This window comes from Grampus griseus (genome assembly GCF_964374135.1).
Source record: "Grampus griseus genome assembly, chromosome: 4".
NCBI classification, from domain to species: Eukaryota; Metazoa; Chordata; class Mammalia; order Artiodactyla; family Delphinidae; genus Grampus; species Grampus griseus.
In genome coordinates this window covers 39,745,536-39,852,059 of record NC_138997.1, presented here as the reverse complement: position 1 = coordinate 39,852,059, position 106,524 = coordinate 39,745,536, and the positions used below count along the sequence as shown (strand labels likewise).

At 40.3% G+C, this 106,524-nt stretch overlaps 2 protein-coding genes across 2 annotated transcripts; both read right to left on the bottom strand.

Annotated features, from left to right (window-relative positions):
* Positions 1–5,493: 5,493 nt before the first annotated feature.
* On the bottom strand, positions 5,494–42,155 carry LOC309821957 (placenta-specific gene 8 protein). The gene is made up of 5 exons (XM_082653531.1): positions 42,018–42,155; positions 29,642–29,783; positions 27,323–27,447; positions 22,080–22,194; positions 5,494–5,818 (listed from the first exon to the last, which is right to left on the bottom strand). The coding sequence occupies exons 2-4, from the start codon at positions 29,751–29,753 to the stop codon at positions 22,090–22,092; spliced, it is 342 nt and encodes a 113-aa protein (XP_082509657.1). The 5' UTR covers positions 29,754–29,783; positions 42,018–42,155; the 3' UTR covers positions 5,494–5,818; positions 22,080–22,089.
* A 19,953-nt stretch (positions 42,156–62,108) lies between these two features.
* On the bottom strand, positions 62,109–88,572 carry LOC309821967 (placenta-specific gene 8 protein-like). Its single transcript, XM_082653537.1, has 5 exons — positions 88,503–88,572; positions 71,840–71,968; positions 70,166–70,290; positions 64,649–64,763; positions 62,109–62,303 (listed from the first exon to the last, which is right to left on the bottom strand). Exons 2-4 carry the CDS (start codon positions 71,937–71,939, stop codon positions 64,659–64,661), a joined length of 330 nt encoding a protein of 109 aa, XP_082509663.1. The 5' UTR covers positions 71,940–71,968; positions 88,503–88,572; the 3' UTR covers positions 62,109–62,303; positions 64,649–64,658.
* Positions 88,573–106,524: the final 17,952 nt, after the last annotated feature.

Below are 106,524 nucleotides of genomic sequence, written 5' to 3'. Positions count from 1 at the left end.
GGGAGGATCCCACATGCCGCGAAGAGGCTGGGCCCGTGAGCCATGGCCGCTGAGCCTGCGCGTCCGGAGCCTGTGCTCCGCAACGGGAGAGGCCACAACCGTGAGAGGCCCACGTACCACAAAAAAAATAAATAAATAAAAATAATAAAAAATAAAAGAGTTTGTAGGCAATTACCAGTTTCAGCTCCAGCATATAAGGAGCTGAAGTCATCACTCCATCCTCACAGCAAGACATATCCCACAACATGCAAGGACAGATGGATAATGTAAGCAGACAGATTGAAATTTCAGAACTATAAAATTTTAAAAAATATAGTTGATATGCTAAGAGAGGATGGAGAAAATGGAATCATAAGAAAAAGGCTGAACAGGCAGAAAAATCAATGCCTTTTATTAGATCTGAAGGAGAATTGAGGTCATAGGGCAAACCACCACTCCCAAACTGGAGAAACAGCCAGATAGAATCACATTAGAGATCAGCTTACCAGGAGCAGACCTGCTTGGGCCAGTAACTGATATGAACAGTGAAATGGTAACTTTGACAAGTTACTGGATGCTAACTGGCTTGACAGTTAAAAACCCCACTCTTAGGAGAACCTCCACACTTTATAGGATTTATCCCCAGGAACCCCACCAAGTTCTCATGATTAAGATCAGGGATCCCCTTGTGTTTCAGGGGAGGAGAAGATAACTATTTTGAAATACACCCATATCATTTTCCATGACAAAGTCCTGCCCTCTGAAGGAAATTACTCTACCAGAGCCTTATCTCACCTGAGGAAAAGCAAGTTAGACAATCTCAGCCCCCTTTAGCCTTCTTATATCATGGGAGAAGAGAAAAAAATGTCTAAGAAATACTTCTGAAAATCACAGCCCAGGGACCCAGGCCAAATAAAAGACAGAGATATAAGATTATTGAATGCTTCCCAAATACCCTACCACCATGACAACAGAGTTCCAGTGTAGTATCTGTGCAGTATGACTGAGAGCTCCAAGACAGACTCTTTAACAAAGAATTCTTAGGGAAAAAACACAACAGGGAAGAAGACAAAACAACAAGGAAAACAGAGGAAACAAGCCTCTGCCACTTAGAGCTACAGAAAATGTTAAGTACTGCCTAGCTCCTATCTAGATTAACATAAAACCTTCTACTAAAAGACTAATTGCCTCAGTTCCTATTTCCTGATACATCATGTCTGGCCTCCAACCAAAAAGTTACAAAGGGTGATCAAAGGCAAGAAAAAGCACAATTTGAAGAGACAAATCAAGCATGAGAGCCAGACTCAGATATGGCAGGGATGTTGAAATTCTCAGAACAGAATAGAAATTTAAAACAGCTATGTTTAATTTGCTAACGGCTCTCATGGAAAAAGTAGACAACATGCAAGGACAGATGGGTAATGTAAGCAGACAAATTGAAGTTTCGGAACTGTAAAATTTTTAAAAATATAGTTGATAGCTAAGAGGATGGAGAAAATGTAATCATAAACTGCTCAGTTAAAATCAGAGCATCAACAATAGAGTGTCAAAATACATGTGGCCAAAACTGATAGAACTGCAAGAAGAAGTAGGCGAGGCCACTACTATATTTGGAGACTTCAATACCTGTCTATCAGCAATGGACAGATTCAGCAGGCAGAAAAGTAGTAAGGACATAGTTGAACTCAACAGCACCATCAATCAATTGGATCTAATTGTTATTTCTAAACCACTTCATCCAACAACAGCAGAGTACACTCAAGCTCACATAGAACATTCATGAAGGTAGACCACATCTTGGGCCATAAAACACACCTTAACAAGTTAAAAAAAAAAATAGATATCCTAAAATGTATGCTTTTAGACCACAGTGAAATGAAACTGAAAATCAATAACAGAAAGATACCTGGAAATTCCCTCAAAACTTGGAGATTAAACAACATGCTTCAGGACTTCCCTGGTGGTCCAGTGGTAAAGAATCTGCCTTCCAATGCAGGGGATGTGGGTTTGATCCTTGGTCAGGGAACTAAGATCCCACATGCTGTGGGGCAGCTAAGCCCATGTGCCTCAACTAGAGAGTCCGCATGCCACAAACTACAGAGCCCACAAACCCTGGAGCCTGTGTGCCACAACTTGAGAGATGCCTGTGAGCCACAGTGAAGAGCCCTCGTGCCGCAACGAAAGATCCTCCATACCGCAACAAATATCCCACATGCTGCAACTAAGACCTGACACAGCCAATAAATAAAAAATAAACAAAATACTTCTAAATAACATATGGATTAAAGAAGAAATCTCGGGCTTCCCTGGTGGTGCAGTGTTTGAGAGTCCACCTGCCGATGCAGGGACGCGGGTTCATGCCCCGGTCTGGCAAGATGCCGTGGAGTGGCTAGGTCCATGAGCCATGGCCGCTGGGCCTGCGCGTCCGGAGCCTGTGCTCCGCAACGGGAGAGGCCACAACAGTGAGAGGCCTGTGTACCGCAAAAAAAAAAAAAAAAAAAAAAAAAAAAGAAAAGAAAGAAATCTCAAGAGAAATTTAAAAATATTTTGAACTAAATGAAAATGAAAATACAACTTATCAAAATTTGTGGGTTGCAGTGAAAGCAGTGCATATCTTAGGAAAGAATAAAGATCCAAGGTCAATAATTTAAGCTTCCACATTAGGAAACTAGAAAAAAAGCAAATTAAATCCAAAGTAAGAAGAAGGGAAGAAATAATAAAAATTATAATAGAGTGTAAATCAGTGAAACTTGAAAACAGGAAGTTGATAAAGAAAATCAATGAAACCAGTCTGGTTCTTTGACAAGATCAATAGAATTGGTAACTCTAGCCAGACTAAGATAAAAAGAGAAGGCAAATTACTAATATCAGGAATGAAGGGGGCCATCACTACAGATCCTATGAAGAATAGAAGGATATTTAAGGAATAATATGAACAACTCTGTGCTGACAGATTTGATAACCTAGATGAAATGGACCAATTTCTTTGAGAGACATAATTACCAAAAACCTCACAAGAAGAAATAATCTAAATAGGCCTATATCTATTAAAAATTTTTAATCAATAATTAATAACCTTCCATGACAGAAAGCACCAGGCCCAGATGGGTTTACTGGTGAATTCTATGAAACATATAAGGAAGAAATCACACCAACTCTCTATAATCTCTTTCAGAAAATAGAAGCAGAGAACATTTCTTAATCCATTCTATGAGGCAAGCATCACCCTTCCACCAAAAGCAGATAAAGACATTACAAGAAAGGAAAACTGCAGTCCAATATCTATCATGAACATAGATGCAAAAATTCTTAACAAAATATTGGCGAATCAAGTCCAGCAGTACAGAGAAAGAAGTATACACCATGACCAAGTGGGATTTATTCCAGGTGTGTAAATTGGCTCAACATCCAAAAATCAGTTAATGTAATCCATCACATCTAAAAGCTAAAGAAGAAAAATCATTTGATCACATCAATAGGTACAGAAAAATCATTTTACAAAATCCAACACCTACTCATGATAAAAACTTTCAGCAAACTAGGAATACAGGGGGAACTTCCTCAATTTAATAAGGAACGTGTACAAAAAACCTATAGCTAACATCATAATGGTGAGAAACTAGATTGCTAGATTCTTTCCCCCTAAGATCAGGAACAAAGTGAAGTTGTTTGCTCTCACCATACTTTTTTTTTTTTGGCCTTACCTCATGACTTTTCAGATCTTAATTCCCCAACCCACACCCTTGGCAGTGAAAGTGTGGAGTCCTAACCACTGGGAATTCCCTCACCACTCCTATTAAACTTTGTACTGGAAGTCCTAGGTAATGCAATAACTCCAGAAAAGGAAATTAAACTTTAAATACAGACTGGGAAGGAAGAAATAAAACTATATTCAAAGTTGACATGATTATGTAGAAAATCCCAAGGAATCAAAAACAAAAAAAAATTTCCAGCAACTAATAAGCAGTTATAGCAAAGTTGCTGGATACAAGGTTAATATACAAAAGTCAGTTTCTTTCCTATATATATAACAATGAAGAGCTGGAATTTGAAATTTGAAAAAAGTATGTGTGTTCAAAGTAGGGAAAATAGGGAATTTGTAGAGTGAAAAAATAGTGGGAGAATAGGCTAACGAGGTAGATTAAGGTTATATTGTGAAGCACCAGGCAAATTTTTTTAGGATGTTTACAGTTTACTCATGGCAAGCTGTGTATAGGATGGACTGGAGAGAAGGCAATGGGAGCTGGAGTTACTAGAGGCAGAGACACTAATTCAGGAGCTATGAATGTGAGTCTCCAAAGACATAATTAGGGCTTGGAATACATCCATGGCAGTGCAGACAAAGAAGAGAGGACAGATTAATTCATTCAATAAATGATTTCAGTATGTATCTACTAGGTGTCAGGCATTCTTCTAGGCACCACAGATACAGCAACAAACAAAATAGATCATCCATTGGGGGTATTAAGTGGAGTTTAAGTGACAGAAGTTGGTGTTGGATTAGATGTGAGAAGGGAGAATGGTATGCTGAGACAGTTCAGGTTTCACTGATATCTAGATTTCTCACCTTAAACAACTGAGTGGTAATATCTTTTGACCTGTTGTGTAGAGAAGGGGTAGGGCACATCCATATGGACTTGTTTAGTAGGCAGCTGAAGAGACATTCTGAAGAATCAATAGTAAGGGAGAAACTAGGAATACAGTCTTCCTTGGTGTATAGGGGCGTTTGAAGACACGGGAGTAGAGGACTCTAAGAAGAACATGAGTTGTAAAAGGAGTGGACCCAGGAAAGAACATTGCAAAGTACCTACATCTATAAGGCAAGTAAAGAAGGGCAAAACACTCAAGTTTGTTGAATGCGTCTTAAGTTCCAGGTGCTTTTACATTTTATCTCACTGAAATTTCACAATATACTTATAGTGAAATATCTAATTATAGAAGATAGTTTTGCCTCCCTCAACCCCCCACCCCAACAAATGAAATGGACTCAGAAGTGTAGGAGGAGAACGAAAGGAAATTAGGAAGTGAGATTTTCATCAGGGTACAATGTTGCAGAGGATCAAACAGGTTGAGAAATGTGAAAAAAATAGTTTCTTCATACATTTATGCATCAATATTTAACCAAAATTGAATCATATTGAATTGAATTTTTATTACTTGCTCTGATACTTCATATCCAAAAGAGAAAGAAAATCAATAACACAACAATGAAACCATCAGGTATGCAGTTGGGAAGCAGAGCATAGCGCATTGTTGCTTTGTCAGCATTGATAATGCTTATAGATTACGTGAAAAGGAGCAAAAGTGTTGGCTAAATGTACCATAAGTGTCTTAGAATAGTTGTCTGTAGCCGTTTTCTCTATCTCTTAAACTTCTTAGAGGAAAGAGAGCTGAGTAGCTGTGGACCGAAACTCCTGTTAGGAAACCAAACTACGAGAACCAAATTATGAGATTGACCCCTGAAATTGACTAATGACGTAAGGACATTTTATTGAGAGCAAAGACGCATAAAGATTCATGTTAGTAAAATCTTTTATTTGGTTTATATTTTAAATGTAATACAAAATTTATAAGCCAGAAAATTTAATAGCAAGGAGAAACTAAGCTGGACCATTTAGAAAAACTAAGGGACAACACTCCTTTAAAATAAATCAAAGTTCAATTTTTTTTTACCCTATTGATTGTGATTAAACATACCAATCATATTTCAATTGCAAAAAGTGGAGAAGCACTCAAGCTGAAGAGGTGTAGAGCTGGTTTTAGTTGCTTCAGTAAGAGCTCTTCACGAGGTCAGGAGAGAGACCACAGGAGAAAGGAAAGAAAAAAAAGAGCTCTTCACCTATAAGGGACAGACAAAAAATAGGGTTAAATTTTCTCAATCTACTTTTTAAATTTTAATAAAGGTCTAATTTTAGAATCATTTTAGATTTACAGAAAAGTTGCAAAGATAGTACAGAGAGTTCCCATATAACTTGCACCAGTTCCCTTATTGGTTAACATCTTACTGTGTTAGGTTTGTGACCACGAACCAATGTTGATAGATTATTAATCAAATCCTATCCTTTATTTAGATTCCTCAGTTTTTACCTAATGTTCCTTTGCTGTTCCAGGATCCCATCTAGCTGGTGTATTACCTTTAGTCATCATGTTTCCTTAGGCTCCTCTAAACTGCAATAGTTTCTCAAACATTCCTTGTTTTTGATGATCTTGACACTTTTGAGGAGAATCTGCCTCAATTTTTGTATTTTGTACAATGGGTCTCAATTTTTGTTTGTCTAATGTTTTTCTCATGGTTAGACTGGAGTTGTGGGGTTTTGAGAGGAAAACCCTAGAGGTAAGGTGCCAATCTCATCACATCATTTTAGGGGTACGTGCTATCAACAGGACACCACTGATGATGTTAACTTTGATATTAACTGGCTGAGGTAGTTTTGTCAGGTTTTTCCACTGTGAAGTTAGTTTTTTCCCTCCTTTTCATACTATACATTTTGAAAGAAAGTTGCTATGCAAACCCACACTTAAGGGGTGGGGAATTATGCTCTATCTCCTTGGGGGAGGTGTACCTACATAAATTATTTAAAATTCTGTATTTCTGGGAGATTTGTCTATTCTCCCTTCCTTGTTTGTTTTTAACATTTTTATTGGCATATAATTGCTTTACAATGTTGTGTTAGTTTCTGCTATATAACAAAGTGAATCAGCTATATGTATACATATATCCGCATATCCCATCCTTCTTGAGCCTCCCTCCCACCCTCCCTATCCCACCCCTCTAGGTGGTCAAAAAACACCGAGCTGATCTCCCTGTGCTATGCAGCTGCTTCCCACTAGCTATCTATTTTACATTTGGTAGTGTATATATGTCCATGCCACTCTTTCACTTTGTCCCAGCTTACCCTTCCCCCTCCCCGTGTCCTCAAGTCCATTCTCTACCTCTGCATCTCTATTCCTGTCCTGTACCTAGGTTCATCAGAACCTTTTTTTTTCTGTCAGATTTCATATATATGTGTTAGCATATGGTATTTGTCTTTCTCTTTCTGACTTAATTCACTCTGTATGACAGACTCTAGGTCCATCCACCTCACTATAAATAACTCAAGTTCGTTTCTTTTTATGGCCAAGTAATATTCCATTGTATACATGTGCCACATCTTCTTTATCCATTCATCTCTTGATGGACATTTAGGTTGCTCCCATGTCCTGGCTATTACAAATAGTGTTGCAGTGAACACTGTGGTACATGACTCTTTTTATTAATTAATTAATTAATTAATTTATAGGCTGCATTGGGTCTTTGCTGCTGTGCATGGGCTCTCACTAAATGCAGCGAGCAGGGGCTACTCTTTGTTGCAGTGTGCATGCTTCTCACTGTGGTGGCTCCTCTTGTTATGGAGCATGGACTCTAGGCGCACAGGCTTCAGTCGTTGTGGCTCACGGGCTCTAGAACGCAGGCTCAGTAGTTGTGGCACATGGGCTTTGCTGCTCTGAGACATGTGTGATCTTCCCGGACCAAGGCTCAAACCTGTGTCTTCTGCATTGGCAGGCGGATTCTTAACCACTGCACCACCAGGGAAGCCCCATGCCTCTTTTTGAATTATGGTTTTCTCAGGGTATATGCCCAGTAGTGGGATTGCTGGGTTGTACGGTAGTTCTATTTTTAGTTTTTTGGAACCTCCATAATGTTCTCCATAGTGGCTGTATCAATTTACATTCCACCAACAGTGCAAGAGGGTTCCCATTTCTCCACACCCTCGCCAATATTTATTGTTTGTAGATTTTTTGATGATGGCCATTCTGACCAGTGTGAGGTGATACCTCATTGTGGTTTTGATTTGCATTTCTCTAATGATTAGTGATATTGAGCATCCTTTCCTGTGTTTGTTGGCAATCTGTATATCTTCTTTGGAGAAAGGTCTATTTAAGCCTTCTGCCCATTTTTGGATTGGGTTATTTTTTTTTTTGATATTGAGCTGCTTGTATATTTTGGAGATTAATGCTTTGTCTGTTGCTTCATTTGCAAATATTTTCTCCCATTCTGAATGCTGTCTTTTCGTCTTGTTTATGGTTTCCTTTGCTGTGCAAAAGGTTTTAAGTTTCATTAGGTCCCATTTGTTTATTTTTGTTTTTATTTCCATTTCTCTAGGAGGTGGGTCAAAAAGGATCTTGCTGTGATTTATGTCATAGAGTGTCCTGCCTATGTTTTCCTCTAAGAGTTTAATAGTGTCTGGCCTTACATTTAGGTCTTTAATCCATTTTGAGTTTATTTTTGTATACAGTGTTAGGGAGTGTTCTAATTTCATTCTTTTACATGTAGCTATCCAGTTTTCCCAGAACCACTTATTGAAGAGGCTGTCTTTTCTCCATTGTATATTCTTGCCTCCTTTGTCTAAGATAAGGTGACCGTATGTGTGTGGGTTTAACTGTGTGCTTTCTATTCCATTCCATTGATCTATATTTCTGTTTTTGTGCCAGTACCATACTATCTTGATTACTGTAGCTTTGTAGTATAGTCCGAAGTCAGGGAGCCTGATTCCTCCAGCTCCGTTATTCTTTCTCAATATTGCTTTGGCTGTTCAGGGTCTTTTGTGTTTCCAAGCAAATTGTAAAAATTTTTGTTCTAGTTCTATGATAAATGCCATTGGTAGGGCTTCCCTGGTGGCGCAGTGGTTCAGAGTCCGCCTGCCGATGCAGGGGACGCGGGTTCGTGCCCCCGGTCCGGGAAGATCCCACATGCCGCGGAGCGGCTGGGCCTGTGAGTCATGGCCGCTGAGCCGGCGCGTCCGGAGCCTGTGCTCCGCAACGGGAGAGGCCACAACAGTGAGAGGCCCGTGTACCGCAAAAAAAAAAAAAAAAAAAAAAAAAAAATGCCATTGGTAGCTTGACAGGGATTGCACTGAATCTGTAGATTGCTTTGGGTAATAAATAATTTTAACAATGTTGATTCTTCCCCTCCAAGTACATGGTTTATCTCTCCATCTGTCTGTATCGTCTTTAATTTCTTTCATCAGTGTCTTATAGTTTTCTGCATACGGTTCTTTTGTGTCCTTAGGAAGGTTTATTCCTAGGTATTTTATTCTTTTTGTTGCAGTGATAAATGGGATTGCTTCCTTAATTTCTCTTTCAGTTTTTTCATCATTAATGTATAGGAATGCAAGAGATTTCTGTACATTAATTGTGTAACCTGTTACTTTACCAAATTCATTGTTTAGTTCTAGTAGTTTTCTGGTAGCATCCTTAGGAGTCTCTATGTATAGTACCATGTCATCTGCAAAGAGTGACACTTTTACTTCTTCTTTTCTGATTTGTATTTCTTTTATTTCTTTTCCTTCTCTGATTTTGGTGTATCACATTAATTGATAGAACTATGATTGCTGGGTCTATAATAGAACTATGGGTAGTTCTATTTGTAGTTTTTTAAGGAACCTTAAAAAATTCCTTTTTAAGGAACCTTCCTAGATATTTTATTCTTTTTGTTGCAATGGTAAATGGGAGTGTTTTCTTGACTTCACTTTCAGATTTTTCATCCTTAGTGTATAGGAATGCCAGAGATTTCTGTACATTAATTTTGTATCCTGCTACTTTACCAAATTCATTGATTAGCTCTAGTAGTTTTCTGGTAGCATCTTTAGGATTCTCTATGTATAGTATCATGTCATCTGCAAACAGTGACAGCTTTACTTCTTCTTTTCCGATTTGGATTCCTTTTATTTCCTTTTCTTCTCTGATTGCTGTGGCTAAAACTTCCAAAACTATGCTGAATAAGAGTGGTGAGAGTGGGCAATCTTGTCTTGTTCCTGATCTTAGTGGAAATGCTTTCAGTTTTTCACCATTGAGGACGATGTTGGCTGTGGGTTTGTCATATATGGCCTTTATTATGTTGAGGAAAGTTCCCTCTATGCCTACTTTCTGCAGGGTTTTTATCATAAATGGGTGTTGAATTTTGTCAAAAGCTTTCTCTGCATCTATTGAGATGATCATATGGTTTTTCTCCTTCAATTTGTTAATATGGTGTATCACGTTGATTCATTTGCATATATTGAAGAATCCTTGCATTCCTGGAATAAACCCCACTTGATCATGGTGTATGATCCGTTTAATGTGCTGTTGGATTCTGCTTGCTAGTATTTTATTGAGGATTTTTGCATCTATGTTCATCAGTGATATTGGCCTGTAGTTTTCTTTCTTTGTGACATCCTTGTCTGGTTTTGGTATCAGGGTGATGGTGGCCTCGTAGAAGGAGTTTGGGAGTGTTCCTCCCTTTGCTATATTTTGGAAGAGTTTGAGAAGGATAGGTGATAGCTCTTCTCTAAATGTTTGATAGAATTCGCCTGTGAAGCCATATGGTCCTGGGCTTTTGCTTGTTGGAAGATTTTTAATCACAGTTTCAATTTCAGTGCTTGTGATTGGTCTGTTCATATTTTCTATTTCTTCCTGATTCAGTCTTGGCAGGTTGTGCCTTTCTAAGAATTTGTCCATTTCTTCCAGGTTGTCCATTTTATTGGCATAGAGTTGCTTGTAGTAATCTCTCATGATCTTTTGTATTTCTGCAGTGTCAGTCGTTACTTCTCCTTTTTCCTTTCTAATTCTATTGATTTGAATCTTCTCCCTTTTTTTCTTGATGAGTCTGGCTAACGGTTTATCAATTTTGTTTATCCTTTCAAAGAACCAGCTTTTAGTTTTATTGATCTTTGCTATCATTTCCTTCATTTCTTTTTCATTTATTTCTGATCTGATTTTTATGATTTCTTTCCTTCTGCTAACTTTGGGGTTTTTTGTTCTTTCTCTAATTGCTTTAGGTGCAAGGTTAGGTTGTTTATTCGAGATGTTTCCTGTTTCTTAAGGTAGGATTGTATTGTTATAAACTTCCCTCTTAGAACTGCTTTTGCTGCATCCCATAGATTTTGAGTCATCGTGTCTCCATTGTCATTTGTTTCTAGGTATTTTTTGATTTCCTCTTTGATTTCTTCAGTGATCACTTCATTATTAAGTAGTGTATTGTTTAGCCTCCATGTGTTTGTAGTTTTTACAGATCTTTTCCTGTAATTGATATCTAGTCTCATGGCGTTGTGGTCAGAAAAGATACTTGATACAATTTCAATTTTCCTAAATTTACCAAGGCTTGATTTGTGACCCAAGATATGATCTATCCTGGAGAATGTTCCATGAGCACTTGAGAAAAATGTGTATTCTGTTGTTTTTGGATGGAATGTCCTATAAATATCAATTAAGTCCATTTGGTTAATGTATCATTTAAAGCTTGTGTTTCCTTATTTATTTTCATTTTGGATGATCTGTCCATTGGTGAAAGTGGGGTGTTAAAGTCCCCTACTATGAATGTGTTACTGTCGATTTCCCCTTTTATGGCTGTCAGTATTTGCCTTATGTATTGAGGTGCTCCTATGTTGGGTGCATAAATATTTACAATTGTTATATCTTCTTCTTGGATCGATCCCTTGATCATTATGTAGTGTCCTTCTTTGTCTCTTCTAATAGTCTTTGCTTTAAAGTCTATTTTGTCTGATATGAGAATTGCTACTCCAGCTTTCTTTTGGTTTCCATTTGCATGAAATACCTTTTTCCATCCCCTTACTTTCAGTCTGTATGTGTCTCTAGGCCTGAAGTGGGTCTCTTGTAGACAGCAAATATATGCGTCTTGTTTTTGTATCCATTCGGCCAATCTGTGTCTTTTGATGGGAGCATTTAGTCCATTTACATTTAAGGTAATTATCGATATGTGTGTTCCCATTCCTATTTTCTTAATTGTTTTGGGTTCGATATTGTAGGTCTTTTCCTTCTTTTGTGTTTCTTGCCTAGAGAAGTTCCTTTAGCAGTTGTTGTAGAGCTGGTTTGGTGGTGCTGAACTCTCTCAGCTTTTGCTTGTCTGTAAAGGTTTTAATTTCTCCATCAAATCTGAATGAGATCCTTGCTGGGTAGAGTAATCTTGGTTGCAGGTTTTTCTCCTTCAACACTTTCAATATGTCCTGCCACTCCCTTCTGGCTTGCAGAGTTTCTGCTGAAAGATCAGCTGTTAACCTTATGGGGTTTCCCTTGTGTGTTATTTGTTGTTTTTCCCTTGCTGCTTTTAATATGTTTTCTTTGTATTTAATTTTTGACAGTTTGATTAATATGTGTCTTGGTGTATTTCTCCTTGGATTTATCCTGTATGGGACTCTCTGTGCTTCCTGGACTTGATTAACTATTTCCTTTCCCATATTAGGAAAGTTTTCAACTATAATCTCTTCAAATATTTTCTCAGTCCCTTTCTTTTTCTCTTCTTCTTCTGGAACCCCTATAATTCAAATGTTGGTGCGTTTAATGTTGTCCCAGAGGTCTCTGAGACTGTCCTCAGTTCTTTTCATTCTTTTTTCTTTATTCTGCTCTGCAGTAGTTATTTCCACTATTTTATCTTCCAGGTCACTTTACCGTTCTTCTGCCTCAGTTATTCTGCTATTGATCCCATCTAGAGTATTTTTCATTTCATTTATTGTGTTGTTCATCATTGTTTGTTTCATCTTTAGTTCTTCTAGGTCCTTGTTAACTGATTCTTGCATTTTGTCTATTCTATTTCCAAGATTTTGGATCATCTTTACTATCATTATTCTGAATTCTTTTTCAGGTAGACTGCCTATTTCCTCTTCATTTGTTAGGTCTGGTGGGTTTTTATCTTGCTCCTTCATCTGCTGTGTGTTTTTCTGTCTTTTCATTTTGCTTATCTTACTGTGTTTGGGGTCTCCTTTTTGCAGGCTGCAGGTTCGTAGTTCCTGTTGTTTTTTGTGTCTGTCCCCAGTGGCTAAGGTTGGTTCAGTGGGTTGTGTAGGCTTCCTGGTGGAGGGTACTAGTGCCTGTGTTCTGGTGGATGAGGCTGGATCTTGTCTTTCTGGTGGGCAGGTCCACGTCTGGTGGTGTGTTTTGGGGTGTCTGTAGACTTATTATGATTTTGGGCAGCCTCTCTGCTAATGGGTGGGGTTGTGTTCCTGTGTTGCTAGTTGTTTGGCATAGGATGTCCAGCACTGTAGCTTGCTGGTCGTTGAGTGAAGCTGGGTGCTGGTGTTGAGATGGAGATCTCTGGGAGATTTTCTCCATTTGATATTATGTGGAGCTGGGAGGTCTCTTGTGGACCAGTGTCCTGAAGTTGGCTCTCCCACCTCAGAGGCACAGCACTGACTCCTGGCTGCAGCACCAAGAGCCTTTCATCCACAGGGCTCCTTAATTTGGGATGATTCGTTGTCTATTCATGTATTTCACAGATGCAGGGTACATCAAGTTGATTGTGGAGCTTTAATCTGCTGCTTCTGAGGCTGCTGGGAGAGATTTCCCTTTCTCTTCTTTGTTCTCACAGCTCCCAGGGGCTCAGCTTTGGATTTGGCCCCGCCTGTGCGTGTAGGTCGCGGGAGGGCGTCTGTTCTTTGCTCAGACAGGACGGGGTTAAAGGAGCCGCTGATTCGGAGGCTCTGGCTCACTCAGGCCGGGGGGGTAGGGAGGGTCACGGAGTGTGGGGCGGGCCTGCGGCGGCAGAGGCCGGCATGACGTTGCTAGCCTGAGGCGCGCCGTGCGTTCTCCCGGGGGAGTTGTCCCTGGATCCCGGGACTCTAACAGTGGCGGGCTGCACAGGCTCCCCGGAAGGCGGTGTGTATAGTGACCTGTGTTCGCACACAGGTTTCTTGGTGGCGGCAGCAGCGGCCTTAGCGTCTCATGTCTGTCTCTTGTCTCCGCACTTTTAGCCGCGGCTCGCGCCCGTCTCTGGAGCTCCTTTAAGCAGCGTTCTTAATCCCCTCTCCTCGTGCACCAGGAAACAAAGAGGGAAGAAAAAGTCTCTTGCCTCTTCGGCAGGTGCAGACTTTTCCCCGGACTCCCTCCCGGCTAGCCGCGGTGCACTAACGCCCTGCAGGCTGTGTTCACGCCGCCAACCTCAGTCCTCTCCTGGCGCTCCGACCGAAGCCTGAGCCTCAGCTCCCAGCCCCGCCTGCCCCAGCGGGCGAGCAGACAAGCCTCTCGGCTGGTGAGTGCCGGTCGGCCCGATCCTCTGCGCTGGAATCTCTCCGCTTTGCCCTCCACACCCCTGTTGCTGTGCTCTCCTCCGCGGCTCCCAAGCTCCCCCTCTCCGCCACCCGCAGTCTCCGCCACCCGCAGTCTCCGCCACCCGCAGTCTCCACCTCCGAAGCTCCCCCACTCCGCCACCCGAAGTCTCCGCCCGCGAAGGGGCTTCCTAGTGTGTGGACACTTTTCCTCCTTCACAGCTCTCTCCCGCTGGTGCAGGACCCGTCCCTATCCTTTTGTCTCTGTTTATTTTTTTCTTTTGCCCTAACCGGGTACGTGGGGGGTTCCTTGCCTTTTGGGAGGTCTGAGGTCTTCTGCCAGCATTCAGTAGGTGCTCCGTAGGAGTTGTTCCACGCGTAGATGTATTTCTGGTGTATCTGTGGGGAGGAAGGTGATCTCCGTGTCTTACTCTTCCGCCATCTTCCCGGAAGTCCCCGTAGTTTTCTTTTTATGTGTGACATCTTTGTCTGGTTTTGGTATCAGAGTGATGGTGGCCTTGCAGAACGCGATTGAGAGTGTTCCTTCCTCTGCTATATTTTGGAAGAATTTGAGAAGGATAGGTGTCAGCTCTCCTCTAAATGTTTGATAGAATTCGCCTGTGAAGCCATCTGGTCCTGGACTTTTGTTTGTTGGAAGATTTTTTTTATCACAGTTTCAATTTCATTACTTGTGATTGGTCTGTTCATATTTTCTGTTTCTTCTTGGTTCATCTTGGAAGGTTGTACTTTTCTGAGAATTTGTCCATTTCTTCCAGGTTGTCCATTTTATTGGCATATAGTTGCTTGTAGTAGTCTCTCATGGTCCTTTGTATTTATGCAGTGTCAGTTGTTACCTCTCCTTTTTCGTTTCTAATTCTATTGATTTGAGTCTTCTCCCTTTTTTCTTAATGAGACTGGCTAATGGTTTATCAATTTTGTTTATCTTTTCAAAGAACCAGCTTTTAGTTTTATTGATCTTTGCTATCTTTCCTTCATTTCTTTTTCAATTATTTCTGATCTGATCTTTATGATTTCTTTCCTTCTGCTAACTTTGGGGGTTTTTTGTTCTTCTTTCTCTAATTGCTTTAGGTGTAAGGTTAGGTTGTTTATTTGAGATTTTTCTTGTTTTTTGCGGTAGGATTGTATTGCTATAAACTTCCCTCTTAGAACTGCTTTTGCTGCATCCCATAGGTTTTGTGTTGTATTTTCATTGTCATTTGTTTCTAGGTATTTTTTGATTTCCTCTTTGATTTCTTCAGTGATCTCTTGGTTATTTAGTAGTGTACTGTTGAGCCTCCATGTGTTTGTAGTTTTTACAGATTTTTTTCCTCTAATTTGATATCTAGTCTCATAACATTGTGGTCATAAAAGATAATTGATATGATTTCAATTTTCTTAAATTTACCAAGGCTTTATTTGTGACCCAAGATATGATCAATCCTGGAAAATGTTCCATGGACACTCGAGAAGAAAGTGTATTCTGTTGTTTTTTCATGGAATGTCCTATAAATATCAATTAAGTATATTTGGTCTAATGTGTCTTTTAAAGCTTGTGTTTATTTATTTTCATTTTGGATGATCTGTCTATTGGTGAAAGTGGGGTGTTAAAGTCCCCTACTATTATTGTGTTACTGTCAATTTCCCCTTTTTTTTTTTTTTTGTGGTACATGGGCCTCTCACTGTTGTGGCCTCTCCCGTTGCGGAGCACAGGCTCCGGACGTGCAGGCTCAGTAGCCATGGCTCATGGGCCCAGCCACTCCGCAGCATGTGGGATCTTCCCGGACCAGGGCACGAACCCATGTCCCCTGCATTGGCAGGTGGACTCTCAACCACTGCGCCACCAGGGAAGCCCTCAATTTCCCCTTTTATGGCTGTTAGCATTTGTCTTATGTATTGAGGTGCTCCTATATTGGGTGCATAAATATTTACAATTGTTATATCTTCTTCTTGGATTGATCCTTGGTCATTATGTAGTGTCCTTCTTTGTCTCTTGTAATAGTCTTTATTTTAAAGTCTATTTTGTCTGATATGAGAATTGCTACTCCAGCTTTCTTTTGATTTCAGTTTGCGTTGAATATCTTTTTCCATCCCCTCACTTTCAGTCTGTATGTGTCCCTAGGTCTGAAGTGGTCTCTTGTAGACAGCATATATATGTGTCTTGTTTTTGCGTCCATTCAGCCAGTCTGTGTCTTTTGTTTGGAGCACTGAATCCATTTACATTTAAGGTAATTATCGATACGTATGTTCCTATTACCATTTTCTTAATTGTTTTGGGTTTGTTATTGTAGGTCTTTTCCTTCTCTTGTGTTTCCTGCCTAGAGAAGTTCCTTTAGCATTTGTTGTAAAGCTGGTTTGGTGGTGCTGAATTCTCTTAACTTTTGCTTGTCTGTAAAGGTTTTGATTTCTCCATTGAATCTGAATGAGATCCTTGCTGGGTAGAGCAATCTTGGTTGTAGGTTTTTCTCTTTCATCACTTTAAATATGTCCTGCCACTCCCTTCTGGCTTGCAGAGTTTCTGTTGAAAGATCAGCTGTTAACCTTATGGGGTTTCCCTCGTATGTTATTTGTTGGTTTTCCCTTGCTACTTTTAATATTTTTCCTTTGTATTTAATTTTTGATAGTTGTTTGATTAATATGTGTCTTGGTGTGTTTCTCCTTGGAGTTATCCTGTATGGGACTCTCTGTGCTTCCTGGACTTGACTACTTCCTTTCCCGTATGAGGGAAGTTTTCAACTATAATCTCTTCAAATATTTTCTCAGTCCCTTTCTTTTTCTCTTCTTCTTCTGGAACCCCTATAATTTGAATGTTGGTGCATTTAATGTTGTCCCAGAGGTCTCTGAGACTGTCCTCAATTCTTTTCATTCTTTTTTCTTTATTCTGCTCTGTGGCAGTTATTTCCACTATTTTATCTTCCAGGTCACTTATCCGTTCTTCTGCCTCAGTTATTCTGCTATTGATTCCTTCTAGAGAATTTTTAATTTCATTTATTGTGTTGTTCATCATTGTTTGTTTGCTCTTTAGTTCTTCTAGGTCCTTGTTAAACATTTCTTTGATTTTCTCCATTCTATTTCCAACATTTTGGATCAACTTTACTATCATTACTCTGAATTCTTTTTCAGGTAGACTGCCTATTTCCTCTTCATTTGTTTGGTCTGGTGGGTTTTTACCTTGTTCCTTCATCAGCTGCATATTTCTCTGTTTTCCTATTTGTTTAACCTACTGTGTTTGGGGTTTCCTTTTCGCAGGCTGCAGGTTCGTAGTTCCCATTGTTTTTGGTGTCTGCCCCCAGTGGGTGAGGTTTGTTCAGTGGCTTATTTAGGCTTCCTGGTGGAGGGGACTGGTATCTGTGTTCCGCCGGTTGGAGCTATATCTTGTCCTTTTGGCAGGCAGGGCCATGTCTGGTGGTGTGTTTTGGAGTGTCTGTGAAATTAGTATGACTTTACACAGCTTCTCTGTTGATGGGTAGGGTTGTGTTCCCATCTTGCTAGTTGTTTAGCATGGTGTGTTCAGCACTGGAGCTTGCTGGCCATTGGGTGGAGCTGTGTCTTAGTGTTGAGATGAAGATCTCGGAGAGCTCTAACCAATTGATATTATGTGGGGCCGGGAGGTCTCTGGTGGTCCAATGTCCTGGACTCGGCCCTCCCACCTCGGAGGCTCAGGCCTGAGACCCGGCCAGAGCACCAAGACCCTGCCAGCCATACAGCTCAGAAGAAAAGGAAGAGAGAAAAAAACAAAAACAAAAAACGAACAGACAGAGCCCTAGGACAAATGGTAAAAGCAAACCTATACAGACAAAATCACACAAAGTGGCATACACATACACACTCACAAAAAAGAGAAAAGGGAAAAAAATATATATGTATATATATATATATATATATATGGAAGAGAGCAACCAAACCCCAGTAAACAAATTCATCCATGATAATAAGCACTAAATACTAAACTAAGATAAACATAAAACCAGAAAAAAAATAATGCAGAAAGCAAACCGCAAGTGTACAGTTGCTCCCAAAGTCCACTGCCTCAATTTTGGGAACATTCGTTATCCATTTAGGTATCCTTCAGATGTAGGGTTTATCAGGTTGATTGTGGGGATTTAATCTGCTTCTCCTGAGGCTGCACAGAGAAATTTCCCTTTCTCTTATTCTTTCACACAGCTTCTGGGGTTCAGCTTTGGTTTTGGCCCCAACTCTGTGAGTAGGCCACCCTCAGGAATCTGTTCCCTGCCCAGAGAGCTGGGGGTTAAAGCAGCGGCTGATTAGGGCTCTCTTGCTCTCTAAGGCCAGGGGGAGGGAGGGGTACGGTAGTCATTATTGGGATGTGGGGCAAGCCTGAGGCGGCAGAGGCCAGCGTGACGTTGCACCAGCCTGAGGCACGCTGTGTATTCTCCCGGGGAAGTTGTCCTTGGATCCCGGGACCCTGGCAGTGTCGGGCTGCACAAGCTCCCAGGGAGTGTGTGGATAGTGACCTGTGCTGGCACACAGGATTCTTGGTGGCAGCGGCAGCAGTGTTAGCAGTTCAGTCCCGTTCTGTGGTCCGAGCTGATAGCCGTGGCTCACGCCCATCTCTGGAGCTCGCTTAGGCAGTGTTCTGCCTTCTGTGGGCACACTGGGAAGGAATCCCCACTCCATGCACACCCCAAAACAAAGGTCTCTTGCCTCTCTGGCAGGTCCAGACTTTTTTCGGACTCCCTCCCAGCTAGCCGTGGTGCACTAACACCCTGCAGGCCGTGTTCACGCCGCCAACCCCAGTCCTCTCCCTGCGCTGTGACCGAAGCCCGAGACTCAGCTCCCAGCACCCCCTCACCCCGCCCCAGCAGGTGAGCAGACAAGCCTCTCGGGCTGGTGAGTGCTGGTCGGCCCCGATCCTCTGTGCAGGAATCTCTCCGCTTTGCCCTCCGCACCCCTGTTGCTGTGCTCTCCTCCACGGCTCCGAAGCTTCCCACCTCCGCCCCTCTCAGTCTCTGCTCGCGAAGGGGCTTCTAGCGTGTGGAAACCTTGCCTCCTTCACGGCTCCCTCCCACTGGTGCAGGTCCCGTCCCTATCCTTTTGTCTCTGTTTTTTCTTTTTTCTTTTGCCCTACCCAGGTACGTGGGGACTTTCTTGCCTTTTGGGAGGTCTGAGGTCTTCTGCCAGCATTCAGTGGGTGTTCTATAGTTGTTCCACGTGTAGATATATTTCTGATGTATTTGTGGGGAGGAAGGTGATCTCCGCGTCTTACTCCTCCTCTCCATCTTGAAGGTCTCCCGCACTGATCTGTTTGTTTGTTTAGCACTGCATGGCATGTGGGATCTTAGTTCCCCAGCCAGTGATCGAACCTGTGCCCCCTGCATTGGAAGCACAGAGTCCTAATCACTGAACCCCAGGGAAGTCCCTGCATTAGTGTATTTTTGAAGAAAACTTATTCTTACATATAGGTTGGTCACAGTAATGAATAAGATTGCCATTACATACATATCAGTATGGACTGATACTCAGATACTTATTTTATACTTTGGGTTATAATCCAATACTACCTTATTTTGTTGCTCAAGTTGTTCCAGTTTTGGCTACTGGGAACTTTTTCAGTTCGTTCTTGTATCCCTTTGTCTCAATCTGTTTTTAACGTAAATCACATTATTCTTTTATCTTTATCTCTTTATTCTCCCATTTCAGATATTTGTATATCTAAAGTGTTATTGTCAATGAATAATGTAGGGTCCAAGCTGATGAGCAGGAGTCGGGACCACCAAGATATTTTATGTCAAACCAGCTCAAAATTTCAGTGAGATAATTTCCTTGAGGTTAAAAAAAAGCTCAAATGCCAGGATTTATTATTGTATATGTGTGGGTAGATATTTTTTCCAAACAGTCTCATGTGCTTATTTAGGTAAAGTGTTGAAATGGTGTAAGGCCAAATCTTTGCTTTTGACCTCATCCTGTCCAGTCTGTGCCACTTGCCATTACCGGGTTAATTTTTCTAAAGTATAAGTCTACATATGTTACTCCTTTATAGCCTGCAATAACTCCTTAGTGCTTACCAAATAAAAGGCCAAATCATTAGCCCAGTATTCACTACATTGCATGCCAAGGTCCCAAATCAGTTTTTAAAATCTTTCATTTCTCATTATTTTCCTACTTATACCATATGTCCCTGCCAAGTCGAACCTAAGCTCATAAAGATGTTTTTTCCGTTTTTTGCCTCTATAGTTTCACTAATGTTGCTGATGGGAAGCAACACCCATTTCTATTCATCTTGTGTCAAAAATCTTCCCTTTTCCCCATCCAATCCATTTCTACCATTGTCTGTCCTGCCCTGTGGTCTGGGAGGCTGACCTGTGGTCCCCAGCAATACTGTTCTTCTCTCTGCCTTCCTGGTGTGTTCAACCAATGGCAAGCCCAGAAGGACATCAGAAAATGAGGTCAGGGTAGTTTTCCCCTTGTTTCCTTCCTGAGGGGTTACCCCAGGCTGCTCAGGTCCTCTCAGGGCAGCCGTTACACAGCTTTCTCCTTTGGGATGCAGGTAACTGCTCCCTCCCATCCTCCCGAGGCCTAGGGATGGTAACGGTTCAGCTGTTGTTGCACAATCCCCTGTCATTTCCCTGTACCTCCCACCCACACCTTTGTAAATGGTCTTCATTAAATCCTTGTATTATCACAGTTTGAGTGCCATCTATTTCCTCTTGTGACCCTGATGCTCACTTCTTCTTTAGAATTAAAACCACTTCTTTCAAGAAACTTTCACTTACACTTCTCACAGGATATCATCTTTCCTTCCTCTGAGCATAAAATAGCACTTCATCTAAAGGCATTATTCAAAGTTTGCATTTTATTTGAGGGATTTTCTAATGCCTTCTTTTTGAGTATAAAGTCTCTAAGGGGAAGAGGACCAGCTTATTTCCCTTCATTCCCCACAGTCCCTAACAGTGTCCTGCATGGTACTAGGTACGTGAGGCATTATTTGCTAAATGCATAAATATTTGAAAACATATCTTCCAAGAGTTATGTTTGTTAACTTACACAAAGTTCTCATTCACTTGAGAAAGGAAGTGGGATTTTTGCAAAGAATGGGAAAATTAATGTTTTCTTCCCATACTCAAGATACGTTCTATAGAATACTGACAAAATCATGTTGATTTCTACTTTACTATATCCTCAATAGCTAATTCTGAGAATCTTGGAAAAATGAGTTGGAAATGACTTGACTGAATTTCAGATGATGACATTCTACAGAACATTTCCAAATATTCTGTATTCTATTCCACCTCTTTCAAAGTTCACCTTCTCTTTCCTGTTTAACCTCACCTCATTATTTATAGATGCATTATGCCACAATTAATCCAAATATTACATAGCATAATTTTCATTTGCTCTACTACTTTATAATTATTTACCAGTTTCTTTCATCAATTTGTTTGTATTAGCAGGGAAAGTGCTTTCCACTTCTTTTGTATCTCACCACACTCTTGTATTTTGCAAGTGGTGCTTCATTAATAGACCATCAGAATTCTGAGAAGTCTAGAGAAGTCACCATCCCTTTATTTGCTAAAATATAGTTTCAAAATATAGAGTTATTTTTTTGAACTGAATGTTTGTGTCCCCCCAGCCACAAAACTCATATGTTGAAACCCTAACCCCCAGTGTGATGGTATTAGGAGGTGAAGCCTTTGGGAAGTAATTAGGTTTAGATGAGATCATGAAGGTGAGGGCCCCATGATGGGAATACTGTCCTCATAAGAAGAAAGGCCAAAAACTCTCTCTCTGTCTCCAATATTTGAGGACACAGCAAAAAGGTGGCCAACTGCAAGCTAGGAAGAGCATCCTCACCAAGGAACCGAACTGGCTCATACTTGATCTTGGACTTCCCAGCATTCCGAACTATGAGAAATAAATTCCTGTTGTTTAACCTGTTTAAGCTATGTTACTTTGTTATGGCAGCCCAAACAAGCTTTCTTCATTTGAAGAAATCAAAGTCAATCTTTATATTAAGATAACATTTGAGAGACTTAAATAATTGTTATTATTGAATTATTATTCAAAATAATGCTGAGTTTACAAAGCCCTTGATTATATTTCTCAACATTCACAGATTCTGGGACTTACCATTGTTTTTTTAGAAAGTATGCATGGCTCTCCTTCTGTTGATGTCTCTCTTGATTTGGCAAAGAGAACACAGAGGACAGCAAAGGGTCACGATATAGTCATCACAAATGGATCCCTGTTTGAAAATATAAAAGAAACAGAAATGTAAAATCCACCTATTTGGGAATTAAGACTTGTGGATTTTCAAGACATTTTGAAGAGAAGCAGAAGGCATTCATCCTTTGAATTTGGAGTTTGGATGGATACATTTAGGAAAATGTTAGTTGATTTCTCTATATAGCTCCTGTCTCTTTTTATGAAATCAAATGTTTTCCTATAATTTGTGATATTGAAAATAGAAGATATCTAACCAAACTATCAATATGAGGGTAAAATAAGGAGTTTCATGAAGTAAAATCTCTTTTCTCCTCTACCCTCTCTCTTTCTCAGGAAGCTACTAGAGGATGTCTCCACCAAAGTGAAGGAGCAAACCAAGAAAGGTATAAGAAACCAGAGACTAACATGGGGGAGCGGTTAATGGAATCTCCAGTCATGGCGAAGGAGATCTCAGGGCAAAAGCAGAGCACCAGGAGTGAAAAGCATCTAGTTCAAAGGGTAGCGGGTCAGGGAGTGATTTCATCAAGGAGACGAAAATGATAGAATGTCTGATGTATTGAATGTTTGGGGAAGAGATTTAGAAAACTGGGAAAGAGTTTGGGACTGCACTACTCTTAAGTAAATGAAAAACTCCTAATGAAAAAGCCAAGCATTATTAATAGTAGGAAAAACAAAGTTTAGTAGAAAAGGCAATCATAGTTCATTACACGATTCAACTCAACTCTGAAGAGCAAGCAGAGCTATCATAATATAAATACTAAATACGGATTTAACCAAAATTATATATAACTATATTGGAAGGAGTGAGGTAGGGGTAGGGTGCATGTCCATGGTGGGGAAGGGGGATAAAACAGAACTAAATTCTCATCTTCCACAGTAAGAAGTCCAGAGACAATGCCCCAAACTGCAAAGTCAAAAAGTAGCAATACAAGTCTACTATTTGGAGATACGGAGGTAAACACCCAAAGATCAGCCTTTGGAAAGAGGAAGTAGGGGAGAGAAGTTTGGGGAGTACTATTTTCCTTAACAAACCTTATAAATTAGATAATTTTAAAAACTATGTGCTTGCAGAGCTTTGTTAACTGAAATGAAAGCTGTACTAGAAAACAGGGATGGGGGGATTTAGTGAGCCAGAAATCATGAGCAATTTTTGGAAAAAAAAATGAAGCAGATGGGATTACATTGATGGAGAAAGTAAAACAGAGCTAAGGAACATGAAACCTAACATAGTCAGAGGCACGGTATTTGATAAACCCCAAACCAAAAACTCTCAGTTCAGAAAGGAGGAAGAATGGGCTGGGGAATGAAAGATGAGTGGTTAACTGATGCCAGCTTGAGCAGCTGGGCCAGCCCAGAGCTGCCAGCTGTGGCCTTGCCTGGAACACAGCCTGCAGAGCAGTTTAACAGATGACCCTAATGTGGGCTTTGGGGCCCCAGAAGAGAAGAGGGGTGAGATAAGTGGGGCAGCTATTCACCTATCACATAAGAGGTCAGACTCTCAAAGACTCACCACAAACACACTAAAAGAAATAATAAAAGGTAAAGACATTTTAGCACAGCTGATAAATCTAAATCACTCCCACCCATGAGATAGCCAAATTATTTTACGTTTGGTATTCATCAAATGGTATTTTTTTCCTTCTTTTCATTTTTGGCTGAATAGAACTTTCCTGGTTCCTTTTGTTCCCTTTAGTAGTTTTAGATGTTCCACAACTAATTTTTATTAGCAATGACCCTTAAATTTTTACCCACAACTTAACATTATATATTAAAAAATTTTTTTTGACATCTTTATTGGAGTATAATTGCTTTACAATGTTGCGTTAGTTTCTGCTTTATAACAAAGTGAATCAGCTATACATATACATATGTTCCCGTATCTCCTCCCTCTTGCATCTCCCTCCCTCCCTCCCTATCCCAACCCTCTAGGTGGTCACAAAGCACCCCGCTGATCTCCCTGTGCTCTGTGGCTGCTTCCCACTAGCTATTTTACATTTGGTAGTGTATATAAGTCCATGCCACTCTCTCACTTTGTCCCAGCTTACCCTTCCTCCTCCCCATGTCAAGTCCATTCTCTACATCTGTGTCTTTATTCCTGTCCTGCCCCTAGGTTCTTCAGAACAATTTCTTTTCTTTTTTTTAAGATTCCATATATATATGTTAGCATACAGTATGTGTTTTTCTCTTTCTGACTTACTTCACTGTATGACAGACTCTAGGTCCATCCATCTCACTACAAATAACTCAATTTTGCTTCTTTTTATGGCTGAGTAATATTCCATTGTATATATGTGCCACATCTTCTTTATCCATTCATCGGTTGATGGACATTTAAGTTGCTTCCATGTCCTGGCTATTAACATTATATTTATCTTGAGATTCATCAACGTTGTAGTGGGTATCAATAGTTCATTCCTTTTTATTGCTAAGTAGTATCCATATAATGGATAGATCACAATTTGTTTATCCATTCACCTGCTGGGGGACATTTGGGTGGTTTTTAGTTTTTGGCTATTACAAGCAAAACTGCTCTGAACATTTGTGTACAAGTCTTGGTATGGATATATATTTTTGTAGGGTAAATATCTAGGAGCAGAATGGCTGGGCTAAAAAGTAGGTGTATATTTAACTTTTTAAGAAACTGTATTTTACATTCCAATCAGCAGTGCATGAGAGTTTCAGTTCCTCCATATCTGCTCACACTTGGTGTGGTTTAGGCTGATTAATTTTAGCTATCCCAATAGGTGTGTAGTGGTATCTCATTGTGGTTTTAATGTGCATTTCTCTAATGACTGATGATATTGAACATCTTCTTATGTTCTTATTTGCCATTCAAATGTTTTCTTTTTTTTTCTAATTTTATTGTTTGGGTTAAAAATATATACTTAACATGAGATCTACCCTCTTAACACATTTAAGTTTACACAACACAACGATTTGAAGAATCCCAGAATAATTATACTGAGTGAAAGAAGCTACACACTGTATAGTTCTATTATATAAAATGGTAGAAAATGAAAACTAATCTATAGTGACAGAAAGCATATTGGTGGTTACTTGGGGAAGAGGGGAGGGGAAAGAAGGAAAGATTACAAAGGGATGTGAGTAAATTTTGGGGGTGATGAATATGTTCACTATTTTGACTGTGAGGTTTCACAGGTATATACATATGTCTAAACTTATCAAATTGTTCATTTTAAATATATGCAGTTTATTGTAAGTCAGTTATACCTCAGTAATGTTCTTTTTATAAAAAAATGTGTATTTATCTATCAATGCCAGACAAAGCCTTTAGAATATCTTAGTTTCTTCCTCTTCCTTCCAATCTTCCAAATTTTGTCAAAACCAACTAAAGTTTTAGTTTTAGACTGTTATTAATTTTTCAAACTCCTAATGAGCATTTAAAAAAATTGATTATGTACTAAGCCTTTAAAAAAGTTGATAACTTTCATGTTAAATAGTCATAGCGTAATAAATAAAGAGCTCCTACAAATCAATTAGAAAAGAAAAACAACTCAATAAAACAATGAACAAAGTATATGTACAGATAATTTATAGAAGAAATGAAAAAGGACAATAAATTTTCAAAAAGTTGCTTGATCTATCTAATAAAAATTTAAAACGACAAGGAAATATCATTTCCTCTCTGACAGGCAACATGAAAAAATATTATATTGGCACACGTATAATATTAATAAATTATAAATTGATATAATCTTTTTGAAGGGATACTTAACAGTATTTTTCAAATTTTGAATGTGCATATCCTGTGATCTGTCAATCTAATCTAGTACACTATCCTACAAAAATACCAGTGCATGTACAAAATCATATACGTACAACTATTTAAACTGCAATATCACTTAACCTTTCATCAATAAGGAAGTGATTAAGTATGTTATCTCTATGATGGAATACTATGCAGATATTAAAAAGAATCTGTATTACAGACATAAAAGGTGTCTACCATATATTACGTGGAAAAAACAGGTTACAATATAGTATGAACTCATTAAAAAAAAAAAAAAGCAATAAATTAGCCCTGCATATCCCAAACCCCATATGTCTAGATCTATAGCTATAGCTACATCTAATCTATATGTATATGCCTTATAGGCATAGGAAAAAGAAACCTGAGGAAGGAGACCACCAAGTTACTAATAGAATTTATCACTGAGTAGAGATTTTCACTTTTTATTTTATATACCTCTGTGTTTGGATTTGTCATAAAATTACCTATATATGTATTATCTTGTATAATTAAAAAAGTAAGAAATATTTTCAAATAAAAAATAAAATAATTTCAATGGAATAAGATAAGTTCCTAAAATATTTTGCCTATTTATTTATTTATTTTTGCTGTACACGGGCCTCCCACTGTTGTGGCCTCTCCCATTGCGGAGGACAGGCTCCAGACGCACAGGCCCAGCGGCCATGGCCCACTGGGCCCAGCCTGCTCCGTGGCATGTGGGATCTTCCCAGACCGGGACATGAACCCGTGTCCCCTGCATCGGCAGGTGGACTCTCAACCACTGCGCCACCAGGGAAGCCCTCTGTCTATTTATTGATATTTGTTTCCTGTGATGGTTAATTTTATGTGTCAACTTGGCCAGGTCATAGTACCCAGATATTAGATCAAACACTATTCTAGATGTTTCTGTGAAGATAATATTTCAGATGAGATTAACATTTAAATCAGTAGACTTAGAGTAACCCTCCATAATGTGGGTGGGTCTCATCTAATTAGTTGAAGGCCTTAATAGAGAAAGAACAACTTCCCCTGAGTAAGAAGGAATTCTGCCTGGTGGGCCTACTTACTTTACGGGGTTGGTGTAAGGATTAAATGATGTAACATATGTAATATACCTGGGACATAGTAGGCTCTGAACATTCCTCTTCCACTGTATGACATACATTGCAAATACAAGAGTTGTTTATTTTCTAAGGTTTTCACAGAAACATAGAAGGAGGTCCCATAACCAGAGGATCTATTGCTACAGTAATGGAATACAAGGTTGCAGATGCTAGGAAACGCCTACTAATCAAATTCGTATGATGATGGGTACCATCAAATTGTCTCCATGTTTATGACAATTATTTTGAACATGGGCGCATACTTGAATGATACAGTGTCATAAGAGACTCACCGGGATGCCGTATCGAGTCCTGTAGAGGGTCCTCATTGCAACACTTGTTCCACACAGACAGCATTCATTCATATCAGATGCAACTTGACATGCAAGACACGTGAAGCAAAATATGCCACAGAGACCTGGACACATGAAATCAGAGGTACAAATTACTCCACTCTGCCCCCACCACAGCTGAAAGTTAGTGTGCTTTCATGAATGGCGGTCCAAATCCTGGGGCCTTTGTCACACATCCTGCTGCCAAGTCCATCTTCACTGCTTTTGCTCAGCAACGCATCAGCTTCTCCCTTCTCTCCACCCAATCATTTCTGGAATAACCACACCTTGGAAAGTCTGTATTCTTTTTGTAGTACTGCCTTCATCCATGTATTGAATGATTCACTGAAACCTAGCCATGTTCCAGAGATTATCCTCAGTACTGACAATGCCTCTGTCTGAAGTCTAGAAGGGAAGTTAGATCATATGAAAAATTCTCCAACAGAAACCTACTCAGGATGCCAAGGAGTCACTCACACAAATGGGGCCTCCAGTGCTCTGGGAAGGAAATGTTGCTTGATCTGAATATTGAAGGATGATTAGGAATTTTATAGGTAGAGGAAAGGGAAAAGACCCTCTTTAGATAACATGGTATGTCTAGGCAATGGCTGGTTTTCATTCAACATGGCTGGAGCCAGGGATGGGACGGGGATGAAGCTGGACCCATGGCGAGTTGGAGACTGGATAAAGAGGAAGTACGAGTGCTCAGAATGGGTCATGGTAGTCATGAGGAACCTCTGAAATATTTTAAGAAGGGAGAATGATTTGGTCAGATCTACAATTAAGAAATTCTGTATGAAGATATTAAGCTCATATTAGGACTTGTAATTCACTTATTTGAGTAACAATACTAGGGGTTAGGGGATTAGAATGTTCATCTTTAGAAGGTTTTATTATTGTGGTTTCATTATCACTATGATATGCAGATGTTGAACTAATGTCCCGAGAAGTGTAAGTCATCACCCCAGGTCATCCAGTAGGACAATGACAGCAAATCAATAAACCCAACTGTTCCATTTCCTAGGTAATTCTTTCCCTCTGTGCTTTTTTAAAAAATATTATTTTTAATATCTAATATTACTTTAAATATTATTTTACAATCTACTTTAAAAAAAATTTTATTTATCTTTATTTTTGGCTGCGTTTGGTCTGCGTTGCTGCGCTCGGGCTTTCTCTACTTGCAGAAGGCAGTGGTTACTGTTCATTACGGTGCGCGGGCTTCTCATTGCGGTGGCTTCTCTTGTTGCGGAGCACAGGCTCTAGGCGCACAGGCTTCAGCAGTTGTGGCTTGCAGTCTCTAGAGTACAGCCTCAGTAGTTGTGGCGCATGGGCTTAGTTGCTCTGCAACATGCGGGATCTTCCCGGACCAGGGTTTGAACCCGTGTCCCTTGCATTGGCAGGCGGGTCCTTAACCACTGCGTCACCAGGGAAGCCCCCCTTTAGGCTTTTCAATGTAATTATTAACTCGATTTCAAATTTCAATTCCAGTGATAAGTTAGAGGTTAACAAATTTTCCTTTCCTGTCTCAGAACACTGTGTAGACTTCAAGGAGGCAGGAAAACAAAACCAAAAACCTCAGAGCAAAATTTGTTATATAGGCAGGTTTGTTTGTTTCCTGCTTGGTGTTGAGAACTAAGCATTTGACCTTTCTGACACCCCCATCTTCTCTCAAACTTCCTCTCTCCCAAGTTTACTTAGAGAGCTCTCATAAAAGAAACAAAACAAAAAACAAGGAGGGTCAGAGATATTTTACCCAATGAGAAGTTAATTGCCTTTAGAATTCTTTATTCTTAGGTGTATAACAAAGCTAAATGTACAAATAAAATAATTTTTCTCTGAGCTCATGCTGAAACCACGGATGAAAATTATCCCTTGTTTACTGGGCACAGTGTAACTATAAAATTATGAGTTTAATTTATGTGTAACAAGAGCAGTCTTTTTTTTAATCAAGTAAAACTTGAAATGTCTCTTTTAATATGATGTATGGTCTATTTATAGTCATTAGGCCAAGACTGTTCACTGTTAGAGTTATCAGCTTTTTGCCTATTATCTTAACTCCAGAACTTATTTTAGGAGTAAGACTATTCTTCGAAGGGTGGAGAACAATTAATTTACAGTCCGTACAGGTTTTTTCTGTTAACAAAGCATTGCCTGACACACAGGGTACTTTGGCATCAGTGGAGAACGTTTACTACACAATAAGGGAGGAGTGAGGGAAGGATTTGGTCTTTGGTAATTCACCTCCGCATCAGATACGGGCGCACTTTCCCCAGCACTTACAGACGCCGCAATCGCTGAAGCAGTCACACATGCCCGTCTGCCAGTTAGAGGTTTGAGGAACCGGACCAGCTCCAGGCTGAGTTACAATGACCACTGGAGATGGAGCTTGCATTTTCGATGCAGGGTCTTACGTGGCAGTGATCTGAAAGGAAAAACTTGGTGTAAGTAGCCTGGAGGTTGCTCTTGGAAGCCTGTTTTGAGGTACTCTGCTTCACGGGCAAGTGAGGCAATTTAGACCAAGTGACTTGTTGATCTTTGAAGACCAGAATTTCTGCAGCGGCCCCTGGGGGAAAGGATTCACTGAACTGGTAAAACGTACAGATTCTTCTCTTGGTGTTAGGGAATGTAACAGGGTTGTAAGAAGTATTTTAAACAGGTGCCTGGTCTCCACACAAGACAGGGAAACAAATTAGAAAACCCGTGATAATGACCATGCCAACTAAAAATTGTTGCACGCTGTTTGGTTCTACAAGAACGAAGTCACCCGCCACTGCAGTCGCTGACCTTCAACACACCCTGAAAGGAGTTCAGCACGGTGATCAGGAATGAGGCACTGTGTGTTCTGGGAAACACTGGCAGAACGGGCCTTCAGAGAGTTAGATATTTTTTAGGAGAAGATTTTATGAGCCCCATTTCTTACATCTTCTCATATCTAGAAAAGCACTAAAATCATTAACGGAGGCGTCTGCTCCCCGTGACCAGCAGCAACCTTCTGCCAAAATGTGTGCTTGACGCACGTGCCCCCTTCACCAAAATCGCGTGCATACTCACCTCCCCTCCGACCTCTTTGCAGCAGGTCCTCAGAGCTATCTGTGAGGCTGTTCTCCTAGGCTATAGTCCTCATTTGGCTCCAAATAAAACTTAACTCACAACACTCACGTTGTGCATTTTTTTTCAGTTGACAGAAGGAGTAGTGAATTACGGAAACGGACTTCTGTAAAATTGCACCATCCTAAGCTTTTGTGTACTTGCAACCTTTCTCCTCTTGCCCCTCTTTTATGTTCCCTTTTGCTGTGGACTTGTTTCTGATGAGCAGTTGTAAAGGAAAAACTCCCCTGTTTTCTGTCTACTCACAGAACACTGTCACCTGTGATCACCAAATGTGTGGTAGCTTTTTTCCACACCAAGCAATTCTGCAACACCAGATGGGGGTCCATTGGATTGCACCCTGCAGGCCTGCGAGCCCTGTACTTGTCCGGAGACCGAAGAAAGAGCCCAGAGTCAGTGACAGAAACATCAATGGTTTAATGGATAGGGGGATCTTACATTTCTGAAGCAAGGTCCTGGAGTGACAGCCCACCAGTCTTCGCTCCCAGGGCAGGGGATGGGGGGAGAGGGAGGTTACCAGTTTTAGGGAGGATTGACATCAGGTTGGCTCACTGGTTACCAGGGAAACAAGCAGAGGAGCACAGCCTCTCACCACCCCTTTGATAAGCTATCACAGGGGAGATATTCTGATCTAAAGCTTAGAACAATCACTAGCTGGGGCAGGGGGCAAGTACGTAGGTATTTGCTGATTAGGGAAGGTCAGTCATCTGAATAGAATGTAGGTTAAGCAGGGACTGGTAAGCAGAGAATGTACAGAGAACAAGAGAACAGACATCTTGAGGAGCCTGCCCATACAGTGTCCTACAATTTGGCTCAATTCTGACACTGTCTATAGGAGACAGTGTCAGATTCCACGTGTTAAGGGCTCAGTCCCACAAGACTGCCCTCCCTCCCCTACTTCAGATGCCAATTGTAAGACCAGGTTGTCACCTGTGCTTCTGACCAACTAGATCAGAGGTTCCCATGACCCCTTCCTCAGGTTTGATAAATTTGCTGGATTGGCTCACAGAACTCAGGAAAATAGATTACTTACTAGATTATTGATATATTACAAAGGCTATTAAAGGATAAGAATGAACAACCAGATGAAAAGATACAGAGGGTGAGGTTCAGAGCCTGTGGAGTTTGGGGTGGGCCACCTTCCCAGTACACCAACCCCAAAGCTCTCTGAACCTGTCCTTTTGGGTTCTTATGGAGCCTTGATTACACAGGCATGATTCATTAAATCATTGGCCATTGGTGATTGAATTCAGTCTCCAAACCCCTCTCCCCCCCCGGAAGTCTGAGAGCTTCGCAAAAAGTTCCAACCCTCTAAACAAAGATTGGTTTCTCTGGCAACCAGCACCCTCAAGGGCTTTCAAAAAAGTCACTTCATTAGCATAAACTCCTCTGTAGTTGAGAGGGGCTTGTTATGAATAACAAGACACCTTTATTGCTCTTACCATGTAAGAAATTCCAAAGATTTTAGGAGCTCTGTGCCATGAACGGGAATGAAGACCAAATATGTATTTCTTATTAAAAACCACAACATCACAGTAGTCCTCTCCAATCTTCCTTCATCCAAGTTGGTCCTTCACTTCAAATTTACCTGGAGCCTGTATCCCTCTGACAGTGCAGACTGTCAGTGCTGACAGACCCTTGGTACGTGTTAGGGGCAAGCCCTGATGGTGTGCCCCAGCAACGTTTATTATGAAGTACATTTTGTTAGGTTAGTCCTAATTTCTCTCCATCATGAGAGGCAGTGTGGGGTCATGCAACATTGATTTGATTTGAAGTGAGAATATCTTTGCTCAAATTCTGGTTTCCTAAACTGTGTGATCTTGGACTAGTCATTGATCAGCCTAGTTATTTAACTAATCATTTAAATTTCCTCTTACTAATCTTTAAAAATGGAAATGGTTTCTGACCTATCCACCTTCTGTGCTTATTGAGAGTATTTTCTTTTGTCCTGTATTCTGAAGTGGAAATGTATTACATCTCAGTGTCTAGCACACTGTGAGTGAATCAAGCATATAATAAGTACTTAATTCAAGAAGACAATGAAAATTACCTTCTATGAGTACCTTCTATGAGATAAAGTCTAGGGATGAATTTAATGAACAATAAAAAAAAATCAGACTAGTATCAGGGAGTACGGCTAAAATGTACAAAAATGCAGCAAGGAAATTTCTTTTGATGATTTCCACAAATATCTGTTGGCAATAATATCAGCTAATATTCATTGAAATTCTACCCTATATCAGGCACTGTGCTAGACTCACACTGTCCACTTAATGTTGCAACAGCCCTGCCAAGTAGGAATTATTATATTTATTGAGTTGATGAGGAAATGGAGGCTCAGAGAATTTAAGTAAATTATGAAATTCAAATCCTTCTCTGGCTCACTCCACAGTCCCTGTCCCTCCCTTTGCCCCTTAGCTTTAGAGCCCTGCTCCATCACAGCACTTATTACAGGGTAGCATTTTCATTGGTTTGTTGTGATCTCCTTGAGAACTGGAACTCTCTTTTCATATTTATTCCTTTAGCACCAACTTCAATGTAGTCTAATAGAAGGTACTTTTCCTTGTCTTCTTGAATTAAGTACTTATTATATGTTTGATTTACTCACAGTGTGCTAGACACTGAGATGTAATACATTTCCACTTCAGAATTCAGGACAAAAGAAAAACACTAAAATTGAAAATACAGTGCTTTGAGATACTCAGGCAATGTGATTATACTAATGCTTTCTTGTATTATTTCCCTCATAGGGCAGTGTCAAAAACAAGCAAATTACCTCCATTGTTCCATATTACTTTACACTTTTTCTATTTCTTGAATTAACTGGGTTTCTTTCTAGATTGCATTGCCCAGTAATGCCTGGCTAGTTTGGTAGTTCCCATGGACAAAAAGGGAGAGCAGTATATGAAACAAGGCAACATCTTGGATGTTTTTCCACACAATTGAAAGCGTATCAACAATGGTTCAAACATGTCTAAATCTGCCCAGGCTTCATCATAGCTAATTGTAAATTAACCAGGTCAATCATTATAAATGGTCCCCTGAGTCCTAGCAAACAGCGTCATGTGAAGGACACAGTGTTTTTGGATGACTATTAAACGAGTTTATTTTTATTTTTTTAGAAAGAAGGAAGAAGCTTTAAAACGTTTTTTTTAAAGGTTTCTGTCTGTTGAACTTTATCACCATCAGAAAACAGCTCTAGGTATTTCCCTTCCCATTAGTGAGTGTGGTCTGCAAACATATATTTTTCTAAGTTTTAATAAAATGATTATAGGTACACAAAGAGAGGACAAAATCTGACATTAAGTATTAAAAAAAAATCTTTAAAATGAGAGAAATTTAAAAGCCCCAAGGTTGATAAAATGACAAGGCAGGAACAGATAATTCACAAAAGAAGACATGAAAATGACCTTAAGTATATTAAAAAAGATGTTCAAACTCACTCAATATTAAAGAAATGCAAATTAAACACTTGTCAGGTGGCAAAAATTAAAGAGTATGCAACACATTCTTTTGGTAAGGCTGTGGAGGAACAGGTACTCATATATTTCTGGTGAGAATGCAAACTGGTGCAACCATTCTGGAAGGAACTTTAGCAATACTTAACAAAACTACACTTACGCTTACCATTTGCCCAAGTAATCCCATATCTAGAAATTCATCCTGAAGATATACCTCCAAAAATGCAAAAACACATATGCATGAGGTTATTCCTAGCAGCATTGTTTGTTTTTGCAAAATAATTGTAAGCACTATATGGGAGACAGGTTGAATAAACTATGGTACACCCACACAGTGGAGTGTTATGCAGCTATCAAAAAAAGAAGGAGGACGAGCTCTATAAACTGACATGAAGTAACTTCCAAGATATATATAAGTGGGAAAAAAATGCACAAAAGAATGTTTTCGGTATGATATCCTTCATGTAAGAGATAAAGGGAAATAAGAAAACACACATGTATCTGTTCAATTGTGCAATAAATAATACAGGAAGAATAAACCAGACACAAATGAAACTTGTTATGTTCAGGGTAAATGAGGCGGAAAGAATGAGAGAATGGAAATGGAGTAGCAGGGCTGGGGGCAACACTTCTCTAAGTGTACCTTTTCATATGGCTCTGACTCTTCCAACCATGCTAATATTTCACATATCAAGTCAACGCATAAATGGATAGTCAAAATCAAAGAGAATGTGGCAGGATCCCAAAATGCAATATAAACAGTAACAAATAGACCTGACTGTATTACAATTAATATTATAACCACACTGAGGAAGAAAAAGGTAACCTAAATAAACTTGGAAAGTATTTTGACTATATAACATAAAGCTATAAAAAAAACCTGACAAATATTATCCTCTAGTTACTAAACTTGTTTTTCACAGAGGTATGAATTAGCAATTCCGAAATCTATCTATCTATCTATCTATCTATATATGGCTTGAATAATATACTGTGGATAATGAGATTGAGATTTTTCCCTGTCAGAGAAAGAAATTACAAATAAGGAAAGGAGGACAGCTAGTATGAGTCCTATTGAGTTGGAATCATTGGTATGAACTCATGGTTATTTACACACACACACAGTTGTAAATGAGGGGGTAAGACTCCTTTGTGGGGTCTTTAAGGGTCACTCCAACACAGCTACGGAAACCCCATTCAGACAAGCATATGAAATTAAAGAATTTATTCTACTCACAGGTCCTAAAGGGGGAGGCATGACATGCCCAAAGGGCCATGCAAAGTCCCTTAAAAGCCTGAAGTTTGGTAACAGCAGGCGTCGAGAGAGCAGAGTCAGGACTCATGGGCGAATGCCTTTATTGAGGGTCATGAGTGGGGTAGCTTGTGGCATGCAGGAAGCATTCTCACTGGGTAATTTAAATGTAACTTGGTCAATGTGGAAAGTAGGAAAAGGGTAAGATGGGGAAGTCATTATAAGGCTTATGAACGCATGTACTGGGGATGGGTACTTAGAAGTGGGCAATAACTTGGTAAAAGTTCAAAACAGGCACTTAGAAAGCCACTGAGGCAACAAACAACAACTTTACAGTACACACACACACACCCATACACACAGAGAGATATAGAAATGTGTATGAATACATAAATATTTCCTAGCCCTCTCCATTGAGAGGACCTAGAAGGAACAACAACCCACTATCAATGAACACACCTTGTGCCCAAATCTTGGTTTCTAAATACCATTTTCCAATTTTAAAAAGAGCCTGAGTTCATTAGAGAAATGGATGATTCCAGGGCTGGGAAAGGGAAGTACAAGATAAGCCTGGAACATCTTGTGTACCAAAAAGTAAAAAAGAGTGCAAATATGGATTAGAGATAGGACCTCAGAGCCAACTTGATGGCTCTTCCAATGGCTAAATCTGGGACAATTTGTGTAACCAAATAATGTTAATATCTGATTATAATTCATAGACTAAACTATCCGTAACCCTCTACTGATATAAATAAAAGAGTAAATTTTATTTACTCTGAGGGAGAAGGGGGGAATTCCCTGGTGGTCCCCAGAGGTTAAGACTCCACGTTTCCACTGCAGGAGGCAAGGTTTGATCTCTGCTCAGGGAACTAAGATCCTGCAGGCTACACGGCACGGCCAGAATAATAATAATAATAATAAATAAAATGAGGGAGAATTCTCATTAATGAATATAGAGGGAGTGATGGAAATACAAGATCACCATTTGGCAAACACTACAGTAATAATTGTTATAGGAAAGACTCACAGATGCATGCTAAAATTAGACTTTGAAAGTATGATGAGAAACAACATATTTACACATCTCAAAGTATCTCCCCACAGGCTACTTATTAATTACAAAGAGTAAAACAGCAGCTCTCTAGTGGATAAATCTGACAGACACTATCTTAGTCAAGTGACCAAAGTTGATATTATCAGTAATGGGACATACTGATGTGCTCCAGAAAGTGGAGACAATGCTATGACTGGGTATATTAATAAATCTTATCTATGGGAATGAAGGTGACTAGAGCAAGCCTAACCCTGCAACAGGTAAAGAAATAGCAATCACTCATATTAGTCAGGAAAGGGAAATGTCTGGTATTTTGTGGCTTGATAATGTTTAAAATTCATCTGTGTTCAAATATGATTACAGAGTGTTAGTGTTTTTATTTGATCCATCATGGTCTTATCTGATGTTGATGCTCTGTGAAATTATTCATGTGCTAGAGGGGAACATCAAGACCCAGTGGGAAGGACAATATGGATGGACCTTAAAGGCATTACGCTAAGTGAAATAAGTCAGACACAGAAAGACAAATACAAGATGATCTCACTTATACGTGGAATCTAAAACAAGCAAACAAACCAAACTCATGGATACAGAGAACAGATTTGTGGTTGTTAGAGGTGAGGGGTAGGGCGTGGGAGAAATGGGTGAAGGTGGTCTAAAGGTACAAACTTGCAGTTGTAAAATAAATAAGTCCTGGGGCTGTAATGTACAGCATGGTGACTATAGTTAATAACAATGTATTGTATATTTAAAAGTTGCTAAAAGAATAAATCTTAAAAGTTCTCATCTCAGGAAAAAATTTTGTAACTGTGTGGTGATGCATGTTAACTAGATTTACTGTGGTGATCATTTCACAGTATATACAAATATCAAATCATTATGTTGTACACCTGAAACTAATATAATGTTATATGTCAATTATATCTCAAAAATAAAAAAAGACCTGGTGTAAGTGCCAGGCCAGCTTGCTGCAACACCAAAGCCTAGCTCACAGCACTGGGCCAGCTCCACAATGGCAAGAGCTGCTTTTCTCTTCCTTAGGGCAATAGTGGGACAATTGGTAACATTTGGATAAGATCTGTAGATTAATTAGGTGATAGCAGTTTGCCAATATTAATTTCCTGGTTTCTGTATTTGTACGATTGTTATGTAAAACATTAACAAGGAAAGCCAGTGAGGGGTATATGGGGACTCTGCGTATTACTTTTTTATTTTTGTATTTTTTAGTCTGTGCCGTATGCATGTGGGACCTTAGTTCCCTGACCAAGGATTGAACCCGCACCCCCTGCAATGGAAACGTGCAGTCCTAACTGCTGGACTGCCAGGAAAGTCCCTGTTATTTAAAAAAATATCTTATTGAGAAATATTTTACATACTATAAAATTCAATTGTTTAAAATGGATACAGTTCAGTGATTTTAGTATATTCATACTTGCATAACCACCACCATAATCTAATTTTGAAAAAATTTCAAAATTTTTCAATTTTGAAATTTCAAAAGCCCCTCAGGATGGTGACTGCGCGCAGCGCTGCGGCGCAGAAGGTGTTCTCCGCCAGGCACCCACGTTCCGCCTCCCAGTACGTGAGTTGTGTACCCGGCCGTCTCCTCTGCTGGGACCCGACTTTTTGCCCCCGAATCCCTCTGGGCAGGCAGCGCGGAGCCCGAGGGCAGGGTCGGCCGCAGTCGGGGCGCGGCCAGCTCCAGGCGGCTGCGTCTCGCGGACGCAGTACGCGGCTGGACCTGTCGCCGTACGCGGCTGGACCTGCCGGACTTGGTGGGAGCCGAGATTGGCCGGGCAGGCGCGAGGGAGCCCGGGGTCTGGGACAGGGTCGGGGTGCCGCTGCCCGGCACCCTGCCACTCCGCCAGCCGCGGCCGCTCAGTCTCACCAGGCATTTGTAATACATTTTTTAAAGTTTTCATCAGATGAATGGGCTGATCAGCTCACTTCTGATCAGGAAGTAATACAGAAGGAAACTATCATCAGCAACCCCCTGCCCCTGGCCCCAGTGATTTTAACACCTCTTAGGTGGTCCCCAGATTCTACTTCTAGTGCGCATGCCTGTTTTTCATTTTAGTAAGAAGCATCCACAGCTTTCTAAACAAACTCGTTCTGTGGATTCATGAAAAAGGAGATAAAGAAATTGCAATTGTGTCATTTCTGTTGCTCACCCTTTTTACAATAATCACCTTGGTTTGGGGGAAAGCTTCCAGTCCTGAACGTAAGCTCTACAAGGGCAGGGAATTTTTGGGGACTGTGTTCTCTGATGTAACGCAAAAGCTTAGCTCAGGCCCTGGCACACAGTAGGTGCCCATTAACACGCCCGCTACCGCGGTCTTAGTGCGTGATGCCCGCTGGAGCCGGTGCACATCAGACACAGGCTAGTGCTCAGCCCTGAAAACGCAGTGGCAGTTCTCCCTAGAACTCCTTTAGACTGTCAGACATCCTATATCCCAAACCCCAGTACTCACATGACAGAAACCATAGTTTTGGGTGATAGCTTCCCATATTTGGGGCCTGGGAAGAAGAGGTGTTGCAGGAAATGCTTTAAAAAAAGGAAATTCAGGGCTTCCCTGGTGGGGCAGTGGTTGAGAGTCCGTCTGCTAATGCAGGCGACACTGGTTTGTGCCCCGGTCCGGGAAGATCCCACATGCCGCGGAGCGGCTGGGCCCGGGAGCCATGGCCGCTGAGCCTGCGCGTCCGGAGCCTATGCTCCGCAACGGGAGAGGCCACAACAGTGAGATGCCCGGGTACCTCAAAAAAAAAAAAAAAAAAAGGAAATTCAAACTTTCTTTTGTATTTCTTTTTAATAATCAAATATCAGAAAAAAACAGGAAAGGCTATACAAAATGTTTGGTGGTTATCACTAGGTGATTGGCTGGTAGATATTTTTATCTTTATAATTTTGAGCATTGTCTGAAAAAATTTTTTACAATTAGCATTTATTCCTTTTATAATCAACACAAGAAATACCCATTTTGGAAACAAAAAGCAAATGCAGTGACAAAAAACAACAAAAAAAAAAGAAAGTAAAGGGTTGTGCTGATTATCCTATAGCTGTCTGAATTTTTTTCTCCTTAGCCCCTGGCCAGTGCCTGGCACAAGTTGGCATTCAGTAACCAATTGCTGAATTAATGAATTTATACCCTTCCCATGATCTCTCTCAGGAAAAACATGTTCATTTAACTTGCTTATTTTTTTAAGAAGTCTATGCTGTGATTTTGAATAGAATGATCTGAAGGTTTCAAAATAAAAACTTGCCTGCAATTATCTAACCATCCTTTCCTTTTCCTAACTGTCCTCACTCTGTACATACTTTATATATCTGTGTATTCAGATTGGCTGCTGTTAGCCCTTAAAGCAGAGACTGGAGCATTCTCTGAGTGCCTTTGAAGTCCAGTCAATGGTAATCTGCACATTTTGTAGCCAGCAGCTTCGTGGGAAATATCCATGTGCTGACTGCCGGTTAGTTTGTACCACAGTTTACTTTCTCAGTGTAGTGGCCTCAACAGTCTTTAGCCCCAAAGTTAAAAGCTCTCTGTTTCTGTTTCTTTCACTACTTTTGACTTCCTCTTTTGAATACGGAAAACTGGGGCACCCCAGGTGTTTCTGTGGACTTTAGCACCTAGAACTGAGCAGAGATTGGGGGCCCCAGGAGGTTTCAAGGTTCACCTCTAGTGAAGGTTACCTACAGCAGGGGGGAAGGCTACTCTATCCGGCCCAGCCCAGAACAACAGCACTAGGAACCAGCGCCCCAGACTTCTTTTTGACCAATGTGGCTTATTCTGAAAGAGGTTTTGTAACTTCTCACATGAGATTTCTTACTCCAGAAAGAGCTCCCTGGTAGCTATCAAACGGAAGAGAAAACAAGCACACTTACTCCTGTGCAGCTCTGTGGTTTAAATATCATTTCACAATTCTAGGCATCCTTTAGGTTACAATAAAATATAAAATAAAAACGAACTCAAAGTATCCTAAACGGTTGCAAATCTCTTTGCTTCAGCCATTAAATACCCAATAGTCTTTAACCTTAACCATTCAAGGTAAAAGATCGACAGCAGGAGTTAAGGGGAAGATAACAAAAGACAACTTCCCTGAAATCATTTTAGTGCCCAGTAATGTTTCCAAGAATTTCTGGGACCTTGTCTACAAGCTTGTCTCCTCCGTTCAGTCGTCTTTTCAATGCTTACTGTGCGTAAAAACCACTTGGAGAGTTTGTTTACGATATAGATTCCTGGGCACTATCCTTCGAGACTGTGATTTAGGTGGGATGGGCTGGGGTCCAGGAATCTGTACCGAGCACCCTCAGGGCTGCTGCCCCTATGGCATAGGGTGCTGTCATGTAGAGAAATGTGGCCCCTCTGCATAGACACAGCTTGGTGAGAATTAGAAAAATACCATCCCTTTCTCCAGGCAGATGTAGCCATGCCAGGGCTTCCAGCTTTCCCGAGGAGCACAGGCTGAACTAGCCCCACTCACCCCTGGGCTGCCTGCCCATGCAGAGGCCTGGTGTCTCAGGAGATTCCAGCATCAGTGCCCTTACAGAGGACACTTGGTAACCCACGGCCCTGGGCATTTTTATTTCTCTTCTGTTAAGAATAACTGCAGATCCAGCCCACATTAGCAAACATTACTGGACACCCAACGTGTGTAGCGCTTGTGTTAGATATGGTAGGGGTTCAGGAGAGTCTGTAGTTTCCTCTCCACAGCCGGTAGCTCTGCCCATCACTGAGGGACCACACAGCTGTTTCGTTTCATGTTGTCTTTGATGCCACAGAGCAGATAGGTGACAAAAAAAGTTGGTGGGGGCCACTCCGGAAAAAGGAAAAATGGAGGCAGGAGGAATTGAAATGGGAATCTTGGTGGACAAGATTTGAAGAGAGACTGAGACCCCTTTCTTTAGAAGACCCCTTTCATGGAATGACCTCAATGCCCAGAAACCTTGCAGGATTTGGCCCACATTTTAAACACCCTAATTTCATCCATTAGTTTTAGTTACAACTAATCTTATACCTGTCTCCCTGCCCTGGAAAACCTCACTCTTGAGAAGGACAGCCCCTATCTTATTAATATTAATTAGTATTAATCTACTACATTAATTACGTTAATATTAATCAATATATCACTTAGATTTTCCTTTTCTTTCTAGTGTTTATCAATGTTAAATTTTAATTTTTTTTGCTTTGATTGAAACATTTCTATTTCCTAATTTCTCATCTCAGAAGTTAACAAATGTGAGATGAGAAGGGTCTCTTTCTTTATACATATAAATAAAGCACCAGAATTTAAGTTTGAAGCCTTCTAGTGTGTTTTTCTTACTGTCATACCAAAAATTCAAGGATTCTCATGATTCATTAGCTAAATCTATAAAATTCCGTCTTCTTTTTCTAATGGAAAAAAAATCAACCAAAATAGTTTCAAAAGAAATTAGACTAGCACGAGTAAACATGCCTATGTATGAAATAAAGAGTGAAATTAATGATAAAGTTATAAACACAATGCCTAATATATGTATCCTGCTGAAAGCAATAGTTGATGAGGATTCAAGACTACCTTATGAAAAGCATGGCATCTCACACATGCCTGGTACATGTTGAATTTGACTAACTTAACTAAATTTAAAGCAATTAGATAAGAGAACATTGGTCTTTCGGCTGGACCTCGAAATATTGCATGTTAGAAATAATAACAAGAAAATCAAATACTATTAAAGAAAACTTTTTTTTTTCCCCCCAGGGCTAGATAAGCTTTTAAAGAAGTGCTTCATTTCAAAGTACTTACAGTTAAGAAATAGGTTCTGGGCAGGCTGTATCTTGTGGCTTGAGAGAGAATCTCACTAGAAGTGAAAGATACAGAAAAGAGAGAAGTATGTTTCCATCGCAGTATGCAGTACAAAGTACATAATCAGTGATTTTTCATTGGCCAGTGCAGTCTGGGCAGAGGAGTGTTCAAGGTATGTTTCTGTTACTTTGAAAGTGAAAGCATTTCTTGCCTGCAGAATTGTGTTCCTTCTCCTACATTGTGTTAAGTACACTCATGTATCTTTTTTTTTGGGCGGGGGGAAGATTTGATTCATTATATAATTTGACTGGTTTTACATGTCTGGCAGAGCTTACCAATTTTTAAATTTTACTTTTTCCCTTTAATACAATAAATAAGATTTAGTGTGTATTTATTGCCATTTTTAAATTGGGGAGCTTGTAGGTAGGGTTAAGGAGAAAACAGGCTATCTGGAATTCCATACCTAATCAGACACTTTTCTTTTTTTCTTCTGCCTCTTTGGACTCCTTTGTTCTCCCTGACATTGGTTAAGTAAATGCCTACTAAGTGTTAGGCACTGTACTAAATGCTTTTCATGTATTAATTTATTGAATTCTCCTCACAAGTCTGTGGGGTATTATCATCCCCATTTAACTGGCAAGGAAACTGAGTCACAGCAATGCTAAGTGGCTAGAAGTTGGCAGCTAGGAACTGGCTGAAAAGGGACTGTAATCTGTGTCTGTTGAGGTCTGCACCACATCCTGCCTCATGTTCTCACCCTATAGTTTGACGCTAGCCTCGCTCTAGTGGGAAACATCCGCTGTTCCTCACAACCTCAGAGGGAGTGAGAAGGCTGGCCACTTTCATGCCTGAAAGGCTCAAATTACGGAATCAGAAATCAAAATGTTTTGAACAGGTATTTCAAAAGGAAGAAATTCAAATGTAAAAGAAACGGTATAAAGAGATTGGGCGTGATGTAGTAAAAAGTGCCGTAGTTTGTAGCTGAGCTGACAGGGGATAAAATCCTCGTTGTTCAACCTCTTATCTGTGTGGACTTGGAAAGTCAACTAAAAAGTCTAAACTTTGGTTTCCTTACCTCTAAAATTAGAAAAATAAGGTTTACCTACCAAAGTCATTGGGTGTCATTGATAAGGCTTAGTCTGTTTTATTTTATTATTATTTTTAAATTAAAAAAAATTTTTTTTTAGTCATGCCGCACTGCATGTGGGATCTTATTCCCTGACCAGAGATCGAACCCGAGCCCCCTGCAGTGGAAGCGTGGAGCCTTAGCCACTGGACCGCCAGGGAAGTCAGGCTTAGTCCATTTTAATGTTCAATGTATGTTAGCTGATATCACTGAAAGACTGTTGAGATACCAACTATAATCTGAAACAATGATCCCCCCGCACACCTCCCACCCAGGTGACATCCAGTATTGACAAGGTTTTGCAAAATGGATGATAGACTCATTGATTTTTGGTGGCATTATAAAATGGTACTCTCTTTTTGGCAGTCAGTATTGGCTATACATACATAGCAGAATCAAAAAATAGATTTATCCTTTGGCCCAGCAATTTCACTAAGAGTGAGTGTCTTCTTAAATTCTGTGCTCATAGGCATTTTGTTTACCTCACCCTGGTCCCAGGCCTGAAAGAATACAGGAAAGAAAGGGTCAAATCATGTCAAGTCTGTGTTTAGCCTGCTATGCTACCCAGAGTAAGGGATAAAAGAGCTTAACTACATAGTCTACCCCTTTGAGCTACACTGGGGGCAGTGGGAGAAGAACACTCAACGACAGTGAATTCTATGTGAAGTAAACCTTTTTTAAAATTTTGAAACAATTTTTGACTTAACAGAAAAGTTGCAAAAATAGAAGAGTTCTCATATGCCCTTCACCTAGCTTCCTTTAAAATTAACATCTCATATAGTAAGATGATCAAAAATTGAAAATTAACATTGGTACAAGAGCATTAACTCAACCACAGACAAAACTATTTGAATCTTAATAGTTTTTCCATTCTCTGTTCAAGGATCCAATCCAGGATTCCACCCTGCATTTAGTTGTCATCTCTCTCTTTAGTCTCCTCCTATCTGGAGAAGTGCCCCAGGTTTTTCTTGCTTTTCATGACTTTGACATGTTTGAAGAGTACCTATGTGGAATTAACCTCTTCTCCAAGGAGCCCTGGGTCTTTTCATTGGAGAACAGCATTTAGAAAAGATCTGGGTGCTAGGCGGGCTCATTGCTGTTGGGTTCTCATTGCTTTTAGGCTCCTTCAGTAAAGAGAGGGGATATATGTATATTTACTCATACACATGAATGAATGTGTGTACATGTACATATATGGATATGCATACATATGCCCATCATTATCAATCAAAACTGTGACTTCACACTGATACCTCTAATTCTAATCCAATTCCATGAGGTTTAATTCTAGCTTTCCTCCTTGCCTTATTTTAAGTTCTTTTTCAGACAGTAAAAAACTTAGCTTTCATTATCTACAATATATTTACTTATTTGTTCAATCCAACCCTTTTATGTACACATGGTGCTTTCAGAATTGCTAACCGACACCTCTGTAAGAAACCAATTTACCAACTAGATTACAGTGTTGTGTACAGTTCTTTTTGCTTTTTTAGCTTTACAGGATCAAGTCAAAACACTGTTTTCCAAAGTTACTTAGGTTACTTCTTTTCTTTCCTGTCCCCTTTGGTGTGGTAATGTAAGATCTATTCAGAAAAAGGTCACTCCCTCTTCATCTCTGCTGTCCTGTTACCATCCCCTCACCCCCCTTTCCTATCCATCCCCTGTCTTTTTAGTTTCTGGTTTATCTTCCTTTATCTATTTTGTACTTATGTGGAGAGGAACTGAGACCCAACCCACAGCCCCAGCTTTGCACACCTTTGTGAATATACCAAAACCCACTGAATTGTGCTTTAAAAGGGTGAATTTTATGGTATGTAAATCATATGTCAAATTTTAAAAAGCCGTGAGTTAGAAATCCTTTTTATTCTTAAAAAGGAAACAGCTGGAGCTAAGCTCTGTGTTCAATGCCATTCTCTAATCAGCATCTGGAATAACTGGAGCTATCATATCGAATAGAGGGCCAGTTTCTTGTGAAATTATAATTAATATTCTTCTAGCCAGAAAACTGGCCATGATATAAAAATTTTCATAGAAAATTGAGCATTTCCAGATGCACATGAGGGCAAAACATTTCTATGTCTCAGGCTTTTATCAGGTCACGTGTAAATGAATCTTGATTTCCTTTGCTTGTCCTCTGGGCCCATTGTTATAAAAGTTGTTAGAAATCTTGGCAGCTCTGCAGAAGAAGTCATATCCTGTACGAAACAGGACGGATGCCAAAGATCATTTTGGTTTATGAGCTCTTGTTTTTTAGTTAAAGTTTACAAGTCTTTAACCTTCCTGTGGAGAGAAGACTAAGAGTCTGTTACCTCTAAATGGGGAGGAGCTGGCTCATGCAGTAAGTGCAGCACAGAGAAGGGGTCCAGCTCACGTAGTTATTTCTCTAACCAAACATTGTCTCCTGGGGAAGGATAATGAACCAATAAAGACCAGATGATTTACAACACGCTTGGTAAAGGAGAAGATCAATATTACAAAACCAGTATATATGGAAATCTATTTCTGTGCTTAGATGCGCATTCAGCCCCAGCTCATGCCAGCAACTCGTCAGTTTATATCTGGTGGAAATACCTTTCCAGAAGGTTGCAACTGAGAACACAGTTTTATGATAATGAGGAGGTGCTATGGAAGAAGTTGTGACATTTGTTTCCCTATATATTATTGTGGGAATCCTAACTGCAGATTAAATTCCTGTCCTTCTGCAGCTAGATGGAAGATTCTCCATTTCTTGGAGTGACCCTGTCTGCATACTCTGGCTACAGACTTGTAGACAGGCCCAGCTTTCTTCATGAAATGTAGTAACTTCCATTAGGGAGAGGCTGTGTATAGGCTACAAGTAACAGAACCCACTTACCTGCCCCTTTTTCCCAAACGAAACATAAAAATAAGAAAGCAAGAGCCTGAGGGCAGGGATATAAAGAGCTCTTCAAAATGACTGGAACCAGGGACTTGAATAGGGTTGCTATCTCTTTCTGTCTCATCTTTGTTCTTCTTTATTGCAGACTGTCCTTGTCTGAAATAGGGAGTGGGTGTGTGCCTCAGGATAGACAAAATCATATAAAATGATGGGACTCATCTTGACAGGCTGGAGTGGAAACTGCAAAGATTCAACCTGTGGTAGCACAGTGTTAATGAAAATAATTAATAAATAATCTCTGATAACAAAAGAGTTTTATTTGAGCCAAACTAAGGATTAGCCTGGAAGCCAGCTTCCCGGATTACTCTGAGAAGCTGCTCCGGAGAAGCATGGTTTCCAGCACAGTTTTATATCTTGTCAGAACAAAGAACATTAAACAAGTTAGGGATACATATCTTCAAGGTTTCAAAAACAAGCAAACAAAAAAAACACACATAGATCAGCACATATAAAAACAACAAAACAAAACACATAGATCAGCACAAGTCAGCATGGCCTTGGCCCCTGGAAAGGGAGTCTTATCATCAAAGGAGTACCACGGTTAGTGTTCCAGGAAGAGAGGCATTTAATCTTTATTTTTCACTTGGACATTCTTTACTACTGGTCAGTGTGCCCTTTTCTATACTAATTAAAGCAGATGTACAATGTATGTTTGATAGGCCATAAACAGGCTATTTTAGTTAGCATAAAATTCAAGTTAACTCATGCATAAGCCAGAATGACTTCCGTATATCTCAATATGTGAAAATTTCTTTTATCACAGGCTTGCCTGGCACTTGGGAGAAGCATGCTGAAGAGGAGGGCACAATTGACCCAGTGTGTCCTTTGGTCCCTGTGTGATGACTCAGTAGGAACCCAGGAACTGAGTTGTATGTCTCTGGTTTCACTGGCATCCCACTGCACTCAGATGACCTCTCTGTTTTTACTTTTGTGTTTTTGAAATTGATAAAACTCACATCCTGTTCTGTACCCATAATTAAGAAACGTGTACATTGCCCAATCGTTGAATCTAATTAGTTGTTTAAAAAATCAATATGAATATTATTGTGGCTCTGTGACTATTTTTTTTTTTTAACATCTTTATTGGGGTATAATTGCTTTACAATGGTGTGTTAGTTTCTGCTTTATAACAAAGTGAATCAGTTATACATATACATATGTTCCCATATCTCTTCCCTCTTGCGTCTCCCTCCCTCCCACCCTCCCTATCCCACCCCTCCAGGCTGTCACAAAGCACCGAGCCAATATCCCTGTGCCATGCGGCTGCTTCCCACTAGCTATCTACCTTACTACATTTGTTAGTGTGTATATGTCCATGACTCTCTCTCGCCCTGTCACAGCTCACCCTTCCCCCTCCCCATAACCTCAAGTCCGTTCTCTAGGAGGTCTGCGTCTTTATTCCTGCCTTATCCCTAGGTTCTTCATGACATTTTTTTTTTTTAAATTCCATATATATGTGTTAGCATACGGTATTTGTCTTTTTCTTTCTGACTTACTTCACTCTGTATGACAGACTCTAGGTCTATCCACCTCATTACAAATAGCTCAATTTCGTTTCTTTTTATGGCTGAGTAATATTCCATTGTATATACGTGCCACATCTTCTTTATCCATTCATCCGATGATGGGCACTTAGGTTGTTTCCATCTCCGGGCTATTGTAAATAGAGCTGCAATGAACATTTTGGTACATGACTCTTTTTGAATTTTGGTTTTCTCAGGGTATATGCCCAGTAGTGGGATTGCTGGGTCATATGGTAGTTCTATTTGTAGCTTTTTAAGGAACCTCCATACTGTTCTCCATAGTGGCTGAACCAATTCACATTCCCACCAGCAGTGCAAGAGTGTTCCCTTTTCTCCACACCCTCTCCAGCATTTATTGTTTCTAGATTTTTTGATGATGGCCATTCTGACTGGTGTGAGATGATATCTCATTGTAGTTTTGATTTGCATTTCTCTAATGATTAGTGATGTTGAGCATTCTTTCATGTGTTTGTTGGCAGTCTGTATATCTTCTTTGGAGAAATGTCTATTTAGGTCTTCTGCCCATTTTTGGATTGGGTTGTTTGTTTTTTTGTTATTGAGCTGCATGAGCTGCTTGTAAATTTTGGAGATTAATCCTTTGTCGGTTGCTTCATTTGCAAATATTTTCTCCCATTCTGAGGGTTGTCTTTTGGTCTTGTTTATGGTTTCCTTTGCTGTGCAAAAGCTTTGAAGTTTCGTTAGGTCCCATTTGTTTGTTCTTGTTTTTATTTCCATTACTCTAGGGGGTGGGTCAGAAAGGATCTTGCTGTGATTTATGTCATAGAGTGTCCTGCCTATGTTTTCCTCTAAGAGTTTGATAGTTTCTGGCCTTATATTTAGGTCTTTAATCCATTTTGAGCTTATTTTTGTGTATGGTGTTAGGGAGTGATCTAATCTCATACTTTTACATGTACTTGTCCAGTTTTCCCAGCACCACTTCTTGAAGAGGCTGTCCTTTCTCCACTGTACATTTCTGCCACCTTTATCAAAGATAAGGTGACCATATGTGCGTGGGTTTATCTCTGGGCTTTCTATCCTGTTCCATTGATCTATCTTTCTGTTTTTGTACCAGTACCATACCGTCTTGATTACTGTAGCTTTGTAGTATAGTCTGAAGTCAGGGAGCCTGATTCCTCCAGTTCCTTTTTTTGTTCTCAAGATCGCTTTGGCTATTCGGGGTCTTTTGTGTTTCCATACAAATTGTGAAATTTTTTGTTCTAGTTCTGTGAAAAATGCCAGTGGTAGTTTGATAGGGATTGCATTGAATCTATAGATTGCTTTGGGTAGTAGAGTCATTTTCACAATGTTGATTCTTCCAATCCAAGAACATGGTATATCTCTCCATCTATTTGTATCATCTTTAATTTCTTTCATCAGTGTCTTATAATTTTCTGCATACAGGTCTTTTGTCTCCTTAGGCAGGTTTATTCCTAGATATTTTATTCTTTTTGTTGCAGTGGTAAATGGGAGTGTTTTCTTGATTTCACTTTCAGATTTTTCATCATTAGTATATAGGAATGCCAGAGATTTCTGTGCATTAATTTTGTATCCTGCCACTTTACCAAATTCATTGATTAGCTCTAGTAGTTTTCTGGTAGCATCTTTAGGATTCTCTATGTATAGTATCATGTCATCTGCAAACAGTGACAGCTTTACTTCTTCTTTTCCAATTTGGATTCCTTTTATTTCCTTTTCTTCTCTGATTGCTGTGGCTAAAACTTCCAAAACTATGTTGAATAAGAGTGGTGAGAGTGGGCAACCTTGTCTTGTTCCTGATCTTAATGGAAGTGCTTTCAGTTTTTCACCATTGAGGATGATGTTTGCTGTGGGCTTGTCATATATGGCCTTTATTATGTTGAGGAAAGTTCCCTCTATGCCTACTTTCTGCAGGGTTTTTATCATAAATGGGTGTTGAATTTTGTCAAAAGCTTTCTCTGCATCTATTGAGATGATCATATGGTTTTTCTCCTTCAATTTGTTAATATGGTGTATCACGTTGATTCATTTGCATATATTGAAGAATCCTTGCATTCCTGGAATAAACCCCACTTGATCATGGTGTATGATCCGTTTAATGTGCTGTTGGATTCTGTTTGCTAGTATTTTGTTGAGGATTTTTGCATCTATGTTCATCAGTGATATTGGCCTGTAGTTTTCTTTCTTTGTGACATCCTTGTCTGGTTTTGGTATCAAGGTGATGGTGGCCTCGTAGAAGGAGTTTGGGAGTGTTCCTCCCTCTGCTATATTTTGGAAGAGTTTGAGAAGGATAGGTGTTAGCTCTTCTCTAAATGTTTGATAGAATTCACCTGTGAAGCCATCTGGTCCTGGACTTTTGTTTGTTGGAAGATTTTTAATCAGTTTCAATTTCATGAATTGTGATTGGTCTGTTCATATTTTCTATTTCTTCCTGGCTCAGTCTTGGCAGGTTGTGCATTTCTAAGAATTTGTCCATTTCTTCCAGGTTGTCCATTTTATTGGCATAGAGTTGCTTGTAGTAATCTCTCATGATCTCTTTTATTTCTGCAGTGTCAGTTGTTACCTCTCCTTTTTCATTTCTAATTCTATTGATTTGAGTCTTCTCCCTTTTTTTTCTTGATGAGTCTGGCTAGTGGTTTATCTATTTTGTTTATCTTCTCAAAGAACCAGCTTTTAGTTTTATTGATCTTTGCTATTGTTTCCTTCATTTCTTTTTCATTTATTTCTGATCTGATTTTTATGATTTCTTTCCTTCTGCTAGCTTTGGGGTTTTTTTGTTCTTCTTTCTCTGATTGCTTGAGGTGCAAGGTTAGGTTGTTTATTCTATGCTTCTTAAGGTGGGCTTGTATTGCTATCAACTTCCCCTTAGAACTGCTTTTGCTGCATCCCACAAGTTTTGGGTCGTTGTGTCTCCATTGTCATTTGTTTCTAGGTATTTTTTAATTTCCTCTTTGATTTCTTCAGTGATCACTTCATTATTAAGTAGTGTATTGTTTAGCCTCCATGTGTTTGTATTTTTTACAGATCTTTTCCTGTAATTGATATCTAGTCTCATGACGTTGTGGTTCTGTGACTATTTTTAAAGGCAGAGCCAAACTTCATTTTTCTTTATCCATTTGATACACCCTTACTAGTTGCTGGGCACTTTTCTAATCACTCTGCAGTTATTAACTTGTCCTCATGACAGCCCTATGAGGAAGGACTCTTATTAACCTTATTTTATGAGTGATGAAACTGCCAGGCAGAAAAGCAACAAGCAGAAGGTCACAGAGTTAGTTAACTGAAGAGTCAGGTTTTTTTTTTTTTTTTCTCTGAAGTTTCTATTCACTTATTACATGCTTTAATCATCTTCTCGATGCCAGTTTCAAATCTTGGGAATTCTGTTTTCCCTGGATTGCTCCTTCCTAAAAACCTCTATCTACTTGCCCAGTTTGGGCTAGTTGTTCTCTAAACCTGCTGGGTTTCTATCCACCTGAATCTTTTCTTTATTTGTCCCCAGGATTTTTCAGATTCTACGTCATCCTTTTTCATGGTTCACTCTCTCATTTAGCTCACTTGCATTGAATGTGACTTCCTAAGACAGGAAGTATGGGAAGTGCATTTTTTGAGTCTTTCCACGTCTGAAAAAATTTTTTACTCTTCCCTCACACTTTATAGTTCAACTAGACTTATAATTCTATGTTTAAAATAAATTCCCCTATGGGAAGGAGGAATGAGGTGGAAGGGGAGACTCAAGCCAAAAGAAGGCAAGAAAGAAGAGGGAAAAGAGAGAGCTAGAAAAAGAGAAATAGAAAGCAGAAAATAAGATGGCAGATTTTTCCCCCCAGATGTAGTACTCACTTTAAATACCTCAGTTAAAACACAAAGTTCTCAGATCAGATTTTTAAAATAAAGAAATAGATCTAGCCACACATTCTAATCAAGATTTGCAGGAACATAATATACAGAAACTTTAAAAGTCAAGGGATAGATAAAAGTCTACCAGGCAACTAGCCAAAAGCAAGCTAGTGTCACTGTATTACTATGAGACAAGTAATATTATAATGCAGTGAAAGTGCATGAACCTCTGTGGTCTCTCCCCACATGGGTGAGCTCAAAAACGCATGGAAAAAAGCAAGTAAGAAGAATACACAGGGTAGGAAGATATTTATAGAATTTCACATAATGAATATATGTTTTACAATACATATTTCCAAACCAAAATTATATTGGTCATCAAGACATGCATACGTGGTGAAACTATAATGGAAGTCAAGGTGGGGAAAGAGCAGGATCAGGGTGTGGACCTCAAGTATATAACAGGTACTGGTGATATTAAGTATCTTCAGTGGAGTGGAGGGTTCATGGATGTTCATTTATTATTATTTTGAAGCCGTTTTTGTATGTTATGTGCACTCTTGTCTACAAATTTCCTTTGGAATTTTGAAAGCATTGCTCCATGGTCTTCTACTATCTGATGTGACTGAGGAGAAGTCAATCTAATTCTTATTCCTTTGTAAGCAATATGTTTTTGGAAGCTTTTAGAATTTTCTTTTTTATGCTTGTGTTTCTGAACTTTTACAATAAGATATCTAGTTGTAGATTTTCCCCTTTTCATTGTGCTGGCTCCTTTGTGGGTCCTTTCACTGCAAAAACTCTTATCCTTCAGTGCTAGGAAAATCTCATGTTATTTCATTCAGCTCTTGCTTCTGATGCCAGTGCATGTCTTATTGGACCTTCCATTGTTTTCAGTATTTCTGAAACAGTCTCCAGGACTTTATAGCAAAGAGCATCTCCCACTACTTTTTTTTCCCCCACTACTTTTTGGCCTCCTCTATAAGTATTCTAGAATATAACTTCCTCTAGTTTTTCTTCAACTACCATTTCTCCACCTAGTTTACATCTAGAAATTCACTGAACTCTCTCCTTTCTGCTGATGACCCTCTTCCCAGTCTCTTGGTTTTATTTTTTTAAAATTAATTAACTAATGTTTCTTTTTCCTTTTTTTTAATATTTATTTATTTGGTTGCCCCAGGTCTTAGTTGTGGCAGGTGGGCTCCTTAGTTGCGGCACGTGGGCTCCTTAGTTGTGGCATGTGAACTCTTAGTTGCAGCATGTGGGATGTAGTTCCCTGACCAGGGATTGAAACTGGTCTCCCTGCATTGGGAACGTGGAGTCTTATCCCCTGCTTCACTGGGGAAGTCCCCAGTCTCTTGGTTTTAACTATAAGTCTCCAGGGATATTATTTAAATGCTCGTTTGTTGGCTGTTTAGCACAAAGCTTCTCCATCAATTTTTCTGAGGTGCAGAGAGAATACCAATGGGGGAGGATTGAGTAGAGCCAAGGGAATTGGAGCCAGAGCCTGGATGAAACCATACCTGCATACCTGAATGAGCACCCAAAAATACCCTGTACTCACTAACTGTGTAATCTTGGACAGACAAGGGGATTCCCTTATCTGTGCTTTAGTTTCTAATGGAGGTAATAATACTAGATATACCAGTGAACAAACAGAGGAAATCCCAGGCTCTATGCAATTTATATCAAATGTCTTCCCCCTGATACACAGACGGGCACTAAACCTCCCCACCACGGTTTAGCTCTATGGAGGAGGGTTTCTCTTGGAGAGAGGGAGGGTTGAACATCTTGACTGCTAAATCAGGAAAAACTGGTGGCAGTGGGTAGCCATGTGTGTGGGCACTTGGGGTGAATTGAGTCTGTGCTCTCCCCGCACAGTGCCTTTGCACCTGCTCTTTTCACTCACTACCTGCACTGCCTTTCCTGTCCCTCTTGGCTAGTTGATTCCTGATCATCTTCTAGATCTCAATTGTCAGTTTCCTTGAGAAGCTTTCCCAGACCTTGATCATGCCAGTCAGTTCTCCATACTGTGTATTCCTTTCTGTTAATACATCCCCTCACTAGACCACCTCCCTCATGTAGTTTCATTGTATGACCTCTGCACAGATTCCTCCTAAATTCCCTGCCCCCAACCCCAGGCCTTCCATCTTGCCTCTCATCTCAAGAAAGTGAAACTGTCCAGTATTTCCTCTGCGTCTTGTTGACCCAGGCACTGTTTTCTCACTGACAAAGCCTTGTTTGTTTGGTTCTACTGATTAAGTGAATTCTGTTTCTCTTCTACTATTATTTACTGACTGCTTTCATTATTTTTCTTTCTAAATATCGTGTCATTTACTTGGAAAGGATAATATAGGTAAATGGTACAAAATTCAAAACTATAAAAGAGTGGATCGTGAAAAGTAAGTCTCCTTTCCTCTCTGGTCCCCCAGTTACACTGTCCCCTTGTATGAAGATGTTCACTCACCAGTTTCTTTTGTATCCTACAGGGATAGTAGATGTACTACAAGGATGTCCATCTAGATATTGTTTTTTTATTGTATACAATAACTGTACACTCCTCTTGGCCTTGTTTTTGGTTTTCATTTTAGCAATTTATCTTGAAGACTTTTGTTTCCAACAAAATCTAACATACAAAGTAAACCTAAATATGCACAACCTATATGTCTTCTTTCAAAGTATTTTATATGCTTTGTTTTATAGGTTTTATATACACATTTTAATCATTTCTTTTTTTCTTCTTGTCCATTGTAATTCCTTGTAGTAGCTACCGATGTTTTAGAAAAGCACAATAGACACATAACGCTGGGTCTGTGATGGTAGAAGAGAATAAAGGGATGGAGCAGTATTGAGAACGGCATCCCCTCCACAGGATCTCACCTGTGGGGATGGACAGGTGTGGAGGTAACCGCACCACGGTGAAGAGTCCACAGCAGAAAAAGAGTTGCAGGTGGAATTTTGCAAGCTTATTTCTTTTTTTAAAAAATTTATTTATTTATTTTTGGCTGTGTTGGTTCTTCATTGCTGCGCTCAGGCTTTCTCTAGAGCAGCGAGCAGGGACTACTCCTCGTTGTGGTGTGTGGGCTTCTCATTGCGGTGGCTTCTCATTGCGGTAGCTTCTTGTTGCAGAGTGCAGGCTCTAGGTGCACGGGCTTCAGTAGTTGTGGCACGTGGGCTCAGTAGTTGTGGCTCGCGGGCTCTAGAGCGCAGGCTCAGTAGTTGTGGCGCATGGGCTTAGTTGCTCCACGGCATGTGGGATCTTCCCAGACCACGGCTGGAACCCGTGTCCCCTGCATTGGCAGGTGGACTCTCAACTACTGCGCCACCAGGGGAGTCCCTCTTGCAGGCTCTTGAGCCCTGAAAAGATCATGGTTTCCCTGTCCTATCATTTCTAGTTCAAAATAAATGTTTACTTTTTGAAATGACATATCATTTATATGTGCTGAATTTCAAATGCATTTTTAATTAAAAATTTTTAATTTTAATTGACAAAAATTTTTAATTTTAGATAAATGATTAGAAGCATCTTGTTCTTTCTCTTGTCTCTCGCTCTGTGTCCCTGTTTTGCTGGGTCCCTGGGCATGTGCTTGGTCAGCTTCTTGGGTCGCCCAGCACTGGTGGGATGGTCAGCACAAGCCACATAGCTGGGCATCACAGAGCACTGAGAATCCAGAAGTGAACAAGACAGAATCCCTGACTATAGGTCACTCTCTCAGGGGAGACAGACAGCAGGGCAATTTCAGTTCCATGTGGTAAGTGCAAATATGCTCTGTTATCACCCTGGAAGGTCTTAACCTAGGTGGGATCTAAGTTAGTCTCAGCCATATATTTCTTTTTTTTTTTTTTTTTTTTTTTACTTTTTAAAAATTTTTATTAGGGTATAGTTGATTTAAAATGTTGTGTTAGTTTCAGGTATACAGCAAAGTGAAACTGTTTTACATATACACATATCCACTCTTTTTTTAGATTCTTTTCCCATACAGGCCATTACAGAGCACTGAGTAGATTTTCCTGGGCTATACAGTAGGTCCTTGTTAGTTATCTATTTTTTTTTTTTCGATTCAGAATTAGGTATTTCATTTTATTTTATTTATTTATTTTTTATTTTATTTTATTTTTTTACATCTTTATTGGAGTATAATTGCTTTACAATGGTGTGTTAGTTTCTGCTTTATAACAAAGTGAATCAGTTATACATACATATACATATGTTCCCATATCTCTTCCCTCTTGCGTCTTCAGCCATATATTTCTAAATCACTAACCTCATTAATTATGTGTCAGTGTTCAAGGATAAGTTTATCAACATGTGCTGGGAGTATCTTATCACAAGTTCCTATTACCAATTACGTGCAATATAGCAGATTGTGTTTTTCAAAGATGGCCCTCTTCATGCTTATTCCACACCGCACTCTCTTCTTCCAGTGTGACCGTGTGACTGATATTCTCACATGTAGGGGTGTGTGTTCCCTCTCGTTGAATCTGAGTGGAAACCTGTGACTGCTGACCAATGGAGCAGCAATGGAAGTGATGCCGTGTGACTTCTTAGCTCAGTCATACAAAGGATCTCCCCACCCTCCATGCTTGTCCTTGGAACCCACCACCATATTTTGATGAAGACCAAGCTATATGGAGAGGCCACATGTGGGTGCTCTGGCCAACAGTCCCAGCAAGGCCCTCAGCCAATAAGGCAGCATCAACCACCAGACATGTGAATGAATGGACTTCACATGGCCCCAAATCCTGGCCTTGAGGCTTTGAACTGAGGATTAGGTATGATGGACCAAAGACAAGCTGTTCCCATTGATTCTGCCTGAATTCCCGACTCATAGAAAACACAAAGTACAATACATGATCATTGTTGTTTTAAGCCACGAAGTGTAGGGAAGTTTGTTATGTATGAACAGGTAACTAATACAATGCACAAAGCTATTTATGAGGATTTTTTTTTCTTTTTGTAGAAAGATATGAGAAATTGGAATGATGGTGAACATATTCATCTTTATCATTTGCACAAAAATTAAAGCACAGTACGTTTATTTGGATGTTGATGAAGTGACATTTAAAAACTATCATCTAGTAAGATGCTTTGAAAAGCCAAAAGCAGAGTAGTTGGTATAAAGATAACTAACACTCATGTAATTCATACAAGGCTTGAGAGCTCAGAAATTGGAGTAAACCCGAGCTGTTAAAGCCTACAGGTAATATGAGCCTACAGGTAAACAGAGTAGAGTCCAGCTTCCGCTAAACCCAGTAAGCACAATATTCAAACTTTAGTGTGTCTTGGAGTCACCAGTAATTGTGTTAGAAGTTCAGATTCCCACCCAATCCCTCCTCCCCTCCCCTCCCTGCCCAGGCCACTTCCCCTCCCCCGAGTATTTTCATGCAGGGTGGGGTTTGGGAATCAGTATTTCTGCAGTCTTCATGCAAGTTGACTACAGGCAACGCAACTTCATCCTATATTAGAAAACGTGTGAATTCTGGCAGTACAGGCAGCTTAGCCAAGGCAGGGATGACCAGGCTGGGCTCCCCTCAGAGCTCTTGAGAGCGGATGCCACGCCCCGCTGTCCATCCTCGTGTCCAGGGCCGGGCTGTGCACAGAGCACACTCAGGGGACATTGGCTGAACCGAGGCCATCACTGTGGGTGCTCTTAGAGCCGGGCGCTTCCTCCAGTTTCATAGTGTGGCTGGCCCTTGCCCGAGCTCCCCAAGCAAACGCTTCCACTCCAAGGAAATCACTCATGCGAGAGTCTCATAAGAAATTTCTGCTTCTTTGATTTTGTTTTTGTTTTGTTTTTAATTAGTAGAGATCTGGGAGTGAGTAGAGAGATCTAGAGAAAGTAAAAAGGGAAACATTCCTTTACAGAAATTGTTGGTAAATGTTATTTATTCATTCTACAACAGCTTTTGAGTTTAAGCTCCTTGAAAGAGTCTGTTTTTTTTTAACTGCTTTGTCCCCAGAGCTTCACATAATGCTTCGCAAATGACAAGAATTATAACAAAGGTAATTTACTTTTCTTGGGCGCTTACTGTGTGTTAGGTACTCTTCTAAACACTTTATATATATTATTCATTGTATTTTTACATCAGCCCTGTGAGGTAGGTTCTAATATTATCCCCATTTAATAAGTTCATAAACTGAGGCACAGAGAGGCACATAGTAGGCATTCAGTAAATACTTATTGAATGAACTATTTGTGGAGTGCTTCCTATGTGCAAAGTTATCTGCTAAGCTCTGAAGAGGGTAAAGAAATGAAGAAGACAATCCTGTCTGGAAAAGGATCTGGGAAAAGGGTTTCCAGTCTTATATGCCAGCCTGTTTGTGAGATTCCTGATCACACTGCCGGGAAGAGTGGACAGAGCCTGCTTCCTTCCATCTCCCACCTCCCATCCTGCCATGAACTGACATTCTTGGCTGAAACTGAGAAAGCAATGCAAGTCAGCGTGTCTTAAACACAATGACCCAAGGATGAGATGACAGCCGTTTCCTGTAGAATGCCAGAATGATAATTTATTTCTAAAGAAATTCAGATAACTAAGCAGTCAGTTTCCTGCAAGTGATTATTCAATAGAGTGAGCCCTTGGGACTTGACTGTTAGTGAGCCACAGCAATAAAGCTGAGTTCATTTGGGAGCTCAGAGGGACACAAGGGAAGTTTCCTTGTGTCTAGCCCTCTCCTTGTCCCCCCCGACTCCCTCCCCTTGCCCCATTTGTTATTCTGACCTTTATCACCCTCCAAATGTGGAAAGGCACGATCCAACAGTTTAATTTCCCCAAGATAGTTACCCTTTCATAGCCATCCACAGGAGAAATCATTTGCTGTCCTTCCCCACAGCCCTGCAAATGAGAGACCCTCTCCAAAAAATCTCCTATTCCATTTGAGTGGCCCAATTCAAGTGTCTGCATATTATTTGGTCTCTCACTTTTGAAACACTCTCCTCTTCTATATTCCTTGGTTTCACTCTCCCTTCACACAAACTGCTCCTTCTGAGTTTTGCTAACCATCCCTTTTTCTAACTAATGTCCAAATCTGAGAGTTCTTCAGCCCTGGCCCTCAACCCTCTTCTCTCTCTGATCTTCGTTGCTCATCTCATGCATTGCCATGGATTCAAGCACCAGTTTAGTGCCATCGAATCTAAAATTTGTATTTCTACCCTGGGTCTCTCCTTTGACTGAAACTCTTGACATCGCTCTCTTGACTCGTTCCCTTGGATGCCTTATACCCCTCAAACTTAACAAATCCCAAAAGAGCTTTCAATGTTCTCGAAACCTCTTTTCCCATTCCACTCCAGTCTTCCACATTTTGCTTAGTGGCTCTCTCCTCCACCTGGCTGCTCAAGCTGGAAAACAAATTATCCTGAATTTCTTCCCTTTCTTCATGTCCTTCAGTTAAATTCATTGGTGTTTAGCTTTTCTTGATTGTGCCTCTCAAAGTTTAGACCTACATGCTTTTGAAAGCTGGAAACCTTAAAAAGTGGCTTTTAGCTGTCAGAAATTTGTATCTTTGCTCTCAGTGTAAATTGCAAATTCGTGGGGAAGATTCTTCTTTTGTTCTGGGAGAAATAATTTTGTTTTCAGTTTTAGGGGGAAAAAAGTAGTTCCTTAGTTTGAACGAATCATCAGATGTTTTAAAAGTATATCTTCAGGTACTTCCCGGGTGGTCCAGTGGTTAAGAATCCATGCTCCCAATGCAGGGGGCCCGGGTTCAACCCCTGGTTGGGGAACTAGATCCCGCACGCTGCAGCTAAGACCCAGCGCAGCCAAAAAAAAAAAAAAAAAAAAAAGTATATCTTCATCAGTCAGGTCTAGAGGGGTGAGAAGCAGATAATTGCAGCAACCCATCAATCTGCTGCAATCCTCCAAGAGGAGCTTTATTGAGAACAGATGGACTACAGCTCTGACCCCCCACAAGACAAAACACAGAGTGCCTCACAGCATCTGTGGCAGATTCTATTTTCCAAAGATGGCTGCAACAATAGCCCTTGTCTTATATTCTTCAAGTACCTTGCTACACTCCACTGAGTCAGTGTCTGTGTCCCCTCCCTCTTGAAACTGGGTGGACCTTTGCCACTGCCCCAACCAAGAGAGTTCGGAAGAAATGAAGCTATATGACTTCTGAAGCTAGATCATAAAAATGTTACTCACTTCCATATCGTTCTCTTGAGATGCTTGCCCTGGACTCCCAGCAACCATACTGTGAGGCAGTCCAAGCAGCCTGTGGTGTGGCGAATGTAGAGAGGAGCCCAGGCCCTTAGGCTCAAGCCCTGGCTGAACCCATGGCCAAGAGGCACCTCCAACTATCTTCCAGCCCGGGGTGAGCTCTCCCAGTTCACACTGCATGAGCAGAGACAGAGTATCCTGCCCAAATTATAGACTCTTGAGTAGGAAAAATGGCTGTTGTTGTTTAAGCCACTAAGCAGCAGCAGCTAACTCTGATATAGCATCCATGGCAGGAAGAATGTATGGATAATTATTACACACCCTGGAAAAGTGAGATGAATTATTTTGTGCTGTCTTTTGCTTTGTCAATTTGTAAATCTCCTACATGTCTCCTCCCGCAGCCCCAACCTCAGCCTCCTCTGAGGTTGCTTCTTGGCTCTAGCGATTTACTTCTAGCATGCAGTAGCATTTAAGGAGGTTTTGATTTAATTAAGGGAAGTGGCCTGGTATGAGGGAGACTTAGGAATTTGGAAGGTACAGGATAAAGCATAATATCAAGAGTGGGAGAATGAGGCTAATGAGAACTGTTCTCATCCTTATCAAAGATTTTTTAAAAACCTTTTTATTTATCATAACTTTTAAGTAACTTTAAAGTAAGCTACATGGAAAACACATTATTTTGCTTAGTAGCAGAATTCCACGCCCATCCTGCATCTTTGGGGCTATGGTTCCTAGGACTAGAAGGCTGAGATGGAACTAAATTGCTCTGCATAAGAAAGGTATATGGGCTGCACCCCCCTGTTCATTGTAGCATTATTTACAATTGCCAAGACATGGAAACAACCTAAGTGTCCACTGACAGATGAATGGGTAAAGAAAATGTGATATATATTGGAATATTGTTGGAATATTGTTCAGTCATAAAAAGAAGGAAGTCCTGCCATTTGCAACAACATGGATGGAACTTGAAGGCATTATGCTTTAGTGAAACAAGTCAGACAGAAAGACAAATACCATGTGATCTCACTTATATGTGGAATCTAAAAAAACAAAACAAAACAAAACAAAACCAAAAACACCCAAACTCATAAATACAGAGAACACATTGGTGGTTGCCAGCAGTGGGAGGTGGGCAAAAATGAAGGTGGTCATAAGGTACAAGCTTCTAGTGAATAAGTCATGGGGATATAATGTACAGCATGGTGACTATAGTTAATAGCACTGTAGTGCATATTTTTTGATATTTATTAATATGGGAAGTCATTCATAATTTGTGGCTAAGCCATAAAACAAAACAAGCAATTTAGAAAATAGTATGCACAACATCATCACATATTTTCATAAGGAAAATGACTAGAAAAAATACCTCCAAATAGTTTCATTTTGCACAAATGTCTTACCTGATTACTATTCTTGCCACCTTTTACACCTTTGAAACTAATCTACTGACCTCTTGACCACAATATTTTCCATGTGCTGGGGGAGTAAAAAGGAAATTAGAACAAATATGATCTGTCCCTGCTTTCATGATGCTTATCAATTACCATCGATGCAGGTGTTAAACCAAAAAAAATGAAGACTGCTAGGAAGGCAAAAGACAGGATATTCTATAAATTTATAATAGCAATCTTTGGAATCCTAAACCCTAGGGTTAATTTTTATAAGACAATAAATAAATAAATAACTTCTGTTTACTGCCATGAACAATGAAACAGGACCTGCTTTCTAGACTCAGCACTGCCATTCTGTATACACTGGTGACCTTGTAACGCTATTTAAGTTTTCTGTCTTGCATATTTGAAAGTTGCCGAGAGAGTAAATCTTAAAAGTTCTTATCACGAGAAGAAAAAATTTTGTAACTGTGTGGTGATGGATGTGAACTAGAATTATTGTGGTGGTCATTTTGCAATATATACATATATAAAATCATTATGTTGTACACCTAAAATGAGTGCAATATTATACGTCAATTATATCTCAATTAAAAAAATGTAATAAAATTCCAATTTAACCTAGAAAAAAAGGAAAAATAAAGGTATGTTGTGTCCCTGTGGCTGGCTTGCTGCAGGGGATGACTTTGGGGAGGACAGAGATGGGTGGTGGGAATGTTAATTAGGTGGTTTGCTACATGGCTTATGACAGAAATCCTCCCTTTGTGTATAAAATCTACAGTAAATTCTTCATTGCTAGGCAATTAACTCCTGGAGTAGATTTACTTTATGGGGCTGTGAAGACGTGCCAAAAGACATTCAGGCTCCCTGAGGGAGGAAACCACACTTTCCTGGGGTGAAGGGCCGTGCAGGGTAACACCTGGTCTCCCAGTGCAGGGAAAATCCAAAATAACAGAAGCCTTTTACTTGACAACATTTAAAAAACTTCTTATTCTGGACATTTTCAAACTTACGTAAAGGTAGAAAAGTAGAATGAAGAATCTCTACGAACCCATCATTCAACTTTGACATTTTGACAAGCTTGGGCTCATTTTTAAAAGAAGCATATTGTAATTTTCCATGAAGCAGTATTTAAAGACACAAGAATCGTTGAGGAAATGAATTTTTTAATGGCATTCATCTCAGAGAACAGCAGTGGAAATATATTTCTTTCAAAATAAACCAAAAATTAAAAATGTTTTGAAGCCATTTGAAACCATATGATTAGCTGAATTAGTTTCTTAAGGCTTGAGGTGAGATAGCACTGAATAGATGCAGTATTTCATTCCAGCATTTTCTTTCACTACTAGTGAATTTGACCTGTAGAAATCAGAAAAAGAAAAGGAAAGAAAGACTAAATCAATGAATGAATTAGGACTTATCAATTCCATCTTTACATTATCTTGTTCCAAGTATCAAAACTTTCATTCCACTGCTACCCTACTGCCAAATTGCTGCATATTTAAAATCTATACCAAATAATGGCCCCTGGTTCAGTACAGCCTACTTGGAGGAGTCATAAGCACTACTTAAGATTCAGATGAGTCTTCTAGGTTAGAGCCTCATTATGCTTCCTTGCTTGAAAGTTGCATTTATTTACTCATCCACATTAGTTATTAAGTGCCTACTATGCATCAGGCACCATTGCTAGGTGGTTGGGAAAACCAACAGAATGCTCTGTAGATTGCCAGAGCTAACCCCTCTTACCAAATGGCAATGACTCACCAAACATGCTAAGGTAAGAGACTCCTAAAGGCAGAGACCCCAAAACAATTTTTTTCATTAACTGGATGACTAGACCAGTAAACTGCCACATTCTAAGTAGGGGACTAGGGCTACTTTGGCAAAATTCTGAGCCACATTGGTAACAAAGGGCTTTAAAGAAACATCAATGCTAGGGAAGAGAAACAACAGCCAATTCTCAGGATGTAGGGTACAAGGAGGAAAAAGAATAAGAAAACTCACCATCTTGACTCTGCTTGTAAATGAGTAAAGCACATCAGTCATTGAAGAAAGCAATCAGAAGACAAATACTAGGATACTAAAACGGTACTAGGGGCTTCCCTGGTGGAGCAGTGGTTGAGAATCAGCCTGCCAATTCAGGGGACACGGGTTCGATCCCTGGTCCGGGACGATCCCACATGCTGGGGAGCAACTAAGCCTGTGCACCACAACTACTGAGCCTGTGCTCTAGAGCCCGTGAGCCACAACTACTGAGTCCACGTGCCACAACTACTGAAGCCCGCGTGCCACAACTACTGAAGCCCGCATGCCTAGAGCCTGTGCTCCACAACAAGAGAAGCCACCGCAATGAGAAGCCCGCGCACCACAACGAAGAGTAGCCCCCGCTCACCGCAACTAGAGAAAAGCCCGCGTGCAGCAGCGAAGACCCAACACGGCCAAAAATAAGTAAATAAAATAAACAAATTTATAAAAAATAATAATAACAAAATAAAATGGTACTAAAATGCAACATGAAATGAGCTAAGTTGTTCATGAAGAGGACATCATTTGGTGCTGCATGTGGGCAAAATAAGTAAGAGGGAGACAGACTGTGCCAGTGCCAACCAGTCATACTCATGAAGGCACCATCCTGACCAAACACTTTTGAAGACTTTGGGAGATAAGACTTTGTAGACAATAGCTATTTCCAGGTGAAAATAAAACTTTGATAACAAATTCAATGGGATTGGCAGTAAGTGATGGAAAGGCAGGACTGAGTAAGCCATTGCTCTCTGGCCTGAGAAAAATAGGAAGAACTGAGAGGATTAAAAATGTGACCAGGGGCTTCCCTGGTGGCGCAGTGGTTGAGAGTCCACCTGCCAATGCAGGGGACAGGGGTTCTTGCCCCGGTCTGGGAGGATCCCACATGCCGTGGAGAGGCTGGGCCTGTGAGCCATGGCCGCTGAGCCTGCGCGTCCGGAGCCTGTGCTTGGCAACGGGAGAGGCCACAGCAGTGAGAGGCCCGCGTACCGCACACACACACACAAAAAGGTGGAAAAATGTGACCAGGAGAGCTTAGGAAACTAGGTAAATGAGTAGCTGCCCAACTTTGACCATACTGCCACCAAAAAGTCAGTACTCTTCTTCCTAAACGGGAACTTTGGGCCTTTTGGATAACTGGGTAAACTGTCCACACTTAATTTATAGAGACTGAGATAGCTTTCTACCACTTTGGAGAATGAATTATTATTTCAATATTGTGGAGTTGACAAGAACATATAACTAGATATATTACACAGTCACACTTAGTGTAACATCTCAATGGGTTACTGTTGACAGCAGTGAACCTGTGATCTAGGCTTAGGGAAATGAATGTTCTGTCGTACACGTGTCTCTACTAACTTAAATCATGATGTAGTTAAGATAGTTATGGATGAGATGTGGTATGTTTATTTGGTACATCACACGGCCACTCTACATGTGGCAGACATCCTAACAAATCACAGAATTCTTTCCCATCCAATCGGGGTTAGCCCTCTCTACCCAGGCTCTGGGAAGCTGACTCCCAACTGATTGGTGTAGGCTGGCCATTGAAAGTCATTTACCCCCCAATTTGGTAATGGATATCTCATGTATCGGTGAGACAGAGTACCAAAGGAATCAAAGATGTCCTTGAGAATTTGTTTTGATACTCACAAATCAAAGAATTCCCACCAACTTACCGTGCATCTTTTACAAAGCATTCATTGCTCTTCTTTTTTCAATATCTCGCTTGAGTTGACAAAGGGTGCAAAAAGGGAAACATGCCAGACATAGGAAATCATTACAAATAGACCCCTGTTAAAAAACAAACGGATCAACATGTAGCCTATAAATACAGTCATACAATTCCTTGCATTTGTTTAACTTTTCATACCTCTTTAAAACATACATTTTATGTCACTTGTTTATCATGAGAATTCTGTGACGTTATCCCTACTTTTCTGATGACCAAGTGAAGTTAACTGACTTGCTAAGATCACAGAAATTAGTGGCAGTGATTGGTCTTTCTCTTCTCGAGCCAGTGCCCTTTTCATAATAACATACCATTTCAAATGATCTGCAGGTTACAATTATAGCCCCAGTTGTCTATCATCTGTTGTCTCTTTTTTTTCTTTTTAAGAAAACTTTTGGTTTATGTATTATTTTTATTAATGTGGAATAGTTCCCTTTAAAGCCAGTTGTGTAATGCACCAATTTTTCCAATTGGTTATGAGTATAGTGCCAGACGAAGCTTTACCTTGTATCCCTCTAGCCATTTCTATTGACGTCCCTCATGCTATTCTGCAAGGGAGGAAGTCCATAGTGAGGGAGGGATATATAAAGTACGGGAAAAAGAAGAAAGAAGAGAATGAATAGTGTCTGGAAAAGCCACTATTCATTCGTAGAATGGGCTGCTTTGCAAAGTTTTTTTTTTAATAAATTTATTTATTTATTATATTTATTTCTGGCTGCATTGGGTCCTCATTGCTGTGCACAGGCTTTCTCTAGTTGCAATGAGCAGGGGCTACTCTTCATTGTGGTGTGTGGGCTTCTCATTGCGGTGGCTTCTCTCGTTACAGAGCATGGGCTCTAGGTGCACAGACTCAGTAGTTGTGGCTCATGGGCTCTAGAGAGCAGGCTCAGTAGTTGTGGCGCACGGGCTTAGTTGGTCTGAGGCATGTGGGATCTTCCCGTACCAGGGCTCAAACCCGTATCCCCTGCATTGGCAGGCGGATTCTTAACCACTGCGCCACCAGGGAAGCCTTTTGCAAAGTTTTGAGGGCCCTCTCCATGGTAGGTCTAGTTGGGTCTTAATGCCCTTGGGTAGAGATGCCCTTGAAGGGACTCCTGCCCTGTGTAGTCGGCACCGAGTGATCTGAGGGTTCTAGTCTGACAACCAGATTCTATGACTGTGTGTCTTGACTGATTGAAATAATTTTGAACTCCATTTTTGGATAGCACTTATTCTTTAAAATGTTGAATTTAATACAACTCCCAATTTACAGTGTGAGCAGGGACAGAGAGAAAGAGAGAGAGAGAGAGATCTATAGTAGATTTAGTTTATAAGGATTGGGAGCTCCTAAATGGTGAGATTATAAGTGATTTATTTTTCATAAAATTTTTTTTCTTTGCTACAGTGATTTTGATGTTCATCTAACAGAGGAAGCATGTGGGACAAAGAGTGGACAACTAGATAACAATGTTAGAAATCTTCTAATGATGTGACCTTCATCAGATGGAGGAATGGATATTCAGCTTGAAGAAAATTCAGTCTCTTGGCCTTCTCTTTTTCCCTGATAAAGCATCCAAATCCTCTAACCCTTCCTCAAAGTACTTGTTTTTTTTCATTCTTTAGTTCATTGTTTATTTTTATTCTTTTTATCTTTTAAACCTTCATTAAACCAACACTTACTGAATACATATTATATGCTACAAGGAAGAAAATATTCAACAAGGATGTAACCACTTTTCTGTTCCAGCATGTCTGTGTCTGTCTTTTACCTCAGGAAGTTTTTAGGGGGAAAAAAGTCCCACTATTATTTGCTAAGAGACCTAGGGAAACCTTTAGAAAACACACCCTATTTCTAAGTCTGTTTCATAAAACAAATACAGAGAATATAGAAAAGAAAAAAACATTCCTTTTTCAAATGAGAGGAAATGAACTACAGGTTTATACCATGCTGAAGTTAATAAGGGACATAAACGCCTTGACCAGAGCAGCTTCTTGGGAAGTGGGTGCCTGAAGCAAAGATTTTGCATTCATCACTCTGTTTGGGAAAGGGGACTGGTGCTTCACTTTTTTTGGAAGCTGTTAAAAAAAGAAGTCTTGTTTACAGAATCATTGAGGAAATAAACAAATGAATTGTGGTACATGGCTGAATACACTTCAATTTGGGAAGACAAGGTGGTCAAGTGGGAAAGACCAGACCTGACTCCAAGTCAGAATAAGCTTGAGCCCGAATTTCAGCATTTACATGTTCTGTGACCTTAAGCCTTTCTCATTCTTGGTTTTCATATCTATAAAGTGGAGATAACAATCCCTGCACCATAAAGAGTTTGTAAGTAGTAAATGAGCACATATATGTTAAGGTAGTGTCCCAGCACCTAGGCGTTCAATCAGTGGTTGTTTTTTTTCTTTCTCCTCTGCTACAGAGGTTGTGGCCCTAGCCAAAGGGATGCTGTCTTGACTGTGTCCATGAAGGGAGGGGCAGTTCAGAGAGGCTGTATTGGAGCAGCCCTATAAAAGTTTGCATAGATGCAAACGGGAAACAAAGCAAAGAACCTGAATTATATAAATCAGTCCTAGGATTTACTAGCCATTTTTGAAGTCTGTTCTAAGGAAGAAGAAGAGAGATACGTTGTCTATAAATACACTTATTTAATGTATACCAAGGAAATTTATTATAGCATAGAATCCCAGACCCTAGAAGCGACCTTAGAAATCATCTTGCACAACTTTCTCACGACAGATGAGAAAACTGATGCTGACAAATGACTTCTCAGAGAGTCCAAAAGTTAGCTACTTGCTGAGCTGTTCCCAGAACCTTTATCTCCAGAATCCAGCTAAGCACCCCTTCCTCTACGCCATTATGGTCGGGCCACTTTGAGAATCTCACCCTCACACCCATGTACACAACTACATACACCCAACACTTAGTGTACAGTTTTGGGAACTTTATGGGACAGCCACAAAGTTAAGAACCCCTGTGTTAAGTTATGCTGGCATAAATGAGAGTGGCATAAATGAGTGGCATAAATGAGAGCTGCAGGGAGTGCTGAGAGACAGGCAGCTGGGCAAGCCCACAGGAGGAATGTAGCCTGCGTGGAGAAGACAGCTGAGCTAAGAACAAAGATAACAACAGTTACCTGCCAGGCCCTGTGCTAAGTCCTTTCCAAGCATGATCTTATGTGACTCTTACTATGCCACCTTGGGGGAGGTATTATTCTTACCATTTTATCAGTGAGGGAGCCAAAGCTTAGTAAGACGAATAACTTGTTCTCGGTCACAATGAGAGGGGCAGAGGCTAAGTTTTCAGGAACACAAATCCGTCCTGTCACTTCTTTGTTTAAAAGCATTTTAATGGCTTTCCGGCTCACTTAGAATAAAAGCTAAAGTTCTTATAATGGTCTCCAAGGCCCTAGAAGGTCTAACTCTTGCTAATGCTCTGATGTCATCTTGTATTATCTCTCCACGCTCCCGTCTCCCTCCCCCCACCCCCCAAACTATTTCTGCCTCTCTGGCTGCTTGCTGTGTCTGGAACATTCCAGGTAAGCTCTACTTCAGGACCTTGGCTCTAGCTATTTCCTCTGCCTGGACTTTCCCCAGATGAGTCATCCTCTCATCCTTTTAGGTGTTTACTTTCTTACTGAGGTCTTTCCTGATAACTCTATTCAAAATTAGAACCTTTCAACACTTTATTCCTCTTCCTTGCTTTTTTTTTTTTTTTTTTTTTTTTTTTTTGTGCGCTACACGGGCCTCTCACTGTTGTGGCCTCTCCCGTTGCGGAGCACAGGCTCTGGACGCGCACGCTCAGCGGCCATGGCTCACGGGCCCAGCCGCTCCGCGGCATGTGGGATCTTCCCGGACCGGGGCACAAACCCGTGTCCCCTGTATCGGCAGGCGGGCTCTCAACCACTGCACCACCAGGGAAGCCCTCTCTTCCTTGCTTTATTTTTCTCTGTTGCACTTATTGCCATCCTATAGATTATACTCTTACTTAGTTATATTGCAGCTATCTTGTTCCATTAGTGTCTGAGCTCTACCATTGATAACCATCATAGTAGTAATTGATGCGGCAAGAATCTTTGATGGGTGAGGGTTTGATGAGGAACAGGATATTTACATCTCTCTACAAAGTCCTTATCCATTATAAAGGGGAAAATAGCAACGTTGTGATGGAGAATCTTGACAGATGCTATCTTAACCAAGGAATCAAAGTTAACATCACGCCTAATGAGATAAATTGATGTCACTTGCTTCCTGATGTGATGCAAAGCAAACATAGCATCACTTCTGTGGAGTTTCTGCCAAAAGTGTGTAACCTAAGTCTAATCATAAGGAAACATTTGACAAGCCAAACGGAGGGATAGTCTACAAAATAACTGATCTGTATTCATTAAAAAAAAAAAAAAGACAAAGACTGAGAAACTCTTCCATATTGTAGAAGACTAAAGAGGCATGACAACTGAACACAATGTTTGCTTCCAGATTGACTTTCTTTTCATCTAAAGAAAATTATTGGGATAATTGGTAAAGCTTAAATAATATCCATAGATTACCTAATAGTATTGTATCAATGTTAAATTCCTGGTTTTGATAATTGCACTGTGGTAATGTAAGAGGATGTCCTTGTTTTTCAGAAATACACACTGAAATAGAGATAACAGGGTATCACGTTTATAACTTGCTCTCAAATGATTCAGAAAAAAATAGAATAGATACATAGATAGACGGAGGAAAGAGAAAAAAATAAAGAAAATGTGGCAAATTTTTAATATTTGGGGAATCTGGGTGAAGCATATTCAGGAAGTCTTTGTACCATCTTTGCAACTTTAAGTCTGAAATTATGTTAAATAAAAATCTCAAAAAAAAAAAGAATGTAAGCTCCATGAAGACAGCGATTTTGATTTCCTTTATTCACTGATGTGTCTTTAATATCTGTAATAGTACTTTGCGTGTTCTATGTGCTCAATAAATCCCTGTTGGATGAGTGAACTTCAGCTTATGACCTAACAACGTTCTAGATGCTCAATAATCCCTTTTGAATGAATGAACACTGGCATATGAGTTACCGGTGAGGTAACTGTCTCACCAATGTGCCAGCTCTGAGGGGAGCTATCATACACCCTTTTTTTACCCAATGCTTTCTAAGCAACTGTCACCCACCCTGCAGGGTCCTCTGTCTGACTCTGAGTAAAGCCAGGAGAGATTAAGGACTCTGTGCTGACCTCCATCCCTCACCTGCTCGCCGCCAGCAACTTTTTCAGAGACATATCTATTGGATCAATAAAAGATTTTATTATGAATATATTCCAAAGGATAGATAGTCACATGGTCTTTGTAAATCACTTAAAAAATTTAGGATGGTAGTGGAGAAAAGACTAGGGTCAAATCATGATGGTGAGGGGGGCAATCATGGAGATCCAGTCAGACTGAAGGAAGGCCCTCGGCCTGTCCTGTCTGGGTAACTATTTCACAGTGGACGTGGGTGACTCACCGGGATGCCGTATCGGGTCCGATACATGGTCCTCATGGCGACACTTGCTCCACACAGGCAGCATTCGTCCATGTCAGAGGCAATCTGACATGAAAGGCACAGGGGCAAGAAAGTCCCACAGAGGCCTAAGGGCAGGGTGAAATCACACAGAGGAATTAGTCAGGGTCATCGTGAGTTTGACTTAATCACACCGCTTTCAAAAAGATGCTCACTCAGGAATGGCCTTAATGGACATTCAGAGAAAACACTGGGGTCCCCTGGCTCTTTATGTCTTGCTTCTGGACCCTACACTCCTGGAGGTGGGGAAAATTGACTTGTCATATGCCAGGTCAGATTTAATTGCAAAATCTCCTGCCTTGCCGATCTGAGCACGTCCAAATTATTTCTTCCCTACCCTTGTTTACATTTGGATCATCCTTGAATAGGAAGTTTGTGGCGTCAGGGGGTCTGAGAAACCCTCTGAAAACTGTGGGAGGGTGTTTAGGGTCAGAAAACATGGAGTGAAGAAATAATTGGAAAAATGAGTAGAGCAGTAGGAAACAGATTCTAGATGGTTGTTCTGGCAAAGAGTAGAGGCCTATTATTGTTATGAGGATTGAAGCAAGTAAAAGTTAAGGCGTATAGGCATCAAAAGCTTAAAAAGCATACTGAAATTTCACTTTAAAGAGTCTGTATAAGACAAAAAAGGGCCTAAGGAAATAGCAACAAACAGGAAACTGTTTGCAAACATGCTGAGTACAAGTCTATTTTGAAAAGTTCTAGAGTAGAGTTTTGATATGACTGTATCCTACATGAGATAAGAAAGCTCTTGTTTTTTGATTGATGGCTTTAAGCAAAAGGCTATCTCCACTGAACTTGGAACTTCCATCATATACAAAGAAAAGAGGCTGTTTTTCAAGACAGTGGAAAGACCAGCCACACAGAGAATGTCTGCAACTCTTTCGGCAATAGACTCTGAAACAAGGAAATTGTCTTACACAAAAGTGTGTTGGGTAGTGTGAAGGAATTAAACTGAAAGCTTCCTGAAATGGAACAGTCACAAGAGTCACATGAATACTGAAAACCAGAAACACAGACTCACCACTGTAGGGAAAGGAAGAGGTAAAGAGAAGACTGGAGAAACACATCAAGAACACAGGGATACTAAAGAGGTGAAAAATATAAAAAGAGGTGATTGATCTGGACAAGAATCACAAACTCAAGGACAGGCAAGTAAAAATGAATGAGTAAAATAGTTGGAAAAAACCCACAAAATAGCCAATAGCAGATGGTGGACATAAATATGGCAAACTGTAGAGTGATGGTCCCTTTGAATGGGTTTAGCTAATACTCGGTAGCAACTGACTTCTGCCAGTTGAGGATGAGGAATCCTCTTTTCAGATTTTCCAAATTTTTAAGAGAAGCTGGAAATCTAGATTGGAAAGTTAGATTTTTACGTGGGCTCTGATTTTTATATGGTTCCTAATATTTTAAAATTAATACAGCAAGAGGGGTCATTATATACAGGACAAACAAAACACATCCTGTGGCAAAATCTGCCCAGTGGTTCCACCTTGTGACCTCTGAGTTCTAGAATAAAACATGGATCCCTTGAGAGGATAAGCAAACAATTTTTGTTATGTCAGCAACTGCACGACTGTAGCCCAGGAGAAAGCAACGACCATGTGCACTTACAAATCCCCACGTCATCACAGCAGTCAAACACGCCGGTTTGCCAGTCACTAACCGTCGCACCTCCTGCGCCATATCCTGGCTGCGAAACAACTGGATTCATTTTTAAGACTAAGTTCAAAAAGGTACTGCCTGTGAAAACAAAACCAAAACAGTATTCAACACCTAACTGTCTTGGATATAACGTAGATACCAATTCAGAAGACATTTCATTGCACCCCTCCTGCTTAGGGTTAGTCACATTCAGCTAACTTAGCATAACATTTCCAGACTATTGCCAATATTTGAGAATTAAAAACATAAGGGAAAGAAAAACAACATAAAGGAGAGGGGATGAGGATTCCATTCTCAGGTTGTCTGGTTGTGTGTTTTGTTTTGTTTTTTTCCTTTTTCTCCTTTCACCAATCTCTCTTTTCATCAGCAATTTTCAAGACAACCATCCTGAACAATGTCTATTTTGCATTTGAAGTGTTTCTATTTAATAGTAATTATAATCAATTTTTACAAAGTTATTCCACAGACATTATCTTAGTTGCTCTGTAAGAGAACTCTGTGAGATAAAGTTCTTTACATCTGCATAAAATTATTATTAAAACAGATGCTTCTAGCTAATGTCAGCATTAACTGCTTATTAGTGGTGTCCTGATAGCTAAAGTTTACTTGGAAAAAGATTAATTTCCCTTTGTGAAGGTATCTCTGAAAAAAGAGGCTTCAAGTCCCACAGAAAAACCCAGTGGTTGCAAAACCAGTAGGAAATAAGTGTCCCCCAAACAAAGTGGTGCCTATACTTCTCATATTTCATCCAGCGATCAAGCTCAGTCTTGTGAGCTGCTACCCCGTCAGAACTCTCAAGAGAGAAAATGTCTTCACTAAAATAATTTCACTAGTGACTTCACTAAAATGATTCACTAAAATGATTTCACTACTGACTAATGTTAGACATTTCTCCTTTCTTATTTCGAATCTAACCATAATGCTGTGCTCTGTAGTCTTGGTCCCTGGTCACTTTCAACACTTCCCTTGACTAGTTACAGGGCATCCCCCCACCCCTATTATCTCTCGGCTTTTGCTCCTTCAATATTCCTCCACTATGTTCTCAGGAAAGGCCCCAGTCAAAGGTTCTACCACAAGGCTTCCCAATCCCTAGTGCTTGGTTAAAAATGTAGATACTTGATTCTGATTCAGCAGCCTGGGGTGGACCCTGGGTGTGTAAAAATTTCAAGAGGTGATTCTGATACAGCCAGTTCTGGAGACCACAGTGTATATGTCATATCACTCTTCCTCAGTCCTTCCTAATCAGTCTTCTAAGCTCTTCACCTTGCTCTGCATTTCTTGCTGACTCATTTGTCTACTCTGAGATCCCTGACTATTATCAGTTGATTCCCACCAACAGCCAACTCCCCACCAAGTCAAAGTTCATGGAATAACAAATACCAAAACACTTCGAACTGCCTTAGAAAGGTGCCTCAAATATTTATTATCAAGAACTCGCTTTATGACACAAAGAGAAAACCACCCAGATTGAGAAGGCTATATAATTATGGTCAAATCACACGAAGAATCATGTTTGAAACTGCAAGGTGTAGATAAATATTTAACTAGAATTAGAAGGTCTTTCTCCTTTCTGACTGACTAGGAGGGCAATGATGGCTTTGCTGATAATGCAGGAAAATATATTGCTATGTGGTGGTGCAGACTATTAACTGACAAGCTAAAGTAATAAAGGACTGACCAGGGAGTCTTACAACAGTGCCTGGCACACAGCAGATATGCAGTAGAACATTGTTGAAAGAATGAATTAGCAGAGAGGTGGTGGTTAACAGTCATCAGAATGGATAGTATTCCCTTGTCTAATAGAGTGAATGTAAATTTGTGCTGGGGTAAGACACAAACTTTTCAGGTTTTGTATAGATGTGTTTTGTATTTCTCATTATAACGGAGTCTTTATGAATTAAACTATTCTACATAGCAGTTAGTGTCCACTGGTTTGTTTATAGATATTCCGTCTTAGAAAACCACTGTCATATTGTTAGCTAACATTTGTGATATAACTTATTTAAATACAATAGAAAACTTGCTTATAACTGACAAATTTTCCTTTTATTGTTTTAAACTTTAGTGTAAGAATCACTTGAGGGCGTTTTTAAGAATGATACATCCCTAGAAATTTGGATTTAATCTAATAGGTCTGGAAAGGGATTGAGGAATCTGTATGTTTAATAAGTGCCCAAGTGCTTCTTAAGGGAGAAGGGTTAATAAAAAGTAAGAGTGGTGAAGGGGACCAGCTGTATTATTGCCTAATCTGACTGCTTTAACTCTAAATCATATTTGTTTGACTCCTTTCCCAGACAATTATTCCTCTGAGAACCAAATCAAAAGGGGACAAGAAGAGAAAAGGATGATTCATTCAAAGTCTTTTTATCCAGCAAGCCTGGCTTCATTTTGGTATTAGGTATAGTTACAAAACCAGAGGGGGGTATCAGAACTTTGAATAAGGAGGAGAAACTAAGAAGAGAACTCATGAGGTGGGAATCTCTAGTAGTGAAATTAAAGACCTAAAACTGCAGAGACACTTACATAGCACCGGATGGACAAGTACAATTCAAAGAGGAAGTGGTGGTATTTAATTTCACAAAACAAGTCTGTTCTGTGAATCTCTTTGACCCTGTGGGAGGTGTAAAATAAGCATCTGACTCAGGGCCCTGAGCTGGAGAAGTCCAAACATGTGATCTGGGAACAAGTTTTGTGTTTTTTGTTTTTTTCCAAAGTAACAGAAGTAGAATTATCATTCGTTCTGGTGAAGTTGGAGAAGGCTGATTGGAGGGCATGGGATTCTTGTCTAAGCATAGATAGTAGACATTCGAGGCAGGGGAAAAAATGTGAGGAAATGCAGAGGGGAAAGAAAGAGGGTGGAACGCATAAAGAACAGTAAAGACATTAGCTTTTGGGAGCAAGAAGCAGGGTCGGAGTGTAGGGATAGAAATGCACGGCTGTACCTCAAGGTCTCCTTCCCACACCTGCAGCAGACATTTTCCACCCTCTGTGTGTCCTTGGACAAATTAACTTCTCTGAGCCTCAGTTTTAACATCTTTAAAATGAGTATAATGTGACCTTCTTCTTTGAGTTGTCGTATTAATGTGATCGAATTATGTCTATTAAACACCGTGTTTCCTGTGTGTCAATGACCTGACATATGCACCACTGTGTCTGTTTTAAACTAAATGTTGCCAAGTAGCAGGGTCTATGCCTGACTTAATGGTACGGAAAAGCGCCTGAGAGCCCAGCACCCCAAGGCTAACGACAATGCGTTAGGAATCAGAAGGCTTGAATCGTAGTCACTGCTAGTATTGGGGAGGCTCAAATAAGATCATGTATGTGAAGACATTTTGAAATCTGCAAATCACCGTATACATGGGAGACAGGTGCCAGTGAAAGCTGATGGAAAAAATCTGCATGTGATGCGTTGCCAGTATCACAATGGCTTACACTCGTATAGAGTGCTATGCTTTTCATGTTTGATCTCTACTGAACCTTGGTCTCTATTTAATATTCACAGCAGGCCAGCGCACTCAGGGAATTAAGGGTGATAAGACCCTTTTTAATGCAGACAAGAAAACTGAGGCAAAGTGGTCAAGTGCCAAGGCCAAGGAAAGATCATGATCGCCAGGCCAACCTCTTTGTAGATGAGAAAATGAGGCTTGTCTCAAAGACTTAGTGTTCGTCCCACATCCTCTTCTTAGTCTCTCCAGGGAAAAGATATGGCAAGCACCTCACAGGAGATGTTGTAGGAACCAGAAGATGAGAAAGTGGACCGAGCAGCACGATCGAGTGGTTAGGTCATGGACTCTGGCCTTAGGCTCCAGCTCTCCCAGTGACTAGTTACATGGCCTTGGGCGAGTTACTTCACCTCTCTGTGCCTCAGTTTCCTCATCTGTGAAATGGGATGTTAACAGTATCCAACTTACAAAGTTGTCATGAGGATTAAAAGAATTAATATTTGAAAAGTTCTTTGAGTGATTCTTGGCAGAGGGTAAGTACTTCATGAATGTTAGTTAAATAAGAGAGTAGTACTTGGCTCTGGAGGGAAACACAATACTCCTCCCACCCCATACCTCCTTTACACCCCTAGGAATTGTAAGATGTGGGTAGTTCTCCCACAAGGCTACAGAAGAAAGGGAAAGAAACAGAAAATAGCCACATGTTCAGAGTGACAAAGTGGCAGGGCTGGGATTTGAATTCAGTTCTGAGCTCCAAAGCCTTTATTCTTCTTTCCATTGAACTCTACCAATCAGGGACTATAAATCTTGGCCAGCAGAAATGAGCAAGCCTTGTTCAGGAATAAAAGGTAATCATTCTCCTAGAACGTCCCTTCTCATACAAATTTTTGGGACTACCGGAAGCTAGACAGTTTGTGACTAACCTCTTTCTTTTTATGTCCGTACGTATGTCTGTATGTGTGTTATGTATTTTTAATATCTTGAAACCAGTCAATAAAAGCTTGCCCAAGGGTTCACAATACATGTGTAGAGAACTGGTTCTCAACCAGAGATTACTGCAACTCCCAGGGGACATTTGGCAATGTCTGGAGACATTTTGGGTTGTTACAACTATAGGTGAGGACTACCTAGTGGGTAGAGGTCAAGGATATTTCTAAACATCCTGAAAAGCACAGGGTTTTTTTTTTTAGGGAAGAATTTTCCATCACCAAATGTGAACTGGGCTGAGGTGAGAAACTGTGGTTTAGAGAACATTAACAACATCATGAAACAAGAGCATCGGGAGGGATTCTGAAGGCTGTCTAGTGTAGTTTCCTAGCAGATACAGATGTCGTGTCTGCAGCAGGCCCGACGAGCTGTCCTGGTGACGAGCTGTCCTGGTGACGCCCTTACACATCGCTTTTGAGTTAAAAAAAATGTTCAAAGTGCAAGTGCTGGAACTCAGAGATCAGAACAGGAATCCTGTGCCCCCATAGATTTGTTCACTTCCTGTCTGAAATGCCTCTTCTTTTTTTTTTTTTATCAATTAATTAATTAATTTTTGCTGTGTCGGGTCTTCGTTTCTGTGCGAGGGCTTTCTCTAGTTGTGGCGAGCAGGGGCCACTCTTCATCGTGGTGCGCGGGCCTCTCCTCTTGCGGAGCACAGGCTCCAGACGTGCAGGCTCAGTAGTTGTGGCTCACGGGCCTAGTTGCTCCGCGGCATGTGGGATCCTCCCAGACCAGGGCTCGAACCCGTGTCCCCTGCATTAGCACGCAGGTTCTCAACCACTGCGCCACCAGGGAAGCCCCTGAAATGCCTCTTCTGTGTGGCAAGTCCTGCCGGGTACCCCACTGCCCCCAAACTTGCCTCTTCTCTCTTCCTTCTACTTATTGTTCCTATGTTGACAGTTTAATCTCCCCAGTTCTATTCTTCTTTTCTTCTTTAAATAAACTTTTAATTGAAATGCACTATATATACAGTATAGAAATTGTAAACATGATTGATGAATTTTCACCAAGTGAACAATTCTTGTAACAACAACCTGATTCAAGAACTAGAAACTTACAGAACCCCAGAAGCCCTCCTTACTCTCAAAGGCAGTCTAACCCTCCACCCAGAGGCAACCTCTACCCTTTCTTCTAACACCAGAGGATCATTTTGCCTGTGTTTGAGACATATTTATTGAATTATATACATTATTTATTCTTCTATTCCTGGCGTCTTTTGCTCAAAATTATGATTGTGAGATTCAACCATGTTGTGTGCTGCAAGAATTCATTCATTCTCATTGCTGTATAATATTCCATTGTATAGATATACCACAATTTATTTATCTGTGCTACCATTGTATTATTTCCAGTCTGGACTATTATCAATAGTACAGTGCTGCTATAACATTCTTGTACATAACTTTAGGTGAACTATGTATGTATCTCTGTTGTGTCGATATCTAGGAGTGGAATTGCTGGGTCCTAGGGTTCATAGATAGTGCCAAACAGTATTCCAAAGTGGTGGTACCAATTTACACTCCCATCAGTAATGTATGAGAGTTCCAGTTGCTCCACATCCTAGCCAATACCTGCTAATGCCACTATTTTTTACTTAAAGATTGCTAAAGAATCTGGGAAGCAGGCACCTAGGTTTAAAATTGAGAAAAACAGAAATTATGGTTAAATGATTAAATAGAGTTGCTGCATTTAGGGAAAAAATACAGGATATTCAGTTAAATTTGAATAATTATGTCCCAAGCATTATTTGAGATATACTAAAAAATTATTCGTTCTTTATTTGAAATTCAAATTTAACTGGGCATCCTGTATTTTATCTGGAACATTGAGGGAATGATTTTGGTATGAGGTAATACCAATGTGGGGCAGTTACTGCTCCCTGCGTTTCCAGGAATGGGAAGAGGGGGAGGAGGCGAAAACAGCAGACTTTCCAAGGTTGCTCTTCTCTCCACCCCCTCCCCCATAGGGTCCCAAAGCATACTAATGGCGGCAGTGATTTATTTGATTTCTATCTAAATTCTTTTAAGAGCATTTCCTTTGGGAAAACACAATTGTTTATTCATGAATAGAGGAAGGAAAACTGAAATTTCTTGAGCAGTTGCTATTGCCAGTTTCCGTGTTTGGCAATCTTAAAGCTGTTGGATTCTAGCCTTATAACGATCTCGCCTTCTATTTTGAAATCTGATACCAGAAAAACTTAAGCAACTCAGGCTGGTTCAAAGCCAGATGAGCTAAAGCCAAAGTCAGAGCTCTTCCATTCTACCAAGGCTTCTGTCTTGTGGAAGGAGTTTCATTGACTAGCCCGGGTCCTGCGTGGGCTCTATTTCTCTCAGCCAGTCTGAGCTATCCTGATGGCATCGGGCGAGACCACTGCCTATCACTAACTTGGGCTTCCCAGGGCTCTTCATTCCCTCGATTTCCATCCCCTCCTTTTCTCTGTCCACCTCCTTCTGGCTTTCAGCTTCCTACCAGATAATTCCATGGGTTATATGCAACCCACTTCTGGAACAAGAAAGTAAAATAAAGCCAACTGAGAAAGGTGTGCTTTTGATCATTTTGAGCTTCTGCAGCATCTACATGCCACAGCAGGCCTGTCTTCTAGTCCCAGGTCTGAGTCTGCATCTGGAGCAGGGAATGACCCACTCCTTTCCTCCAGCTCCTGTGTGTCTCAAGCAGAATTCTGCAGCCTCCGTGTCACACTAGACCAGTTATGTTGTAAACCAGAAAATGCCATCCACAAATATGCCTCGTTAGGATAACAGTTATTTTGAGCTGATTATTTTGAGAAACAGCAGACACAGGAGAAGACTGGAAAACAGAGTAGAAGTCACGCTTTAAGGGAAATTTATACTTATAAAGGAAATGTCCATTTGTAAGGGTGTCTCCCTCTCCTACCAAGAAAAGAAGGATGACTCTAAATCACAAGAAACTCTTCAGTGGAGTTACTGTCTGCATAACAAACTTTACCCTTGTTTACCCAGCCACCTCCCCATAAATGGCTTATCCCCACCTTCTCTCTTTTGCCTTTATCTGAAGATGGTATTTAAGCCTGAATTCTTATTTATTTATTTATTTTGGCTGCACCTGGTCTTAGTTGTGGCATATGGGATCTAGTTCCCCAACCAGGGCTCTAACCTGGGCCCCCTGCATTGGGAGCTTGGAGTCCTACGCACTGGACCACCAGGGAAGTCCCTAAGCCTGAATTCTAAGACACCTGTGAGAGTTACAGTTTTCCCTGGGTACCTCCCATGTATATGAGATACACGTGTTAATAAACTTCTGATTTTTAATCTTGAATTTTCTCTTCTTTATCTTTTGTTACAGGGGCCGAGGACATAGAAGGGTAGAGGGAAAATTATTTTTCTTCCCCTACAATGTCATTTCTGAAATTTTAGCCAAAACAATACAAACTGAATCAGGAAATTAAAAGATGGTTTCGTAGAGTTGAAGGTATGGCATTTCCTAATTTAAACTAAATCATTTCTATAAACAAAAAGCCTCTGGTCACTAACTGGGGGGTGGGAGGAGGGCTTCCTGCCCCACCTAGGAAAGCCCCCATGTAGGCCACAGCTGAGGAAATGGTCCCTTCTTTTCTATAGACTGGGAGTAAAGAAAGAAGATTAGTCACTCATCTGTATCTGGCTTCCAACCCCCTGCAGCCTTGTCCCCCAGAAACATTCAGATCCTGCACCTATCAAGGAATCTCCTTTCTTGGTCTTCTCCAGCACCCAGACACTCTACAGCAGGCCTGCCTTTTAGTCCCTGGGTCTAAGTCTGCACCTGGAGCCAATTATCTGGATCTCATACAGAATTCGGTATTGTCTGTATGCCAATAGCATTCTGCCTAATGTACCACCGATTATGTCATTTCTGAAATTTTCATCGAAACAATGAAAACGCTCAGTTATAAGGAAATTTTAAAAGATTATGCATAATTGAAGGTAGGGCATTTTCTAATGGAAACTAAATTACTTTTATTTAAAAAATGCCACTCAAAACCATTTTCCCTAATGGTTAAAATGGTGCTCATGCCTGATAATGCTTAAATTAGGAGCTCTCTTGTATTTTTTTTTTTTTTTTTTTTTTTGTGGTACGTGGGCCTCTCACTGTTGTGGCCTCTCCTGTTGCGGAGCACAGGCTCCGGACGCGCAGGATCAGCGACCATGGCTCACGGGCCCAGCCTCTCCGCGGCATGTGGGATCTTCCCGCACCGGGGCACGAACCCGCGTCCCCTGCATCGGCAGGCGGATTCCCAACCACTGCGCCACCAGGGAAGGCCCCTCTTGTATTTTTGATAGTGCAAGACTGGGAACTTTTCGGACACCAGGAGAGTCCAGTCACCCTCCTTTCATCAAGAAGGTGAAGGGGACTTGGCTCACCAAAGTGTGTAATTTGGGGAGAGGGTAGGGGATAAGAAGAACATGATACATGTGCTTCCATTGTCATTCTACCATCACTAATCTCTCTGGGGACCTAATTCATTAAGCTTCTTCTCTACTTTGATCTTATAATTTGTTAAGGGGTGTCGGGCACACACGGTTCTAGGGAAAGACTGCCTTGCACACCCGAACCCTGTAAGCCTGCCCTCAGAAGCTCTTCACAACTTGACTGACCCTGTTTTCCCAGTCCTTCCCTGACCATGTCCTTCCCATATCCAGTCAGATTCCTCACTGCTCTGCAAACTGTCCATCTATACTGTTCCTGCTGTGAATTCTTGCCTCCACTTTCCCCATTGACCTGTCAACATCTCATTTCAAATGCCACCTCTTCCATGAAGCCATTCCAAATCCTCCAAGTTGGCTTTGCCTCTCTCCCTCCTTTGAACTTGCTTAACACTTTGGTGGTGTGGTGAAGAGCCCACTGGACTTGGGTCAGGATACTGGGCTCTAACCATAGCACCAATACTTGGCTATCTCCGTGCCTTTTCTGTAAATGACAATGATAGTATCTTCACTTCCTCCTTCCCACAGTTATTAAGAAAGCTACAGAAAGTTATAGTAACTTCGGATATGAGATATCTGTAATTATGTGCATTCTGAGAACTTAAGTTTTCTTTCCCCTTTTTTTTTGGTTTTTCTGAGGGTGGTCACTGGGCTTCAATGATCGTTTTTCCCAAAGACAGTGGCCTCCACAAAGCCTATAAACTACTAAGTGCTTGATGGGGTTCAGGACCAGCTACCCTAAAATGTGGCATCTTGGCATATTGAATATCTTAAGCTGAAGGAGTTTGAGAAAATGGCAAAAGCAGAAAGGTCTCTCCCTTCACCTGTCTTCCCTGAAAGCAGGAGATAAGTCTCTTATGTGAAAGGTACCCTCCCTGTACCAGAAGGAAGGCAGACACCCTTAACACCAGAGATGGAATTTAGGGCCAAGAATAAACAAACCTTGGGACTTTCCTGGTGGTCTAGTGGTAAAGAATCTGCCTTACAATGCAGGGGACGCAGGTTCCATCCCTGGTCAGGGAACTAGGATCCCACATGCCATGGGGCAACTAAGCCTGCGCGCCACAACTACTGAGCCCACACACCCTGGAACCTACATGCCACAACTAGAGAGAAGCCCACATACTACAACGAAAGATCCCGTGAGACTCAATGAAGTTCCCGCTTGCTGAAACTAAGACCCGACGCAGCCAAAAATAAATAAATAAAGAATAAATTAAAAAAAAAAAGAGTAAACAAACCTTGTTACTTTTTCACCATTTAGTACCCCTAGAGCAAACCCCTTTGTCTTGTCAATTCTTCACAAGTTTACTGTTTTCTTTGTCTAAAAGTATGAAAGTTTCCCCTTCGGTCACTTCTTTGGGTCTTTAATTCTCTTACGAAAGTCCCCATGTATATATGTAAAAATTTAATAAAATTTGTAGGCATTTCTCCTGTCAAACTGTCTTAGTTTAATTTTCAGACCCAGCCAGGGATCCTAAGAGGGTTGAGGAAAACTTTTCCTCCCCTACATGTTCAATATCAGATTATTTATTCATTTAAACCAGTGGGTTTCAATCGGGGGTGATTTTGCCCACAGGGGACATTTGGTAATGTCTGGTGACATTTTGGTTGTCACAGCTTGAGGTGGGGGGACAACTGCTATTGGCATCTAGTAGGTAGAGGCCAAGGATGCCTCCCCTCCCTCCTCCTCCCCCATGCCCCCCATTCCCACCAACAAGGAACTATTTGGCCCCATCGTATCAAGGCTGAGAAATTCTGATTCATACTCTTGTCTTGTTTTTTTAAAAGATTTGAGCAGTTTACAAGCTTACATACATAACAAGATACAAAAATGAAGAAATCAGGGAAGTAAATTTGGAGTAAATTTGGTGCTTGCTCTAAGTTTCCTGTACAGCGTTCAACATGGGCTGCAAATTAGACTCTGAGATTCCTACTGAGGTAGGAGACAGATGGGTCCCTGGGCTGGACAGCTGGTGTCTGTCACGCGGAGTGAAATTGAAGCTTTGTTCTCCCCCAGACACTCTAAGGACAAAGGTAGTGGCAGAAGCTGAGCTCTGCTGAGAAGCGAAGAGATAAGATGACCACTCCTGAGGTCAGGAAAACTTCCCTTTCTGCACATGTGCAGGAAGGCTCCTTGGGGGTCAAAAAGGTAGGTGGCACCACCCAATAAAAAGTGTGGACATGCACCCACAGGCCTCTGCAGTGGGATCCATCTTAACAAAAATTTGCACACGCATGTTGGGGAGCATCCTAGGACCAGTCAGGTGTGAAGGAAGAAGCAAGATAATTGGCCAAATGTAAACAAAGACCAGGAAGGACTGTCCTATAGAAGGGATTTAAATCACCTCTTCACTGCTTTTCTCATTCAGGACGCCTGCACTCCTCTCTAGGTGTGTATTTCTGTAGCTTCTGATTTACTGCCTCCTCCTCTTTAGAGAGGATGCCCATACCCTTTCTCTCTGGGTATGTATTTCTGCCTTGCTTCTGACTTAAATAAGTAAACTGTTTCTCTGTGTGCTCTGCCACATGTTATGCTGTGTCTCTAATAATAAACTTCGTACCTGTTTTTTACAGTTTTTGCCTCCTTGAAACATTCTTGCTTTCAAACAGGGGAAAGAGCTAGGGCCACCTTGCTTCTAGCCTCTAGCCCCTGGTGGTCTAGCAGTTAGGATTCCTGGTTTCCATCCAGGCTACCCAGGTTCAATTCCTGGGCAGGGAACTAAGATCTCTCTTCAGGAGCACTGACTGCTGTCCCTCTGAGATCACTACCAGGCAAAGCAAAGAGGGAACATAAACATTTAGGAGATTGATCATGTCCATAAAATGAAAACAGATTGAGACCTAGAGAAATTTCTCATCAAGCTCCTCAAAAAGGAGATTATTTGTGACATGCAGTGGCTAAAGCCTTTATCAGTATCTCTAAAATAAATAGAATGACTTTCCCAAACCTATACCCTAATATAGGGTTACAGCACAATGTTAGGGTAGAATCACTGAAAGCAATCACCGAGAAGCTAAAATGATCCCATCTAAGTATTTACCCCTCTGATGATCTGGGATGATTCAAGATTAAAAATCAGATATTTTAGATTGTTCAGTGAAACACATGGATGCATATTCTTTTATAAACTTCCATGAATAGTATTTTCACCAGCTGGGGCTTGATAAGATTTGGGCAGAAGTGAGGTTTAATTAGAAGCCTCTGGCAAGAAACTGAGTTCAGATTCCCAACTAGGGTTGCTTATTATACATAGCAACAGGTACACAGAAGGAAAGGTGTATAAGGCAAATGCACTGTTATAAAAATTAAAAGATGCAACCAGGACATGTACCTGAATAAAAGGCCATCCTAGTGTAGCATGGAGGTGAGCTAACAGCCATCCTAATTCAACACGGAGATAAGCCAAAGGCATGGCTGCAGAAAAGTCTGTGTTTTTCTCAGAAACCCATTCTAAAACTGCTTTAGCAAGTGACCAGTGGGGAAGCTTAGAAAGGAGACTTGGCTGACACAGGCTAACCCCGGTATTTAAATATCCATTTAAAACAAGCTGATGGTGTTTTGTTAAGCAGTACATCTTGTGCACACACCAGTGAATCACATCTGACTGTATGACTGATCAAAGTCCCAAGTTCTACGCCCTAGAGCTGGAAAACTTTCATATCAGATGTTACCAAAACCCACCCATTCTGACAATAGAAGAGAGCAGTAAAATGCCCGTGGAGTCTAATTCTAAGTAATGTAACTTCCTGGTCAATGCTGTGAAGACAGAAAAATTATAATATGGAACCTTAGATTATGAGTTGACCTGTTAAAAATACCAACCACTTGGCTGCATTCTGATTCTGGCCCATTGGTCTGGCCTTGGCACTGATATTTTTAATGCTTCCCAGGTGATTCCAAGGTGCAGGGAGGGTTGAGAATTAAATTTTTATAATTATTAAAGGAAGTCTATCCAAAATGATGATTTGAGTACTGAAGTGGTGGAGCTTAAGCCTTTTTTCTTCTTTTTAATAAATTTATTTATTTATTTATTATTTATTTTTGGCTGCATTGGGTCTTTGTTGCTGTGCGTGGACTTTCTCTAGTTGCGGCGAGCAGGGTCTACTCTGTTGTGGTGCGCGGGCTTCTCATTGTGGTGGCTTCTCATGTTGCGGAGCTCGGGCTCTAGGCGCGCAGGCTTCGGAAGATGTGGCGTAGCGGCTCAGTCCCACCGCGGCATGTGGGATCTTCCCAGACCAGGGCTCGAACCCGTGTCCCCTATGTTGGCAGGTGGACCTCCTAACCACTGTGCCACCAGGGAAGCCCATGGAGCTTAAGTCTTTTACACAAAAATAAAACACACATTTCCTCTCTAATTTCAAATTTCCCCTCCCACTTAATTTTCACCCCAAATGTGTATAATCTTAAAAACTTAGCTCAATTAATATGATCAATGAAAACATGTCTAAAAATCACAAAAGTGTCAAAAGAAAAAATTTCTATTAAATCCAGCATACAAAGTTAACCACTATTGACATCTGTGATTATATCCTTCCATTTAATCTAACAAAAATTTTTTTGTGTGCAGGAACACCTTTTAATGAACATACCCAAAAGTGGCAATAAAATCATTTATCCTACAGTGAAGAGAAGGCTGCTTCCCTTTCTGTTATAACTGGGGAGGAAGCATTTATCTCTTTTAGAAGTGGGATCCAATCATTGTGCTCTAGCTCAGAATTATTATCTAATTAGTTAACACCTCTACCATGACTCTTGAGTTGGTATAAAGGAGCAGAAAGAGTCTTTCCAAGAAAGAGTTTAATCTGAGTTCTTCCAGCTCATCCCATAGTTTATTTCTGTTTGCAGAATTAAAGGTTGAAATATTATTGGTTGAGTGAATGAATCTTGGAGTTACCTCTGAAGTCTCAATTCATATGCAGCTATGAAAACTCTCAACTAAAATCATATTCCTCACTTAGGCAATTATTTATCTCCCCAGACTCATATCTTGCCTTTATTCTGTTTCTCTCTTCACATCTTTCTTAGAACACTTTGTCTTCAATAGGAGCTCAGCAGGGGGGAATCCCAAAAAGAGAAGAGGGTATCACCAGCTCCTGGACTTGCAGAGGGCTTGGCTCTACCCATGCCTGGCATATCTAGTATCTGGTCATAGCAGTATAGCAATCCTGCAACTGTCTCAGATTTAATATCTTGGTTAAAAAAACTAGAAGAGGACTTCCCTGGTGGCGCAGTGGTTGAGAGTCCGCTTGCCGATGCAGGGGACACGGGCTCGTGCCCCAGTCTGGGAAGATCCCACATGCCGCAGTGCCGCTGGGCCCGTGAGCCATGGCCGCTGAGCCTGCGCGTCCGGAGCCTGTGCTCCGCAACGGGAGAGGCCACAACAGTGAGAGGCCCACGTACTGCAAAAAAAAACAAAAACAAAAACCAAACCTAGAAGACCTATGATGTACAGGACTGTATTTTACATCTTGCTGCAACTCAGTTTTGAATTGAAATCATCTGTCCTTTGAATCATGTGGGTTGAAGATCACTCACCTGGTAAAAGACAGCTAATAGCTGCATCCACTTCAGCACAAACATCTTGAAGGGACTTAGTTGATTTTTTTAGAAAACTTTTTTGGTAAACAGTCAACTTTGTTAAATAATTTTAGATTTTGTACTATTTGCGAGGGATGGGGAGGAAGAGCCCCCCATCCCACCCAATGCCAACAACTTGTACTGGTGATGGAAGTAAAGGGGGTTAAGAGAGTGCTGGCCATTTGCCATAAAATCAAAGGTCAGAAGTTACAGAATGGTGAATTTGGGTGGTGTCTGTAATCTGTAACTTGAGCTAGTCCCATCCAATACTTTCTAAGAAGATAACAAAACCATTTGTGAGTGCTCTAGTCAGTATAAATGGATCTCAAAACTTCAGTAAAAATACAATTACCTGGTGGCCATGAAACGCTTAAATTTAATTCAGGAAAAAAGCAGCAGCCTATACAAGCACTCAATTATAAAATATGTTTTTCTCCCAAAAGCCTCCAGATGTATTTTTCCGGAGCATGATCTATGCGCTAACAGGGGCAGCCATTAAAAGCACACACATTTTTCTCCATTTTCATCCCCCCTCCCCCGCCCATCCTCATAAAACCCAAATGAGTTTGAAAGTAGTATTAAGTGCTAATTTCTCAATAAAACTGATGGCTAACCAATGGTGCTTGCTCAGTCCTCCTGGATTCCTCTGCATTTTGCTAATGCATTCAAGTGCATTGGGGTTGTTCTTAGGGTTGATTGCTTTGCAAGAGGTAAACTAAGCACATCCTTAAGCCACCAATAAAGTTGGGGCAATAAAATGAAATAAAATAGTGAAAACTTTGAGGGAAATAATCACAATCACATCAGACTTCTTTACATATGGATGGGTGTGGATGGGTAGCACACCACACATTTTCAGTGTATTTAAGGCCTCTCAAGATGCCTGTCTGGTCCTGGTTATATTTTAAGGTCAGTTGTTTTCAGGTCCCACACCTCTATTGGAGTCTGAGCACAACGGGTCCTAGCCACTCATCTTTTTATCCTAACACAGTGCCTGGAGCAGAGTAAAGGTTCAATAATGAATGTTTAAAAAAAATAAATGAATGAACAAATGTATGAATACAGAAACTGTTATGTCCCATACACACAATTTCAAAATCTCTAGACTGGGGCTTCCCTGGTGGCGCAGTGGTTGAGAGTCCGCCTGCCGATGCAGGGGACACGGGCTCGTGCCCCGGTCCGGGAAGATCCCACATGCTGCGGAATGGCTGGGCCCGTGAGCCATGGCCGCTGAGCCTGCGCGTCCGGAGCCTGTGCTCCGCAACGGGACAGGCCACAACAGTGAGAGGCCCGCGTACCGCAAAAACAATCTCTAGACTGTACATCTATCTAGATGTCAGAAATAACACCTCCCAAACTGCACATGCCCTTTATCCACCATCTTTAAGAAATGTGTTTGCCTTAGGGACCTGGAAGTAAGAGGGAGAAAAAAACCTTCTTTTTCTCCTTTCTTTAAATCATACAAGTGAGAAAAGCTAATCATTCCCTCAACAGTGAAAATACTGAGATGTGCCTTGGTAATAGTGCCCATAATAACAACAATACAAATCAGGACAGGCAACAAGTGGCCAGATTGTGATGATCTCAAAAAATTGTTTTTGTTATATAAAAACAGAGCCATTTAGAATTAACTTCGGACAATAAAATAATAATAAACCTCAAAATGACTGAAGCAGACGTCGTGTCCCCCTGCCCCACACTAGCAAAAGTAATTCCAACAGCAAATCTTGAAACCAGCTACAAATGAAACAAGTTTCTAGAAGGAATTTTAGAATATTCTGCTTAAACAGAATATTAAGACACCAGTCTTAATGATGATACGATAATTTCTTCTTTCAATGTCTAAGAACATTTTTTTCTCTTAAAAAATGTACCTTCATTTTTAAGAAACTGTCATGATATACACAGGCTCTTATGAATCACCACTGTCAAATTTAATTTAAAAGACAATTACATGTTGCAGACGTGGGTTTTAACAAAAATTCACCAAAACAAATGATTAATACCTATTATTCAATTCTGCCTTGTGTTAGTTACGTGGTAACGTTTTACTGGCTCCGGAATTCGTTACTTTTAGAATAATTTTTTTTTCTTTTGAAAGAGGATGAAAGAGAAAGACAAGAGGTTTGCAGCACTGAAATTATTGCAAAAATACTTACCACACGCAAGGTAACTGCAGAGGACAGCAGCTCAGACCAGCCAGGAGAAGCCTCTGGGAACATCGTTTTGTTGCTGCAGCTGGGGCTGTAATCAGCAAGGGCGGGGTTCGGGTGTGGAAAGTTAGGAGGTGGGATTGGAGGAAAGAAATTATGACCTGGCTGCCTTCACTGCCTGGTGTGGGTCACTGTTTCTCCCTTTCAGAAAGCGGACACTCCATTTTACCTTATTCCGTTTATTTTATGTGACATTTGCCTGACAACACTGCCCCCTTAGAGAGCAAGATTTATTTATGATTGGGCAGCAACACATTTTATGAGGGTCCAAGGCTTGTTTATTTATTTAGGATTTCTATAATTCATCTACTTCCTAAGGCACTTAAGGGTCTTGAAACACGTTTAAAAGTAAGCATTGGGCAGCTGATCTTAAGACTCAAAAAGTGCTAAAGACATAATTAATCTTCCTTCTTTTTTTTTTTTAAAGCATTTCTTAATTTTTAAAAAACAATTTATTTATTTTTGGTTGCACTGGGTCTTCGTTGCTTTGCGCGGGTTTTCTCTAGTTGCAGCGAGTGGTGCACGGGCTTCATTGCGGTGGCTTCTCTTGTTGCTGAGCATGGGCTCTAGGCACGTGGGCTTCTGTAGTTATGGCTCGCAAGCTCTAGAGCACAGGCTCAGTAGTTGTGGCTCTCAAGCTCTAGAGCACAGGCTCAGTAGTTGTGGCTCGCGGGCTCTAGAGCGCAGGCTCAGTAGTTGTGGCACACGGACTTAGTTGCTCCGCGGCATGTGGGATCTTTCCGGACCAGGGCTCTAACCCGTGTCCCCTGCAGTAGCAGGTGGATTCTTAACCACTGTGCCACCAGGGAAGCCCCTCGATGTTCCTTCTTGTCAGGTTGTTGAGACTTGTATTCTAAGCTAAAGTGCTGTATGGCAGAGGGGAGACAAGGGAAGATATTGAAGGTTAAGGGGGCAGAGTGGGACATGGTCCGTGGCATTTTGGAGCCGCCTGTCTGGTGCCAGTGTGGAGCCTAGATTCTAGAAGACAAGACTGTCATCAGGGAGACCACTGCAGGGACAATTTTGTAGAGACAGAAGGATGCAGAGGGCCTGAGCAGCGATGGAAAGCAAAAGTGTGGCTTGAACAGAAAATCATAACAGGAATGGGCAGTTCTTAGTGATTGGGCATAGGGATGGGAGGGGGAGTGAATCACTTCATGAATCAGAAGGTAGGTACATAGATATACAATACTGTATATAAAAACCTCAACTGTTTCCAGGTTGCTGACTAGAAATTTGTTAGTTTATCAGAGGTTAAAATGTCCTTCATCCTTCCTGGTGTGACTCTGGTAAGTTTTATTTTCTTTCACGATGTTTGTGCATAAAACACGAATGAGTCACATCACTGAAACTGTTTTATGTTCTCCTTGGTTAGATGTGTGTACAGAGGGAGTTGTTCTTTGAGGTGGAGGATAAGGGGGACAGGGGGACCTGGGTGCTCACTTATTTCAGAGGACCATTTGCCTAGTCTATTAATATTCACACATACCACTGAGTAGAAAACCTAATTATCAGCATAATCCATGCTATCTTACTGCAGGAGACTGGAGTGTGAGTTATAACCACTGCATATATAGGCCACTAAACCAAAAAAGAGGTAAAGAGGTGATACCATCCCTGTCCTGGAAGAGCTCATGACCTGGGAAATGAGACAAACCAAATGGCCTTAGAGAAAATATCCTTAGGATCCTACAAAGCAAGAGGTCATCAAGTTCCAGGCCACTTATTATGGGACTCTTGGGCAACTCTCTTAATAAAAAAGGTTATGATGTATTGAGTATCTAGTATGTGCTGAGCACAAAATCACTTCAACGAATGTGTCATGTATCTTCATCATAAGATATTCATAGCAACTGTAATTGTTACTAGCCTTATAATAGAAATAAAGAAATTGAGCCCAGAGAAGTTAAGTAGCTTGCCCCAGGGCCCTACAGCAGCTAATTTGGGAAGGGGGAAATGTGAATCCAGGCTAATCTGACATAAAAGCCCATATTTTTCCACTACAACTCTCAACTATAAAATGGTGGTGAAAACATCCACATCACAGGACCATGGTGAGGATTAAACGAGATAATATGGGAGAACCCAGATACACAGAGGATACGCAGTAGAGTCGTGTTTCCCCTCCCCTGTCACCCCTGCTCTTCCTCAGGACAAGACTCTGTTTTTTAGGTTCTTCCAGAGCCTGCTGGGTACCCCTCTCCTCCACAGTAGGGTATCTCACCTGCCTCATTCCCCAGCTGGACGCCGAGCCCTTTGAAAGACAGGTGGAGGCCTCTGTCATTAACATGACTTTAAAGCTGAGGCCAAGCCAGACAGAGGCATGAGAGAAATTCAGGGACTGGTGGTATCACACTAAAATGTCTTTATAGCATTATGGTCTAAGCAAGCTACATAAGAATAGGAAAAGAATCATTTGGGGATCAGTGGAATTCTATCAAAAGGAGAAGCATCCAGGGTTTGGGGACTTTACCCATTCTGCCCATTTATACCAATCAAGTGTTTTAAAAGGGGCACACCAGGTCATCTGTGATTGGAGTGAAATCAGACCCCCCAGGTGCTATGGTCTAATCTCTGGTTGTTTTATTCGTTCACTCAACAAACACACACATATATATATATATATATATATATAGAGAGAGAGAGAGAGAGAGAGAGAGAGAGAGAGAGAGACACAGAGAGAGACACAGAGAGAGACAGAGAGACAGAGACAGAGAGAGAGACAGAGACAGAGACAGAGTACTTGCTATACATCAGGCCTATGTGAGATACTAGGGATACAACAGCAACAAACAGGTTTCCTGCTCTCAAGATTCCTGTTCGGTTTCATTCTAATAAAGGAGAAAGATGAGGAAAACACATGCAAACACAAACAAACCCCACGTCAGCATACAAGTGAATAAAATAGTAGCATGTTGTTCTAAGCGTTGGGAAGAGAGTCGTCAAGGGACTGAGGTTCTGAATAAGGCGGTGGTGGGAACGCAGGACCTACCTTAGGCAGGGTGGGCAGGAGAGGCCTCCCTGAAGCAGACATCCAAGGAAGAGCAGGTGCTGGCTCTGTGGAGACAGGTGGGAAGAGTGTCCCAGTCTCAGGCAAAAGTCCCAGTGTGAGCTCAGCAGATTTGAGGAACTGAAAGGAGAAGCAATAAGCATTCTAATTGACTATGTGAGGAACCCAGGAATGGTGGCAGAAAGAGTTTTATATGACTATTCAGGAAAGACTCCATGAAGAACTATATTTCTAAGGAGACTGGTGAACTGGTGTGTGTGTATGTGTGTGTGTGTGTGTGTGTGTGTGTGTGAATTCCAGCTGAGAAAAATCACCATTTGTTTGTCTTTTTTTGTTTGCCATTTGTTTGTCTTTTTTTTTTTTTTCAACATCTTTATTGAATCTGTTACAATGTTGCTTCTGTTATATGTTTTGGTTCTTTGGCCACGAGGCATGTGGGATCTTAGCTCCCTGACCAGGGATCAAACCTGCACCCCCTGCATTGGAAGACAAAGTCTTAACCACTGGACTGCCAGGGAAGTCCCTTGTTTGTCTTTTTAGGATTGAAAGATGTGGCATGGCCACAACCTAGCTAGTGTTGCTCTTTTCTTTGCAAACAGGCTCCACAAGGTTTGGGGCTGAGAATGGGTAGATTTAGTGGTTGATGACCAATTCCCCGAGAAAAGTGATCAGGTTGGGTGTGTGTGACTCCTGATATTGACTAGACTGCTTTAGAGAGGGTCATTGCTGCTTTCAAAAAGGACTAAATAGCCACTGGCCTGTGTCATGTGGGCACTGCCTGGGGTGGAGTTCTGTAGATGTTGCTCCTGGGGTTAGCCGTTGAGTAAATGTTTATCAAGACAGTATGGCATAGTGGTGCCAAGTGTGGCCTCTGGAGTGGGAATCACCACCACTGGCTCACTGTGTGAACTTGGACTAGTTAGTCACCATCTCTGTGCTTCGAATTCCTCATAGAGTTACTGTCAGAATTAAAAAGTGAACATGGGGCCTCCCTGGTGGCGCAGTGGTTAAGAATCTACCTGCCGATGCAGGGGACATGGGTATGGGCCCTGGTCCGGGAAGATCCCACATGTCGCAGAGCAACTAAGCCCGTGCACCACAACTACTAAGCCTGCGCTCTAGAGCCCGTGAGCCACAATTACTGAAGCCCATGTGCCTAGAGCCCATGCAACAAGAGAAGCCACTGCAATGAGAAGCCCGTGCACCGCAGTGAAGAGTAGCCCCCGCTCGCCACAACTAGAGAAAGCCCACTCGCAGCAACAAAGACCCAGTGCAGCCACAAATAATAATACATAAATAATAAATAAATTTATTTTTTTTTTAAAGTGAACATGTCCTAGCAGTCTATAAGTACGTGATAGGTACTCAGCAAATACTGCTTTTTTTTTTTTTTCCTCCCTTGAGTTAAGGATGTGAGAAAAAGGAATCATAATGGAAAGAAGTTGAGGAAGTGTTGGATAGAATCTGCAGACTTGCTATGTGGAATGTGGACAGTGAGAGGGAAAAATTGAAATGGGTCTCAAGTTTCTAGCTTGGCATACTGCTTGACGGTTGTATCATTTAAGACTATTTCTGACTCCGGTCACAGAATATTAGGCAAAAAAAGGGATTTATTGCCTCACGTCTGAAAAATCCTGGGTACAACCAGCTTCGGGACCCAGGCCCAATCCTGTGATCAGGGCCCAGTGATCTTGGCTCTGCTCTGCTTCATGCCAACTTCATTCCTTCTCAGACTTCATGTGCCCTATAGTGGTACAGGGGCTGCCAACAGCTCCAGGCTTGTCCTCCCAGATCCTGTATAATAAATAGGTAAAGAATAACAATAGTTAACACCCACATTTTCTTTTTTTTTTTAATTTTTAGCAAAACTTTTTACTCTCACTTTTTTCTTATTAGTCATCCATTTTATACACATCAGTGTATACATGTCAATCACAATCTCCCAATTCATCACACTACCACCCCCACCACCCCTGCCACTTTCCCCCCTTGGTGTCCACACGTTTGTTCTCTGTATCTCTGTCTCTATTTCTGCCCTGCAAAACGGGTCACCTGTACCATTTTTCTAGATTCCACATATATGCGTTAATATATGATATTTGTTTTTCTCTTTCTGACTTACTTCACTCTGTGTTACAGTCTCTAGATCCATCCACATCTCTACAAAAGATCCTATTTCATTCCTTTTTATGGCTGAGTAATATTTCATTGTATATATGTACCACAACTACTTTATCCATTTGTCTGTCGATGGGCGTTTAGGTTGCTTCTGTGACCTGGCTATTGTAAATAGTGCTGCAATGAACATTGGGGTGCATGTGTCTTTTGGAATTATGGTTTTCTCTGGGTATATGCCCAGTAGTGGGATTGCTGGGTCGTATGGTAGTTCTATTTTTAGTTTTTTAAGGAACCTCCATACTGTTCTCCATAGTGGCTGTATCAATTCACATTCCCACCAAAAGGGCAAGAGGGTTCCCTTTTCTCCAGCATTTGTTGTTCATAGATTTTCTGATGATTCCCATTCTAACAGAACACTCACATTTTCTTACATAATAGGCAACTGCTCTAACTTTTTACATATATCGACACTTGTAATTTTCACAAGAATGAGGTAGGTAAGAAAACTGAGGCAGATTAAGTACTAGCTCGAAGTTAAAATAAGAGACAGAGCCAGGATCTGAGCCCAGGTGGTCTGGTTTCCAAGTCTGCGCTCCGAAGTGCCTCTTCTGAAAGACAGCCACCATCTTTTTGATTCCAGTTGTAGTGCATTAGTTCTGTTTGGGTACCTCAGGCTAGGAGAAGGTGATGTTTAATTGTCTAGGCTGTAGTAACATGCCCATCCTGAAGCAGGCATGAGGAAACGCCATCCAGAGCTCCTGGGCTGGAAGCAAGGGAGGGATGGTCCAGCCAAAGGATATCTGGATACTCTCTTCAGAACAAACAGCAGAACAAGAGCTTTCTATCACAACTGAGATAGAAAATAAAGAAGAGGAAAGAGTTTTAGGGGGGAAATGATGAACTCAGTGTTAGAATGCTAAAGTTTGAAGTACTAGAAATATATCAGTGTGAAGATGTGGCTCACTGGACATATTGATTCATACTTGAATCAAGGTGATAATAAAAACGTGAAAATAAAATGATAGGTAGAGAAATATTAAACAAGTGAAAAACAAATGAAAGCAGGAGTGGTAACATTAATATCAGATGCGATAGAACTGCAGAGGCTAAAAGCATTTAGAGTATGAAGAACATTATTATATAGTGATAAAAGACAAACAATAAAGATGTAGCAGTCATAAAGTAGACATCAAAGGACTTAGAAGCTAAATACATGTAGGTAAGGAAAACTTGATAAATATGCAGTTAAAATGAGAGAGTTCAAAATACCTCTCACAATTAGCCAGAATTAATAGTTAAAAAAAATTCATTATGCTGTATACCTTAAACTTATACAGTGCTGTTTGTCAATTTTATCTGCATAAAACTGGAAAGGACTTCCCTGGTGGTCCAGTAGTTAAGACTCCGTGCTTCCACTGTAGGGGGTACGTGTTCGATCCTTGATTGGGGAAATTCCACATGCTGCGTGGAAAAAAAAATCATTCAGACCAACAAAATAATACAATGTTACTAGTCAAAACATTATTCAGATGAGCCAAATAACATAATAAAATAACTTGATATAGTACATATAAGGACTTCTTCCATCCTACAAATAAAGAAAATATTTTTTTCATAAAAATGAAAAGTTACAGATACATGATAAAAGGTGACCTAAAAACTGTAAATAGTTAGAAATTAAGGGAAAAACTCCCTGCTAAGTCTTGGATCAAAGTGGAAATAAAAGGGAACTCATAACTCTCTGGAAACCAATGAAAAAGAATCCACTTCTATTGAGATTTATAGGACGCTGAAAACAGTACTAAGAGGAGCATTTAGAGCTCTAAAATGCCTTCACAATTTAAAAGTAAAACCAAAAAAATAAAGGAACTAAATAGTCATCTTAAAAATTTAGAAAAAGAAATCAGGAAATTGAAATCAATAAAGGTAAAAGTTGAATTAATATTATATAAAAATAATAGAAATAATAAAATAGTAAGAAGGATAAATTAGTCAAAATCTACTGGAAATAACTTCGAAAGTTTATTGAATAGATTGATAAACTATATATTTACATAAAACAGACAAACAACGTGCAAGGTTGAAGAGAGGAAAAAAAGAGAAAAAAATAGAAGAGGTTAGGAAGGAGAAAAGAGTCATAACTACAGGTACCTGAGAAATTTAAAAATTTGAGAGACTCACTCTAGGCAACTCTACAGCATTGACCACAAAAGCCTACAGGAAATGTATGATTTCCTGGCAAAATACAAACTATTAAAACAGACCCCTAGAAGAGAGGGAAAACATGAATGGACCAATGATAAGGTGCTTGGAGGTCAACAGTGAGAAGACTCTAGGACCAGATGGCCTCACAGCTGAGTTTTAATTTACCTCTAAAGTCTGATAATTCCAGTGCTAAGTAATTTAGACCCTTGCTACTCAAAGTGTGTCCATGGACTGGTAGTATTAGCATCACCTGGGAGCTGGTTAGAAATGGAGGTTTAGGTACTCCAAGCCATAGAAAAATCTTTTAAATTCATGTTTTGAAGCCAATATAATTTTAATACCAAAACTTAAGAAAGAAAAAAGTATAGATTACTTATAATTATTAATTACAATTATAATTATAGATTAATCTCACTGATGATTTAGAGAGGACAATTATAAATAAAATATTAGATTATAGAAGACTTCATTACATCAAAAAATAAAAAAACAGGGCTTCCCTGGTGGCGCAGTGGTTGAGAGTCCGCCTGCTGATGCAGGGGATATGGGTTCGTGCCCTAGTCCGGGAAGATCCCACATGCCGCAGAGCGGCTAGGCCCGTGAGCCATGGCCGCTGAGCCTGCATGTCTGGAGCCTGTACTCTGCAATGGTAGAGGCCACAACAGTGAGAGGCCCACGTACCGCAAAAAAAAAAAAAAAAAAAAAAAAAAAAAATTAAAAAAAAAAACAAAACAGTAAATAAGCAAGTTTTATTTCACAACCACATGAGTGGTTCAATATCCAAATCCATCACCATAATCTATTACACTGATAAACTAAAAAAGAGAAAACATCAGTAGATATTCCAACAACACTTGTGAAAATTCAGCAACCATTCAATCTGAATAAAAATTTTAAGTAGGTAGGTATAGGAGAAAATTATTTAAATAGGCAAAAGACTATTTACCCCAAACCAATAGCAAATATTATCTTAAGAGAATGTGATAAGGTGGATGGATGCTAGATAAATATACAGGAATCTAAAGTTTTTTTTCTGCTCTAATAAGAGCCAGAAAAAAATTAAAATGGGAACATATTTTTCCATATATAATAGTGATAAAAACTATAAATTACTTTAGGAATAATTCTAATAAGAAAGTAACAGAAAATACAGAGAAAAAAACTTACTGTCTTGTTAAAACACAAAATAGAGCTGAATAGCTGGAAATGTCTTCCATGTTTTTAGATGAGAAATCTTATATCATGAAAAAGTCAATTCTTTTAAAATTGATTTCATGCAGTTTCCATTAGGATAAAAACAAGGTTGCTTTTTTTTTTTCTTGGAATTGGTTAAGATGATCATATAGTTCACTGGGGAAAATAAATGTCCAATATTAGGTTAAGGAAACTATGAAAAAGGAAACAGTACCAGATAATCAGAACCTAAAGCTACCATAATCAAATCAGTGCAGTGTGGACATAGACTCAGATTCCAATGAGGCATTCATATAGGGAAAAGGTGGTAGTCTAATTTGGGGGAAATAGGTAGTTTAATTCCGGAGAAAGAGGTTTATCAAATGGGCCATTTAATAAACAACTGACTTCTTTCTGGAAGAAAATAAAAATGGACTCCACTTTATGCCATATAAGAAAATAAGCTGCAGATGAATTAAAGTCTTAGATATAATCTTAAAAATCTAGGCAACTACATGGACAAAGAAGCCCGGAAGCTATAAAGTTAACCGTATTTGATTACATGAAATTTGTAAAAAATTTAAAGCAAAACCTATCATAAGCAAAGTCCACAAGGCCAACAATAGATCTGAAAATATTAATAATGCATACAATAGAAAAGGAATTGATTTGTTTTAATATACAAAGAGCTCTTACGAATTGATAAGAAAAATAATCAACAACCCAACAGAAAACTTGCAACCGAAATGAATTGGCAAAATGCAGAAGAGCAACTCCAAAGACCCACAAAGATGCTTAAATCCACTAGTTCCAGGGAAATGCAAACTTAAGTAACAGTAAGATATTACCCGACACTCATTAGATTGGCAAAAGTGAAAAGGAGTCATACTGTTACTTGCTAGTGGAATATAGGAAGTGTTTCCTATTGGTGGAAATGGAAAGTGTTAGAGCATTTTTGGAAGGCAACATAGCATTAATAAATGAGTTAATATTCATGAAATGCTTAAAACTGTGTCTTTCACATAATAAATGATATATTTTTTTGTTACCTGAATGAAACTTCTCTAAAAATAAAATACACGTATCTGTTGACTCAACAATGCCCCTCCCAGGACTCTATCCTATAACAAACATGCAAAGATGTTTTTATAGCATTGCTCATAGTGGCTAAGAGCTAGAAACAAAATTAATGTCCACCAAAGGAGAATGAATAAATAAACTGTGACAAATCTGCACTACGGAATATAATGTGGCCTTTCAGAAGAATGAAGTAGAAGTTTAACAGATGACTTGCTGGGATTTTTGCCTTGTACTCTTGGGTGGGAAAAGCCAGATGCAGAAAGTAGATATGGTTTCAGTTTTGTAAAGTCGTGACAAAAAGCCATATCCATGTATGCATATGTAAATCTGTAGAGAATTGTGTAAGAGAAAGGTATGGAGAGACACACGAGGTTGTTAACATGACTTACTTGGGGTGGAGATGGAGGGCAAGATGCTGCTATGAAGGGACAAAAGGAGAGACGAGAAAGAAGAAGTATCCACAATAAAAATAATGTACGAAATGATCCCTTTCATGTAAAATTATACTAGATGTATGAATATATAATGAGATGCATCAAAATATTAATAAGGTTTATCTTGAGATAAAGAGTTCAGGTGATCTGAAGGTGATGGGGGTGTGGGTGAGGAGTGGTATTTTGGGACTGTAGCCAGTTGGGTTCAGTGAACATTTACCCAGGTGGATTGATGGGATGAACCCACAGAGAACCTATTATCATGAGGATTTAAAGAGCTCCCTGGGCAATAACTCATCCCCAAAGAAAAAAGAATCAAGGATCACATGTTGGGGTTAAGAACAGTTGGTCACTGTGGGAGGGGTGGGAAAATTTTGAGTGTATGTATTGCTCTTGTAAACTAGTAGCCAGTCTGGCCTCAGTTCACGCTTGTATTCTAGGTGGGGACCTTTGAAAAACAGCAAAGTGAAGCCAGAGGGCTGTTACAGATGTGCTCACCCATTCATTCCTTCAACAAATATTTCCTAAGGCCCTGCTATGTGCCCAGCAACATTCTAAAGGCTAGGGATATGGCAGTGAACCAAAGCAGACAAAAATCTCTGCCCTCATGGAGCTTACACGTTGGTCCTTCCCTCCCTCCTCAGTTGTAAGTCCTCTCAAGCACAGAAAGCATGTCTTCTTCTTTTTATCCCTGTGGCTAGAAAAGTTCTTGACACATGTGAAGTACTTTTTTTTTTTTTTAACTTTTTGGCCACACCTCGAGGCATGTGGGATCTTAGATCCCCAACCAGGGGTCGAAACTGCACCTCTTGCAGTAGAATCACGGAGTCAACAGCTGGACCGCCAGGGAAGTCCCGTGAAGTACTTTTAAAGTATTTATATAATGATATAGCACTTTGGATGTTTGTGATATTCTAATCTCTGGATGTTTGTAGGTGTGTCTTATCTTCTCTTTGGATTGTAAACTCCTTGAGGGCAACACAGTGTCTTACACACAGTAGTCACAACAGACATTTGCCGCCTGATAGGTCTGAAGAAACAGTGACAAAAATAAAGGGAATAGAAATGGAGACGACATTGGAGAAATAGATGTACAAGTCTTTGTGAAAGGACCCTCAGTGGATTGGATGACTTACCAAAAGCCAAGGCAAAGAAGAAGAGAATGAATCCAAGATTCTGGCACAACAATATTATTAGAACAGGGCTTCCCTGGTGGCGCAGTGGTTGAGAGTCCGCCTGCCGATGCAGGGGGCACGGGTTCGTGCCCTGGTCCAGGAGGATCCCACATGCTGTGGAGTGGCTGGGCCCGTGAGCCATGGCCGCTGAGCCTGCGCGTCCGGAGCCTGTGCTCCGCAACGGGAGAGGCCACAACAGTGAGAGGCCCGCGTACCGCAAAAAAAATAAATAAATTTAAAAAAAAATAAAAAAAATTATTAGAACAAATGTAAGAAACTTTAAAAGCAAAACTGGTTTTTGTAGAAGACTAATAGTCACTATTTGGATGCTCACATAGACATATCCAGCTGCTAATGTGAAACATGCATCTGAAGAGAAGGAAGAACCAGGGAAGTGGGTCTGAGAACTTTTTGTTGCAGTCATGTGAGTGAGTCACCAAGGAAAAGAAAATGGTATTCCCAGGACTTAGGGTTGGAGACCTGGGGTCAGTCCAGTGGTGCTAATTACTGACCACGAAATTCTGGGTACACTGTTTAATGGCTCTGAATCTTGTGTCCTCAACTACATGAAGAGCTACTAATGCCTGCCCTCCCCTCCACAGAGCATCAGCATGATGTATGTGTGGTGTGTGGTAGTGGCTGAAAACTGCCGAGCACCATGCAAATGAAAGATGTTGGTGACGATGGAGCTGCCTGAGACTGAACATTGGGGTTATGGCCTCACTGCTTCACCTGGTCCACAGATGCCTACCCATCCTTCAGATCTGAGCCCCAGTGACCTTGCCTTATCTCCCCATGGCCCACTGCCCCTGTCATGGGCTGTCACTGCAAGTCCGCATTTCTTTTTCTCTTTTTAATTTTTTATTTTAATTTAATTTACTTTTTATACAGCAGGTTCTTATTAGTCATCAATTTTATACACATCAGTGTTTACATGTCAATCCCAATCACCCAATTCATCCCACCACCGCCACCCCTCCGCTACTTTCCCCCCTGGTGTCCATATGTTTGTTCTCTACATCTGTGTCTCTATTTCTGCCCAGCAAACCAGTTCATTTGTACCATTTTTCTAGGTTCCACATATATGCATTAAAATACGATATGTGTTTTTCTCTTTCTGACTTATTTCACTCTGTATGACAGTCTCTAGATCCATCCACCTCTCTACAAATGACCCAATTTCATTCCTTTTTATGGCTGAGTAATATTCCATTGTATATATGTACCACATCTTCTTTACCCATTCGTCTGTAGATGGGCATTTAGGTTGCTTCCATGACCTGGCTATTTTAAATAGTGCTGCAGTGAACATTGGGGTGCATGTGTCTTTTTGAATTATGGTTTTCTCTGGGTAAATGCCCAGTAGTGGGATGGCTGGATCATATGGTAATTCTGGTTTTAGTTTTTTAAGGAACCTCCATACTGTTCTCCATAGTGGCTGTATCCATTTAGATCCCCACCAACAGTGCCAGTGGGTTCCCTTTTCTCCACACCCTCTGCAGCTTTTCTTCTTTGTAGATTTTCTGATGATGCCCATTCTAACTGGTGTGAGGTGGTACCTCACTGTAGTTTTGATTTGCATTTCTCTAATAATTAGTGATGTTCAGCAGCTTTTCATGTGCTTCCTTGCCATCTGTATGTCTTCTTTGGAGAAGTGTCTATTTAGGTCTTCTGCCCATTTTTGGATTGGGTTGTTTCTTTTTTTTACTATTGAGCTGCATGAGCTGTTTATATATTTTGGAGATTAATCTTTTGTCTGTTGATTTGTTTGCAAATATTTTCTCCCATTCTGAAGGTTGTCTTTTTGTCTTGTTTATGGTTTCCTTTGCTGTGCAAAAGGTTTTAAGTTTCATTAGGTCCCATTTGTTTATTTTTGTTTTTATTTCCATTACTCTAGGAGGTGGATCAAAAATCATCTTGCTGTGATTTATGTCAAAGAGTGTTCTCCTATGTTTTCCTCTAAGAGTTTTATAGTGTCTGGTCTTACATTTAGGTCTCTAATCCATTTTGAGTTTATTTTTGTGTATAGTGTTAGGGAGTGTTCTAATTTCATTCTTTTACATGTAGCTGTCCAGTGTTCCCAGCACCACTTATTGAAGAGACTGTTTTTTCTCCATTGTATATCATTGCTTCCTTTGTCATAGATTAGTTGACAATAGGTGTGTGGGTTTACCTCTGGGCTTTCTATCTTGTTCCATTGATCTATGTTTCTGTTTTTGTGCCAGTACCATATTGTCTTCATTACTGTAGCTTTGTAGTATAGTCTGAAGTCAGGGAGTCTGATTCCTCCAGCTCCGTTTTCTTCCCCCTCAAGACTGCGTTGGCTAATTGGGGTCTTTTGTGTCTCCATAGAAATTTTAAGATTTTTTGTTCTAGTTCCATAAAAAATGCCATTGGTAATTTGATAGGGATTGCATTGAATCTGTAGATTGCTTTGGGTAGTATAGTCATTTTCACCATATTGATTCTTCCAATCCAAGAACATGGTATATCTCTCCATCTGTTGCTATCATCTTTGATTTCTGTCATCAGTGTCTTACAGTTTTCTGCATACAGGTCTTTTGTCTCCTTAGGTAGGTTTATTCCTAGGTATTTTATTCTTTTTGTTGCAATGGTAAATGGGAGTGTTCCCTTAATTTCTCTTTCAGATTTTTCATCATTAGTGTATAGGAATGTAAGAGATTTCTGTGCATTAATTTTGTATCCTGCAACTTTACCAAATTCATTGATTAGCTCTAGTAGTTTTCTGATGGCATCTTTAGGATTCTCAATGTATAATATCATGTCATCCACAAACAGTGACAGTTTTACTTCTTCTTTTCCAATTTTTATTCATTTCTTTTTCTTCTCTGATTGCCATGGCTAGGACTTCCAAAACTATGTTTAATAATAGTGGTGAGAGTGGACATCATGTCTCGTTCCTGATCTTAGAGGAAATGCTTTCAGTTTTTCACCATTGAGAATGATGTTTGCTGTGGGTTTGTCATATATGGCCTTTATTATGTTGAGGTAGGTTCCCTCTATGCCCACTTTCTGGAGAATTTTTATCATAAATCAGTGTTGAAATATGTCAAAAGTTTTTTCTGCATCTATGGAGATGATCATATGGTTTTTATTCTTCAGTTTGTTAATATGGTGTATCACATTGATTGATTTGCATATATTGAAGAATACTTGCATCCCTGGGATAAATCCCACTTGATTATGGTGTATGATCCTTTTAGTGTGTTGTTGGATTTTGTTTGCTAGTATTTTATTGAGGATTTTTGCATCTATATTCATAAGTGATATTTGTCTGTACTTTTCTTTTTTTTGTAGTATCTTTGTCTGGTTTTGGTATCAGGATGATGGTGGCCTCATAGAATGAGTTTGGGAGTGTTCCTCCCTCTGCAAATTTTTGGAAGAGTTTGAGAAGGATGGGTGCTAACTCTTCTCTAAATGTTTGATAGAATTCACCTGTGAAGCCATCTGGTCCTGGACTTTTGTTTGTTGGAAGATTTTTAATCAGTTTCAATTTCATGAATTGTGATTGGTCTGTTCATATTTTCTATTTCTTCCTGGCTCAGTCTTGGAAGGTTATACCTTTCTAAGAATGTGTCCATTTCTTCCAGGTTGTCCATTTTATTGGCATAGAGTTGCTTGTAGTAGTCTCTTAGGATGCTTTGTATTTCTGCAGTGTCTGTTGTAACTTCTCCTTTTTTATTTCTAATTTTAATGATTTGAGTCCTCTGTCTCTTTTTTTTGATGAGTCTGGCTAATGGTTTATCAATTTTGTTTATCTTCTCAAAGAACCAGCTTTTTGTTTTATTGATCTTTGCTAATTTTTTCTTTGTTTCTGTTTCATTTATTTCTGCTCTGATCTTTATGATTTCTTTCCTTCTGCTAACTTTGGGGGTTTTTTGTTCTTCTTTCTCTAGTTCCTCTAGGTGTAAGGTTAGATTGTTTACTAGAGACTTCTCTTGTTTCTTGAGGTAGGCTTGTATAGCTTAAACTTCCGTCTTAGAACTGCTTTTGCTGCATCCCATAGGTTTTGGATCATCATGTTTTCATTGTCATTTGTCTCTAGCTATTTTCTGATTTCCTCTTTGATTTCTTCAGTGATCTTTTGCTTATTTAGTAACGTGTTGTTTAGCCTCCATGTGTTTGCGTTTTTTACGTTTTTTTCCCTGTAATTCATTTCTAATCTCATAGTGTTGTGGTCACAAAAAATGCTTGATATGATGTCAATTTTCTTAAATTTACTGATGCTTGATTTGTGACCCAAGATGTGATCTATCCTGGAGAATGTTCTGTGTGCGCTGGAGAAGAAAGTGTAATGTGCTGTTTTTGGATGGAATGTGCTATAAATATCAGTTAAATCTATCTGGTCTATTGTGTCATTTAAAGCTTCTGTTTCCTCATTTATTTTCATTTTGGATGATCTGTCCATTGGTGTAAGTGAGGCGTTAAAATCCCCCACTATTATTGTGTTACTGTCGATTTCCTCTTTTATAGCTGTTAGCAGTTCTCTTATGTATTGAGGTGCTCCATTATGGGTGCATATATATTTATAATTGTTATATCTTCTTCTTGGATTGATCCCTTGATCATTATGTAGTGTCCTTCCTTGTCTCTTGTAACATTCTTTTTTTTAAAGTCTATTTTATCTGATATCAGTATAGCTACTCCAGCTTTCTTTTGATTTGCATTTGCATGGAATATCTTTTTCCATCCCCTCACTTTCTGTCTGTATGTGTCCCTATGTCTGAAGTGGGTCTCTTGTAGATAGCATATATATGATCTTGTTTTTGTATGTATTCAGCAAGCCTGTGTCTTTTGGTTGGAGCATTTAATCCATTCACGTTTAAGGTAATTATCGATATGTATGTTCCTATGACCATTTTCTTAATTGTCTTGGAGTTGTTTTTGTAGGTTCTTTTCTTCTCTTGTGTTTCCCACTTAGAGAAGTTCCTTTAGCATTTGTTGTAGAGCTGGTTTTGTGGTGCTGAATTCTCTTAGCTTTTGCTTGTTTGTAAAGCTTTTGATTTCTCCATTGAATCTGAATGAGATCCTTGCCAGGTAGAGTAATCTTGGTTGTAGGTTCTTCCCTTTCATCACTTTAAGTATATCATGCCACTCCCTTCTGGCTTGTAGAGTTTCTGCTGAGAAATCAGCTGTTAACCTTATGGGAGTTCCCCTGTAGTTTATTTGTCATTTTTCCCTTGCTGCTTTCAATAATTTTTCTTTGTCCCTAATTTTTGCCAGTTTGATTACTATGTGTCTCGGCATGTTTCTCCTTGGGTTTATCCTGTATGGGACTCCCTGTGCTTCTTGGACTTGGGTGGCTATTTTCTTTCCCATGTAAGGGAAGTTTTCGACTATAATCTCTTCAAATATTTTCTCGGGTCCTTTCTCTCTCTCTTCTCCTTCTGGGACTCCTATAAAGCGAATGTTGTTGCGTTTAATGTTTTCCCAGAGGTCTCTTAGGCTGTCTTCATTTCTTTTCATTCATTTTTCTTTAATATGTTCCATAGCAGTGAATTCCACCATTCTGTCTTCCAGGTCACTTATCCGTTCTTCTGCCTCAGTTAATCTGCTATTGATTCCTTCTAGTGTAGTTTTCATTTCAGTTATTGTACTGTTCATCTCTGTTTGTTTGTTCTTTAATTCTTCTAGGTCTTTGTTAAACATTTCTTGCATCTTCTCGATCTTTGCCTCCATTCTTTTTCCGAGGTCCTGGATCATCTTCACTATCATTATTCTGAATTCTTTTTCTGGAAGGTTGCCTATCTCCACTTCATTTAGTTGTTTTTCTAGGGTTTTATCTTGTTCCTTCATCTGGTACATAGCCCTCTGCCTTTTCATCTTGTCTATCTTCCTGTGAATGTTGTTTTTGTTCCACAGGCGGCAGGATTCGCAAGTCTGCATTTTTTACTGTGATGATTTGATCCACATCTGTCTCTCTTCTCTCAGGGACACCCCAAGAAAGCAGACTCCGCATCCATTTTGCTCCCTGTTGGGAGCACAGTGCCTGGCACATTGCAGTCCCTCCAGAAATATTCACTGAGTGAACAGAGGAGAAAACCATGTGAGCAAAGGCAGCAGGAAAGATAGAGTCGTAGAAGGAGGAGGAAAAAACAGAAAACCACAGCTGTAGACAAAGCAGTAGAGAACATTTTTGTAAAGAGGCAGGGGCAAAGGTGCTGAATGCTTTAAGAAACAAAACTGAGTGAGGAATGCAAGATAGCCCTGGATTAACTGTACTTTGCTGTGATTAGAATGTTGCTGTCATTGAAAAAATATTTTAAATATGACAAGCGGCAAAGCTGTTGGATGAAATTTATCTCTAAAGATAATTTTCTGAAGAAAATTTCTAAAGAAGGGAAATGTAAATATTGAAACCCTTCCTATTTCTCTTAGGCATTTAGTAACCTTGCCTTGTGAAACAAGAAGACAAAAGGCATGCAAATTCAGCAGAGTAACTTAAATGGAGCTGTAGAACATTAACAGCCAAAGACCAGGTCTGCAGTTGTTGCTAGAGAAGTTTCTAGTTACAAAACTTTTGTTCAAAACCGAAATGCTGCTAATAATACCGTATTATATACTTGAAAGTTGCTAAGAGACTAGATCTTAAATGTTTTCACCACAAAAAAGAAACAGTAATCGTGTGACGATGGAAGTGTTAGCTACAGGTGGTAATCTTTTCCAATATGTCAGTGTATCAAATCAACAGGTTGTACACCTTAAACTCCCAAAATGTTGTTTTGTTTTTTAATATTTATTTATTTATTTTG

Bases quoted from the DNA above. Each gene is read 5' to 3' on its own strand.
- LOC309821957 (XM_082653531.1), bottom strand. From the start codon at position 29,753: ATGCAAGCTCCATCTCCAGTGGTCATTGTAACTCAGCCTGGAGCTGGT. The intron at 27,448-29,641 runs GTAAGTGCTGGG...TCATGTGTCCAG, and splicing joins CTTCAGCGATTGCGGCGTCT to GTCTCTGTGGCATATTTTGC. The intron at 22,195-27,322 runs GTGAGTCTCTTA...ATTTTCAAACAG, and splicing joins GGACTCGATACGGCATCCCG to GGATCCATTTGTGATGACTA.
- LOC309821967 (XM_082653537.1), bottom strand. From the start codon at position 71,939: ATGAATCCAGTTGTTTCGCAGCCAGGATATGGCGCAGGAGGTGCGACG. The intron at 70,291-71,839 runs GTAAGTGCACAT...CCCTGCCCTTAG, and splicing joins CTGTGATGACGTGGGGATTT to GCCTCTGTGGGACTTTCTTG. The intron at 64,764-70,165 runs GTGAGTCACCCA...GTTTTTTAACAG, and splicing joins GGACCCGATACGGCATCCCG to GGGTCTATTTGTAATGATTT.